Here is a 143,631-nt window from a genome sequence, read left to right as displayed (position 1 = left end):
AATTGAAGCTGTAATTTTTATTAAATTTCGAAAACCTAATGTAATTCTTAAGTATTTTATAAAAATAAAATCTAAAGGCTGGAGATGTGGCTCCAGACTCTATTTGCAGAATGAAAAAGCAGTCAATATACACATATATACATGTATGTGCTACTGTTAGATAGTAATTAGTAATGAGCGACAGTTTACCTAACAGGTGCGAGGGCCTAGGTTCAATCTCTCTTTATGGCTGAAAAATAAAATAGAACTCGTCAATCCTCGCATTCAATATACAGGGTGGGACGAGACTTAATGTATGTTAAGTGTAGGTCTGTGTGACTCCAAGTTTAGGAACATTATCTTTTGTTCAAATGATTTTCTGTATCAAAGCTGATTCTGGAATACCAAGGTGGAGAGTGGGAGCCCATCCAGTTCCCAGTCTGGCTTTTCTGGTCAAGGGCACCATGGGTCCCCAGGTGGCCCAATCTATGTACTTGTAAAATCCTCTTTTATTAGACCATGTGCTGAATTTGACTCAGATGATCTCTCCCTCCTTTTGGCACATTTGGACTCCCTTGGCCTTACTTGTTGCCCTCCTATCCCACTCCTCCTCTAAATTACCGGAAGCCATCAATTCCTCATCTGTGGCTGCAGCAGTGATCATGTTCCCAAGTTTCAGATCCGTGGGTGTCCTGGCCCTCTTAGATGTCGCACGGTATCTCACATCCAACCTGTTCAATATATATTTTTTTAAATTTTTAATGTTTATTTTTCAGTTTTCGGCGGACACAACGGCTTTGTTTGTATGTGGTGCTGAGGATCGAACCCGGGCCGCACGCATGCCAGGCGAGCACGCTACCGCTTGAGCCACATCCCCAGCAACCTGTTCAATATTGAACTCATTAATTTTTTCTCTACCCTTGTCCCTCTTCTCCATATTCATTCTCTGATCTCTATTATAAAACCACTTAGATAAAAAAAAATCTGGGAGTCCCCTCATCTCGCAGCTGGTACAATCTATGGTATCATCCCTTCACTCACTTGTACCTCTGACTGCTGCTAGGTTCCAGCCCCCTGTCTGAACACCTGGCTGTGTTCTTACAGTTTCTCTCTCTGAGCAGTCTCACTCCTCTTTTACACCATCCCTGAAAGAATTTCACTAAAATGTAAATCAGAGAGTGGTTTAATTACCTCAGCAGCCATCAGCACCACCAAGATAGAGACTGAAGGTTTCACCAGGGTCTCATGTGTTTGTAAGTTCCTCTGAATTGTTGAAAGCTTGCCCCCTTTGTGCTGAGAGTGGCATGGGTTACTTACCTAGTGGGTCATCTCAAATCCAACCTGGCCCCAGAGGCAGCAGTGAAAGAGATGAAGAGGAGAGAAAGAAGGAATTGTAGCAAAAAGTTCTGACCTGCATGTACTAGGCTTGTTCAGGGTCAGGGAAAAGAAACCTGTCTACTTTGACTCCCCCTTAATGAAAATGCCAGAATCTTTTATGACTGTTTTCCAGTCCTAGTAAAGGTGGTAAGAAATGACATTGAAAACCACAATCTGCAAGCATTTGTGGCAGAAGAAATGTCAAAGTTAAAACTCTTTGGAGTGGCATGTTTTGACTTTAAAATAGTGCTTTACCATTGTATGAATTGGATGGGAAACTCAATCCATAATTTCATCCATAGTTTCAGAGAAGTCAGTTGAAGAAAATAATGGAAAGACTGGCTGATGTTTAAGAAAATCATTATAACCATTACTAGTTTCAGTTGATAACAATTTATTTTGTATTTTTAAATAAAAAGACAAAAAAGTACAATGTAGTATCTATACTGTGTCAACTTTCGTATAATAAAGAAGGGGGAATGACAAAGTACACATTTATTCACTCATGTCTTCAAGAGAAATATTAGAAGAATATGCTTCAAACAAATGAGATTGGTGGATGGAAATGGATATGTGGATGTGAATGAAGTTATACTTCTTTTATACTTCTTTTAAGTAGACTTTTCTGTAATACACTGTCCTTTAGAAAATGCCCCAAAATAGAAATAAATAAAACCAATCAGGTTGTAGGGAGGAAATAATGTGGAATACAAATAATAACAAATACACCTTATTGTATTACAAATAAACAATATAACTATACTGAAGGACATAGAGAAGATCTTAAGTAATTCTGGAAAATAACATTTCAATTGTTTATTACACCCATACACAGTTCAAACTCTTATCTAACACCACCAGCTTGTGTGTACCTGGATATTCCAAACTGAGACTACATTACTATCTAACAGTAGCACATACATGCCACTGGCCCAGAGGCAGCAGTGAAAGAGGTTGACAACAGTATAGATACTACATTGTACTTTTTTGTCTTTTAACTCATTATTAAATAACTACATATATACACATGTATGTGCTACTGTTAGATAGTAATTAGTAAAGAGTAGTAAAATGTGAACCAATAACATACCAGGGCCATGAGGTTTCTTTGAAATTGACCTTAATGAACAATGAAGTAACTTGTAGAACAACAATAGGTATACTAACCCTGAGAATAAACAGGTGGAAACAAAGGGAGCTGATTAAAAAATAAGTCAAGAAAGATCAATGGGGCTAACTCCTGGCAGGTCCATCGAGGTCATTATAAAGTCAGGATTTATGGTCACAGGTTTCTCAATGTATTTTAGAATGAAAGTTTCTTTAGTATTGCAGGTGCACTAAGGTAAATTTGTCCAGTCACTGACCCAAATACCCACATTAACACAGGATTGACTTGTAGATGAATCCCACCCCCTCCAGTATATTGACCACCCTGACAATTCCAGAGAGGACCAACAGGGGTCAAAAACTCCCCCGCCAGATGTGATAAAGGAGATAAACATCTGACTGGCAAAGACTGAATCCAGTTCTTCTGGTAAATATCAATTTGGAAGCAGCATTGTTTCCTTGGTCATCCTTTGCTTGAAGAGGACCACACTCTTGAAGTTTTTCTTTGCTTGAGCCTTACTTTGCTTTCACTCCTAATAAAATTCTCTTGCATTTGTGTGTGTGTGTGTGTGTGTGTGTGTGTGTCTGACTGTAAAATTTCTTTAATCAGAACACAAGAACCGAGGTTTGAAGCTTCAGCTTCTCACTCTTCTATGGCAGTAGGACTGTACTAGCAACTCTGCCTATTTAATGAATCCTGACCCATTCCTGCCAGACTACCCTCATAGCATAACAATATCAAACTCTTCCTAAGACTTCTGAGACTGAAGGTGATGCTATTCTTTCCTTAGCAAGTTTAATAAACTAGCTTTACTAGACTTCTCTTGTGGTCTTGAGTATTAGTATGGGAGACTTAGACAGGGGTAAAATAGAAACCAGACTCTATTTGCAGGATGAAAATGCAGTCAACACAAACAAATTAATTTCAACCAAAGTTAAGGAAAAAAATTGTGACTTATAAATGGAGGATGTTCGTGTTAGTATGTGTCGTGAGAATGCTGTATTATTAACATAGACCAAACACATTTGTGTCTTTCCACAACATCAGAATTTATTGAATAGCAATACATTCACTGGTTATACCACTTTCATCAATGGCAGTTCACTGAATACTTGTAGGTAACCTGGTAATCATAACTGGGCAATCTCGATTTCTATTATCTGTAGAACTCAAGTCACGTGTCACACTTCACACAAATACATATGTATGTTTGTGTATGCATATGTTTTACAGAAAGGGTTAAGACATCCACAGGGGTTCAGAAGGCTGAACAGAGAGCAAAGGCAGAGAGCAGATATGAATAATACTGTAAGTAGTCAGATAAGAATACAAACCACCCAAAACTCTCATGGTGCAGAGTTATAAGATCAAGAATTTTTTCTAGGCCAAGTTCCCAATTGATGGCACAGTGTCAGCTTGGAGTGGGACTTGCCTCACCAGTAGGAAAAACTACACTCAGCTACAGCCCAAGGTCAGAGATATGGAGTTTCCTGAATAAGGCTATTTTCTTGGACAAGGCTCATGACAAATGATCAGGTAATGGATTCAGGCTGCTACTGTGTTCTCTCTCTCTCGGGTCTCCTCCTTTTATGGGTCTCAATTGAAGGGGTGGCTTCCTTTAGTGTTCAATAAACTTATGGGCCTGGTTCTTCTGATATGAGTTTGATATGCTTATGTATCCAGGTACATCTGATTAATTTCACAGATAGTCATTCTATTAGCACAATTAGTTTATCAGTTTATGCCTTATGGTTGTGCCAGGTGGTGTTTACCTGTACAAATAAGGTGTGCAGTCATTCCACTGAAGCAGTTTAACTCAAAATGGAGTGGCTTATGAGAAATTACAAAACAGAGTAATAACGGTTCAAGCATAGCCTGAAAACTGCTCAGTGCAGAATACAGCCTACTTTCCACAATGTTTCAAAATACAAATAAAGGAAGTAAAGTGGATGCAAGAAAGCATGGAGCAATATCTTCAAAAGATGGAGATATTTTAATGAGGATCTCATCACTCAAAGAGCCTTTCCTGAGGAAAGCCCACAGCTATAGAACTTTATTACATTCCCTTGGGGAAGAGGGTGCTATGGTGGGGACTCTACTAGAATTTGGGCCTTCCTGTCGGCTACTACAGAGTAAGGGGCCAGGCTGGCTCAATCGCTCAGGAAAGTATAATCATCAATTTGCCTTAGGGAGCCTCTCTCACCGTCATTCAAAATTACTCCACGCCCAACGTGGGGCTCGAACCCACGACCCTGAGATTAAGAGTCTCATGCTCTACCGACTGAGCTAGCCGGGCACAGTGTAGGCTTCGGTGTTGTGTTCCAGGAGACTGAGATCTACTGGCAGAGGCACACGTAGGTTTTGAGAAGAAACTGCGCAAGATTATGTAGAATCTACTGTACGCCAGATTTGATCCTGGGGAGTCTAAAGCCTACGGATTCCTCTAGAAAGGTTGCAGGACAGGATGTCTGAGAAGAGAAAGACGATCCCAGCAGCTCGGGAGGCTAAGGCAGGAGGGTCTCAAGTTCAAGGCCAGCCTCAGCAATTTAGTGAGAGTAAGCAACTTTGTGTCTCATAATTAAAAATAAAAAGGGATGGGGATGTGGCTCAGTGGTTAAGCGTCCCTGGGTTCAAACCTTGGTACAAACAAAAAATTTAAAACAAAAACAAAACAAACAAACAAAAAAACACAAGCAGGTGAGGAGTGAGACATGGATTTATGTTTGAAGCTGTGAGTTTAGGTTTGCTTTAGTCCAGTCTCATTGCCCATCTCCTTCATATACAAGGACCATTAAAGAAAGACATGTCGGTCTCTCCACATGACAGCTTTGTCTCTGGACAAGATATAGACCCCGCCGAAGTGGCAAAAGCCAGACTTAAAAGTTTGTTTCCGCCCGGTTTCGAACCGGGGACCTTTCGCGTGTGAGGCGAACGTGATAACCACTACACTACGGAAACTTCCTGTAGCCACCTTTGATTATCATATTCCTGAAGCTGTAGATCTGCGGGACTACAAGCCGCACGAACCTGGAACTCTATGGGAACAAGGGGCTTCTGCCCCTGTAGCAGCCGGCCAAGTTCTGTCCAGTTCCTGTACCCGAAGTCTCTGTCACAGCAGCTCCTGCAGTTCCTGGCATAGAATGTTTCACTACGAAGGTTTGTGGTTTCCGCGCGTTCACACAGATGTCCTCAGAGGCCCCGGCCCACCTCCTAAGGAACCACGGTGATCACCTGAAATTTTTCACAGAGTAAGTTTTACATACCCCACCCTGGTATCTCTGTGTCCAACACCTGCTGGGTATTCTGTACATGAATCATGGTCCAGTAGTTTCTTCCGCCATTTAAAAAATATTTAAATGAAGCATCAAATATTATTTCTATGGTACAAAGAATCTATTCGGCATAGATGTTCTGGGGACCAGGCATCACCTTTACCAATATACCCTGGACAAGATTTTTTCAAGTAAAACCAGTCCTATAAGTCCAAGTCTAGCCCTTGTTCTTAGATTGGGATTCCACGAATGAAAACCTCTAAGTAGTTCTGGTGCGGAGCAGGAGCGGTGCACAAGCGGTGCACCAACGGTGCACAGCTCAAAAAAGTATTTGTTGAATGAATCAATGACACTTGGAAAAATATCTTTAAGATAATAAATGAGTTTGATTCAAAGTTCAAAGGATACAGAACTACATGTACGGGAGAGTGTTTTTTTTTTTTTTTTTTTTTTTTTTTTACTGCTTTCATCCTTTCTGTGGAATACTACTTCTTCTAGAGAAACTCTACTAGTAGTATTCCATAGAAGAATGATAATAAAGGGCAGCGAACTCTTATATCGTTCTTATCATGTGCTAAGCAATGTTCTAATTTATACATGAGGTTTACTAATTCTCATAAAACTCGGAGGTAGGAACTATTGATTAAGCGCAGGAATATAAAGCTATTAATTTATTTTACATTCGCCCTCTACCTTTTTTTTTGTTTGTTTGTTTTTAACAGATGGTAGTATACTCTGCACTTTGTAACTTGGTTTTTGTAAATTTAATAATATATTCTGAAGAGGATTTTTTTTTTTTTCACGGCTAAAGAGCGTTCTACTGTACGGATGTGATGATTTGTCACTCTTCCTTAATAGGGAAGTTCACCCAAACATTGTGACTGTGACCGGTGGTCAGTTTTTAAAATGGGCGTGGAAATGCCAACATTAGTAAGGGAAAGGTGGTGTGTCTGGCTCCACTCCCACAGTCCTTCTTCAGGCTCCACCTCCCGATCCGAGTAGGAAGGACCCTCTAGAGTGTCAAACAACAAAGTCTTCTGCCTAGAAGGGCCGGAAGTACTTCGGGGCTTTCAACGGAGTCGGCCCCTCTCTTTCCGCCATCGGCTGTGGGAGTCCTTGCTGCAGTCGTCCTTGCTCGGTCGGTAGGATGGCGCCTGGCCTATGCGGTCATAGCACCGAGAGCAGACAGCTGCCAAACGCTCCCACTGTCCCCTGTATTTTCTCTCCAGTGGCGGGGGATGGAGGTGGGCAGTCCTTCGGTTCTGTCCGCGTTCCCCGCTTCCCTGCATCACAGAGACGAGGGCCTCCACCGTCCTAGCTTCCCGCCCTGTTCCCTAGTGTCTGCTAGAGCGTCTCCTTGCCGTTTCCTGTTGCCTTGGGGCCCCGGGTGGGGGAGGGGAAGGGGGCGTAGCACAATCAGGGAGGGAACTCGAGAGCTTGGGTTGTGCGCAGACGCCGGAAGTGTCAGTAGGGAGGCCGGAAGTGAGGGGGCGGGGCCAGGAAGTGAGGAGGGGCGGGGGTTTATGAGGAGGCCGGGGGAGCGTTGGGGCAGATTTGCACTCAGGGCCACCTGAGGGACTTGTCGGTGGTTCTTAGCTCTGTCCCCTTCACTCGTAGAGACACGGTTGTCGTCTAGGAGTAGGGAACTCTTTGGAGGGGTGGGTTGTAGGGAGGACATTTCTCTGGCAGCGCTTGAGGCAAGGTGTGAAGGGGCAGGACTGGGGGTGGGGCCGGGTCGCCAGGGCGTCTGAGAGGGAAGACCCCCCGCCCCCCCCCGACCCCCCCACCGCACATCTACACTGGCTGACTGGACACTAAGATGGCTGCCGTTGCCATGACACCCAACCCTGTGCAGACCCTTCAGGAGGAGGCGGTGTGCGCCATCTGCCTCGATTACTTCACGGACCCGGTGTCCATCGGCTGCGGGCACAACTTCTGCCGAGTGTGTGTAACCCAGTTGTGGGGTGGGGAGGATGAGGAGGACAGGGATGAGTTGGACCGGGAGGAGGAGGAGGAGGACGGAGAGGAGGAGGAAGTGGAGGCTGTGGGGGCCGGCGGCGGGTGGGACACCCCCATGCGGGAAGAAGATTATGAGGGCGAAATGGAGGAGGAGGTCGAGGAGGAAGAGGAGGGTGTGTTCTGGACCAGTGGCATGGGTGGGTCCAACTGGGACAACATGGACTACGTGTGGGAGGAGGAGGACGAGGAGGAAGACCTGCACTACTATCTGGGGGACATGGAGGACCTGAGGGGGGAGGACGAGGATGAGGAGGAGGAAGTGCTGGAGGAGGACGAGGAAGAGGAGCTAGACCCCGTCACCCCACTGCCCCCACCTCCAGCCCCTCGGAGGTGCTTCACCTGTCCCCAGTGCCGAAAGAGCTTTCCTCGGCGGAGCTTCCGCCCCAACCTGCAGCTGGCCAACATGGTTCAGGTGATTCGGCAGATGCACCCAACCCCTGGTCGAGGGAGCCGTGTGAATGAGCAGGGCATCTGTCCCAAACACCAAGAAGCTCTGAAGCTGTTCTGTGAGGTGGATGAAGAAGCTATCTGTGTGGTGTGCCGAGAATCCAGGAGCCACAAACAGCACAGTGTGGTGCCATTGGAGGAGGTGGTACAGGAATACAAGGTGAGACAAGTAAAAAGTGCAGATGGAGTTTAGTGGGGTTAGATAACTATTAAGGGGAACTGGGAAAAGGAAACATCTGTACTTCTCAGAGTACCTCATGTTCTGGCGAACTGATTTTCCTTCTCCAAGCATTGGCACCAGGGTGGGTTTGAATGAGAAGAATCCTGTACACAGACAAAGCAGATACTGGGAAGTAAATAGGGCAAAGTGAGTGATGTCAGATCAGTGGGCTTTGTCTTCTGGGAAGCAGGGCACTGCTTTTCACACCTCCATTGTTGCTAAGTGTAGGGGTGCAAGTGACAGGTCTCCAAGGCTGTACTAGCACCTCATTTTCTTTTGGGTGAATCTTAAGTCCGTTCTTGACTAAGTCCCTTGGGGTAGAAAGAAATGGGGATTTCAAAGAACAAGAAAGGACTTTGAATGAAACAGGAATATAGAAATGCTAGTATCATATCCAAATGTACTGCACTTGCCTCCTAATGGGTTCCATACCACCCTGTGGTATGGCTTGGTTCCCACCTCAAGGTCTTTGGTCTACTCTGTACAGGTCTGTTGTACTGACTGGAAAAGAGAGTGGCTTTTAAGACAGAAGACCTAGCTCTGCCTTACTATCAAATCTTGCTCAAGTATCTGAGTATCTTTGAACTTTAATTTCTCCAGAATTGATAGTTAATATTTACTGGGCACTTATTATGTAAATTGGGCACTTTTCATGGGTTATCATTTAAAATTTAAAACCATTCTATAAGTTGATATATTTTCCAGTTTCATTTTACAACATGGGGAACAGTCAGAAAGATGTAAATACTGTACCATGGGCCACGAAGCTTTACTAAATAGTGGACTTGGTTATGGCTGTCCCTCTTCCTGGAGTATACCTGTAACAGTGTCACCACCATTTGTATGTTTGTTTTTAGTTTGACTTTTCTGTCATGTGAAGTTTCTTCTTGTAGTCTGATTTTAGTTTGATTAAGGTCTTGCTCCCTACCTCCAATTTAACTTTTAGGTTAAAAAAAAGATTTTTCTGAGAGATAGCCAGTACAAATAACATTACTTTTTTCTTTTCTTTTTTTTTTTTTTGGCTCTGAGGTTGAACCAAGGGCTGCTTTACCATTTATCCCTAGCCCTTTTTATTTTTTGAAACAGGATTCTTGCTAACTTGCTTAGGACTCTAGCAAGTTGCTGAGACTGACTTCAAACTTATGATCCTCCTGTCTCAGCCTTCCAAGTTGTTGGATTATAGGCATGCAACATTATGCCAGGCCAAATAGCATTACTTTGTAATGGTCTGGGTGGATTTGAAGCAGTGAGATCAGAAGGAAGGCAGGGTAGCTTCTGTGTAGTCTGCACAGAAATTTTTTTGTTTGTTTTATGACTGTGTTTTACCCCTTCTCCTGATTTCTTCAGTAACTTTATTTAGGGGTTATTATCCTCACTTTTAGAGTAGTAACTCAGAGTGGTACAGATAAGATAAACCTGAAAAAAAAGACAACCTACATTGCCTCATGCTGCCATTAAAGGAGGACCTCATCTCCTTGCACACAATGATTGTCAAACCTGCCTGATTATTAGAGTTACTGGAGGAAGTTTTCAAAAGTACAGTGGGCAAGGCATGGTGGTCCATGATCATAATCCCAGGCACAAGGATTGCAGGGTGGAGGCTACTCTTAGTAATTTAGTGAGATCCTGTCTAAAAATTAAAAAAAATAAAAACTAAGTATGTAGCTTTGTGATAGAGGACAACTTGATTTAATTTCTAGTAATGCAATAATAATAATAATAATAATAATAATAAATAAATAAAGTAGCTTCTACCACTAGAGATTCTGAATCAGGTAGGGTACAGTGGTACACACTTGTAATCCCAGGAGACTGAGGCAGAAGGATTGCAAGTTTGAGGCCAACCTTAGCAACTTATTAAGGTCTTAAGCAACTTGGAACCCTGTCTTAGAATAAAAAATAAAAAGAGTTAGGGTTATAGCTCAGTGGTAAATCATCCCTGGGTTCAATCCGCAGTATCAAAAAACAAGACAGAGACTCTGAATTAATAAGGAGAATAGCTTTAGAAAGCTCAGCCTAGCAGGGAATTGCTGCCCCTTAAGCCCAGTCTTTTTTTTTTTTTTTTTTTTTTTTCATTTTTTGGTACTAGGGATTGAACTCATGGGCACTTAACCTCTGAGCCACATCCCCGGTCCTATTTTATATTTTATTTAGAGACATGATCTCACTGAGTTGCTTAGCGCCTCACCATTGCCGAGGCTGGCTTTGAACTTTTAATTTATTTTTTATTTTTTAGTTATCAGTGGACACAACATCTTTCTTTGTATGTGGTGCTGAGGATCGAACCCGGGCCGCATGCATGCAAGGCGAGCGCTACCACTTGAGCCACATCCCCAGCCCTGGCTTTGAACTTTGGATCCTCTTGTCTCAGCCTCCCATTCCACTGGGATTACCGGCGTGTATCAATTTATTTTTTATGTGGTGCTGAGGATCGAACACCAGTGCCTCACACATTCGAGGCAAGTGCTCTACCACTGAGCTATAGTCCCAGCCTAGCCCTTTTTATGTTTAACCTCAGCCTTTCAAGTAGCTGGGATTATAGTCATGTACCACCATACTCAGGCCTGTCCTTCTTTCCTAATTAGGTGAACTTATAATACAATGTGTGGTCACTTTGTTAATTTATATTAACCACATCTGTTGAATGTCTGCTACTGCCAAAAATTCTTTTACTAATCAGCAAATGTAGATACATGCTTTATTATGTAAATCTAATTCAAGTGATTCCTTTTCTGATTTAGAGACTTTTTTTTTATAGATGGGTAGTTTATTCTTATATGTACATGTGCATTAACTCTGCACACTGTTGTTTTGTAGAAATATTTATTGAATGGATAGTAGTAACAAATGATGCATAAGTAAAGCCCCTAAAAGCTGAAATGTCCTTGAAATTTTCTCTTAAATAGTACTCTATTTGGGTTTGTGCTTAAGAATTTTTTTTGTCAGTGATTTAGGAAAAATATTGAAAAATATTGGAGGGAGCAAGGCAAAAATAGAAGACGTTAAAAAAAAAAAAAGGAAGGAGTAAATAGGTTGGACTTACCCATTGTGGTATCTCTAACAGCCCTTTAAAGATAGACTCAGAGCCAGGCATAATGGTGCATATGAATTCCAAATTAATGGAGTAGAAATACTGATTGTACAGTGGAGAAATATAAAATAATATTAAGCTGGATGTGGTCATGTCTGTAATTTCAGCTACTGGGAGGCTGAGGCAGAAGGATCAAAAATTAGAGGCCAGCTTTGGTAATTTAAACACTGTCTCAAAATAGGAAAACGGTGGGGGACATAGCTCAGTATGTAGAATGTTCCTGGGTTTAATCCCCATTATGGATGTATATGTCGGTAGTGGTAATATCAAAATGCAAAATTTTGTGTGGCTTTTACTATTTTCATGTTATAGAACGACTGCCATTTTATTGTTACTGTAATTTTTTCTTCACTTGTGCAACAACTGCCTTTTGTAATCTGGGTCAATAACCCTTTTAGTGCAAGGGTCATTACTAGGATATTACTGGCAGCTGACAACTTAGATAGCAAATACTAGATAGCATTTGCAGGTCTTTGCCACATGCCAGATACTGTGCTAAGTATACTTGCCGCAGTCTGTCTGGGCACAAAATAACCGAGCCGCCACACAAGCCTTGTAGATTCCAACAGCAACTCTTTATTCCTGAACTCTCACGGCACTCTACATGCACGTTCTGGGAAAATACACTCCCTCCACCCGGCTCCAATTCTCTCAGAACTCAAGGAGCGGGCACCTGAGGCAGCAGGATATGCGCTAATCCCAGCAGGATCCACCCTAAACCTGGAGCCACCCTAATCCCAGCAGGATCACCTTTCAACCCAATGTCATGCGTCATTCCTACTTGGCTATGGCTCTCAGCATCACTATTCATGGGGTAGATTCTATCCCTGCTTTTAAGCTGAGGAAACTGGAATTGTGGCTTGCCTCAGATCACCCAAGTGCATTCAGGTCCTGGTTAGTGTCTAGGCTTAAGGTTTTCTATCCAGTATTTTCCCCTAAGGAAAAGGAGGGAGCAAGGCAGAAATAGAAGACATTAAAAAAAAATAAATAAATAAAGAGCTAATAGATTGGACTTACTCACCCATTCTGGTGTCTCTAACAGCCCTTTAAAGATAGACTCAGAGCCAGGCATGGTGGTGCACACCTGTAATCCCAGCTACTGAGGAGGCTGATGCAGGAAACCAGGTTGTGAGAACCTGTCTCAAGAAAAGAGGTGGGAGGGGACCTCTTTAGCTCAGTGATAGAGTACCCCTGGGTTCAATCCCCAATATGGAAGAGATGGGGGCAGGAGAAGGAAAATACTCACTTATAAACTGTTAGACCACAAAAGTTAATGTGCCTAATTGCTGTGAAAGTTAATAACTTTAGGGAAGAAGGGATTTTTGCTTTCCATTTAGCAAGTAATTGACTGTTAGAGAAAACATAAGCACAGAAATTAAGTGGGGAGGGGACCATGCAATATCTGGTGGAGAGGCACACTTGTGGGAAGTAATATAAAGGTTTTACTCCAGATTCTTTGGGATCACAGAGGAGGTTGGGGGCAGGAAGAATCAGGTTAGGGAGCTGGGTTTTAAAGTAAGAATGCCTTAGGCTAGGTGGGGAAGGATAATCCCAGGCAGGGGGATTATACTCAAGAAATTATACTCAGCCTGGGGTTGGAGAGCTGAAGGTGTGTTTATGTCCTTGAGTAGGCTGACTGGTTCTATGGTCAGGGCAAGGAAGATAAGGAGGCTTGTGAGTTCAAAGCCAGCCTCAGCAACTTATCAAGGTCCTAAGCAACTTAGGAGACCCTGTCTCAAAATAAAAAGGGCTGGGGATGTAGCTCAGTAGTTAAGTACTTCTGGGTCAATCCCTTGTACCAAAAAAAAAAAAAAAAAAAAAAAAAAAGAAAAAGAAAATAGGAAAAGACAAGTACTTTTATGTGACTAAATGAAAGACTATAGAAAGGATGAAGTGAGGATAGAAATGTAGGGTCAGATCACTGGAAATGGTGGGAGATCACCAAAAGATTCTTAACATGGGTATAAAATCATCAGAAAAGTATTCAAAGATGAAGAACATTTATAAGGTGGAAAGGACCAAAGGAATACTCATGTAAAGACTTCCATGTGGTAGAGGCTCAAGGCTTGTCCACCCCAACTATTGGTTTTGGACCTCTGTAATCATAGAACCTCATCTTTAGAAAATGTACATGAGTTCAGGGGAGGATTGGAGCCTTTATCATCATATGAGGGAAGACAGGAGGAAGGATTTACTTGACACCTGAGGTGGGGATATCAAGCTCTGAAGTACAACCCCCACCTTTAACCTTCTCTTTCCCATTCCCTCAGACCAAACTGCAGGGGCATGTGGAACCCCTTAGGAAGCACCTGGAGGCTGTGCAGAAGATGAAGGCCAAGGAGGAGAGGCGGGTGACAGAGCTGAAGGTGTGTTTAAGTCCTTGAGTAGGCTGACTGGTTCTATGGTCAGGGCAAGGAAGATAAGCCTGCTTATGCTCACAGGTGATAACGAGATCCCCTGAACATAGGACAGCCAAATATGGGAGAAGTGTAAATATTTTCCCAGGGATGTAAGGTGATTGGGGGTTGGGGGCATGAGGTGCTGTGAGGGGACACGTTCCTTTCTTGATTCTAAAATGGAATGAAAACTAATGCCTGGCTTGGTAAGGCTGGGCACCTGGCTCAAGGCTACAGAGCAAAGCTTTCTACCAAGAAACCTAACTCAGCACTGGATGGCATAGAGGGCAAAAGGGGAAAAAGCCCGCACAGCAGCTATGAGAGAAGTCTCAGTCCTAGCATAGTTGTAGATAGTAAACAGAGCATCCCTGATGGTGAGAGGGATGTGGTCCTGGGAGGCTTGTCTCGGAAGAAGGCCAAGGTATGTAAGGGAAGGGAGGAATTACTGAATGTTAGCATTGCAGAACTGATATATCTCCTTATCCAGTGTTTCTTGCCCTTTTTCATCATTGCTCACCCTTCCCCAAAGAGTCTTTTTTGATATTTTCCACTTACTTGCTACTTCCTGACCCTCTGCCTGTTTTTATGAGGGCAGCAAGTCCTGTTGGAATGGACTAGCACTGTGAGATTCAAAAACCAAGCTAGGACATCTTCTGTCCCTCTTCCCCTCCCTCCCAGTATGTAACTTCCCCAACCAGAGTGTGGGCCTTGTCACTTTCCAGAACCGTACTCATCGCTGCCTATACTATAGAGATTCTGCTGCTGGCAAATACAGAATCTGAGTCTGGGAGTTAAAGATCCACCTTGCCTCTGTCCATATTGATAACTTTGGGGATCTCTGGGATGGGGGGCCAGGACCTGAGTATCTTTGGAGCAGAAGGTAAAACTGATGGCTGCTTCCCTCACCCAGTGGCTTGCTGGTATCCCCTCCCTACTCTAGCCAGTTATTTTTACCCAGAGAATGTCTCCCACTGATAGTCATGGGTGAAAAGTATGCCTATCACCCAGGATGGTCCCAGTACAGGCAAATGGGTTAGGACTAAGCAGGGGGTTTTTTTTGTTGTTGTTGTAGGATATTAAGTACAGTTGGCCCTTTGTATCTGTGCATTCCATATCCAACGTTGAATTGAAAATATGTGGAAAAAGGAAAAAATATTTGGGAAAAAATTACATCTGTACTGAACATGCATGATATTTTTCCTTTGTCATTTTTCCCTAAACAATATAGTAGAACAATTATTTGCATAGCATTTATATTAGGTAATATAAATAATCTAGAGATGTTTAAAGGATATGAGAGTGTATGTGTAGGTTATATGCAAATATTATTTTATGTAAGGGCCCCTGAAACTTGAGGAATCCTAGAACCAATTCTACTTGAATACCTTGGGACAACTGTACCTTCTAATATCATTGATTTTGCTTCTTGGCCCATGAAGTGCAAAATACTAACCAATCTTTACTGAAGAAGCTTGCTGATTATTGATCTAGAGCACTTAGGTAACTTTTCTAAGGTCACTGAATAGCAACATAGTGAGGACCCTAAGTTGATGTCTTGATTCATAAATTATCTTACTTACTGATGTCAAAAAAATTCTTACCAGGTACCTACTCTTTAGTTCATACAGTCTGATAACACTATAGCAAACAGACAGGAATTGGGCATAATCCCTGCTGGTGGGAGCTTATGGTGCCTCTGGGGAAAATAATTTTAAAGGATACTTGACTTTATTTTAAACAGCATTTCCAATACTGTATATGCCATGGAAAGATAACAGTGATATTTATGGAGATGGTGCTGATTAGATTTGGAAGGGAGAAAAAGCTTCTCAGAATATGTAAGCTTAGACTGAAGGGCAAGTCAAGTTAGGTAGACAAGGTAGAGAGAAGCCTTCCAGGTAGTGCCATTGGGACCAGTTGCCAGGGAAGTATGTGTAGGAAGGAGAAGGAACTGTGATTCTTCTTGGATTTGAGGAATGTAGGGCTCCTTTGCCTCGGATTGAGAGACAGCAGTTGGAAAACAGAAGATTTACCTTCCTATGCATTCAGTGATATCACCCATCCCCTTTGCATCATTCCAGAGCCAAATGAAGGCAGAGCTGGCTGCTGTGGCTTCAGAGTTTGGGCGGCTCACACGGTTTCTGGCTGAAGAGCAGGCAGGGCTGGAGCGGCGCCTCCGAGAGATGCATGAAGCTCAGTTGGAACGTGCCGGAACAGTGGCCAGCCGCCTTGCGGAACAGGCTGCCCAGCTGAGCCGCCTGCTGGCTGAGGCCCAGGAGCGGAGTCAGCAGGGGGGCCTGCGACTACTACAGGTGAGCACTGTGCTCCTTTCTACCCTGCTTGTCACCTCCCCAGCTCCCTATTTGCCCTGTTAGGCTGTGTTCACCATTACCTCTGCCCAGAGCTACCTCTTCTCTCTGGAAGAACTCACAACAGTTTTTAACCTGAACACCAAAAATGGTTTTTGAGGCTGGAGACAATGTTGAATGTGGTGTGTGTAACAGTTCTACCCAATGAAAAGAAGGAAGAATTATATCTAGAAGGAGGATGAGTGAGAGTTGAGGAATTAATTTTTTAAAAAGGTGACCAAATCATATTATGAAATTCTGTTACTGGGCTTTCAGCTGGATGAGATGTTGGATATAGTCAGACATAGGGATGTATGATGACACATGCATGTTTATTAAGGGCCTTGAGGTCCTGCTTCTCCCTTCCTGTTCAAGTGCAGACCTTTCTCTGGCTGGAGATTGGGAGAAAGCAGTGGTCTCTGTGCAGCTGACATTCTCTTTGTCTCTTTCTCCCTCTCCCTCTTTTTGTTTCTGTTATTCCCAGGACATCAAGGAGACTTTCAATAGGTGTGTTCCCATTTTACCCTTTGTGACCCAGTGATATCTGGTTCCCCATCCCTGCCTCTCTTGGGTATCCCTCTCCTCTCCTTCCTTCCCCAGGACCTGAGTTTCTGCCTCCTGGACCCTCCTCTCCTTCCCCTCAGCTTCTACTCTTCCCTCCGGGAATATCATGGTCCCACCCCCTGCCCGGTCCCCTTCCTCCAGGTGTGAAGAGGTACAGCTGCAGCCCCCAGAGATCTGGTCCCCTGACCCGTGCCAACCCCATAGCCATGACTTCCTGACAGATGCCATCGTGAGGAAAATGAGCCGGATGTTCTGTCAGGCTGCGAGAGGTAGGGAGGTCACCTGTATGACCTTCCTTTGCCTTTCCCTTCAAAGACCTGAGATTGGGTTCTGAGGGAAGTTGGGCCATGGGGGTAGTGCAGGGGGCTAAGGTGGCTCAGGCTATAGGTAGACCACACTGAAAATTCAAGCCTAGTAAATAGCTTCTGTCATAGCTCAGGTAGGTTGTGGGGGTGGGGGTAGGGACAGGATGGATGAGGTGGCAAGAACAGTCAGGGGACTGGGGAATGGCTATCAGGTGTCCTGGGAACAAGATTGGAGAAAGGGGTGGAACTCATAGGAACCTGAGCCTGTCCTGTAAACTGGTATGGGGAGGAGCTGAGGAGAGCTAGATGGGATCAATGGGGGTTGGGGGACAAGGAAGGTACAGCAGGAAAGACTGAACCTTTGGAGTTGGCTTCTGATGGGGAATAGTGTTCCAGCCCTGGCGTATTTGTCCTCCCTCCCAAGTGGACCTGACGCTGGATCCTGACACGGCTCACCCAGCCCTGATGCTGTCCCCTGACCGCCGGGGGGTCCGCCTGGCAGAACGGCGGCAAGAGGTTGCTGACCATCCCAAGCGCTTCTCGGCTGACTGCTGCGTACTGGGGGCCCAGGGCTTCCGCTCTGGCCGGCACTACTGGGAGGTAGAGGTGGGCGGGCGGCGGGGCTGGGCGGTGGGCGCTGCCCGTGAATCAACCCATCATAAAGAAAAGGTGGGCTCCGGGGGGTCCTCTGTGGGCAGCGGGGATGCCAGCTCCTCACGCCATCACCATCGCCGCCGCCGGCTCCATCTGCCCCAGCAGCCCCTGCTTCAGCGGGAAGTGTGGTGTGTGGGTACCAATGGCAAACGGTACCAGGCACAGAGCTCAACAGAGCAGACACTGCTGAGTCCAAGTGAGAAACCACGGCGCTTTGGCGTATACCTGGACTATGAGGCTGGGCGCTTGGGCTTCTACAATGCGGAGACTCTAGCCCATGTGCATACATTCTCAGCTGCCTTCCTGGGCGAGCGTGTCTTCCCTTTCTTTCGGGTGCTATCCAAGGGTACCCGCATCAAGCTTTGCCCTTGATTAGCCTACCACCCGCAGGGGCCCCTCTGGTCCGCACTGGGGGGGCGGGTGGTGGTGGATGATGGCCCGTAAGTTTGGGGGCTGAAAGGCTCCTCCCACGTTTGTTACTGCGTTGCTTCCTGCTCCCCCTTGACCCCAGGCCCCTGCTTCTCCCTCTAGGAGCCTAAAGAACCTTCCTGGCCTCCAGCTCGGCCTACTCTCACCTACTGTCTGTCCAACAGGTCTGCATGGGTCCCTGATAATGAGAACAGCTGCCTGCCTGCCTGGTCTTCCCTTCCTGTCTGCCTAGCCCAGTTCAGCCCAGCCCTGGGGTCTAACTTTTGAGTAGGGGATGAGAAGAGATTGTAATTTCATCCCTTAACCTTTTTCCCCACCCCTACTCTTAAACCTTGTCAGTTCTGAGGCTGGAGGGTTTGGGCAAGACTCATAACATCCCCATTCCAATTCCATCTTATGGTGCAATTTTTAGCTAAGGATTTGGAAGTTGTTTTGGGAAGGCAGGCTGGGCAAAAGGGTAGAGCTGGGTAAAGAAATGTCTACTCTCCTGGGGAAATAGGAGGGATTCTGAAACTTTCCTTCCATCCCCAATTTCTACCTCCATAGACCGGCCAGAATTTAGCTTCAGTGAGAGATCTGGGATGGTCAACATGATTGAAACTACATACCATTACATCACCCAATAAATTATTTTCTCCCCTTTTTCCAACACTGAATCTAGGAGCAAAGCTCACCCCACCCTACCCCTGTGTCTTTTCATTGCCAGGCTTCTTTAACCCTTTGTTCAATGGAGTTGCTTTCCTCAGTTTCCAGCCTTTCCCCATGACTTTTTATTTCCTTCCACTTGGCAAAGTCTGATGGGGAGCCTGGGGACAGGGACAGGGGTTTGGATCCCTGGGAAGGAGAGCCTTGGGTATAATCTATTTTTCTAGTAACCCCTTGCCTTCTGTCACTTGTCAGCTTTTGTTCTCTGCTTTGATGGCTGAGGACAATTCATGTTCTTGGGGGGGAATGGGAAGGTGGATTGTGTTGCAGAAATAAAAATGTTTATTTGCTTCTTTTGTGGAGTCTATCTCTTGAGTAGATGAGAGTGCAAATCAGAAGTGATTTCTTAGTAAGTTGTAAAACTGGCTAAGTGCTTCTTTCCTGTTCCAGCAAAGACTGGGATAAAAATTTCCTATTCTAACGCCCCCATTTATTGGCACAGCATTCAAAATCTATATGTAAAGATCATTTGTTACCTTGTACTACCATACTGAGGGTCCATAAAAGAATAAAGCTTCCCCTGGGAATCTCCACAAAACTTAAGTGACTATTTTTGTGGAAACTAATTCAAAGTTCTATATGAGCATACCAAGTTAAGTTTGAGGTTAGAGGTACCCTAATCCAAGACTGGGGTTGTGGCTCAGTGGTAGAGCACTTGCCTAGCAGGCATGAGGCACGCGGTTTGATCCTCAGCACCATATAAATACACAGGTATTGTATCTACCTACAACTAAAAAATATTATATACATATATTACCCCACTACTTATTCAAGGCCAGTGTACACAATTTCAAGATCCTGTCTTAAAAAACTGGGGATGCAACCCAGTGGTATAATGTCTCTGGGTTTAAAGACTTTCTGATGCTGCCTAGTTTAAAAAAAAAAAAATTGTAGCATTGCCTATAATCCCAGTGGCTGGGGAGGCTGTAATAGCAGGATCATGGGTTCGGTTCAAAGCCAGCCTAAGCAACAGTGAGGTACTAAGAAAACGTGTATGTCTCTAAAATAAATACAAAAATAGAGTTGGGGAACGTGGCTCAGTGATTGAGTGCCTCCGAGTTCAATCCCCAGCACAACCCATTCCTCCAATTTAACCAAGGACCCAAATTAATAGAGATACGATTATCTGAGATTTCAAAGTTTCTTGAATATATCTTTGGAGGAAATGAGAAAACGTAAGGAAACTTGGTATTCCTAAATCAACTTCAACCGTTTTGAAGTAATCTGTTTCTTTCAACTCACAAAGTTTCTCTAGGCCTAAGGTAAGCCTTATTGGGGAATATTTGGGAAGTTACCCTATGTACTATCCCATGTTACATCTAATAACAACCCAATTCTAGAGGGAACTTAAAAACGGACATAGCTCTTTCCCATAGTTATGTTTACTTGGTTCAAAAGTTTCATGATTCTGCTTCCAGTTTTACATTACTATTAACTAAATCTATTTTAACCTGTAAGTAGCTTTTTCCACTTATTAGAGAAAAATACTTCCTAAAAGAACTGAAGTCAGTTGTAGAAAGCCAGTTTTTTTCTTTTTATTTGTGAAGCTCATAAAATTTCTAGCGAGTGCCAATGGTCACCTGCCATACTCGTACAAGGTTGTCTGTGTAGCCAGCAAACAGGGTCTATAAGGGGAAAAAACAGACAGGTCAAGGTCTAGCCACAAACTACAGTCCCAAAGATAGCCTTTCCTTTAAGAAAGGCTGTGGTGTGGTAGAGTGCTTGTCTAGCATGTGCAAGGCCCTGGGTTTGATCCTCAGTACCACATTAAAACCCTCTTTCAATTACCATAGGGCAGGTGCTGATAATCCATTAAGTACTCCTGGAGCAAAAAACAGCCAGGTGTATAATCCTAGTAACTGGGGAGGCTGAAGCAGGAGAAGCTGAACTTCAACTTCTGTCAGAAGCCTCTCTGGACAGAAGCTAATGTGCACCTTTTAAGTCCTGAGTAACGAGGCACTGAACTGGTAGTGCACCCACTGCAATGCAATTTGGACTTTACGTCCAAGGTACTGTTCCAGGAGTGACTGTCCCCAGATGGGGTTGGATCACACCCATCTGTTGCCCTTTTTTGGATAGAATGTTCCATGGAATAGTGCCCCCAGAAATAAAAACAGTCTCAGAATGTGCTCCCTCTTCGAAAGCCAGGACAGACCCACTTACCTGGCCATCAGCGGACCAGGCCAGAGAGGTGCACTGGGGTGGCTCTGCCTTGCTGCTGGTACTGATAACTTCTTGCTTCAGTTCATCTACAATGATCTTGCCCTCCAAGTCCTGGGGAACACGTCAAAACCAGAGTATAGAGAACACTTACACCACTGCATTTTTTTTTTTTTTAATCCATGAGATTTTGTTTTGCTAATACTATCTAGTGGGTAAATACAAGGGATAACATGATAAAATGCTCAGAACAGCCCTCCCCCAATATCTCGACTACAATAGCAATTATGCTGAAGTTGAGAAAGCTGGTACACATGGTCATCCCTTTTGGTAGGCAACAAATATCTTCCAGCTGTCAGAAAATTCTGATCTAAAATGGCACACAGTAAATCACAGCATTGCTGGGGAAGAAGCGAAGAGGTGGAGACAGTGCATCCAAGAACTCAGTATGTAATGTAGCCCATACTCACCCAGATCTTAATGCTGGGGCCTGTAGCAGCACAGAGCCAGTAACGGTTGGGACTGAAGCACAGGGCATTGATGATGTCCCCACCATCTAGTGTATAAAGGTGCTTGCCTTCGTTGAGATCCCACAGCATGGCTTGGCCATCCTGGGCAGACATGAAAGATGAGTTAGGGCAATGTGACCTCTTCCAGATGTCAGCCCCTTTCATCTCAAGATTTTGTCAGACTCATTTCCCCTAGGACCCTGACTTCCTGAAAGCTCAGATACCATTATTACTATTATTGTCACCAGGGACTTAACCCAGGAGTATGCTTAACCACTGAACCACATCCCCAGTCCTTTTGAGACAGGATCTCACTAAGTTGCTGAGGATGGCTTTGAAGTTGAGATCCTCCTGCCTCAGCCTCCTGAAGTGCTGGGATTACAAGGTGTGTGCCACTGTGCCTGGCAAAATTTCATTATTTCTTTCCTTTATTGAATGACACCTCACCAACTGTATCAAGAGCCTCTGACAACTTAATCCCATGTACTGCTTTGAGGAGACAAACAGTATATTTATGGAAAATATTGTCCTCAGGAACATATACTGAAAAACCTAGCTAATCTTTCAGCTGTCAATTTATGTCAAAGACAAAGTGTTCTTTCTGAAACACCTTTCCTCAACGAGTAGAAGATGCCTAGTCCCAAAATACCTTGCCTCCAGAAGCACAGAGGGATCCATCTGGAGAGACAGTCACAGTATTCAGATAGCCGGTGTGGCCAATGTGGTTCGTCTTCAGCTTGCAATTAGCCAAATTCCACACCTATAAAGACAAGGACTCATGGATGAACAAACTAGTTCAAGACTGGGCAGAGTAAGGAGACATTATTTAAAAGCGTTCCTTGGCATAACAGCCATTTATTATTCTACCAGTAATAAAAATGAAAATGCAAACCAACACAAACTTGTCTCAGTCACTTAACTCATTAAGTTCCAAATTTTCAATTCTGCAAATAATTCACAAAGTGACACAAGTGCATTAAAATAGTTTGGAAACCATAATCTGAGTTTATACATTACTTACGTATGAGTATTATTTATTAATAATCACTTTTTAAAAATATTTATTTATTTATTTTTAGTTTTCAGCGGACACAACATCTTTCTTTGTATGTGGTGCTGAGGATCGAACCCAGGCCGCACGCATGCCAGGCAAGCGCGCTACCGCTTGAGCCACATCCACAGCCCAATAATTATTTTTTAATGTGATGCTGAGGACCGAACGCAAGTGCCTCACACGTGCCAGGCAAGCACTCTACCACTGAGCCACACAACCCCATCTATGGGACAAAGTGAATTAAGATCAACTGAGACCAAAACAGGTGGCAAATGCTGTGAGATAATTAGCTACTTCAGATCGAATGTCAAAAATTAATGTTCTGTACTGAAAAAATATCAAGAAGAGCAAAAAGTCAACTGAGATAATCTATAAAAATGTTCAAAGTTAAAGCCTATGACTATGTGAGAGGCAAAGCATACATTTTGGCCTGTAAAGGTCCTGCACCCTGTTTGGAAGCTCACCTTGACCAGCTTATCCCAGCCACAGGAGACAATAATAGGGTTGCTGCTGTTGGGTGAGAAGCGGACACAAGACACCCACTCTGAGTGACTCTCATCCTACAGAGGAAAGAAATAAGAGGAAACAGTCCTGTCCCAAGAAATGCTATATACCACCCCTCATCAGTAGGATCAATGTTGGCAGCACTGCATTCACATCCCCAGAAACTGAACCTTTACAGACTCCAGACAGGAGTTAAAATCACCACAGAAAGAAAGGTTAAGAGTAAGGGTAGGAGTCTTGAACATGTGCTCTCTGATGTTGCCCTCACTTTACCTGGACAGTGTATTTGCAAACACCCAGAGTATTCCATAACTTTATGGTTTTGTCTCGGGATCCAGAGACAATCTGCCGGTTGTCAGAAGAAAAGGCCACACTCAGCACATCCTTAGTATGGCCTACAAATCGTCTCGTGGTGGTGCCCCTGGGAGGAAGAACTTGGTCACTCTCTAGACAGACTTTGCAAACTTTTTCCTTCCATAGCCAAATCTTTTTACTTGCCTTGTTCCTGACCCAGTGGTTATGTTATTCACATAACCTAGATGTGGCTTGGATTACAGCAAGTTCTTGGCTGCATATATGCTAGAGAATCCACTCAGAATTGCAGGACATGTCCTCATTTCCTTGTGGGGATTGGGTGACAATGTCATCTGTCATCACCAGGATCCTCCATTATACCTGTCAAGTGCCTAACCACCTTTCAAACATATTTAAATGGTTGCCAACTCTAAACTAATGTACCCAGCAAAACTTTTCAATTAGATCAGTCCTCAGCAACTTCAAGTAGCTAACTCAATTAAATCAAGGAAGGAGGCCAAACAACTGCAACTATCTTCTGTAGGTATTTTAGCCTCATCCTTCCCAGATGGACCAATTTCCCTTGGGAAACCATATTCTGATGGCATCTATTCATTTCTGCCCATATTTCCCCCAAGGCCCCAGAGCAGCTACTTGCGTTGTCAGATCCCAGAGGCGCAGGGTTCCATCCCAGGAGCCTGAGAGGGCAAACTGGCCATCTGAGGAGATCACCACATCACTAACAAAGTGGGAGTGACCCCGCAGAGCACGCTGTGGGATACCATAGTTGGTCTCATCTCTGGTCAGCTTCCACATAATGATGGTCTTATCTAAAAGGAGGTAAAACAGGAGAAGAAAAATCCATGAGGACCCTACTCAGCCCACTTGCTAATGTATAACAAGGCGTCTCAGGATTGTGGGTGGGTTAAAGAGAATAAAGTTGAGAACATTTATGTGGCCAGGGTAACTGTAGGCTATGAGAGCAGTTACTATCCTGGACTGAATGACCCACTATTGCAGATAGAGAGACAGGCAGTTTTAAAGCTAGATATGCCACAAGACCCTAACTCATGTGTCAGAGACTATGGATACTTTTTCCTCAGATTCATATAATAAAACATTTATTTTGCATCTTCTCTGAATGTGGAAAGACAGCAGCTTGGGTGTGGGATGAGTAACTGGGGACTTCCTGTGTTTACTTATGAGGGCTGACAGAAATGCAGAAATCAAAGCTGATAAATCTCTTCATATGCTACAGGACTGGATGCTTTTATGGAAATGCGGCTCATTCAACAAGTCTGAAAATTAATAAGTGTCAGACATGAACCTAGCCCTTGGGCGATTTTTCATTCTGTGGCAGCTAAGGTAAAGCCCAAGACCTTTCTAAGCTCTATAAGGTACAAGAGTGAGAGAGGGCCGAAAGTGCAGGCTGGGAGATGTGGGTCACAAGGCCCCTCTGGAGTCTACCCAATTCCCATTGAACCCACGGCCGGGCGGCAGCTCAGAAACAGCCTCTGTTTTTCAGCACATGGCATTCAGATGGCATGTTGGTGTCATCACCGCTCCGCCCAGCCAGGTGGTCCCTGGGAATATTTGACCACAACTGAGAAGTGGGCCAGGGATTTAAAAAGTCTTCAACCATTCCTGGCAATGACGGACTATGACTTGTGCTCATCTGTAAAATTGTCCCTCTCGGTTGAGGCCTAGGATCGGGTTTGTACACAACAACTTACAGTCGGTGACAGAGCTTGCTCGGCCTGCAAATTCGCGAGCCACCCGCCCAGCCCCACGACAAGCGCAACACCCCTACCCCCATCACCCAGTCTCGCCCAACACCTTAGCATGTACCTCGAGAGGCGGACAGTATCATGTCCGGGAACTGCGGAGTAGTAGCGATCTGGGTTACCCATCCGTTGTGGCCCTTGAGGGTACCACGAAGGGTCATCTGTTCAGTCATGGCAGCGGCGGGTGGAGATGTCGCCGCAGCGACGAGGATGGCACCAGATAGCTCAGAGAGACAAGCACCGCGGCCACCGCGCCGCAGCCCTACAAAGGAAAAGAGAGCGCTTTCCCCCGCCGGAACCGGAAATACCCGCCCGGTCCAGCAAAATGGCGGCCCCCATGGTTCAGTTCTACTCAAGATGGCGACGTCCAGTAGAAGGAAGAACGAGGTTCAATCAGGAGGTTCAATCACTCATCGTGTGTCTTCCGCCACGCAATAGCACTCTACCAATAGTTCTGAAACAGACAACATCATTATCTATTAAAAAAGCTTCTAAAACTATTATTAGAACGCTATATACAAGCAAAAAGGGGAAGTGTACGGCTATTCCCATAAGGCTATCCTAGCTACTTCTCAGCTCCTACGTGGCGTAGCTCGAGCTCCGCCCCTTCCGCTTGGTTCCGTTGAAGGCAAAGCTGAGGGAGTTTGAGTTTGCCATTGTAAACAGGGAGAGTGAAAAATACGGTAAACTTTTGTTTGTTTTAAACCCTGCTTAATAGATTTCCATGCGCGGGGGGAGTGGCGGCTCTTATCCCAAGAGCTTTATGCCCTGAGCTTTATGCTGAGGGTGTTAGCTGGGGCGTTCCACGTCTATTCTATGCAGGATTAAGGCTAGAGAGGATTACGGAGCAGAAAGCCCTGTTATGAACTAAAAATTGGCCTATGTGGTACTAGACCTTCACCGTGTTCCGGCCTAGGTCGGAATGTGGAGAGTTCTGGTAGACTCTAAAGGCCTGGAGAGCAAGTGGTGGGTTTAACTTCCCGACTAATCCGAAGCCCTTTGTGGGTCTGGCCACTCCACAGAAAAACCTGCGGGTTGGGAGTCCATCCCTGCTTGGAAGGGAAGCGGTGGAATACGTACCTGGCTGCCAGTTGGCCTTACACTCAAGCAAGCTTTCTTAAAAATGTAGTCTCCCACTGTCACGCATCTGTATCTTTAACAGACAGCTGCGCCCAATTTTTTTGTGGGGGGGACGAGGGCGGGGGCTCGCGGGGGAGTGTCCTGGGAATTGAACCCTGGGCACTTAACCTCTGAGCCACATCCCCAGCCCTTTTTTATTTTTTGAGATTGGGTCTTGTTCAGTTGCTTAGGGCCTCGCTTAGTTTCTGAGACTGGCTTTGAATTCGCAATCCTTCTGCCTCAGCATCCGGAGCAGGTGGGATTGCAGGAACACACCACAGTGCCTGGCTCCAAATATTTTTTTAAAGAGTGGCATATATCGTTAAGTTTGCAACCACTGATATCTATGTAAAATAAAGGGGTGGAATTTATACATAAGTATTTACTTTTCTCTTTGTAAGATGGAAAATTAACTTTGGTTTCTCATCTGTGAAATGAAATTGGAAATAATATTAGTACCTACATCCCCCAAAATGCCTGGCAGTGTTTCAGAATTTAGGGAGCACCTTTTGGGTACTGGGCTGTTTTAAGGCTTGTGGATACAGTTATGAACAAAAGTGGTGGGGTGGGGGGGGATGGGTTTTCTTTGCTTTTGCACAGTTTCCTGAGGAGGGAACAAGGGCAGGATTATAGGGGGAAGATTGGCATTTAAGACATGCAGATGTGAGACAGCCCTGTGTGTATAGGGGGGAATAATGTTCCAGTGCAAATATTCTGCACTGGTGTATCACAGGACTGAGCATGAGATGGAGGTAGGGGACACACTTAGAAAACACATACTGGAGTGCCTAGGGGCAGGAAAGCATAAGTTAGGCCAATGACCCTGGCAAAGCTTCAAGCCTGGCTGCCCAGGCTTGCAGAGTATGCCAGGATCCCTCCAGGAAGACTGCTTGTTCTCCTGGTTGGCTGCAAACTTTCCTGTTTTACTGTCAGTCTCTTTTGGGCTCTCCTATCGCGCAGTCCTGGCAGTTCTCCTGCACAGTTTTGATGACTGTGCTCTTTGGGCCCAAACTTGGACATCACCTGCCTCCTTGACATTCCCAAATAGCTGTCTTTTCACTTTTCCATACTTAATACTACCTCAACCCCTATGTTTTTTTCTCTGGTGGTTGTGGAAGGCTCCTGTCTCCATCCACCCCATAACCAGTTTGCTGCCCAGGACCCAGATCACACTAACACTTCCCTGACTCCCTGGGCAGTCAATCTAAAAAGAAAAGTCAAGGACCACACTCACAACCTGTGTAGACTGAGCTATTCCCAAGAGATTTCCTGTCTGCTTATGAGCAGCCCTCAAGAACTGTGTTCCTCCACCCCTTGAGCAGTTATATTATTCCAGTTTTTTTTTTTTTTTTAATTTGAGAACCCTCATTTTGTTGGGTAGGAGTTCAGGGATGCCAAAATGGCAGAGGCAGGGTATAAGAAATAGCCACTAGAGGACAAGACAGGGAAATGAGTCATCAAGTCCCTGTTTACCTACCATAAGTCCCATTACCTTGACAACTCCCACCACTGAGGACTCAAGGCCCATGATACATTCTGTCCAGGTTGGATATTCTAAAAGAGTCAGTGGAGGTAATACGGACAGTGTTCTAATTAAGTTTTTTTGAAGTAACCAATGGGGGAAAATTGAATACTATTCTAATCAGGTAGCATATGGTAACCAATGGGAACAAATGGGGTAAGGTTTTCAATCAGGTCATAAAGAAGAAAGTGCCCCAGAGCTCAGCATATAAAACACTAATTCCTAGACACAGGGGCCTTGAGCCTCTCTCTTACTCTGCCCTCTCAGTTGTAACTTGCAGAATGCTGTTTCCATGTTTACCTTCAATACATCTGCACTTTGCCTGTTACTTCTGTGTCTTGCTTAATTCTTTGTTGGGGCCAAGGACCTGGATAATACAAGTAATAGTTCTGCTTGCTTTTTCTTGAAATTTGGGGAGCCCCTTGGAATTGTTATTACTGAGGTACCACCCAGAGTCTGGGTTCAAAATGAACTTCTTTCTCCAAGTTCAACATGTAAGCTCAAGGACCTCAGGTCCCCTTTCTGGAGCTGGAAGTTCCCAAGGTGGCTGGCTTTCCTTTGGCTCACATCTGGCCCATGGAATCCTATCTATCTTGGCCTTGTCCTCCCAGGTCCCTCCAGGTCTGGATCTCTTTCCTCTCTGCTCATCTGAGACCTCAGATGCCTTCTGTTCTGGTACCCATCCTTTTGTAAGTCACATTTGTTGCTGCATCCCCTCCTGTGAGGCCAAGTGGGGAATGCAGGTTTTGTCCTGTAGCCCACCTGAATTGAGTTGGCAATGTTAGTTAGAGGGAGAAATGGAAAGATACGGACTTTCCAGACAATCTAAAGGATTCAGGCTTTCCTTTCAAAGTTTTCCTCCAGCTCCTTCACCTCCCTTTGAGGGAGGACAATTGTGAGCTGAGGGGTGAGTCTTCCTAACCCTGCACACCACTTCACTTGTAGCTTTGGGTGTTGGAGATAGGATAAGTAGAGCAGCTGCTAAGCTGCTACTTGCTCACCACCTAGCTCCCATCCTTTCATTTCCATTGGAGTTACCTAAAGACCAGGGTAGGTGGCTTTCCCATGTATTTTAAGATAATGACCAAAATCTTTACTGTCATACTGCAGAATCAGTATGACTGATTCTGGCAACTTGTACTGTTTTGTGGCCATGCTGGACCTGCCCTATTCCTCCATTTTATCAGTTCTCTCTCATACTTTTTATATACATTATTCTGGAAGGCCTACCATATCCCACCCTCCTCCTCTTAGTTAAGTCTAAGCTTTCTTGGAGTTTCAGTTCAGGTTGTCTCTTCTGGGAAACCCTCTGTGAACCTCAGGTCTAGATCAGGTTTCCTAGTTACATGCTTTTATAACTGTGATTATAGTGTCACTGGCCTCTGCTCTGCACAGTTGAGTTCCTCTGGGCTCTGAGTACAATGAGATCAGGACTGGTTTGTTTCTGCTCCTGTGTTGCATTTTCAGCACCCTATTTGGGGTTTGGGTTCTGGAAGATTTTAATCTTGATAGCCAGCCCTTACAAAGTAAAGGGCAAGTAGTTTAAGGCAGAGCATTCCAAGCAGAGGAATCACCAAGGGTTCAGATTTTTGACTTTGAGAGATTAGGTAGAGATCAGGAAGGCATTTGCTCCTAAGGACTTTGGATTTTGTCCTGAAACTTTGGGCAGTCTCTTTAGTGTTCTGGTCTTGTCCTTCCCTGGCCTAGACTTGATTTTACCATGTTGTTAAAGTGAAGGCTAGATTGGAAGAATAAGACTAGAAATAAACAGAGTTATGAAGCTACTGCAGGAGAGCTGGGCATGATGGTGCATGCCTATAATCCCAACAACTCAGGAGCTAAGGCAGATTGCCAGCCTCAACAAGCAAGACCCTGTCTCAAAATAAAAAATAGTGTTGGCATGTAGCTCAGTGTTAAAGAGCCCCAGGTTCATTCCCCAGTACTAAAACAACAACAACAAAAACAAAACCTGTAGTAATCAAGGCAAGAAGCAAGTCCAGCCAAGAGCTGAGGACAAGAGGATCTTTGGGAAGGCTGCAGGAGTCCTACTCACCTGCACTAAGGTAGAGACTGAGTACTTACTAAAAGCATTATAATTAAGGGGTTGAACATCTCTTTGAATCCATCTCTCTCATCCCTATTATACCAACTTTACTGCAGTATCTAGAATTGATCTCTTTCTATAAAAACTAATGTTTGAGTCCCAAAAAATTAAACACAGAAAGGCTGAAGACAAGGAAACATGGGAGTACAATTATATAGGTGCTATTCCATACCTCCTAATGAGAGGTGAGATGTGGCATCAGATCAGTTCCTAGAACAGATCTTTTGAAGAGATCAGATGCTATTGTCTGTCTCTTGGTAATATCTGTGATATTGTGAAATATGTATTGTGAAATGTGGTGTTGTCCATATTTCCTGACATAGAGGTCCTAAAACCCTTGGAATCTCCAGGGTGATGAGTGTCTTTTGTATGCTAGAGATGACTGATGACTGGGGTGCCCCCAGATAGCTTTAGGATGGTGACTAGTTGCCAGAGAAAACAACCTTGTGATTGGTTGGAATTTTCAGTTGTCTGGTGTTCCCCTCCCATCCCACAGGGAAGAGGGGCTGAAGGTTGAGTTGATAAACCTGTGGCCAATGATTTAATCTATCATATCTGTGTAATGAAACTTTCATTAAGACCAAAAGGACTGACTGAATTTTGGATATCCAAACACATAGAGATTCTAGAAGGTGGCCCTGATGAAGTTTGGATTCCATTTCTCTCAAATGAAGGAAAGGGACTGGGGTTGTGGCTTAGTGGCAGAGCGCTTGCCTCATACATGTGAGGCACTGGGTTTGATCCTCAGTACCACATAAAAATGAATAAACAAAATAAAAATATTTAAAAAAATAAAATGAAGAAAAGGGTAGAAAAGCCTAAATGAGGAGAGGACATGACAGGTCCTTACCCCTTCACACATACCTTACTCTATGCATCTCCTCTACTTGACTGTTCATTTACATCCTATGTAATATCCTTTATAATAAACCCATGAATATATTTCCTTGAGTTCTATGAGCAACTTTAGCATAAGGAAGGGCTTATGGGACCCTCATTTGTAGCCTGTCAGAAGTATAGGTGATGACTTACTTGGTACTTGGTGATTGGTGTCTGAAGTTGGAAAGGTCTTTTGGGACTCAGCTTCAACCTGTGGGATCTGGCATTATCTCCAGGTAGTTAGTATCAGAATTGAATTGGAGACACTAACTAGCTGGTGTCTACTGGAGAATCTGCTGCTGAATTAAGTGGTTGCTGGTGGGAGAAATCCCCAGTTTTGTGACCAGAGATCATAGATATATTCAGTGTTGGTTGTTGTAAGTACAGGAAAAACACAACTTTGGTTTTTCTCAGTATTACATATTTTAGAAATATGAGGTCTAACAGCCTCTGAGAAAGCAGATCCTAAGGCATTCTATTGGATCTTCCTTAGGAGATAAACTTTGGGATTAGCTGAGGTACCATAGCAGATGTATAATCTGAAGCTGGAAAAATGGGGCTAGTCCAGGCAGGTGGGTATAGTCTAAACGAGACTATGAGAAATGTGGGGAAAAGGCAAATTTGTGGGTTTTTTTTTGCAAAAGGATTTTAAAAAGCAGCATTAGGTGGTAGAGAAACAAAAGATGACCCAGGATTCTTTTCCTCAGCTTTCTTCCCCAGACTTAGAAATTCTTATTGAACCGAGGGTGCAGAGTGTATGCCAAAATGGAACCTTGAGGCTGTCTAGCCTACTATAAGAGTATAGGGCTGAAAAGTCCTTATACCCAGTCTTCTTTGCTCACACTTAGGTTAAACAGCCAGGATCTGCTGAGAAATGTATCCTTTGATGTAGGGGAAGGAGAGAGGAAGAAAATGGCAGAAAAAAATAGGGGCATGTGATCTCTAGGAATCTTTTTCTATGCTACTTGAATCCCCCATTTGGATCCCAGTCCTCTAAGATGAAGGAAAGGATGGGAAGGCCTAAGTATGAAACTCAGCAGGGGAGATAGCATTCTAGGGGTGAGCCTCCTTGTTTTTTAGGACTATTTCTAATTCAAATCCCTAAGACATCCATTTTTTTACCTTCTTTGGAATGGGAACACAGGTTTTAAGGCCCATTTTATTCCTTCTTTGCATATCCACCAATAACAAACCTTGTTACATCTCCTGCACTTCTCAATGTAGAGGTGAGCTAATTTCTCCATACCCAGGAGCTCAATTACTGAGGGTCCTAAGAAGAACCAGAGTCCAACCTATCTTGTTGGCATAGAATTGTACTATTTAGTATGATTTGATAGCTACTAGCATTGTGTGGCTACTCAAAATTAAATACAATTAAAAATCCAATTCCTAGCAGGACACCATGGTACATGCCTATAATCCCAGAGACTTGGGAGGTTTAGACAGGAGAATCCTGAGTTCAAAGCCAGCCTCAGCAGTGGTGAGACGCTAAGCAACATTGAGACCCTGTCCAAGTACCCTGAGTTCAATCCCCGTACAAAAAAAAAAAAAAGAAAAGAAAAAGTCAGTTCAATTCCTGATTTTCACTAGCTCAATAATCATATATAGCCAGTAGCTAGTGGTACCTGCTATACTGTACAGCATAGATATAGAACACTTCGATCACTGGAGAAAGTTTCTTTCTTTCTTTTTTTTTTTTTTTTTGGTACTGGAGATTGGACCCAGGTGCACTTTACCACTGAGCCACCCTGCTCTACCCTACCACTGTCTTTTTCTTAAATTTTATTTTTTGAGAGAGGTCTTGCTAAATTGCCCAGGCTAGCCTTGAATTTGTGATCCTCCTACTTCAGCCTCCCAGTTCACTGGGATTACCAGTGTGTATCACTAACCTGGTTTACTATTACAGAAAGTCCTATTAGATTTAATATAGAAGGCTAGTGTCCTTATTTCTCCTTCTTGTAACCTCATTTTACCAGCCAATAAATAATAATTTCACTGTTATGGGAAAAATTTTAAGGAAGGGATCAATGCTTGGGGGTGGGAAACAGCTTAGAGTCAATGCTTAAACCAGGCATAATTATGCATGCCTATAATCCCAGTTTCCCAGGAAGCTGAAGCAGGAGTGTCATTTAAGCCTAGGAGTTTAAGGCCAGTTTGGGCCAACTGAGATCTAGTCAAAAAAAGAAGTGGGGCAAGGCTGGGGATAGACCTCAAAGGCAAAGTGCTTGCCTATCATGAACAAGGTCCTAGGTTTGTTCCCCACCAGTGACAAAAACAAAACAAAAAAAAATAAACACACCCAAACTATAGGGATTTCAGGAGGTATAACAGAGGAGCCTTAGGTTTTTTGTTTTTTTTTTAACCATACGATTTATTTTTATATTTTTTTAGTCATACATGACAGCAGAATGTATTTTGACATATAATACATACATGGAATGTACATACATCAATCATATTGTCTATTCTATTCTGCTGCCCTTCCAGAGCCTTAGGTTTTAAGGAAGAGCTTTAGGACTGATGTATGTTTCAGTCCCACTATGACAAAAGCAGGGAGGCTATGGTCTTATTGGTTCTGATAATAATATTTAAACAACAAAAAAGAACTAAAGAATGCCCTATAGTCCTACTGAAATTGAGGAGTATCTGAAGCAATTACCTTTTATTACTCTTAGTTTCTAGATCTTAATTTTTGTATACTGCTTTATCTGTCCGTTTTCGTTTTCTCAAATGGAAGTGACATAAACAGCTCTAACATTTAAAAAAAGTTTGCTGACTTTGCCACATCCATTCCAAGAACTGGAAGAAGAGTGCATTATACTTATTAATCCACTGATGCTAAATCTACTGTTAATAAGGTATCAGCTAGGTCAGATTGTCATTCTACTGAACACATTTGAACACCTGGCCATGCACTGGGTATGATCACATTTTAAATCTAGATTAGAAGTTCTCCACTGGGGATAATTTTTCAGTGACCCCACAGGGGGACAGTTTGCAGTGTCTGGAGACTTTTATGGTTTTCACAGTGGTGGTAGGGTGCTTACTTGCATCTACTGGACAGAGTCCAGGGATACTGTTAAGTATTTTATACTCCCCTACCCCAGTAATGATGTTACTCAATACATCAATAATGCTGATATACAAAAATCCTCATAGCTGGGTGAGGTGTTGCCTGTAATCCAGCGGCTCAGGAAGCCAGGGCAGGAAGATTGCAAGTTCAAAGCCAGCCTCAGAAGTTTAGCATGGCTCTAAGCAACTTAGTGAAACCCTGTCTCAAAGAGTAAAAAGGGCCAGGGATATGGCTCAGTGGTTAAATACACCCGGGTTCAATCCCTGGTATAAAAAAAATAAAATAAAAATGCGGGGTTTTGGGGTTGGGATGTGGTTCACTGGTTAAGTGCCCCTGGGTTCAATCCCCAGTAACAAAAAAAAAGCAAAACATATGGAGTTCATGGAATAGTGGGCTCCATAAAGCTAGAGAGCAGGAGTAATTGATGATTAAGTGTACTTAAGAGCTAAGGTCACAGTGCAGTTGCAGTTGAAGATTTCAGATGTGCAGTAAATCTGTCTGAAGATGCGTTCTGGAATAGTCACAGGAGTAGAGAGGACCAAGTTGTCTGACTGAGTTTGGTGATGCATGCCTTAGAAGGCAGGAAGATCACAAGTTCAAGGCCAGCCTCAGCAACTTAGTGAGACCATTTCAAAATCAAAATAAAAAGGACTGAGGATGTAGCTCAGTGGTTAAGTGTCCCTGGGTCCAATCCTGGTATCAAAATAAATTTTTGAAAAGTCTGATTTGTAATACATCAGTTGACAGGGAAGACATTCATTAAACAGAAGTGCATATGGTTGGGCTGGGGATGTGGCTCAAGCAGTAGCGCGCTTACCTGGCATGCGTGCGGCCCGGGTTCGATCCTCAGCACCACATACAGACAAAGATGTTGTGTCTGCCGAATACTAAAAAATAAATATTAAAATTCTTTCTCTCTCTCTCTCTCCCTCTTTCTCACTCTTTCTTTAAAAAAAAAAAGTGCATATGGTTATGCTGGGTTTTTTTTAAAAGTGTTTTTGTACTATAACCCTAATTTTCATAAAAATTTTAAATTAAGCATGACTAAATCAATAAAGCAATGCCAATTTTAGAAGGAAAAAAAGTTTATTCAGGTGATATGATAACCATGTCACTGTTAATCCTAAACTTTTCTTTCCTGGGTCATATCGAAGATGCAACAAAATACAAGTTACTTTTAACATTATCTATATTAATAAAATAATAAAAAATCTTTTAAGATGTAATGACAAAGTGGAATAATGAATGGAATGGAATAAAGACATCTCATCTGTTTAGACCTTTTATACCAAGTTTCTCTAGAGTATTCATCTGGAAATTTCTAGTCAAAACTTCTTTGAATTCTACAAACGCTTAAAACTTTTCCAGTGAGAACTGAACACTGGAATGAAACACAATTCTCTTCCAAACTACCATAGGTAGGTTATAATTCAGGAACACATCACCCAGAGTAATTCTGAATATTTCACTTTTTTCCTTGAAATAATATTCATGAATTTGGTTCTCAAATTTGGTCCTTGGCCAAGAAAATTAGACACTTTTAGCATTTGCTCATATATACATGTATGTGCTATATTTTTGCTTGAAATATTTTATAATAAATAATGTTGGTGTTTGCCCATTGATATTTCAGGTTCAATGTATTTTACACTCCAGTTTGTTAGAACTGCTAAAAGTTTTAATGTTTAAAATCTTAAAAGTACACATTCTTTTTCACTATTATTTCATGTTGGGGCTCTTCTGTCCATAAGCTTGGATGCATATAGTTCTCTTTGATCAAGGAACTTCAGTATATAACAGAAAACTCTGAATTATATTCAGACCTTCTAAAGCAAACCGGGATGGAATGTACTATCCTCTGCAATGGTTCATGGTGATAGCAAAGTTGAAAGATTTCTAGTAGATAATTGATAGACGTGGTGATAACTGCTGAAGTACTTCTTGAACACCAGGTTTCTTCAGTTTTTGACAATATTCCATGTAGTAAGCCATTGTTGTAAATTGTGGCCGCCATTAGAAGATGGCGCCGGCTTCCACTGTGGCCTGTGATAAACAAATTCCTTTGTGGAGAGTTGGCACGCTATCTCTTGCCACCCTATAAGAAAGATCCACGCGGCGGCTTAAGATTGGTACGTGGGAGGCTTTATTAGGCTGTGCTTGGGCCCTCGGGAGGAAGAAGAAAGAAAGGGAGTCACTAAAAGATACTTAAATCAAGGCCTGAATAAACTGCTGAAAGAAGATTCCTGAGTTGCGTCTTCCTTGCGGGCAAGGGGTCGCGACAATTCCAGATCTAAAACATGGCCTTGCTGTAGACCATAAGCATAGACTCCTATAAAATTTTCCCCAAATCAGTTCATTTGATACAGCTTCAAAAATAATGTACTTTAGTGGTCAAGTATAAGGCTTGTGAAACTAGCACATCCATAGTTTTGAGAATATTATTATTTTTGATGTTGGGGATTGAACCCAGGGCCTTGTGCATGTGAGGCAAACACTCTGCCTGAGAATCTTATTTGTAATGTCAGCAAAGTAGGTTTTGTCATTAGTAGATAATTTCAACTAAAAGCAACAAAGGATGACCTGAAGTTTGATAAACTTAGTCATTAATTCAGAGCTAATACTGAAGTAGATGAAGACATTCTGGGATTCCTTAATTTCCTTTCAAAGTTGTGGTAGAACTTGGAATGTGAAGCATCATAAGTTTCTTCATTTTCTTCTTTGTAATTAAAAGAGCTATTTAATATTATGCTTTCATTCATGGGCTTTTCTTTTTTTTTTTTTTTTGGTACCAGAGATTGAACCTGGTGCTTAACCACTGAGCTACATCTCTCCCCTTCCCTCCCCTCCCCTCCCCTCCCCTCCCTTCCTAAATTGCCAAGACTTTGAACTTGCAATCCTCCTGCCTCAGACTCCAGAGCTGCTGGGATTATAGGTATACACCACTGCAACTAGCTACTTTCATGGTCTTTGAAGATTCCTGTTAATATTCCAGTACTATTCAGTCCTACAGTTGCTGAAAATTACACTTTGCAGAACACTCCCCTGTTTTAAGTGTCTGGCATGGTGTCAGATAAATCAAATTAAGAAGTTAACCCTGTCTTCTGCATTGTAATGTGAATATATGCTTGATTAAAAGCCTCAAAAAGATTTTAGGGAGGCTGCCCTTTTTAGCTACCTCAAAGGAGAAAACAGAAAACAAGGAGTATTGTGATGGAATCATCTGGTCCCTCTTGCAGAGTGAGGAATGATTTTATTGGCAGCGGCAGGGTGGCAGAGCAATAAAGGCATCCAGTTCCACCTCAGGAAATGAAAATCTTTGTTCATTGACCAGCTAATCATGCCCATGGTCAAATGTAAATGATCTTACTTTCTATTTATTTATTTTTGAGACAGGGTAGAACTAAGTTGGCCAGGTTGGCCTGGAACTTTTGATTCTCCTGCTTCAGCTTCCCCAATAGCTGGGATTACAGAAGTGTACACCACTCAATTTAAATGATTTTCCTTTCATACTCCTGATTCTAGCTTGCAGAGTCAAGATGAGCTCTACATTACAGGACAGTCTAAAGGAAGATGTAAATAAGTAAGCTTTTTACAGCTAAAAAGCCTCTTCTTATACAAAGTAAATTTTTAAAAGAACATGGACCTCAGCAGAGCGTGATGATGAATGCCTGTAATCCCAGTGGGTTAGGAGGCTGAGGCAGGAGGATTAAGAGTTCAAAGCCAGCCTCAGCAACTTAGTTAGACACTTAGCAACTCAGTGAGAACCTGTCTCTAAATAAAATACAAAAAAGGGCTGGGGATGTGGCTCAGTGGTTAAACGCCCCTGGGTTCAATCCCCAGTACTAAAAAAAAAAAAAAAAAAAAAAAGAACATGGACCTCAAAACAAAACATTTGTACTGCATATGCAAGAGAAATAGCTATATAAATGATACCATGCCCACAGTGAACATATATGGCTACCCGACCAATATTCCTTATTGATTACATGTAGGCCTTACTCAGTACTTTCTTACTCTGTCTCCTTTGTAGACTTAGCAGCCAAGGAATTCTTTCCAAACTTATTTCCTACATTATGGAAAATTAATCATTTTTTCTTTTAAACATTACAACAATAAATATTTTATAAACTTTTATTGTTTCCATACCCTGCAGTGCTAATATCAATTGTGTGGGAGAAGTGCCTTTTTCTCCTATTCCTGAAAATCACTTGACATTTTTAAGTCTATTAATAACAACTTCTCTCCACAATACTCCTAAAACTGAAAAGCTTGATTATTTCCAAAGTAGACAAAAAAATCTGTGCTGAATTAGTAACTAGCAAGAGAGAATTCTATGTAGCCACACCTGGCTGGTAGTTACAATGTATACACACTAAGTAGACCATCATGCAAAAATAGTTCTTTATAATGTTAACTATTATGAGTTAAGTCAAATTCTAAATCATGCTATTATAATTTGTGTGATCACCAATGAAAGGAAGTGACAAACTATGAACTGTTTAATGAAAGAGAACATGTCAATTACTATCAGTTTATATATATATATATAACTTACATACAGTAGAAATTTTTACCTGGTAAGTATGATTCCTGTATTTGGCACCACCATCATTTAAATTCTGGTATGTTTGAAATAAAAGTGTACTTTTACTGTACAGTTGTTTTTCTTTTTTTTTTTCTGGGTATGGAATTCAGAGTCTTGTGCATGCTGGGCAAGCACTCTACCACTGAGCTATACCTCTAGTATTTATTTTTCAATATCCTATTATTTAAGAAAGGGGTTATCTTAATTTGTTTCTTTTAGTTTTGATGTTTGTTTATATTTACTGATATGCTATATAAGGAACTTTTCTGGTTTGAAGAATCATTTGATCTCCCCAGTAAAGGAATAATTTATTTTTTCTTAAATAAATTAATTTTAATTTCAAAATCTTCTCCAGAAAATTCTAGAAGAAGAATGGAAGTTTTCCTTCTTAGCTTCAGTGTAGTAAATCCCAGAAGCACAGGACATAGTTTCTTCCATGAGCAAACTTAATTATTACCCTGAGAAAGTGATGGTGCTAGGATTTGATAAAGGTAGCAGTGAATTTTGTAGCTAAATTTGTAAAATAAGGATGATCATAATATTTAATATATGATGCTTATAGGGCAGTGTTCTGTGTTTGTTTTCAATGCAACCTAGAATAAGTCCATTTTTCTAAAATGAAGCATAAACACACACACACACACACACACACACACACACAAATACATATAAAAGTTCCATAAAGGAGTGCTTACCTTTACTATTCTACATGTGCTTCATTATTTTCTCTTATTTCATTTTAAAGTAATGCTGGGCATGACCCATTCATTATAAAACCCCCTAACTGGTCAAAAAAACCACTGTTTGAAAACCACTGTTGTAGGAAAACATAAGGAAATAAATACATTTTATAAACTGTAAAGCACTACTAAGCTGTAAGCAATTGCTACTAAATAGCTAGTTAAGACCTTTATTGGCCTACAGACTACCTCTTCTTCCTTGGATACTACCAGTAGGGGTCAAATTCACCAAGACTTGGTAAGGAAATAGTACTCCTGCTGACTATTAAGACAATTCTCTAATGCTTAGGGAGATCAGGACTAGCAGACAAGACATTAACCATATCAGCACCCAGGGAAAGGAAGGCAAATTAGAAGCTAAATAAAAAAGCAAATATCTGTTTAGTGATTTGATTTATAAAATACTTTCAGATACATGTTCTCTAATCTAGGGGGAAAGAGAAGCTCAAAGAGGTTGAGACCTGCCCAAGATTAGACAGTAAGTGGCAGAGATGTTATCTAAGCCTTCCTCCTTCCACTGTGATAAAATGCCAGGAAAGGAAAAGTGGTCAGAACATGAGATTCACTGTGATCTATCAAAGATGTTTATGTCTTCTGCCTTTCTCCAGAAGAAAAAGGACTATACAGAAGGTGGGGAAGCAACTCCAGATTTTGGGAGTGAGGCATGGCCAGTTGCTCCTATTAATTCAAGATTCCCACCTGGCATTTTTGTCTATCAATACTAAACATTTGTTTTGACATTGTTTGTGCTCTGAAGTTCCAAACATCTACTATGTACTGTGGTCTTTTATTCCTGTCTGTGAGGGTCTTTGAGACTTAGTCAAGTTATTTAAATTATACTTGTTCAAGACTTACATTACAGGGAAATCAAGCACTAAATATCTGTTACCCATACCCCTTACTCTTAGGTAAACTGAAAGTATCAACATTAGTGGTTTCTGATGACTGCCATATGTCTGCTCAGTTTCCTCTGAGGAAGCCAGCTCCAGCCTTCATGATTTTATCTCCTTTCGCCACCCAATGCCCATCTCTCTTCATTGTGCTCCCTTCCCCTCCAAATATAGAAAAGTTCAACTTTCAAGTACCTGGCAGTGTGGGGAAGGGATGCCACTATTAACAAGTTCCCTTCTTTCCTTGCCACCCCCCTCCCCCATTGTCTTCTTATTCTTACCTTTTACTCCTGAGCCACTCCATCCAGTGGCACCAGGCTGTGTTGTTTGTGGCTCCTTGATTCTCAGCACACCACATAAATCGATTCTTTGTCCAATTCATAGAAGAGTTTCAAGGCTTCTTGGTGTTCGGAGCCCATTCCCCCTACTTCGTCCATAAAGAGTGGGGCACATTTGGCAAATTATATGGACTATGTTGGCCAGCTGTAAGGTAGGAAGAAAGCTGCGACTGTAAAGCTCTTTTGGCATTGGGACAGGTTAACTGCGGTGGAGGGAGTGGGGAAATCGAGTGGGTGACAGGATACAGCTCTTCGTGGTCTTCATCATATTCTTCTAGTTACCTCTTCTGGATAGACATCAATTCTCAGGTCATGTCCCAATCCTAAGGTAATAGTTCCAAACTTCCTCTTCCTCCTGGTCTTACACATAGTCCTCATTGTCCCTATTCCTGGTACCATCGTCACCAACAATGAGTTCAATCATCCTCTCGGTTTTGGAACAAAAAGCATTCCCCTGATATAAGACCTCCCGAATGGAGTTGACCCATCAACCGAACACCCGCCACTGCCTCCTCCTCTTCTCGTCTTAATCTGCCTCATCTTTCAAGCCCCATGGCTGGGTCACACACGGTCGGCAGAAAGTTGTGCCCATAGCTGATGGACATAGGATTATTGAAGTGTTCTAGGCAGATGCCACATTCCGCTTTTTCCTTAAGTGTCTGCATAGTGTTGGGAGTATTGGCATAACCAGCCATTTTATAGAGCTGAGCCCTGCAACAACTGAAAGCTGAGGAGCGAGGACTTGCCTGTAAGCCTGCCTCTGATTTACTTTGTGACCTGACGCTGTGACTCAACCCTAGTTTTCCTCCTCAACCCTGATCTCCTTTCTCAGGTTCTGCGCAGTTCAGGTCCACAATCAGAACCACAGGTCCACGACCATGCTGAGATTAGCAGGGACGAAACAAGCCTGGAACCCGCAGCTCCATTCGAATCTCAGTGTAAAGTCTCAAATCCGGTCTCCTGGCTCTCGGGATTTGCACAACCGTAGCTCCTCACTCCGACCCAGGCAAACGGAAATGACATAAGCCAATCCCGCCTCACTTAAGAGAGGGTGGGGTAGATGGTCGGAGGACCGCAGCTCGGTGGCATTCCAGGAGACGACCTTGGCTGGAATTCCTGCAGTCCATCAAGCCACAACTGATTGGAAAGACTGGTTGGTGGGAACGGGCGGAGGCGCAGAATCCTCTTAAGTCACCGACCACGTAAAGTACATTGTAGCCTGCTAGACACCGAAAGCAAGAAAGCAAGAGGCCGCGCCAGAGGAGGTGTACGGAAACCGACCCCAAAGGGTGGCGTGCGCTGCGGTCAAGCTCTAGTGGGGGGCTTTTTACGTTACTTGACTCTTTTAGGAAGAAGGCCTGAGGACTTTGTGGGAGGACTTGGGTGAAAGGCGGCCAAGCTCGTGGGCGGGGTCTGCAGGAAACCAGCTGGGCCTGCAGAAATGAGGCTTTGGGGCTCGAAATGGGTAGAGCAGGCCGTGATGCTGAAGGATCTTGAGCCTCCAACTTTTCTCCGTCTCCTCTTTTCTTGCTACCATAGGAGCCTCGGTCTTCTAACATTGACCTTTCTTGCGACCTTGACATCTGTGTCCATTTCCACTGCCCATACACAGCTTGGAAACAGCAAATTCAGCATACCCTACACCGACTTCTGTAAACCTTTTCACCTCCTTGCATTCATAATTCTTCCATTCATTTTTCATCTATTTCTTCATTCAGAACCTATCTACCCAACCACCCATGGTTTTTTTTCTTCCAGTACTGGGGATTGAACCCAGAGCCTGGTGCATTCAGGAGACACACTCTTCCATTGAGCTACAGTCGCATCCCATTCATTTGTAATCTGTTCACACAATACACATTTGTACTTGAGGCTCAGATCCTGGGGAGTAGATTCAGGATCTGGGCAGGTGGAAGAAGATGCAAAATGCAGCTGGGATAGTAGACATGCTTTATTTAGAGAGGGCAGCAGCCTTTAAGCAGCCTCCAGTTCCAGATTTCACCCCCCACCCCCATTGAGTTCTATTTAGCCCTCATAGGCCTTTTTATATTGCAGAACAGAGAAATCACATTGCCAGCAGGTTATATCAGTGGGCGCATGCTCATAAACAAATGTTTATCCTTGAGTATGTATGCTGAATCAGAGTGTTTGTGAACTTGGCTGCACACTTAAAAACAGTCTGTGGGAAGGCTTTGGGAGGGAACCTAAATAGTCATCCAGGGCCTACTCATTGACATCGAGAAACTGATGTGACTCCATTTTTGAGAAACCAGCCTCTAACTCAGAGCAAAGCCTGTCCAAGGAAGAGGGGTGGCCCTTGTCCTTGGAAAAACCAACAGAGCACTCCTAGGCACATACCCACCCTGCTGAGTTGTTTGTCTGCAAATAATAGGAGAGATCTGTGGCGCCAGGTGTCCCTGACTCAGTCAGGCTAGGTGAGCACCCATAGTAGCACTCTAGCCTCCACCAATCAGCATGAGACAGGGAAAATACCTGGGATGCCAGATGACCCTCCCAGTAGTTTATGGTGGTTGATAACATGTTGGGAAACTACGTAGTTCAGCGCGTACACCCCCATGGGTTAAACCAATCAGTTCAAACGAATCTCCCTCTTGTACTAACCAATCACCCCTACCCAACTTGTTCCCGACAGTGAATGTGCTAATCATGTTTTAGAATTGTTTTATGATTTTCCTGTGGTGTGTGATGATTTGCTAAGAGATTCGGTGATGTATGTGAAGTCCCTGCCTTCCCCAAAGAGTGTATAAAACTGCTGCAAACCCTGGGCTCCGGGCCTCTCAGCGTCACCAGTTGGTGTGTGTACAGAGGACTGAGTTAGCTCACAATAAACGCCTCTTTGCTGCTTACACCGATCTTGGTCTCTGGTGGTCTTTTGGGGGTCTCGAACTCGAGCATATCAGCAGAACCTGTCCATCCACTTATTCATTCACTTCTATCTCTCCACAGAATAGAAACACAAAAATGAGTTGAAACATGGTTTGTCACTTTAAGGATCATTCTTCACCCAAAGTTTTACAAGATTTTTCCCTTTGTTTTTTCACTTCCCTTTACTTCTTATCTCAGTAAGAAATGTATTTTATATATTAATTCAGTAAACACACAAACAGAAATAAAATTCCCGAAAACTCCCCCCCCACCTTTTAGGCATCTAAGTCTTCTGAAATTTTCCATTTGATTTCAGTAAAATGCTATTTAGACCAGTTAGATTGATTGCTTCCCTCACTAATTGATCACTGTTTGGGTTAAGGATTGCTACCTGCCCAAATGAACTGTTCAACACACCCTGAAACCCTTCCTCTCTATCTCTGGGCCTGAGCCAAGCAGCTGGGTGTGGTGGTACCATTGTAATCCCAGTGGCTCTGGAGGCTGTGAGTTCAAAGCCAGCCTCAGCAAAAGCAAGGCGCTAAGCAACTCAGTGAGACCCCATCTCTAAATAAAATTGAGCTACAGTTTTCTTCTTGTCATTCTAGGTTTGACTTCATGAGTTTCAGACTGCACAAAAAATTTCCTAAAGTCACGTCTTCTCATGTAAGTCCATTCTGTAGGCAGCAGAACCATTCACCTTAAAGTCTGACTACTTCAGAGTCTTTAAAAAAATTCCTTCAGTGGCTCGCAATCATTTCCCCAGCTTTGCCTTGGAGTGCTGTGAACATAGGAAGTTGAATCCTGGGTCTTCCACTCTTACTTCAATCAGAACAGCTTTATCTGCATTATAAAATAGGCTCGGTCTGAGATTTTGTTGGAACAAAAGGACTCAAAGTATAAAAATCTTAGTCTTTGGCTGAGAGCTACGTGGGGAGAATATCGGCTCTACTCAAAATCCTGCAGTCCCTGAGCTGATCCCAAAGGCTCACCTCAGTCCCCTGAATGTGAATGGCAAATTTTTGAAGGAAGATCAGAGTAGCAAACCTCCATGTCTATCATCGACTACCAGGGAACTTGTCCTCTCCTTTATCACTGACAGTGCCCACTCTGGTGTCACTACTTTGTTGAAGCAGAACATCATGGCAGGGAGTAGTCAGTAAAGCAAAGCTGCTCATCTTATGGTGACTGGGAGGCAAAAAAGAAGCAGGAAAGGGGGGTCCCAATATCCCTTCATGGGCATGCTCCCAAGAGCCTAAATTCCTGTCACTAGGCCCCACCTCCTAAACGTTTTAGCACCTCCCTATGGTATCATGGGTTGGAGAATAAGCCTTCAATTCAGAGGACTTCAGTGGGGGGCATTTAAGATCCAAACTATAACATTCTCCCACCTAGAAGACTCTTGTCTCACTACTTCACCTAGATATTGCTAATTATTCTTCAGCTCTGTCCAGACATAGACTCCTAAAGGAGACTCTTCCTGAGGCTGGTACCAGGCTGTGTTCAGATCTTAACTCTATCACTTGCTCTATGCGTGACTTTGGCTTAATTTCTTAACATCTCTGTGCTGTAGTTTTCCTATGTGTCAAATAAAAGATGATTGTAGCACACACCTCATGGGTTGTTGTGCAGTAGGATTAATTGACATCTATAAAGTGGAACAGTGCCCTCTGGACTTATCTCTATATTCTCATGACCTAGCTGTCTTCTTTTTCTGTAACAAATTGGCTTCAGAGACTCCCACTTAGAATAGAGTGGAGTGATAAGGAAATTGTGGTAATATATAGCTCACCACATGTCATTTTAGTGGTTCTGAGGGCCTTATATCTGGAGAGAAAGGAATTAAAACTCAGGCTTGACCTGCCTAAAATGGGACACCTATTCATGTTGTTTTATTTTTAATTTCTATTATGTAATCTGGGAGCCTTCCTGGAGATCAGGATTGAGCCCAAGTAGCCATGAGGTGAAGTGGGGGGATACCTGAACAACAAGAATTGAAACTGAGCAAGGTGTGGTGGAGCATGCCTATAATCTCAGCAACTTGGGAGCCTGAGGTAGGAGGATTGCAAGTTTGAGGCCAGCCTCGGCAATTTAGCAATCCCTAAACAACTTAGCAAGACCCTGTTTCAAAATAAAAGATTTTGGGAATGTATCTCAGTGGTAAAGTAACCTGGGTTCAGTCGCCAGGATTAAAAAAAAAAAAAAAACTAGAATTCTACACCTATACCTTAATTCAACTTCTGCTTTTCACAAAAAGGGTGAGGTTAGTGAAGTGGGAGAAGGAGTTAGGGAGAAGAATGAGGGAAGAGACAGGTGCTGAGCTCAGGAAGGAAGAAGGATAACTGAAGGAAAGAGCAAGAAGGTGGACTTGAAGAAGATGGATAGAGAAAGCATAAGAATAGAAGATAGAGGGGCCTAAATGGAACTTAAACATTCATTCTCAAGAATACCTAGGCAAATGAGCATCTGTAAAGTTTAGTGCATACATTTTTCATCTTGCTTTCACTTGGAAATTACTACCTCCTATGGTTCAAATGTGTCCCCCCAAAAGTGCATTTATTGGAAACATGGTCCTCAATATAGCAATGTTGATTTGTGGGAAGATTTTGGGAGGTGATTGGGCTATGAGGGCTCTAGATGAACCCCATTCATTGATTAATGGTTAATGGGTTATCTTGGGAGCAGCAAAGCAAGTAGATCAGGGCAAGGGAAAAGGGGAGGGAAAGGAAAGTACTGGTGAAGGAGACTGAGCAAATTATATTATGTGTATATATGAATATGGCATAATGAATCCCACTATTTTCTATAATTATAATGCACCAATAGGAAAAAAGTGAGCTTTCTTTGGCTTTCTTGCTCCTTGTTTGTGTGATGGCTTCCACCATTTATGATACAGCAAGAAGGCCCTCTTCACCAGATGCTGAGCAGATGCTGGCATGTGCTTGTGAACTTTCCAGCCTCTAGAGCCATGAACCAATCAAAATCTTTTCTTTATAAATTACCTCATACCAACTATTTTGTTATAGAAAAAGAACTAAGACCCCCACCCGCTGCCCAGATCTGAGTGGCAGCTTAAGAGGGATTTCATTTAGATTCCCTCACAAATTTGGGAGATGATATTTTCCAGGGTCGAAGGGGGGCTTATTTTTCAATTCTCTCACAACCTTGCCATCTCTTCAACCAGGCAGCTGTCCTATTCACAGGAGGACTGTTAGCCTTCTCCTGAACCCAGCTGGGAGCTCTGCTGAGGGTGCTCTTGGAGCAGGCCCTTAAAGTACATCTGGCACACTTAGGGCCACATGTGCCCACTATCCAAGAGGCACTGGGAAAGAAACAGCAGTGAGATGCATTCAGGACTAAAGTTCAGTGCCCTCTGCAGATTCCCTGAATCCTACAGCCTTTTCCTGTTACCCTGTCCTATTAACTCCAGCTGTCTTGGTCAGCCTGAAATCTTAGCTACATCTCAACTCAGGGGCCTGCCTGATTCTGCCTGGGTTTCCCCTTCCTGCACTTATTTGAGGCACTAAGTTGAGGCAATTATAGGGCTTGCCTTGTTTCCTGTCTCAGATCAGTTTTCCTTGCTTGATGCCAAGTATCTTTAAAACCAAAAGTTTTTTGTTCTTTTCAAGTGGGAAGGTAAATCTTATCTGTTGGTTCATCTTGGCTGAAAGTGGTAGTTCACCCACCACATTTTTTTTCTTTTTTGGTTCTGGGGATTGAACCCAGAAGTGCTTAACCACTGAGCCACATCCCCAGACCTTTTTTTTTTTTTTTTTTACTTTTTAAAATTTTATTAGAGACAGAATCTTGCCGATTTGCTAAGGGGCTCACTAAGTTGTGGAGGCTGGCTTTGAACTCACGATCCTCCTACCTTAGCCTCCCAAGCCACTAGGATTACATGCATGTGCCACAGTGCCTAGGTCACCCACCACATTTTATTCCTAGTAGAAAAACCTCTCTATATAACTTTATTTCCAATGATAAAATGTATTTTTAAATTACATATTCATATAGCCCTTGCTATGTGTAAAAAACTTTTAGGCACTTTTCCATATGGGTATTAAGGCATATAATCCTCACATAACTTTATAATATTATTACTCCATCTTACAGATATAGAAACTGAGAAACAAAATGGTTAGTCACACGATCAGATAGGTGACAGAACTGGGATCTGAACCCTGAGAGGTTACATAGATGCTTTGGGACCTTTATGTATTTAAATTTGTAGACATCAACTCACCCATTTATTTCTGTTTCTTCCTCTCATCTATATTATTTATATATCTTGGCTATCATGTTTTGAGCACCTAATGTTTTCTACCAAGGTTCTGAGACACTGGGGAGCAACCTTAGCTGTCTGCCTTGATGCTCCCTAGCTGTGGGACTTTGGGCATGCGCTTATGTCTCTTTCTATATGTCTCTCTCTCCCTTCTCTCTCTCTCTCTCTCTCTCTCTCTCTCTCTCTCTCTCTCTCTCTCTCGGCAGTGCTGGGAATCAAATCCAGGGTTTTGTTTATGCTAGGACAGCACTCTACCATTGAGCTACACACCCAGCCCTATGGCAACTCTCTCTTGTAGTTGCCTCATCCTAAAATAGGAATAAGAATATATTTACCAAGTTGTTGTGAATGTGAGATGAGTTAATATGAAAAGAACTTTTTACAGTTTCACATGCTAGTACTATATAAGCATTAGCTTTTCTTGTCATGTTTGCTCAATGCAAGACAGCTCACAATGAGAAAGGCTAGGGGCTGGGATATAGCTCAGTGGTTAAGTGCTTGCCTAGAATGTATAAGGCCCTAGCTTCAATCCCCAGCATGGAGTTGGAGGCACTGAGAGGAAGGAGGGCTGGAAGAAAATAAAAATAGGAGGACTTTTATCCTAGTTGCTGGGATGAGGAGGAGGATATGAAGATGATGTTTAGTTTCTCTTCCAAAGAATGGTACTGGCTATCTGTTTTGTCTATATCTTTAGTTGTGTGTTTAGGGAACTGCCTAGAAGAAAGGTCCATTCCTCATCTTAGTTGTTTTTCTAACGTGCTTCCCTTTGGTAAGACCCTCAAAACTCCCTTAGGTGTTAGGTTTGAGGACTTCTTATTTGGCAGGCTATGGATAGAACAGCTAGAAAACAGAAGTTGACAAGATATGTGGGGATGGCACACTTCTCACATAAGTGTCACTCTGTGTGTGTGTGTGTGCGTCCGTCCTTCAAAGAGAAGACTTAAGATACTCTGGTAGTATGGTGGTTACCCCACTAGATCCTGGGACACCTGGAGTTGGAGGCATGGAGAGAAAGGAAGGCTGGAAAGTGTTTGTGCCTGATGCTCAGACTTGGTCAGTGGTTGGTTCGGTTTCAGAATCACCGTCTTGTGTGTGTGTGTGTGTGTGTGTGTGTGTGTGTGTGTGTGAGAGAGAGAGAGAGAGAGAGAGAGAGAGAAAGAGAGAGAGGGAGGGTGTAGATCAATCTCCAGTTGATAATTATGCACATTATTAGGGACAAACTGTGGGAAATGCACAGGCTGTAATATGTAGTTCCATTATTGTGGAGGAAGAGGGTCGAAAGAGACCTGGCTAGGGAGTTCAACCTTAAGTGTGGGCAGCTGGAAAGCTGACTTCCTTCTCCCCAGCTGTTTACCTTGAGGTGAGGCTCTGGAGCTCTGTTCTGGATCTTACTACAGTCATCCCTCTGTATCCATGGGGAATTGGTTCCAGGACCACTCACTTATACCAAAATTGTTAGATGCTCAAGTCCTCTATATGAAATGGCATAGCATTTGCATATAACTTAAGTATATACTTCCAGATAATTTAAATCAACTCTACATTGCTGTTAATACCTAATACATTATAAATGTTAGGCAAATAATTGTTGTACTATATTGTTTAGGGATTAAAGACCAGAAAAAATCTGTACATATTCAGCACTAATGCATTTCCCTCCTGAATATTAGATCTGTGGTGGGTTGAATCCATGGATGTGGAACTTGTGATTATTGAGGGCCAATTGTATTTGGTGTTGGGCTGGTACAGTGGCAAAGAGAATAAAAAGACACAGGTGAGACAGCCTGCATCCTCCGTTACTCTTCCATTTTCACCATGGTCTTGGAGCTTTTCTAAGAAGTTAAGAGGAGAAAAAAAAGACAAGCTTAGGAATTCTGCTGGCCTTTGTGCTTGTCTCTCTGCTTGGCCCAGGCCCTGCTTTCATTGTCTGACTTGGGTGATAGGTTCATGATGGCCCCATGGAAGACATGGTTGTGGACAATGGAGAATCTCACAGTAGGGATATCCAGAAAGACCACATGAGAATCTTGGAAGAGCAAGAAACTGACTTGGAGAATTCCAGAAGGCCACAGGGTGGACAGGTGTTTGTTCCAAGTCAGGGAACAGTAGGGATATAAGAAAGGCTTCCATTTGGTGTATATGGATTTTGATATTATCCATTGAATGTCTAGAATTCACTATTGTTCATGAATAAATTCATTAAGACAGTAATGAATAAAGTCACTGACAATAGAATAAGTCAGACATTTTCCTATGTTCATATATGAATACACAACCAGTGTAACTCCACATCATGTACAGCCATAGAAATGGGAAGTTATATAGTCTACTGTCATATATAACTAAAAAGAATAAAAAATTAAAAAAATAAATTCAATTATTCATTCACATAATCACAAAGCATCCAGCTACCAGAGCAGCCAGAAACTTCTCTGAATACTGATGGCCCAAATGGTTGCTGTTTTGAAACTAAACTCCCAAGTGGTTAGCAGGAGAGATTTGTACCAATAGGGGCTAGATCTCAGGGCTGTCCAAGAACTTGGCACTCCACTAGTTGGGGAGAACCCCCGTCTTCCTACAGTGAGATCCCAAGGCCAGTCCAGTCTGGGCACAGGGAGGGAAGCAGTGCCAGCAGTGGCCAGTGGTGGTACCCTCAGGACACTTAAATCAATGTGCCCTGCTGGGTGGGAAGGCTATTTTTCTTAGGGGCCTGTGATCTGGGGGAAGAAACTGCAAAGCTTTCATCATGACCTTGCCAGATTTGCAGGCCTTTTCTCTGCTTCCAAAGGTGCTCAGAGCCCTCCTCACTTGCCCTTCACCTCCCATTCCTAAAATTATATATATTTTGGGGGTCCTGCAGTGTCCTCTAGTTTTCTCCACTTTCTTTCCACACCCTGACCAAAAGTCACAGAGTACCTTGAACGTTCTGTGACCAGGTCAGCAGCAGGTATTCCCCCAGTAAGCTGATGTTCAAGCTAGGGTCTTAGAACATCCCTGCAGGGACATGTTTACATAATGTTATGGTTTTTGAGGCTGTCCCTCAAAAATCTACGTTTTGAAAGCATAGTAGCCAGTCTATGGTGTTGCTGGAAAGTGGTGGAACTTTAGGATGTGAGGCCTAGTGGAAAGAAGTTAGGTGACTGGGTGTGTGCACCTAGAGGGGGGGGCATTAGGACCCAGTCCTTTCCTCTTTTTTGCCTCCTGGCTGCCATGAGGTTTCCTCCACTGTGATATTCTGCTATGCCATAGGTCTCAAAACAATGGGGCCAAGTGACTATGGCTGAAACCTCTGGAACCACAAGCCCAAAACAAATCCTCCTTTTAAGTTGTCTTTCTCAAGTATTTTCCCAGTGAGGGAAAGCTGACTAAAACATAGAGAAAAGCTGCAAAATCTATGGGAGGGAGGCAGCATGATAATTGGGTAGAAGTTGTGGGGGATCGTGTGCAAAGTTATCAGAAGCTTATAGAGATGCTTTAGGATCCCTCAAATTCCAAAATGTATTTATAGGTCCATGGGTATAACACTGAACTAACCTCTAAGTAAAATACAATTTAAAAAAATAGTCAAAGTCATGTCCAGTTGCCAAGGGTCTCATAATCCAGTTAGGTAGTAGACACTGCCTGAAGCTCAGGACAGCAGTTCCCTTAGCGCAGGAATGGTGGATTCTATCTGGCAGATGTTGTCTGGGGTGCCTTGGGGGACTCTTGAGAACAAGAAGTTAGGATGAGGGATGCTCCAGAAGTGGGAGGATAAGACTGAAGATTAAGTGGAAGAAAGTCCTTTAGGCCAGGAGGCCACTACAGTAGCTATCTACTCTCCTTCTAGTCAGAGCTCTTCTGTCCACCATCCCCCTGCCCTTAAGGTCCTGTGGCTTCCATGCAGGTGTCATGCCTAGGTGAGAAGGCCATGTGAGCTGAGGGGCCTGCACTGACCATTAAGGTGGGGAAAGCCAGCATAAAAAGACAGTGAGGTACCAAAGCAAGGGTTGCTGATAGATATCCAGGATAGTTGTAGATGTGTTCAGGCAGTTTTTAAAATAAGTAGCCAATAAGGCCATTAGGAAGACTGAAGTGACCTTATCCAAGTGGTACACAGCCTGAGGTCTGCTGCTGTCCTCTGGAGGCTATCATGGGACTGTACAGCCCATGGCCTCTCTGCCCCTTTTCCTCATTGAAAGAGAAGGTCCTATAAGCCCTCAGCACTAGAGGCATTTAGGGTCCTGGACATGGAAAAGTACAATCTAGATAGGAACTTCCATGTCCTTATTCCCAGGGCTCTCACTTATGTAAACCAATCCTAGGGGGACAGGCCCACCTCAGTCTAAAAGCTCCCTGACCTTCTATAAACCCCCTGTACTGAAAGAAACCATGTAAGACGCCAGCCTAAGTCCTATCCTTATCCATAAAGGATCTAACTTTGAGGGGGTAGGGTTTTTGGGTAGATTAAATCAGCTGTAGATCTGGGGATCCAGAGGAGTCTGAAGTCTTGGGAGAGAGGCACAGAAAGGTGAAACAGCTGTATCAATGTGAAATAAGACTGGACAGCCAGCAGCTTCCTCCAACCTGCTTCCGCCACCCCTTCTACTTGGGGAAGAAGGGTTGGGTGTAACTAGGCACTCATGACCAGACTCGCCTTTCAGCTAGACTCCACTCCAACCATCCAGCCAGAGAACTCTGTTTTTATCAGTGAAAATAAAACATGTTTATTACTATAAAACTTTATTAATACAGGTCCATAATCCCTTACCTGAAACCTTTGGGTCAGATGTATTTACAATTCCTTGCATATTAGAAAGCATTCTATCTGGCAGATGTTGAATGTACTAGCATTTCTGTAGAGAATTGCAAAAAGGCACACTAGAAGAAATTAAGGGTATAAATGATCTCACTTCAGTTCGGGTCAGGTTTGATGCCCAAATTAGGAAAAAACCCTTGGCTTTTGGATGTTTTTGCATTTTAGAATTGCAGGTAAAGGATTGGAGATCTGTACTTAACTGCACATTTACAGAACAGCATAGTTGTTGTTGAGACTTGGTGCAGTGGTGAATCACACAGATGGCAGTCAGACTGCCTGGTCTCATTACAGCTCTGCCTATGGCTCACCCTCTCTGGACCTCAGGTTTTTCACCCACAGCACAGGATTATTCTTCCACATACGCATGTTAGGAGGATTAAACAGCTTAATGAAAGTAAAGTGCTTAGAACCTTGCTTGATAATACACATAGAAAACCTTGGTGTCACTGAGACAGACATTTAAGTGCCATCCTTCAATAAGATCTAAATTACTAGCTCACTGTTGAGGCCCTGCAGGCCACAGCACAGGCTGGAAAATTTTTTGTAGTATCAAAGTCTTTCACAGTCTTGGGCTTTGGTTTCCCAGAGAAGTAGAACACAGAAGTTTCAGAAGTTCCTGTAAAAAGGCTCTGTGGATCCGGTAGGCTCCTAGCTAGAGGACGAACATGATGAAGAGGCAGAGGAGGCTCCTCCATGAGTCCATTATCCACTGAAATCCAACAACCCCACAACAGTGGAACACTTACTTGCCCGGGTCCCTGGCTTCCTCTCCATTCCAACCCACCAGCCCCTTGCATATCACATAGCCTATGAGACGATAACTGTTTTTGTTTTCTTGGAACTTGAGATTGAACCCAGGGCCTTGTGTACACTAGGCAAGTGCTCTACCACTGAGCTATATCATCAGCTCTTCTTAAAAATTATTCTGAGACAGGATCTCACTAAGGTGTACAGTCTGACCTTGAAATTATGATCTTCCTATCTCAGCCTCCTGAGTAGTTGGCATTACCAGTAGCAGGAATGACAGGTGTGTGCTCTCACACCCAGCTATTGTTGCATAATCAAAGGAGACATGAGGGTTTTGCCCTATTGGTAGGTGAGGCTGAGAGCCTTTCCTGAGTTTCACACTTAAACATTTCCATATGACACAGCAAAAACAGATATTTCCCTTATTGTAGAAAGTAACTTGTGTTCACTGTCAAAACTCAAACCATTCAAAAGGACAGGAAATAAAATAGGACTGTGTGTTGTTTCCCATCCTCCAGCTGCCTGCAGATAAATAATAGGCTCCTGGGCATCTGTCCTTTTGAGTTTTCCACATAAACAAGACACTCTCACCTTGACCACTCTATTTTCTTTACAAAAGGGGGTCATGTATACATACAAGAACATATTTCTAAAAATAGGCACATATTCATAAATTTCTTCTCAGTGCTAACAGATGGATGCCAAGACATTGTCCCTATAATTTCTCCTGTTGTTCCAGTTTTCCCTTAAATGATTGGAGCCTCAGTTTCCAAGTCAGGGAAGTGGGGATAAGAATAATATAGCCAAATCCACAGGATGCCCATGAGGCTAAGTGTAATATATATATATAACATGAAATCATTCTGCAAATTGTCATGTGGGAAACAGATCTGAGGAACTGTTATTACTGCCCTTCTATCTGCCCCCAACAGGATATGTTTAGATTTTTTGTTTGCTATTATTTTTTTGCAGTGCTGAGGGATGGAGCCCATAGTCTTATATATGCTAGGCAAATGTTCTACAATTAAACTACATCTTGAGCCCTGAAATGATTAGATTTTTTTAGAAGGACTTCAGGAATGGAAAAACCATATCAGTTGCAGATATCATGTATAAGGAGGATGGTAGAAATAAGAAGATAGGATGGACTCTTTGTGGTCAGATCACAGCTATCAGCCAGTTAGTTTAGGGTTTCTCTAGGAGACCCAAAATGCCCCTACAAAATACTTCCTTGATTTTGTAATGGGGAATTTTAATCAGCAGAGAGTCTGAGCAGCTTCTGTCCTTCCTGGGCTTTGGGAGTTAAGATTATCTTCTCCACCTGCAGGGAGGAAGGAGGGAAATGACAGATTGTTTTCTCCCTACCAATGCTTGGAATTGCTGGCTCCTGCCAGGGATGGTCTAAGATAGTGGGAGGGATCAGGGGCTGAGGCCAGGGCTAGAGACAGGAAGTGCCTGTCCCAATGCCTCTACCATCTTTGGTTCTAAGGCATCTTAGCCATGTATTGGGGCTTCCTTTCCACATATAACCCACCCAGCCTACAAATAAACTAGAGCTTTCCTGTAAAACTTCTTTCTGGTGTGGTGAAAAAAGAACACAAAACAGATGAGGTGGGTGGTGGGCAGGGTGGGAGAAGGGAAGCAAAGTAGTCCTGAATTCCCACCTTTGCCCTCTGCCTCTCTTTCTGGGCCCTTTCCAAGATCAGACTAAATGGTCTCATTTTTCCTTATAGGGCTGCATCAGCCAGGAGGACTCTCACACCTTTGTTTCTTCCTCACTTACCTTGAAGACTCTTCTTTTTCAGTATCACAATTACAGCTACCAGCCCAACAAAGACCAGGACCATAATCCCACCAAGTAGTGTGCCATTGCCATTGCCATTGCCAATAGAGGATGAGTCTAAGGAAGGCAGAGAAAAGAGTCCAAGACCATGGGGTTGTCTATAGGTGTCCTGGCACCCCCCTCTTCCCCATCTTGACTCCTCCTCAAGGTTAGCTCCTCACCCCATGCCACAGTGAGTGTGTGCTTCAGGCCAGGGTGCTGCACGTGACAGGTATACCAGGCCTCCTTCCCAGCTGGCACCCGAACTGATGTCCATGTCTGATAAGTGCCATCCCCACTGGGGCGTGTCTCCACATGCTCAGTCTCCAGGACCAGCTCCTTCCTACCCAGCCACCAGCTCAGTGAGATGTCTGGTGGGTAGAAGCCCAAGGCCCAGCATCTCAGCATGGTCCCATCCTGGGTGGTGTGCTTTGTCACCTGCACCATGGGAGGCTCTGCAGGAAAAGGAGAGAACAATGCTGGTGAGCACCTACTCTGCTCATTCATTCCTCCGTGGAATGCTTTATCTCCATGGAGATCTTCCAAGTGTGGAGGACAGGAAGAAGGTAGGGACAGGATCTCTCTAGGGGAGGCACTCATGTTGGAACTTTGTAGGCATAGCTGACCCATTATTAATCATCCTAAAGGGGCAGTGCCCTGAAAATTTCCAAAGGGGATGTGATTTCCTATTCCCAACCTCTGAGTAGGGTCCTATGTGGCCATTTCCACCACTTTTCCACTCACAGATCCTAGGATTCTTTTTTCCCCAGAGACTTTATATACCTACTCTTTGACTTTCAGCACATAGTAGGTACCTAACAAGTGGTTGTTAAAGGAAGGCAAGGATGATAATACTTTCCTCACTTTAAAACTAGGATGGGGAGGAGTTTGAAGCCCCGCATGACTTCTTTCCAGCTTGGTGACCTGAGGGAGGCCCTTTAACTCTTCATTTTCTCAAAGCTTAATGGGGGATGAATCATTCTTTTTTTTTTCAGGGTTGTTCAAAATAAGATGATCTTGGTAAAGGATGTAGACCATGTCTTGTGCTAAGTGAGAATTTAACAATCATTGTGTAACATACCATAATATGGAGTTTTGGAAAGTAGGCATCATTATTACTATGCTATTCTGAAATATAGCATGTCCTGGCTCATAACTCCCTTCCCAAGACATCTCCACTGGGGCGTTTCTCCATGTGCTCAGCCTCCAGGGCCAGCTCTTCTAGCCACGATTGTAATGAGATGTCTCATGGGTAGAAGCCCAAGGTCCAATATCCTAGCACGATCCCATCCTGGATTGTGTGCTAGAATTTCTTTTCCCCATGGCTAGTTATAGAAGCTCTAATCTTTCTCCATCTGTATTGAAGCTGACCATAAAGAAATTCTCTGACCTATCTTTGTCCAATAGATAAGACCATCCTCATTCCAGAAGGGGCCTTCCCCATATCCTGGAGGGAAGAATGCTGTACAGAGAGGCCAGAAAAATGCTGCAGCAGGCAGGCCATAGGGGGTTTCCCCACCCAGTCTATTATCATTAGTGCCTATGTAATGGAGTCTCCATACAAACCTAAAGGACAGGGTTTGGAGGGATTCCACATTGCTGAACACATAGAGATTCCTGGAGAGTGGCAGGCCCAGAGACAGCATGGAAGCTCCACACTTCTTCTCTCTTTCCACATTCTAAACATATCTTTATCTGTACCCTTTGTAACATCCTTTATAATAAATCCATAAACATAAATGTTTCCCTGAGTTCTGTGAACCACCAAAGCAAATTAACGAAACCCAAGGAGTGGGTTGTGAGAAACTCAATTTATAGCTGGTTGGTCAGTCAGAAGCACAGTAAACAACATAGGATTTGTGACTGGCATCTAAAATAGGGGTGGGGAAAGTAGACCTGGGGACTGAGCCCTCAACCTGTGATCTGGCACTATTTCAAAGTAGACAGTATCAGAACTGAATTGGATTAGGGCATGCCTACAGACAGGGTGTTCATTGTCCAAGACAATGCTGTGGGTCAGCAGAGAGCCCAGAATTCCTTACCCTATCACACCTGGAGCAAGGGTTCAAGGTTCAGTTTTGTGTGAGGAAACTGTTGGCTAATTGGCCCTCCCTTTGGAGGGAGGGATAAGCTGTGTCCTCTTGGTGAGCTCTTCCAAGAGGACACAGCTTATCCCTTCTTCTCTTCCAGGCTTCTCTGTCAAATGGGACAGCTCTTGTGAATGGGAGTATATGGCTCACTCTTTGCATGGCTGCTGCTGACTGGGCCTTACCTATCCGCGTGAGGCTCTGGCTTCCCAGCTCCAGATACCTGTGCAGGGAGATGAGGCAGAGGCTTTCCAGGTAGGCCTTGTCATACTCTGCATAGCAGCGCTCCATCTCCCACCAGCGCTTGGTCCGCACAGCCACTGGCTCTGCTGACACCCAGCTCAGTGTCTCTAGGTCCAGAGACAGGTGGTCCTGTCCATCGAAGCCAAATTGCCAGAAGCTGCTGGACCTGCCATCTTCCCGGATCTCACAGCCAAACATGCGCTGAGCACTGTGTGTACCTGTATATGCAGGCCAAAAGGCCCTGGTTATTGAAGTCCACAAGGCCAGAGTAGAGAGCCAGGGAGAAGCCTGCCACCTGTGGGCCCTCCAAATGGTGGGGTGGGCATTGGCATTAAAAAAAAAAAAAAAAAAGCTACCCAGAGAATTCCCATGAGCAGCTAGGGTTATCCACATACCGCCACTCTGATTGTGGTAGCCCATCACTGTCCACATCTCCACCTGCTGCACCTTCTCCCAGGCCCTCTGTTTCTGGGTTTCTGTCTCCCAGTACTGGGGATCCACTAGTGCCATCCACGGGGCCTGAGGCTCAGCCTTCCCTCTGCGACTGTCATACCGGATGAAGGGCTGGTCGTCCACATAGCCCACTGCCAGAAACTTGGGGAGGCCTGGGCCTGGCTCTGACAGGGTTAGGTAGTGGTAGTGAAGTGAATGGGTCCCTGTAGAAACACAAAAATGGTCTCAAGTTCACACACACAGCTGGGACCTGTATGAGGTTTGTAACAGGATGGAGTGAAGGGTAGAAACCTACCCAAAAAATATTCTGTCAGCAAGATTAAAAACTGGGAATTTTAAGGGCAGCTTAGTAGTAGAGTGCTTGACTAGCCAGCATGAGGCCTGCAGTTAAATTCTCAGCAAAGCACATACATACATACTCACACCCCAAAAATGCAAAACTGGAAATTTCAGTTAAAAAAAGAAAGGATGGGGGAATGGAATGGGGAGTTATATTTAGTGGGTATAGAGTTTCAGATTAAAAAGATGAAAATATTCTAGAAATGGATGGTGACGATGGTTATCCAATAATGTGAATGTATTTAATGCCACGTTAACTATATACCTAAAATTTTTGTTATGTATTTTATCACAATAAAAGGCATCCAAATAGCTTAAACAGTCGATCAATTGAGCACTTAAACTAAAGTTCATGCATTAAAGCTCATGGACTTTACTCCTAGAAAGTTCTCAGCATCTCATTCATGGTCTAGTTATTCAGATCTTATAGTCATCTCTGTAAGTAATGATCATCTCACAATTTAAAAGAACATGGTTTTTAAAATCTTGGTTGCTTGGAAACTTAATTTATTTAGACATTCTCCAGAGAAATTTGATCAAGTCCATCCATCATTCTTTTCTTGAGCCATCTTGCCAAGTTGGTGGTTTATTATTTTTTAAAACAGTGCTGGGGATTAAACCCAGGACATCTCTCATACTAGGCAGGGGCTCCACCAGTGAGCTACATCCCCAGCTCAAGTTGGTGGCATCTTGATCTCCACTCCCTGCTTTCTTCTTCTCCCACAGCAGACATTGCTAGTCTATCTGTTCTGAAATTCAAATGCTACCTCAAGGTTACTCTGTAACATGTCTCCAGAAGCCTCAATTCAACCATTCAGTGTTTCTAGAGATGAAATCTATTTAGCAGCCAGTCTTGACTCCAGCTATTAAAATAATGCTGTATCTTTTTAAAAAGTCACTGCACTGGGCTGAACGTATAGCTCAAGGGTAGAGCATATGCTTAGCAGGCATGAGGGTTCACCCAAAAAAGTAAAAAAAGAAAATTCACATTTTTTCTCAGAAATGTCCATGGCTCATTCCCTTACCTAATTAAGCAGAATTTTTACTTGCATGTCACCTTCTCAGTGAGGGCTTTCTTGCCTACTCCATTGAATATTGAATACTTATCCTCCCATCTCTGCATTATTTTTTCTTCAGAGAACTACAATCCTATCTACAAAATGCACTTTGTTTATCTTGTTAATGGCCAGGTTCTCCCCAGCAATCTCAGCTACTCAAGGACATTATCATCTCTTACTTTTTGTCAAGAACAGCACTGGGCACACAGTCAGTACCCATGTTTAAACAGTCACATGTGGAAGAAGTCAGACACATCTCCACTGTAGAGGTAGGCTGTTTACTACCTCTTTGTGATGTTCTGGCCATACCAAACTCCATCCAAGCCCTTTGAACATACTATTCCTTCTATCTCAAGAACTTCCCTCCCTCTCTTGCCTAAGTCAATTTCTTTTCATCCTTCTCTTTACAGCTCAAGTGTCCTTTTCCTTCAGGAAGCCCTCCCTACTGATTCCAGTCTGACAACCTTCAGAGAGGCCTTAACAGTGTCCTGTGCTCTCTGCAAAGATTGTGGCCTCTAAGAGAGTGGGTGTTTGAGTAAATACTAGTCCTTACCTGAGAAGGCTCCTCCTCTGGGCAGTAAAATAAACATGAACGAATGTGATAATGAAGGAAATGAAACAGGGAGCTGCCTATTTCCCTGGTCTCCAATCTTTAGGTGAGGAACAAAGCAGAGTGACTTTGGTTGTAAAGTAAAACAGTGTACTCAGTGTACTCGTAAAACATCTGAAGAGCTTCAGCAATGAAGAGGTACTAAGCAACTCAGTGAGACCCTGTCTCTAAATAATACACAAAATAGAGCTGGGGATGTGACTCAGTGGTCAAGTGGCCCTGAGTTTATTCCCCATTATCCCCCTCTCAAAAAAAAAAAAAAAAAGAAAGAAAGAAAAAAGAAAAGAAAGAAAGAAAAGAAACATCTGAAGAAATCCATCTGTTCAGTAAGCATGCAATCTATCCCATATACTCTTGCTTGAGGTGTGGGGTGGCACCCCATGGAGGTGTGTAGACCCTCTAGCCTACAGCCACCAAGGAGACCTTGAATAATCTAATGCCCAAAACCTCTCTGTTGAATCCTCAAGTTCCTTCTTTGAGATTGATAATCAGTATGTTTGGGGCATTTGTACCCCTGGGGTAAACAGTGGGTAATACATCTACTGTTTCCCCTTAAGTCATGCTTGGCTCATAGTGAGCACTTATTTTCTGCATTTGTTGAAGTGGGGGGAAAAGAAGGCATAAATGGAAGTGACAAAAATCACAAGTGCTAATTTTTGAATGATAGCTCGAGCCCTTGATAGAATGATAGAACCCCCACTGCTCTGCTTTTTATTCACTATCACAATCTTCACAATGAATTTAAGAGGATGGTGTGATTGGCTTCATCTTACAGATGAGGTAACTGAAGCTGAGTTGTTATGATTCAGTTTCTCATGACTGCAGCCACTTTGATTCATAATCCATGATTGCTTTTCAGTAACTCTATTGGTTTTCCTGAAGGAAGATAGATAGATAGAACCATTAAGAGTCCTATGTAGGGGTTTACAACCAGACTCTGGCTCCAGTGTTAGGGGACAAACAGATAAGGATGGTGGGAAAGTGAGATTAAGATAATAATTCTATAAAATGGAACCACTGTGCTGACCTTCACATACTTTCTTCACCCCACATGCTTTCTTTGCCAAAAAAGCAATTTATCTGCTGCCCTGCCAGCCTACATGGACAGGGTATGTCACAAAACTTCCTGTTATCTACAAGAAAATGCAGGCAGGAAATAACATTGATAAGAGGAACTCAAAAAGGTACTTTGAAGGGAGAAAGATTTGTGACCCTTTTCACAGACCAGATTCTGGAAGATAAGGATAATTCCTCCTAATCACAAAACCTGTAAAAAATGATTAAGAAAAAATCTAATTAGAACTGCTCAGCATGGACCAAGAGAACCTAGCATTGTCATGGCAATAAGTACTTGAAAGTCTGTTGTCACCCTGCTCTCAGTCAAAAGTCAAGAGGCGGACTTGCGTAGGGCTCTGGAAACTTCCCTGGGACCCCCCAAATAAAATTGGAATGCAGGAGAGACAAGTTGTCTCTCTCCTCTCTGAGAGGACCCATTTTCTCCCTTGAGAGTGTCCTCTTTCCCTTTCCTATCCCTTCAATAAACTCATTCTTGTTACTTTGAACAACATGTCTGAAAACTTTTCTGACTTGATTGCAAGAATCTGGGTTTGGGAGGGGTGTCTTCACACTGCCTCAGTTTCCCAGAACGCCCCAGCTGTGTAAAACAGGCGTGCATATAACTCTTTGATATTATCTTAAGACAAATCAGGTATGTTCCAGCCAAGATGAAGTTACCTTTGTTTTAACCCTTCTTGTCTCTCTTTTCTAACCTAAATTGCTAGAATTCAAGTGGTCTTGCTGCCACTGCTTACAAAAAGACAGTACTAGTAAGAGGTGGGGTGGTGCCTGGATTCTCTCCCTAGATCTTGCTGCCTTTTTGTAAGCAGAGAAAAGAAGAACTACCTCCTCAGAGCTGGAGAAACTTCATGGGGGTCAGAGAGGGGTCATGGTGGAGGGGTAGTTGAATGAATGGTTGACATCAGCTTGGGTCAGCCTGAATGTGAAATTATAACAGAGCAGTTCATTTTTTTAACAGAATTATTTTCTCAAATTTCCTCAGGAATATGATTTAAAAGGCTATTTCTTCCTCCTTCCCTCCCAACCTCCCCCTTCCCCTGATCTCTTCCAGATCTTTTTTTTAAATATATTTTTAGTTGTTATAGACCTTTATTTTTTTCATATGTGGTGCTGAGAATCAAACCCAGTACCTCACACATGCCAAGTAAGTGCGCTACCGCTGAGCCACAGTCACAGCCCTCTTTTCTCAAATCTTTAATAACCTTTCTTTTTTACATATTATTCTAAATTCTATATAGAGCCCTTAGGCTGGGGATATAGCTCAGTTGGTGGAGTGCTTGCCTTTCATGCACAAGGCCCTGGGTTCAATCCCCAGCAACACACACACACACACACACACACACACACACACACAAATAGAGCCCTCTGTAATACCCTCTCCTCTTTGGAAAAGGAAATCCAGATGCTGGTTCCAGGTGGTTCCCTTTGGTGTGATGAAGAGGGAACAGAGGCTAAAAGACATGACACTCTTAGAAGTAGGCAACCTCTACCCAGCACAGGGATTTCTTGCCTTTTGTCCCATTGTATCTCCTTTTCTTCCCTCATAAATGCTGTTCCCAATTATTGATTCTTGATTTTATTTCTTACACTTTAGGAGTCTTGTTAAGGAAGTCAGGGCCTAATCTGACACAATGAAGATTTGGGCCTACTTTTTCTTCTATTAGGCATAGGGTTTCTAGTCTAATTCCTAGGTCCTTGATCCACTTTGAGTTGAGTTTTGTGCAAGGTGAGAGATGGGGTTTAATTTCATTTTGCTGCATATGGATTTCCATTTTTTCCCAGCAGCATTTGTTGAGGAGGTTATCTTTTCTCCAATGTATGTTTTTTGGCTCCTTTGTTTAATATGAGATAATTGTATTTATGTGGGTTTGTCTCTATGTCTTCTATTCTGTACCATTGGTCTACACGTCTATTTTGGTGCCAATACCATGTCATTTGTTACTATAGCTTTGTACTATAGTTTAAGTTCTGGTATTGTGATGCCTCCTGTTTCACTCTTCTTGCTAAGGATTGCTTTGGCTATTCTGGGTTTCTTTATTTTTCCAAATGAATTTCATGATTGTTTTATTTTTATTTCTATAAGAAATGACATTGGGGGGCTGGGATCACGGCTCAGTGGCAGAGCACTTGCCTCGCATGTGTGAGGCACTGGGTTTGATCCTCAGCACCACATATAAATAAATAATAAAAAAAGATATCAACAATTAAAAAATATTTTTTTAAAATAAATGACATTGGGATTTTAATTGGAATCTCATTGACTCTGTATAGTGCTTTGGGTAGTATGGCCATTTTGACAATATTAATTCTGACTATTCAAGAGCATGGAAAATCTTTCCATCTTCTAAGGTCTTCTTCAATTTCTTTCTTTAGTGTTCTGTAGTTTTCACCTCTTTTGTTAAATTGATTCCCAGTTATTATTATTTTTTTTGAGGCTATTGTGAATGGGGTAGTTTTCCTAATTTCTCTTTCAGAGGATTCATCACTGATGTATGGAAATGCATTTGATTTATGGGTATTGATTTTATAACCTGCTACTTTGCTGAATTCATTTATTAATTCTAGAAGTTATCTGGTGGAATTTTTTGGATCCTCTCAGTATAGAATCATGTTGTTGGCAAATAATGATTGTTTGAGTTCTTCTTTTCTTTTCTTTTTTTTTTTAAAGTTTTTTTTTTTTTGAGAGAGAGAGAGAGACAGAGAGAGAGAGAGAGAGAGAGAGAGAATTTTTTAATATTTATTTTTCAGTTATAGGCAGACACAACATCTTTGTATGTGGTGCTGAGGATCGAACCCGGGCTGCATGCATGCCAGGCGAGCACGCTACCACTTGAGCCACATGCCCAGCCCTTGAGTTCTTCTTTTCCTATTAGTATCCCTTTAGTTTCTTTTATCTTTCTAATTGCTCTGGCTACAGTTTCATGGACTATGCTGAATAGAAGTGGTGAAAGAGGGCAGCCCTGTCTTGTTCCAATTTTTATTCATTTAGAATGATGTTGGCCTGGGGTTTAGCATAGATAGCTTTTAAAATGTTGAGGTATGTTCCTACTATCCCTAGTTTTTTTAGTGTTTTGAACATGAAAGGATGCTGTATTTTGTCAAATGCTTTCTCTGCATCAATTATATCATGTGATTGTATATTTAAATCTACTGATGTGATGAATTACCTTTATTGATTTCCATATGTTGAACCAAACTTGCATCCCTGGAATGAACTCTAATTGATCACGGTGCACTATTTTTTAAAATATTTTTTTTTGTATGCGATTTGCCAAAATTTTATTGAGACTTTTTGCATCTATGTTCATCAGGGATAGTGGTCTGAAATTTTATTTCCTTCATGTGTCTCTGTCTAGTTTTGGTATCACAATGATACTAGCCTCATAGAATGAGTTTGGAAGGGTCCTCTCCTTTTCTATTTCATGGAATAATTTGAGGAGTATTGGTGTTAATTCTTATTTGTAGGTCTTATAGAACTTGGCTGAGAATCTATCTGGTCCCAGACTTTGCTTGATTGGTAGGCTTTTGGTGGCATCTTCTATTTCCTTGCTTGAAATTGATCTGTTTAAATTGTGTATGTCCTCCTGATTCAGTTTTAATAATGGGGTGGATTCAAACTAAAAAACTTCTTCTTAGCAAAAGAAACAATGAGGTGAAGAGAGAGCCTACATTTTGGGAGCAAATTTTTACCACACACATCAGTTAGGGCACTAATATCCAGGATATGTAAAGAACTCAAAAAAAATTAACAATAAAATAACAAAAATCTAATCAATAAATGGTCTAAGGATCTGAACAGACACTTCTCAGAGGAAGATATAGAATCGATCAACAAATATATGAAAAAATGTTCAATGTCTCTAGTAATTAGAGAAATGCAAATCAAAACTACTCAAAGATTTCATCTCACTATAGTCAGAATGGCAGTTATCAAGAATACAAGCAACAGTAAGTGTTTATGAGCATGTGGGGGAAAAGGCACACTCACACATTGCTTGTCAGACTGCACATTGGTGCAACCAATCGGGAAAGCAGAATGGAGATTCCTTAGAAAACTTGGAATGGAACCACCATTTGACCCAGCTATCCCATTCCTCATTCTATTCCCAAAGGACTTAAAATTAAATATACTATAGTGACGCAGTCACATCAACGATTATAGCAGCAGAATTTCCAATAACTAAACTGTGGAACCAACCTAGATGCCTTTTAATAGATGAATGGATAAAAAAAAAACTGTGGTATATGTACACAATGGCATAATACTCAGCATTAAAAGAGAATAAAATTATGGCATTTGCAGGTAAATGGATGGAGTTGGAGAATGTTACGCTAAGTGAAATATGCCAATCTCAAAAAACCAGGGGCCAAATGTTTTCTCTGATAAGTAGATGTTAATTCATAATGGGTGGGGGTGCATGGATGAGTGGAGGAAATTTGGATGAGGGAGGGGGGAGGAGGCATGGGGGTAGGAAAGATGATGGAATGAGATGAACATCATTACCCTAAGTACCATGATTGCACAAATGGTGTGACTCTCTTTCACATACAACCAGAGAAGTGAAAAATTCTACTCCACTGATCAGTTATACATGACAGCAGAAAGTTCTTCAATTCATTGTACACAAGTGGAGTAGAATTAATAAAATTAATCAAAAAATAAATAAATGCTGTTCCCTCACTGACCTCCCCACCTTTCCTTGGAGATTTGAGACAGAAAAGATCTCTATCTTCCTCAAGTCTGGCTTTGAATAAACATGTTTTCCTGTATCAACTTCTGCTTCTCTAACTTTCTTTGAGCAGCATGCAGCAAAACTTTTGATTCTAGTAACAAAATGACTGGGGTCTATCTCATGGTGCTGTTTTAATAAAAAATACAGAGTTAGATCAGTGTGTCAGCCGGGCATGGTGGTGCACACCTATAATCCCAGTGGCTCAGGAGGCTGAGGCAGGAGCATTTGGAGTTCAAAGCCAGCCTCAGCAACTGCAAGGCAATAAGCAACTCAGTGAGACCCTGTCTATAAATAAAATACAAAAAATTGGGCTGGGGATATGGCTCAGTGGTTGCGTGTCCCTGAGTTCAATCCTCTAGAACTGCCTCCCCCGCCCCCCCCCCCAAAAAAAAAAAAAACCCAACAAACTTAGTGTGTCATGCACCTGGTGAACAGGCATATAGGCCTTGGTAGGAACCAAGGCTGGGGCTTTTGGTCACCATAACCCATTTCTTCACTTTTTTTTTTTTCAGTGCTGGGGATTAAACCTAGGTTTCACACATGCTAGGCAAGTGCTCTATCACTGAGTTACTCACAGCCCCTGTTTTATTTTGTCTTCCTTGATGACCTAATCCTATGCACACATGTTAAATTGTTTTTATTTTTGCTTTGTCCACTGCCCCCCCAAGATTTATTGAAAAAAAAAACTGTATAAGTATTACAGTGTGATGTTTTGATATATATATATATGTGTGTGTGTGTGTGTTTGTGTGTATGTACACACACACATCATGGAACTGATTATCATAATCAAGCTAATTAACATACTCATATTTCTTATAGTTACCTTTAGTTTTTACTTTAAGATCTACTCTCTTAGCAAATTTCAAGTTTGCAATACAGTATTACTAACTGTAGTCATCATACTGTAAGTTTGATCTTCCATTCCTTGTTTCCTATCTACAGCAGCTCTGCCTCCCCTGGGTAGGCGGAAGAGCAAATGTCCTTGCTTTGCTGCTGGACCTCTCAAGCAGTGAGATGTCCATGCATCCTGTGTTTCCTGTTCTATAGTGTGGTAGGTTGAATAAAGACTCCCCTCCAAGTTATCCCTGGAGACTGTGATTATTACCTTATATGGTAACAGGGATTTTACAGGTGTGATTAATTTAAGGCTTTATGATAGGAGATTGCTGGCACTAAAGGAGAGGAATGCTGAGACTGAAACAGAGCAATTCCCTTTGTAAGATGTTTAACAATTGTTACCCCTCCCCCCCCCCAAAAAAAAAACCCTTTTCCCTAGATCTTTTAATAACCCATCTCTTTCACATGGTATTCTGAATTCTGAAGAGAGGCTTCTGGTAACGCCCTCTTCTCTCCTCAGTTCCTTAACTCAAGAATTGACTTAAAGGAAGAACTCTGTAAGAAAACAGAATGCAGAATGTGGCCCCAGGAGGTTGAATTTCCTTTTGATGTTCTGAGGAGGGAGAAAGTCAACAGAGCCACAGAGGTACAAAGGTACACTTTGAAGAGGAAGACTCCCACCTAGCATTGTGAATTTCCTGCCCACTGACTCAAAATACCCTCTTTTCTTCCACCTGGAGATGAAGATTTGAGATAAAAATGTCTCTATCTTCTTCAAAGTCGCCCTTGAATAAATCTATTCTCTTCCTGTAATTTCTGTCTCCCCAGTTTTCAGTGGAGCTGTAAGCAGCAAGGACCTTTAATTCCAATAACAGAACAAGGAATGAAACTTTAGAAGATGGAAGTCAAGGAACTGGATTCTCCCTTACAGCCTCCAGAGGGTGTGCAGCTCTGCTAACACCTTGATCTTGCCAGGGGGAAACCCATTTTGGACTTCTGAACCCCTGAACAATAAGAGAATAAATGTATGTTGTTCTAAGCCACCAAGTTGTGATCATTGGTTTGGCAGCAATAGGAAATGAATACACATAATATTATATTAAAGCAACAGTATCTAGTGGATTTCAGGGTCAGTTCAAACTCAAGAGCTTTGATGCTGCCCTGAAGTCAGGGAGAGAGGACACATGGTCTGGGAGAGTACCTGCTTTGGAAGCTGTGGTGAGTCCAGGATCTCCAAGCCAACATAGAGACAGAGCCTAAGAAATACAGAGTAGGGGAGCCAGCAACCATGATGCTCCCACCCCTGAAGCAAAGAGGAGATAAGGAAGCTAATGTGCTTCCCCCCAGGTGTGGGAAAGGCAGGAAAGAGCAAATAATTCCAAGGTCAGGCCTGGTGAAAAAGGAAATAAACATGGTAGTTCCATTGTAGCAGGTACACAAATCTAGTCAGTCCCCAACCTACTTAATGGCTTTAAAATGGTGTGAAAGGGATGGGATTTCAGTAGAAATCACATATGGAGTTTTGAAATTTGATATTTTCCTCGGCTAGCGATTTGTGTTCAGTCATGTGATCAGAAGGGGAAATCACTGACCCTACAATGCATTGAGTTGCCAAGCTATGATGTTCAGTAGTTTAAGGCATTAAATGCATTTTTGTCAATGTATTCTCAATTTACAATGGTTTTACTGGGATATAACCCTATTGTAATTCAGTGGCTGAGCACTTGCCTAACAAGTACAGGGCTCTGGGATCTCCACAAAAAATTTAAAAATAAGTAAATAAGGGAAGTCTTGCAATGTAATTTTAAAAAATTATTGATGCATAATAACTATGCATAATAGAGAATTCATTGTTATATATTCATATGTGCATATGATTGGTTCAATTTCAATTTCATTCCCTAGGACCTTCTCTTGTGTACTCCCCTCCTGTTGATCCTCTTCCTTTATCCTATTGAGCTCTCTTTTATTTTCATGAGACTTCTTTTTTCTCTCTAGCTTCCATTTATGAGAAAAAATAACACCTGACTTTCTGAGTCTGGCTTATTTCACTTAACATGGTGATGCTCTCTAGTTCCATCTATTTTCCTAAAAATGACACAATTTTGTTCTTTTTTATTGCTGAGTAGAACTCCATTGTGTATATTTACTTCATTTGTTGATGGACACCTAGGCTGGTTCCATAGTTTGGCTATTGTCAACTATGTTGCTATAAACATAGGCATGTATTTAGTGGTATATTATGCTGACTTTATGTCTTCAAAATACAGGGCGATGATATAGCAAGGTCATATAGTGGCTCCAAATTCTAGTCTTTTGAGGAAACTCCATACTTATTTCCATAATGGCTGTACTAATGTATAATCCCATCAATATCATGTAAGTGAAGCCAGATTTAAAATTAGGCAGTGTAGTTAGGTAAATCGGGTCTAATATGGAGGCCATGTTGAGAATAAATTTCCGGAAGAGTTGAGCAACTCTTAAAATGTTAATGAAGTCCCAAGAAAAGCCCTAGGCCCAAAGTCCATCCCAAAGAAATGTTAATAAACAGCCCAGGCAGATTTGAAGATAGCCCACCCCAAAGAAGTGTTAATGAAATCCTGCCTGCCCAGATTACTTCTTAGGCCCACCTGTATCCCACCCCTCGGGCCTTCCAACCTACATTCCATCACTGAAAGAACTATAAAAAGGGGAAACAAGAGGATTCCACCTCTTGGGTCCCCTTCTTCCTCCAGGAGGGGAGAAGTCTTTTCTGCTGTCCTTTAATAAACTTCTAATTTCTACTCTGACCTTGCCTCATCGTGCTTCTCTGGTGTTATTCTTCAACATTGGGGAAGCAAGGACCGGTCAAGAGCGGTAACATAAGAGTTCTTTTTCTCTCCACATCCTCTCCAGCATTTATTATTATTTTTATTCTTGATAAATTGCCATTTTGACCAAGGTGAGATAAAATCTCAGTGTAGTTTTGATTTGCATTTCTCTGATTGCTAGGGATGTTGACCTTGTTTTTATATGTATTTGTTAGCCATCTATAATTTTTCTTTTGAGAAATGTCTGTTTAGTTCATCTGCCCATTGATGCCTCAGTTTCTTCTGGGTCAACAGTTCTCCAGTGCCCATTCCTGGTCACTGGGCCTTGTGGCAAACTCTCTAACAAGTGGAAGCTCCATGCCCATTAAGCACAGTCTCCCTTTTCCCTCAATGTGTTGGGAATGGAGGTGTCCAACCCCTTCTCCACTGCTCTCTGGAGACTTTATATCTATCCCACTTCCCCATGATTCATTTGGCACTGCCACTCTCTAGCTGTGTGGCCTCAAGTATTTAAAGGTTTAGGCCTTGTTTTTTCATCCTTAAGTGGGAGGAATTAAACAATCTGCTCTACAGCTCTATAAACACTGAGGTAATGATTATAAGAAATGAATAAGGGTATGGAGGAGGGGCTCTGCAGACATCACTAATCCTAGTCTTCTTAGGGAGAGGCAGGTATGGGAAGTGGAGTGCTGGAGGGAGGAAAGCTGCTTGAGCAAGGAGCCAACACACTGGAGGCTAGGATCCAGTCCATGGTACCTTTCAGAAGCTCTAGTCTCTGTGTCCCCTATCTGATAGAACCTCCCTCACAAATGCAGCCTCCCCCACCAATGTACTTTCCTGCAATCTGGAGGATCCTGGCTTCTGCAATCCTACCCTTTCTTCAGTGGGCAGGCAGGGGGTGCTTACCTCCAGGCCATGTTTTTTCTTCAAACTTCAAGCTGGACAGTTCTGCCATCACCACCTTTGCTAAGGAAGCTGGGCCATCCGCTAAAACTGGCAGCCCCCATGGACTCTCTGCAAGGGGGGAGTAGGGGAAATGTCAATGCATAAATATCCTACATAAATATTCTTAATTTCTGGGAGAGATGGTATGAGATGATAGCAAGAGACATGTCCCAAGGAAGGCGGGAGATTGGGGCCTTGCCACAGGAAAGACTGGAAACTTCATCTTATGTAGTTGCAAAGCTAACAGGCCTGAGTTCTGGGCTTCTGTGCAAGACCTTGTTCTTGTGTTTTATAAGCACAGTAGTCCCCATCCCCTCCTTATCTTTGAGGGATACATTCCAAGGCCCCCAGTGGATGCATGAAACTGTAGATAGTACTGAACCCTATATATACTATATGTTTCCTCATATATATCTACCTATAAGCTTGAATTTATAAATTAGGCACAGTAAGAGACTAACAATAACTAAAAGTAAATAGGACAATTAAATATTATACTGATGCCATTGTAGCAGGAGTCTACTTCATACTTTGAACATAACCCTTGCTACTCTGCCACTGCCACTTATTTGAAAACTTTCTCTTCTCCCTCTCTCACTCCCTAGCCTTAGGGAAAACAAAATTACCCTTCTTCCCATCCTAGGCTAAGTTATCTGTCCTTGAGCAAACATATACCATAGGAATGAAATAATTAGATTTAAGCGATGGCATCAAGTGAATTACCACCCCTGATAAGGCACATCTGGAATGTAGCTTTTGAATTGCCTATTTAAAAGCCCTCTATTCCTCTCTTTGATGGTCAGATTAATAGCTTCTGGGACAGGAGTCCCTGTTTTTCTCCTTTGCTAGGAAAGAACTATAACTTCTTTTTCTTATTTTTTTCTTTTCAAAACCTTGTCTTCATGATTGGATTGACATTGAGAACAAGGACAGAGCTTTTGGTAACACCATGACAGTCAATCTGATAACTGTAGTGGGTGGGTGGCATATATATCATAGGTATATTGGACAAAGAGATGATTACTGTCCTGGGCAGAAAAAAACTAAGATTTCACTCTCACTCAGAACATTTAACAATTAAAAACTTATGGTGTACTTCTGTAATCTTCTATGTGATACTTTTGAACTATAGTTGACCATGGATAACTAAAGCCATGAAAAGCAAACCACAGATAAAGGGGAACTACCTTATTGATTCATGGCATTTGCAGTGCAATCCAATGAAGTAACTCTGATATTTCCTAATTAAAGAATGAAGCTAGGGACCCTGAGTCAGTCTGCTAGAGTCCATATCCTAATTAGTTATGTGATTGTTCAGCCTTCGGTAGCCAGTTAATCTCTGAGCCTTAGTGTCCCCATCTCACCATGGGAATAATAGCCAAATACTTGTCACAGAGTGAGGCTCAGAACTTCCCTGATGCTGTACTCATGATATCTGCTCCCTTAATGAGACTGTCCACTCTGCGGATCTCCCCCATGTCACTTCCTCACTCCCTACCTCCTGAAGAAAAAACCTGGTCTTTCTGATCTGGCATCTGAGTCCCTAATGGGAACCCTTCCCATCTCCCTTCCACATCTCCCTTCCACACTTCGACACAAGGCTGGTTCTAGATCTTTGCTCTTTTTCTCCTTCTTGATTTGGGAAAGCTTAGTCCTGACCAATCAAACTGGCATCACCTGAGTGTGCATCCCAGGTAGGGACCATAGAGAGAGGGATCCTGGATCTCTGGGGCTTTGTTAACTTGAAATCTTAAGTTCTAGAGCCTCAGCTTGGATGGGAAAAGATAACCTTTTGTTTTCACTAACCTCTAGTCAAAATTTAGTCTTTCCTCTCATGGTGAATGGAGACAAAGCACAGTAGGATGAGTAGAACCTGTGCACTGGTCTTGGGTAGAAACCAGAGTGCTTTTGAATCAATAACAGTTACTGTATACATCTAGAAATATGCTTCACCCTCTCACTGCTTCCAAATGGTGGAAATTGCTAATTTAATGCATTATTTAATGTGTTTACTTAGAGGAATATGCATTACTTATCACACTTTTACCTTTTTAATTAAAAATTATCTTATTAATTAAAATACTAAATAGCTTTATTGCAACGTAATTGGGTTCCTTCGAAATCCTGTGTATTTCACGTTACATATTGAACGCGAAAACGTTCCCTGAGAAAAGTTCCACCTTTCAGAAACGGGTAGAAACTCCGACTCCATATACTAGTGCTGCCACCTAGCGTCTGCATTGGGCCTCTCTTTCGTCATCTGCAAACTGAGACAAGTCGGCCCTCCTAATCCAAGGGTTCTGCTTCCTGGGATTTGACCAACGAACCACAGATGGAAACTATTTGGGAAAAAAAAAATCGCATCTATACTAAATATGTATATACATAAATTTTCAATTTCTAAACAATAAAGCATAACTATGTAACATGATATCATTATGTTAGGTGTTATTGGTAATCAGGAGATAATTTAAAGTATAAGTCAGGTTATACGCAAATACTATCTTATTTTATTTAAGGGACCTGAGCATCCATGGATTTTGGTATTGGGCGTCCTGACACGTTCTCCTCAAAATATCGAGGGATGACTGTATGTTCTAAGAGAGAAATGGCTTCCTGTAGGTAAAGTACTTAGGACAGATCCTGGCATAAAGGACACCAGCTAGGACTTCTCTTGGGCCTGTGGTACCTGTGCAGTTGAGGTGGGTATGCCTTGTGGTGCGGTAGGGAACTCAGGAAGTGGTCATGCCTGCGCGCTGGGTCGGCCAGCTCTGCGCACAAAACTGAAACTAGGAAAGAATGGAAATTCTAGACCAGGTCAGAAAAACCCCTGATGTTCTTTCTCATTCTCCAGCCCCGCCAGAGAAAACAAAGGAGGACTATTTCCGGACAGGGGCCCTGGAAGCCCCTCCACTCTGGACCGCGCCTTGCTTCAGGCGGGTGGCAGGGAAAGTGCGGGCTGCCCTCACATCCAAGCTCCCTACCTCCCAACAAAACTTCCCCAGGGTCTTCCAGGAGCACCCGGCCCCGTGGAAGCCCTTGCTGCGTTGTCTGGGAGGGGCCTACGGAAGTTATGCCCCGGGCTAGGTCACACTTCTGTGGGGTCACCGTCAGCACCTATTCTACGCTCCTCCTCGGCTCCCGCGGCCCCACCCGCAGGGCTGTTCTGGGCTAGCGCAGCCAGAGTGGGAGGCGTCAAACAGGAACCGGGTCCAGCCCAGGGCTGCTTGCCTCCTCTCGGATTGGGGATGGGTTCTCCAAGTCTTCATTACCCCAAACCCGGGTGGAAAACATGGGGTCGGCCCTGAGCCCCCCTCCTCTCCCTCAACTGTCTGGATCTTGATCTCTCACCTGCTGCGCGCTCTGGCACCAGCTCAGACAGCAGCAGCAGCAGCAGCAGCAGCAGCGACGGCGCCAGCCCGACTTGTGCGCTCCTGAGACTTCGCTGGCCTTTGGCCTCCAGCTTCGCGCACTCCGCTGGAAGGGGGGTCCTGGCAGAATGCATCCTAAGACCTTGGGGCACCAAGCCTGGAGGTGAAACACAGCTGACGTCCCAACGCGGAACCTGCCCCAGGCGAAATAAGCCGAAGCAAGGAAGCTCAGCACTTGGAGGGCGGAACCCTACAGTCTGGCATCTCAGGGCTTGAGTTTCAGCGCCGCAGCGCCCCCTTGCGTTTCAGCAGCCAATCCCACAGCTTGTTGACTGCCAGGAGCTGGCCAGCAATGGTCGAATAGCGGAGAATGCCCGCCGGGCTTGTCCCAGCGGACAGTCCCGAGGTTCTTCCATTCTGCGTTTCTCTCCGTTGGTCCTTGGAAGTAGAATCCCAAGTAAAACAAGAAACCAATAGTATTGACAATTGAGAAATAAAGGCTACATGCTTCACTACCTTTTGAAATGAGATCCAGCTAAGGTAGTGAGGCGTTTCTCTCCGTTGGTCTTTGGAAATAGAATCCCAAGTAAAACAAGAAACCAATAGTATTGATAATTGAGAAATAAAGGCTACATGCTTCACTACCTTTTGAAATGAGATCCAGCTAAAAGTAGTGAGGCGGCTGAGCGTGGTGGCTCACACCTGTAATCTCAGCCACTCAGGGAGGCCGAGACAGGAGGATTGGGAGTTCAGAGCCAGCCTCAGCAAAATCAAGGTGCTAAGCAAATCAGTGAGACCCTGTCTCTAAATAAGATACAAAATAGGGCTGGGGGTGTGGTTCAGTGGTTGAGTGCCCCTGAGTTCAATCCCTGGTTACCCCCGCCCTCCAAAAAATAGTGATTAGCGGATTAGTGTCTGTGCTTGTCATGTGACTCAAAAACATTTGTGGTTTCCTTTGGGGCCCAAGACACTGGTTCTGCTAATTCTGCTTAGCAGAAGGAAACACTTTCAGCTACAGGTTAGTGAAAATAAAGTTTATTTTCCTCATCCAGATTCACAGACCCTCCTGAATTTTGACCAGGGGCCCCCAAATTCAGGAAAGAGTTTTCAGCTGGGTGGATTTTTGAAAATTGTTGGGGACAACTTTAGTGGTCCGGATGGGGGGGGGCAGGTTCCTCACTTTGTGAGTGGGGCCCAGAAGACCAAAAGGCCAGGCTCTGCTCTTTATGGGAGGCCATCATGCACAAGGTGTTCTGTGAGCCTTCACCAGAAAGGAGACCCACTGTGATGATCAAGTCCAGAACACATTTAAGTCGTAGTAATGGTAGATTGGCTTTGTGAGAGAGGAAGAAAAAGATCTGTGAGGTCAGTCGCACCCAGCACTTCTTATAAAGGACTTTATGAGAGGTCTGGGCACCCACTCAGGCATCTTGCTTGTGCACTCTTGCATCTCCATGGATAGATGTTCCCTCTGAAGCTGCCACTAGGCCCTCTGTGTTTTGTGTGGTTTCACAGTCTTAGCTAAGAGACACTTCTCTAGGACTTCTGTTTCAGGGACTTGGTCAACTCTCCCTCATTCTGGCTGTACTTTCACCACTGTGCTTCTATCCAAATATCCAGGGTAGTTCTCCTTCAAGTGTTTTCCATGGGAAACTGAAGGCTGAATCCACCTGTAGGTGCCTCTAAGACTCTCAGATCCCAAGTTGTGGACATCTTACCTATCCCGGCTGAGGACCCTAGGAACTTGGGCAGAACCTTTAGTCTGCTGTTAGCAGGATGGGGAGGTTCCTCATCAAAACAGAATTAATTACCTCATAGCTAAAACAGTAAAAACAAGTCGGTTAATAAGACAGTCAACTGCTGGGCCAGGCGGCATATTCCTGTAATCCCAGTGATTTGGGATGCTGAGGTAGGAGGACTCTGTTTTTTTTTTTTTTAATATTTATTTTTTAGTTTTCGGCAGACACAATATCTTTGTTTGTATGTGGTGCTGAGGATCGAACCTGGGCCACACACATGCCAGGCGAGCATGGTACCGCTTGAGCCACATCCCCAGCCCAGGACTGTGTGTTTAAAGCCGGCCTCAGCAACTTAATGAGGCCTTAGCAAGACCCTTCTCAAAATAAAATATAAAAGCCTGGGGATGTGGCTCAGTTTTTGAGTACTCCTGGGTTCAATCCCCATTACCAAAAAAAAAAAAAAAAGTCAACAATTCTGAAATCAGTAATGTTAGTACCAGCAACATTAATTACTTCTACTTGAACACTGGGCAAAGCTTCCTGCTGGCCAGGACTTCCACAGACTTCTGTAGTATATGCGAGAGAACACAGGGGATCTCATTGTGTTTTGAAGACAGTCTCTTTGAGCAAAGCTGAAGCTGACTAATATAGGATTTGGGGAATCATATATATATACATATATATTTTTTTTGGTTCGTGTGTGTGTGGAGAGGGTTGAAACTGGGAATTGAACCCAGGACATTGAGCATCCTAGGCAAGTTCTGTACCACTGAGCCATGCCCCCAGACCTTTTTATTTTTAAATTTTGAGACAGAGTCTCACTAAAACAAAAGCTAACAAAAACATGGTCATGGCAACATCATGCTTGAGAAATATGTTTTATGGCACAAACCTGTCTCCTGTATAACAAAGGGAATAGCTGGGACCTAGCAACTCTGTGGGATAGATAGCCTTTCAGAGCTGGCAGGCCTTTCAGGAAGGGCCGGCTCCACACTAAAGGACAAGTCAGTACACCTGTGGGCCGAGAGGAGTCATCCACTGTCCCTGCCTCTGCCTATAGTGTGATCTCTAAACACCTGTGTCTGGAGCTGGGCATGTTTCTCCTACCCAACAGAGAGGATGGAGGAAATGGACAGGACAAGAGGACTCAGAACCTGTGAGCAGGCCGTCCCAAATGTCTCCAGTCCAGAAAAATCATCATTTGACTCTAAAGGGTGACTCTGCGTCTCAAGGAACCTCTATATGTGACAAAGCTTAACTGTCCTTATAAGCTACTCCTGTGGTGAAGCCCATGTCCGCTTTCCTTAATGCTAGGGAGAGGATTGGGGGGTAGAAGGTGAGATGAGGAAAAGAGAGAGAGGAGGAACTGTTTCCAGTTTCTCTTGGTAGAAAGCTCACTGGTCAGAAAGGTCCTGCTGACTGTTGTCACAGACCATCTTCTCTAGGAGGTGTCCCTGCAAACAGGACACTTCTAGAAGTGTCCCTGCAAACAGGACACTTCTTTTCCCTCTTGTGTGAATCCTGTCTTCTTATATATTTCAAAACTCCCCAGTCAACAAGAGGATGAGAAGGACATGGGCTCTAAAGCCAACCAGTAGTTGAACAATGTCATTCTGAGGTGGTTTCTTCCAGGTAGGAGGAACAAGCCAGTTTTCCCATCCCCAGGACCAACTCCTTAGCCTCAGAAGCCCTAGAGGTACCTACTGGGGTAGAATCAGGCACACAGCTGTGTACATGGCTAAGCTTGTGGAATAATAGGGGGGGCCCAATATTGTGGAGACTTTTCCAATTAGCCCAGGAAGGGGCTCCCCTAACCACACTCTGCATCTCAAGGAACCCCTATATGTGACAAAGCTTATCAGTCCTTATAAGCTTCTTGCCTGAGGCCATTGTGAAGGTCTCATTCAGTTTTGTTATTCTACTTGGCAGGTGTATCTCAGCTCCTCCAGGGACACCTCCAACATCCCATTTCTGCAAGGTGCTGTCTCCTACATGTTCACATCCTTCACCAAGGGCTCTTTATAGCAAAGCCAGATCACAGAGAAGTCCCTAGTAGAAATCCATAAGCCCAGAACTTCAGTGTGGTCTCCCTGTGGGTTGCTCACAGGTTGGTTTTACCCACATGGAGGAGAGTGCAGGGTGAGGGGTGCTGGATTTTCTTGAAGAGGGTCTTCTCCCACACTTTCTCTGCATTCATGGGGTACAAAAGTGGGTGGGCAAGACTTCTCACTCACCTCTTTTCTAGCCTTGGCTGGGCCTGTGATCCCCTTCCAGTATGAGAAGGCTCTTTCCCTGTCCCTGTGATCTTCCTGGTTTCTGGAGGCAAACTTTTAGCAGGGAATAATTACTTGCATACCTGGAGGTTTCTGCTATGAGGGCTGTGAATGCAGAGCACCTGAGCACTCGATCAGCATTCTCACCAGCCAGCTGGAGCCCCAACCTTCTCTGTGAGATGGGAGCACCCGAATTTTCTCTCAGGTTTTAGGTGGATGCTCCGAGGGCTGGATGAAGGTGTTTGGTTATTCACAAAGAACTATTCAGTTGCTGATAAAAACAATTCCTCTACACATCTGGTCTTTGAATTTCTAGAAATTTACTATTCACAGCTATAAATTATAACCTACCAGGACTTTGGTAAAGAAAACATTAAAAAAGGAAAGAAAGGAGGGATGATTAGCTAGTATGACACATATAATGTGAGAGTCTGGCATAATGCAGGGTACACAGCAGGTGCTCAATAAATGTTTGGAGCTGTTATTTAGAAATCTGAGGTCAACACTCAAGTTAAGGCTGCTGTCTGCCAACTGCTTCCAACATCATGAAGGGAGACGGAGGTTGAAAAGTACACCATATTTTTGCCGGTACAAAGAGAACAGCCAAGAAAGTGTTTATCTGGAAATATCCAGTCTGTAAGTGAGATGATGGAGATTCATTTGCATTTCCAGGGCATTTTCTGGTAGTGCTGCTCAACCTGCTCACCAATCCACCAAGTTCTGGTCATGAATAGCCTGTCCTGACCATATCCTCAATTTAGAAGACACAAACAAAAGACAGACTCCCATGGCCCTGGATTCTCTCACTCACACTCATGCACATATGCTCATATGAATATGCACATGTTTGCATGCACATATGCATAGACACACAGGAGGGCAGGAGATGCCCCTTGCCAATTCCCCTCCTTCCTTTTGCAGAGCACTCAAGAGAGCCCTGCTCCCTGTTACATGCATTGATCATAATAAAAAGAAAGTCATTTTACCTATGAACAGTTTTTCACACCTTACCAAATACTCATGACTTCATTCAGTTTCTGTACAAGTGTTAGAGGTTCATGCAGTTTATCAATATTTTCCAAGTGAAAGGATGGAGGTGCAGGTGGATGTTGCTGGATAGGGAAGCAAATCTCAAGTTACATGTGCTCTTGCTCACATCCCACCCTGCCCATCCTCCTCTGTTCCATAACCCCCCACAGTTCCTACTTAATTAGTATAGTCCCCTTATGTATTAATGGGTGCTTTCCTTCTGGGTTTTCTTTCTTTCTTTCTTCTTCTTCTTTTTTTCTATGTGTGTGCTGAAGATTGAACTCAGGTCCTCACACATGCTAGGGAAGTGCTCTACCCCTACCCCAACACCCCCATCCCTAAACTAATTTTCAATCCTTCTTGTAGGAAGGCAGCCTCTGTCCACAAGAAGTACCCAGGATGAGCAATGAGGCATCTTTTAGTCTGTCTCTAGAAGCCAGGATAAGGAGGTTCCTGATGTTTACTGAATGACATTTTAATATAGTAAGTTCATTTCAGGATGAGATGGCATAATTCAGTGACAGCTGTACAGGATGTTGGTTAACCACAGCCCCATCTCACTTTGATGGTTCCAAACCTATCTTGCTCCCTGGTGTAAACCTGGGCACAGCTGAGGGCTAGAGGGAAAGGGTACATGTCTGACTCATATTCTTGTTCCTATATTCTAGGAGTCTTTAGGAAGTAGATACACTTCTACTCTAGCCCCAACTTTCTTTACTTTTCAATGACCAAGTCCGCTTCTCTGTTCCCTTTGGCAATGAGGAAACCATGATGGGTGGCCATCCAGGTGTCAGCCTTGAAACCGTAAGTGATATAGTCCACCCCATCAAAGGCAAACTGAGAAACCTTCAGATGATACCATCAGCTTGTGCCACACATATGGCTATGAACTGTAGCATGTGCACCTTGGAAGCTCTTCAGCCTCATCAGGCATGCATGGTGTAGGAGGAAGAGTGGAGTTTGGGAGAGAGTACAGAGCCAGGGGGTCACACAGGCTGCCTTGAACAACTAGTGTTCTGATCAAACTCTGAGGACTTTTTTAGCAATTGTAATTTGTGCATTTCAGTGACATTTGATATAGTTAACTTTTTCTAGCTTGATTTTGGGAACTCTCCAAGTTTGTCTGATGATCTCCCTCTCTACACAGTGCTTTTATGTGAATTGCCCTCTTCAGGGCTGATCTGACCCCCTCCCATCTCAATGGCTCATCCCTCCCTAGGACACTAGCATTGGCTAGTCAAGCAGGAGATGCCTCACTCCCTGTCACCTCATGGGTACGGTGGGAGGCCCTGGAGCCTCTTCCATGGACACCATATGTCTCTTGTGTTGCTCCTCCTGCCTTTCATTGAATAGACCATCATGATATGCAGGTAATCTTGAACAAATATACAGCCTAGCACCATTTCTGCTTGCAGTGGGATATATCCTTCAATCTCAGCAAGAGCTCCACTTTCTGCCCCTCATGGAAAGATGGGGTGACCATATGTTTCTGGGTGCAAAAAGTAATGTACCTATGGATGCCAGGCTGACTACATGTGCAAGGATAACAGAGAGTGGAACCCTGTCAAGGACAGAGGCTTCCACTTCTAGGTCACTCATGACCTGATTTGTCCCAAGGTCTCAGGGCTTTGTATGATCCATACTGAAAAGATGTAGATACAGAGGTAGAGCGGTTAAGTACCTGCCATGTTCATCAAGCTGTTAAATCATAGAACTGGGTTAGAATCTGGTTCATGCAAATCTGAAGGAAAACCACAATGATCTTGCTACTATACTCCAATGCCACCATAGTTCAGAAGACCTAGAAGCTTATCCTTAGTCCACCTTTGAAAACCGTGACTTGAACAATCATCTCTAAAATAGGGATATCAAAACCCTTTGCTGTATAAGGTAGTGAAAAGTAAGTGGTCTTATGTCATGGGTGAAGGGCCTGGCTAGGGCAAGAAAGGGAGAGGGGAGGCTGGGGGCTGAAAGAGCAGGGTATGCAAAGGCTACACAAGGGGAGACAGCAGCAGAGCTGACTCCTGGGCAATCACACGAGACTCCATGTTCCTTAACATCTTGATGTATCTGAAATCAGATAAAAAGGAATGGAGAGGGCTGGAGATGTGTCTGTGCAGTAGAGTGATTACCCAATAAACCCTGGGATCTGTAGCACAACAAAAAGTAAATAAATAGGAAAAGAGGCTGTGTGTGTGTTTTTGTGTTTGTGTGTGTGTGTGTGTGTGTGTGTGTGTGTGAGTGTGTGCATATGCACATGTATTTTAACAGATAGGATTTGGGAAAGGGAAAGGCAGAGGACAAGAGGGCAGTGATATCTATAGACCTCAGGGAGTGGTGAAATACCCCGACATCCTTGGAAGCTACCCTAGATGAGTTACACCTAGAAGAAGAGGGGAAGGTTTAAGAGACCTCTGGGAATAGCATTATAGAGACAGCCATCATCACTGGGAAGAGTCTTTTTGACAGAAATGTTTTGGGGACCTAGAAACAGACATCCACAGGGTGGTGGGATTTTGAAAAGGGGAAACTAGCTGCTAAACAGAGGAACCCAGAGCCCAGGAAGGAGTGGGGCAGGTACTACTTTTCTTCACAAAAGACCATCCTTCCACTGAGTCTTCCTTCACCTTCTGGGATAGATCCTATCTGTACCAATAGCTCCATTATGCCACTAAGGGAATGACATAAATGAGGCAAAAACGGGAAAAGCAGCACCTCCATGCTTGAGTTGTAAGCTAGTTATGTCTATTCTCCTTTCTGGACTATAGGTATCATGGGGCAGTAGATGGGCCAAATGCATGTCATGAAAGTCTCTGTGGAAGGAATGTGGCAAATGCATAGGCAAATGATTTCTAAATGGTGAATTGTTTCATGCCTAGACATAGGTTAGATTCAATGTTGTCTAGTTCAAAAGTCATTCATTACTGATAGAGCAAACATCTTGGAAAGTAGAGTACAATAATAATTACAAGTGCAAGGATTCAAGAGGACAGTTGTAACTAGAAGAACTATTTTGCTACTTTCACACATTGTGCATAGGAAATCAATGAAGAAAGGGAGTGATAATGAGAATTCTTCCCAAAGAGCTGGGCGCACCCCATGTAGACCCAATTCTTCTTTTAGGTTTCACTGTGGTATTAATAGACATGATGCTGGATCACCATCCAGAACAGTAGTCTATCCTTAATCCTCACCCCTGTGCTGAAACCAGGCTTGGAGCCTATTCTACTGGGGAACAGAGGGAAGGGCATTTCTAATGTTAGTACTAGAGCAGGAGGCACACTGGCCTTCAGGAATTTTCTGCATTAGAAAACTGGCACAAACAGCAAACAGGACAGGAGGCAGCAATTACCTGACCAGGGCCAGACTCTTGAGTGGAAGGAGTGAAGATTCCTTCATTTACTTGGTGATGCTGTTGGCAAAGAACATTCTCTGGGACCAGGTGTGTAGAGGTAGGTGTATCATGTTCATTAAGTTCCAAACTCCAGAAAATGAAACAAACCAAGAATACAATGTGAAGGACTCTCCTGGATTGTGTAGGGTAACTGGATGCCCATAGTTGTAGAAGAAAGTAGAAGAAAATCTGGGTGGAAAATTGACTGTGTCCAAGTTCTAAACACGTATTCATATATATCTAGGGATGACACATATTCTTTTATGGAAAAAAGAAGAGAGTTGGAAAACTATTCAGGCTTGTCCCCTATGGAGTAAGAGTTCTATAAATTAAAAATGTGACTATCTCTTCAGATGGCACAATAGGAACATTCATAACATACCTGTTGTTCAACCCCGGTGCTGCAAATGCCCTGGTATGCTGTTTTCCAAACCCAAAGAAAGAACTTGGAGGACTCAGTGGACAGGTTTTGGGCATTTTATTACTTATTTACTCCTCCATGGTGGTGAGCCAGGATATGATGGAGGACTACCTCATGTCTACCAAGAGGGGGAATATATGGGAGAGGTTGCATGCAAAGTACACAGGTGGATTTCTCCAGATATTTTATAAATACATTCCTTTACAACTGAGGTCACTCTGCTTTGAGTCTCTCCTAAATATTGTAGATAAGGGAAGTGGCCAGTTCATGCTCTCCATTTCCCTCATCACCACTTTCTTTTAGAGACTTTATCTCACTACAAGCTTTCCTAGGCACTGATTAATGTTTAACCCAACACCTGTGAAGGTGGAAAGCTGGAGACTCTGAGGACAGTAGGGCAGTTGGAAACCACACAGCCCTCCAGAGGGTGGGCTCTAGGCAAGTATAAATGTAGGCCTCCCTGTGAACTACATGTCCTGGGGAGGGCTGTATCACTGACAGGGATTCCTGGAGACAGTGGGATGCAGGGTAGGGTAGATCTTAGCATGATAAAGCTATGTTTATCAGTACCTTATTGTAGAAGTAATATACCCAGTTGTTTCCCCAGCTAGGGAGAGTGCCTGAGGAAGTAAAATTTTCTGCCCAGCAACGCACTCTAGAACTGCTCATGTTGAGTGACTTTGGGCAGAGTGCTGTGGAGCTGGGAGGTGATGGTCATGGTCAGGGAATAATTGCTTATAGTTTTATTCTCTGAGTAGATGCCCTCCAGTATCCTACCTGCCCTGCAGTTTGTACTGCCCTACTGCTGCTCATTGTCTTGGTTATGGACCTTGCATTGGACATGAGATTTGGTGGAATGGTAGAGAACTTAAGAGCAAAGTGAAAGAGTGGAATAGGCCCCAGTGACATTAGCAATGGGATAGCTGCATTTGGCAAGTGAAATTTTTTCTTGTTTTGCAGTGTTGCCTAGAAAAGGCTGATTTATGTTTGAATACACATCCCTAAATGACAGGGAGAGAAAGCTTAGATATCTGCAGGACCAGAGAATGGTCTTCCATTTGCTTTGAAAGGCAGTATGGGCATGGATACTCCATGTGAATTTCCATTTCTTGATCTTCCTTCCTTATTGTGTGTACTCCATCACTGTTGCCAAGGGTAACTGATATCTCTTCCCCTATTTTAAGATGCCTGTTGTACATCAATCTGGATGGAGTGATGAGGAAGAGCTGTTTTCTGTGCTCTGGTTCTTTCTATATTGTAAAATTGCTCTTTTCCACTGAGTGTAGGCAGGAGGAAAACAGGACAGATTTGGGGTATCACTATTCCTAAGGCCTTATATCCACACAATGCACTGGCCATTAGTGAAGTACCTTATGTATTTTTTTTCTCCTAAAGTTACATCAAAACCCTTTGGAGCCTACATTGAACATTTTTTTCTTCCTGGAAAGAATACAAAGCTAGAGTGATAATTCAACAAATTAGTGTTTGAGATTGGTTCCAGGAACTAAGTAAAATATAAGGTTGGAAAAAAATAATCATAACACGTTTCCTTAAAAAATAATGTATGTGTTGTTTAGCTATTTTTTAAACTATCTGTCTTACTAGAAGGTAAAATCTCAGTATCTGAATAAAAACTTAGAATTAAAAATAATCCCCTGATGAGTATCAGTTTGAATATGAATGGTTAAACTTTTTTTCTTTTTTTGGTACCAGGGATTGAATTTAGGGCATTTAACCACAGAGCCACATCTCTAGCCCCTTTTTATATATATTTTTTTGAGACAGGGTCTTGCTAAGTTGGTGAGGCTGGCTTTGAACTTGTGAATGTCCTATTTCTCAGACTGTTGGTATTACAAGCATGTACCACTGCATCTGGCTGGATGAGTAAACTTTTTTTTTTAATATTTATTTTTTAGTAGTAATTGGTATACAATACCTTTAATTAATTAATTTACTTTTATGTGGTGCTGAGGATCAAACCCAGGGCCTCACCCATGCTAGGCGAGTGCTCTACCACTGAGTCACAACCCCAGCCCCTGAATGAGTAAACTTTTAAGGAAATTTTTTTTTTTTTTTTTTTGCAGTGAGATTACACTATACTTACTTCTATTGAGAAGATTGATACTCAAGAAAAACAGCAGATAGGAAGGTTTGAGAGAAGCCTTTGGGTGACTGTTACATGCAACTAAGTGGACTGTGGTTGGAATCATTCTATCTTTATATAGAGAATATGACTTTGCTCTAATTTGGAGTCTGGGAGATTTCAAATAGATACCTTGCTCTGAAATCCTTTCGACCACTCCTCAGGAAGTGTAGCCCTGTCTACAGGGATATTATGGCTCCCTTGAGAGTGTACAGCTCAGCGTCACCTGGGCCATTATGTTATTGTGCTCCTTAACCCTGGAGGCCACATATGTACCCATTTTATAGATGAGAGAACTTAGCATCCCTGAGGAAGCACAGACCACTCACAGTCATGGAGCAAATATATGGAGATGATGAAAATGAAAATCACATTGTCAGAATTTTAGCTGTCTGTGAGTGAATATTTCTTGAACTACCGTGTTTGAGGTGCCAAGTTAGTGAAGGGGAGAGAGTAGTTAAGAAAGCAAGATTTGAGTGAGTAAAGAAGCCTAGTGAGGAAGACAGATATTAACGAAGAATTGCAGATAAGTGGTGATAGAAAGAAATGGTCTAATGGTCTAAATGGTCTATAGAGGAAGCTATAGGAGCAATGACAAAGAGCCTCATAGTGGGCATTTGCTTCTTCTTTCAGGACTGGTGGTTGATGCCAAGGAAGGCTGCCCTGGTGATCAGTCCTCGGGCTCAGGCTTGAGAGATGGGGATAAAGAAGTGGAGGGGTTTGGGGAGAGTCTCTGGCACAAACAGTGTGTGCAGGACCCAAAGGGTGAACCAATGGACTTGGAGGGGGTGTCTCTTTTTAGAAATCTGCAAGTCATTGCAACTTTCCATCACAAGGCATACCCATGTAAATCAGTCACCTGAATCAGTGGTTAAAGGCACACACATAACTTCAAAGTACCAATCTGGAAAATTCACAGACTATACTTTTGCCCAGAACACTCATCTGTGTTACAATCAATGAAATTAAAGCTTTCTCTCAGGTCTACATATTCTTTTTCACTTCTGACTTGATGTCTTCCTCATTTCTAAGTTTTAAAGTCTTGTCAAATAGTATGATAAGGTCAGGAAGAAGAGAAAAGTACCATGAGATGGGCACATGATGAGGGACCATCAGGTGCCTCACTGTTCCCACTTTCCTTCAATAACCAGTGGTGTTAAACCTGCACGGAGCCCACCTCTTCTGTGAAAAGCTCTTCTTTTTGACACTGGGGATTGAACCCAGAGGTGCTTTACCAAAGAGCTACATTCCCAAGTCCTTTTTTGCTTTTTTGTTTGTTTGTTTGTTTTTGAGACAGGATCTCATTAAGTTGTTGTGGGTCTTGCCAATTGCTAGTGCTGACCTTGAAGGTGTAATCATTCTGTTTCAGACTCCCAAGTTCCTGAGATTATAGGCATGTATCACTATGCCTGGTGGAAATCTCTTCTTTTTTAAAGAAGAAATTTGGCATCTCTTGCCATGGTACCAAGGAAACAATTTTTCAAACAGAAGGTCTTTCTAAAGTCAAGTCTAATGGCAATGAGTCATCTAGTGATTGAACAAACTTTCTCGATGATAGATTTTTTTTTTTTTGGTTACGGCATGCCATTTATCATCTTGATTATTTTCCAAATAACTCAATTAGAATCTGATAGTCCCATTAATACAGAAATAAAAAGAATTAGAGAATTATTTTAGGTAACATCACTTAGCTAGTTAGCAGAGTTGAGATCCAAGTTCATTGTGTTTATATCTCAGAACTCATGCACTTGGTACTAAACATCATGTACAGGGTTTGCTAGATTATTGAGCCATGTACAGTGAGGACTCTGAATTGCTATGTTAGTTTTCTTATCAGTAACCGGCAGTCTTTAAACTATTGCCAAATATTTCAGGAAAATGAATGACCTGAAAGAGAAGCTAATCCATTCAGTCCCAATTGATTTGCGTACAGATTTTTCACTTTTTAAATTTGTTATTTTTAGGTATACATGACAGTAAACTTTTTCAATACACTTAAACATTTTTCCTGTAAAGACTCTCTCCTCAACACAGTGTTTGCTTTAAATTCTTGTCCTGACACATGCGCACCCTTGGCTGTGTTTTTCCAGTGATGCATCATTCAGCCCAAAGTAAGACCTGTAGAGAATTAAGGTCTCCTCCAGCTTCTCCATCATTATTACTGATGATTCCCACAAAAGGGGTGGTGGCTGATGCTCCAGTGTTTGAAGCTTCCAGTCACAAATTCTGTTTCAGGGACTCCCTTTTCAGGTCAATGGTGGCCTCAGTAACACTATGCAGGCATTTCAAGAAGTGAAATGGTCTATAAAAAAGGGAGGTCTCCAGCTTGGGGAAGTCATAGTCAGACACATGAATGCTGGAGATTAAGAAGACTCGAGCATCATTCACATTATCCTTTTGCAGCTGTATCAGTCGTCTCAGATCTCTTGTAGGAACTTGTTCTGATGGAAGGACATTGTATATGACCTTCTCATTGTATATGTCCCTGTGAATTTTTGTTCAAACAAAGTAGAAAATCTTCATTTTTGCAATGATTTTAGCCAGTTGTGCATCTTTTTCTCTAAAGTGCACAGTAGAGATGATAAGGAAAAAGTCATATTCAGCAAATGTAATTTTTTGGGCTACTTTTGTGCTTGGAAGTTAGTGTTCCAGTCCCAGCCAGGTCTCATATTATCATATTAGGAAACTCTGGGTGTTCATATGGAATTCTCCCATGGTTATATCCACTGTCTCAGTGGCAATTACATCTTCTTTTTCTTTTTCCACAACCCTCAGGGCATTGATAAAACTGGACTTCTCTGCCTCACTCTCTCCTGTCATTCAGTGGGGCATTCTGAATGTCTCTCAATGCATCACTGACTGCAGAAACTGTCCTGAATGTCCCCCTCCTCCAGATGCAATAGAATCAAAATGATGAGGGTACTGCTTTCTATCTTGGGTATTTTAAAAAACTTGTCCAAACTGTCAAATCAAAAGGCTTTGTATTAGTTAGGGGTTGTAGAGGAGGAAGACTGATTCAATAGCTGTGAGCAGTAGAGGGCACTAGAAGTCAGAAGAAGAAAGGACAAAAAGTTAGTACCCCAGGCTGGGATTTGAGGAGGTTAAGGTAAAACAGAACCTCAAACTCTGTCTCAGGTTATAGCCAGGCAGGTATCTCTTGCCTTTGTAGATGTGCGCATTGCCAGGACTTCTAGACTAGATATAAAATTCGCCTTGGCTCAGGCTCTTCTTTTATCTTTACCAACCTCTTCAAGACCAAATTTAATGCTCAATCACTCCACTTCAGTGATTGCCTCATGTGTAACCTCATTTAAATTGTCTTTCATAGATTCATTTTTACTAAAATAATGGTCATACACAGTAGCAAATTCAATGGTAGAGTTTATCAAATGAAAACAAAGATGCACTTCCCATAATAATCCTTTTCATCTGATGTGTGAGACCCTCAGGAAAATCCTTTCAAATACCCGATAACCTCAGACATATATGTGGCTAATCTCACTCTTCACCTGGGTCCTGTCCTTCCTAGTAGATATTGTATACACCTCAATCAAAGGGTAGTAATATAATGTGACTGCAAATTTGTGACCAAAACTATTTGTGTAGAAAGAATATGGATGCATATAATAGATATATCCAGCGAGTCTCCTCCCACTCTTGGAGCCCAGAACTGCAGGTGACACATGTCTGTTGGACCTACTAAATATCTTAAAGGACCTACTTATTCATGCCTAACTGGTGAGGGTTGAACCTGACACACCTTTATAATTATGGTTTCCCCTTTGGAGAACTAAAGAGCATCCAAAAGTGGAGATTTGCTGAGACTCCAGAACAGTCATAACAAACCCCCCCACCCCCATATGCTGGGTTCCCTCTTGATATCTTCCAATCCCAAGAATTAGAAGGCCACATACTCAAGGACAACACCTAGGCTTGCAAGAACATCTCATACTACTCTGCACATCACATTTAATATTGGCCCCTTCTCCTGCTCTAAGAAGGGCAGAGAGTGAGAGGTATAGCTGTAGAGGGAAGTCTTAAAGTATTTAAGAGCTAAGCAAAGTAATTTCTTCTGTAGATGAGTGAAAACACTATTAGCACCAGGTAGAGGAACTGCCAAGGATTATTTAGATTTACCTGAGCCTTTCCCTGCAATCTCTGTTGTACTTGAAATTTGATCCCCTACCCAAACTTCAAAAAGCAGAGTGGAGCCAGCTCATTTTCACTTTGGGCAAAAGGGAAGGGAGGCCTCATAGCCTTTCTCTGGGCAGCATGGCCTTAGCTGTGTGTGTTGTGCAGGTGAAACAGGCTTTCCAGACAATTGCAAGTGCAGTTGTCCTGAACTCAGGAGCCCCTGAATGCTTGAAATGTTGATCAACTGTTCAGGCTACCTGAAGCAACTATGAGAAGTATAACTACACACAGGAAAACAAGGACACTGATAACAGAGATAATAGAATACCATAGAAGGCTAAAAGCTAACTATTACTTCTGTACTACAGGGATGTGAGTCCCTCTCTGGATCTTGGAACTTGAGGAAGTGGATTAGGATTAAACAACTCCTTAGAGCATGAGATAGGTATGTCTGAAGGTCAATACAAACTCTGAAATTATTCAGAAAGGAAGCAGACATTCATTTTCTAATTGTAGGAGGAAAACAATGGCTCAGCAAATATCTTCTGATAGCCAGTTGGTCTAATAAACAAACCCCAGATTCTTTTTTTTTTTTTTTTTCAGTACTGGGGATGGAATCCAGTGGCACTTTATCACTGAGTTGCGTCCCCAGTCTTTTTATTTTAAAATTAGAAACAAGTTCTCACTGAATTGCTGAGGCTGCACTCAAATTTGCAATTCTCTTGTCTCAGAGTCCCGATTTACTGGGTTTACAAGCATGCACTGCCGTAGTCAGTCAATGAACCCCAGAGTCTTATAAAATAGAAATATATCCCTCCATGACATTTCTTTTTTGAAATTCTTTCTCAGCAGGGACAGGAGAGCATTGTCTTTTTCCCTTTCCCTCCTCCAATTGTTCCCCCTGTGAGAATGGTGGTGTGAGTGAGGGGAACTATCAAGGTTAGAAAATGATACACTCAGGTGAGACATCTGCTATCCTAATGGTACCTAGTATGGTAACTGTCTCTTATGTAGAGGGACCAGGTGGGGTTCACTCAGACATCTCAGTTGAGATCTTGGGGACAGAAACAATATAGATTTGTGGGATGCCTACTCCCTCCTTCCTTTGTGTCTGCAATTGTTGGGCAACCTAATCCTCTTTCTTTTCTCTTCATCTTACTCAGGAACACCCAGGTGAAGCATTCACTGTTGGCCTAAGGTAAAAGCATATCCCACTGAAAAGGGCTCTTGGCTGTGGTTTTCTGACCCCAGGAGGAATCAAGGGTGGAAAAGCCAGTTTCATAGTCTCTCATTGGCAGAAGAATTTCATAACTTGGTGTTAGCATTGTCATTCTCTGGCCAAAGGCCCAGAAAATGTCCTCTTCTTTGGGACCTTTCTCCTGACCACGAATGCCTTGGAAAGCTTTTCTTCTTGGAGGTCAGTAGGATCTCTGAAATTGCTCAAAGATGAAGCGACATTTTATGGCTATAGGAGGGAAGAAATGGCTGAGGAAATATACCATGTTCTGGTTTCACTAAGAAATCTGGTTGTTCTATAAAACCTGCCTTGTTATAAGGAGGATATGAGATGCATCCAGAAATTAAAGGACTACCTAGGACCATACAGCCAGTCATGACCACTGCAGAAACTTAGCCTTCTGCCTCCTCATGTATGCTGGTGAGTCAGTCAGCCCAGCACAGATCCAAGAACTGAGTATAGTGGTGAATCATGACATGGTATTGGTACTGAAAACTCAGTTATTTTCCCTAATGATCCAATAACAAGAACAAGGATTTGAGAAAAAAGAAAATAAAGTTTTATTGTTTTGTTAGCAAAGGAGAATATAGAGCAGATTTCTGTTTCAGAGGTTGTGATTCTAAGCACCAGGGAAATGGGCTTTTCAAAAGGAGATACAAAAACTACACTCCAGCTGTGCCCTCTCAGGGGTCATAATTCATTTGTAGTCTTGAGAGAAAGTAGAAATAGTCATTTCTTAGATCTGCAGGTGCCAGCAACAAAGTCTAGATCTCTTCATTCCTTTGGTCTGTGAGCTGATGGACAAATAATTTAGCCTAGGTGAGGAAGAAGGTTAATCTTGCTTCCCCAGTGATTAGGGAGGGGGAGAAGAGAAAGGAAATAAAACAAGCTGCAGCAGCAGATCAGCAAGTGTTACAGTCAAAGCATGAAGGGGACTCCTGTTAGTTAGTGTGATGGGGATGTCTTTTCTTTTCCCTCCCTCCCTCCCTCCATTGCTTCCTTCCTTCCTTTCTCTCTTTCTTTTCCCTCAGTACTGGGGATTGAATGCGGGAGTGCTTTACCACTGAGCTATATTCTAAGCCCTTTTAATTAATTAATTTTATTTTGAGATATGATCTCATTAGGTTGGCCTTGAACTTTCAATACTCCTGTCTTATCTGGAGAGGTTAGAATTATAGGTTGTGCCATTACTGTCCCTGGCTGAGATGGAAAATTTCTGAACCTGCAGCATAGTGTGGATCACAGATGTGGGAAAAACCACTAAAGTGCTGGAGGGAGTAATTGGCAGCCTGCCCCATACTAAGAACAGGGCTGGGGACTCCCAAGAGTGGCTAGCAGGATCCTAGACAGTGCAGCTCTGTCATGGAGGTCTTACCAGGCTGCAGTGTTGGAGAAGAGGGTGAAGAGATACATCCATGAGAAGGGTTCTTGCATCTGTGGGAATATTCTGTGTGAAGGCAGGTACTCTGCAGGAACACAGGGCAGCTCAGAGACTGGGGTGAGCCCTGTGATGGAACATGGAGACCAGGGACACTCAGAAGATAACAAGACCACCTGTGGTCCTCAGGCTATGCTCAGAATTTAATACTTTATCCAGCCACTCTGCCTTGCCCTGGTAATCAGAGCATTGTTTCAGCCTTGGGGTGAACTAGTGATATAGGTGAGCAACTAACTCACTTTCCCTCATGCCCAGGGATATCAGGCCTGCTTCTCCAAATGAGTACATCACCCAGGACAGTGGCAATTGATTCTGTGGAGACAAAAATGGTGAGCTCACAGATCCTGGTCTGTGAGCCTCTTTTGAACTCACAGGAATCTGAGATCAGAAGGAGATAGTAATTAGAGCCCAAATGTCCTGGAGGGAACTAGTGCATTGACCCAGGGTAGAGGACAGCACTGAGTGTGGGGCAAAGGAGCTGTGTCTTGTGTGGAGCTTCTGCATCTCAGCTCTGTTTGGTAGAGATGGGGAGTCCCAGAGCTGGGTAGAACCATTTGTGGTGATTGTTTGCAGCCATCTAAGGGGTCAGGCTTGAGTAGTTAAATGTATCACACAGGGCTGAGGGCATCATCTGTGGACACAGGCTCCTGGGAGTTTAAGCAACAAAGCAGTACCCATGGTGCCCTGACCTGTTGCTAAGCTGTCTTGTTCCTGGGGCAGCTTATTCCCAGAGCAATGACCATTTATACCTCTGCATCAGGCTCAGGTCAGTACTACAGTGCCACCCTTGCCCCTTCTAGAAAAAATGTAAAACTGGAGCCAGCAGGGACACTCTTAGAGAAGTGGAATCATTTCTAGGAGTGGAAACTCTCTTGGGGATGAGGCAGAACTGCAGGACTCAGACCTAGAAATAGTAGAGCAGATTGATGGAGCTGTGCCAAGGACCTGGGCTGAGAAGGAAATCCTGGAAGAGAGTATTGTCCTTTCCAGGTCATCTTCTCTCCTTTCCTCTTGACTTTTCCTGGGAGGACTCCATCACTCTGTCCTTTTGGAGCTCCTTGGCCTGAATTTCAGTTTTGGACAGTTCTAGAGAGAATTGTCTTTGCTTGAGGGCTGAGACCCTGTGGTTGAGGGGTAATATACCAGGAGCTTGACTAATAATCCTGCTCATGTCATGACATTAAAGGAGGACCCTTAACACCAGGGCAGGAGTTTTTGGGCCCTGGCTTATTCCACTCAGAGCTGTTCACAGCAGGATCCCTCTCTGACCTTCCTCAGCACCATACAGTACCCCAATAATTAGGGGTTCTAAACCCATTCACCCTAGTGTGAAGGAAATGTGCTTCTTTTTCACCTACACATTCCTGGCATTGTGGGTCTTCTGTAGGGGACCAAGCTTGGAGAAAAAGGGAAGGATATGCCATCCATGTTCTAAGCCAGAGTGTTGATTTTCTGCAGAAGTACAGTTTTCCAGGAACTGAAGGAGCCATAGGCAATTTGTGGGACAGCATGGAATTGTTGGAGTCTGTCAGTTCCCTGCTGGATCACTCAAGGAACAGGGACATCATTTGGGATTTCAGTGATAAGGTGTCTAATAAACCTCTTAGTCAGTTCCCCTCAACTACAATGTCTATCTGTGTTTTAGTCAGTTTTTTTTTTTAATGCTGTGACCAAAAGTTCTGACAAGAACAATTTTAGAGGAGGAAATGTTTATTTGGTGCTCATGGATTCAGAGGTGTCAGTTCATAGGTGGCCAACTCCAGTGCTCTGGGCCAGAGGTGAGGCAGAACATGATGGTGGAAAGCAGTTCAGGACATGATAATCAGAAAGCAAAGAGGGAGAGACTTAGCTCCCCTCACCATAGACAAATTATAAACCGAAAAGCATGCCCCCATTGACCCATCTCCAGCTACACCATGCTTGCCTGCAGTTACCACCCAGTTAATCCCCATTAGTGGGTTAGATTAAGTCTGTGGGCTTGTATCTGGGCACACTAGTTGGTGACTGGTGTCTGTGAGGTACTCCTCTCTAAGCCCTTTTGTGGGGTTTACTGCCATTGTTTATGTGCAAAATTCTCTGCTGGAAGCTTGAGGTCATCCTCAGGAATTGCCTTCTGTGGTTCCATGCATCTGAATGAGGATTGAGTAACTGGAAACTCTGGGAATCCCAGCTGTGGATCCTCCTAGAGGTGCTGGGGCACAGGAACTACCTCCCTGGTTGCTATGAATTTCTCACCAGCCAGTTCTTGTTCATCAGCCCAACTGTCCAAATCTGTATGTTTTGAGGGGTCTGTGCTGCATCTGCTGACTGCTTCTGCTGGGTATGGAGGCACAGGATGCAGGGTTCAGGGTTTTTACAACTGCTGTGGAAGGCTATGTGCCCATTCCCCTCCACAAATCTTTTTTTTTTTTTTCTTTTTAAGTGGCACAGAACTTGGTGGTTGTCTGCAAGTGTAGGACCTGTGCTTATGGCCTCCCTGTAGGTGGTTTGTGGGGCAGAAACCTCCACCCTGGCTGCTCTACTAGGGTACCATCCTTGTGACTGGGATAGAGCATTAGTTAGCCTGTCTACTCCTGAGCTCCTACTGTCTATGGTGATTGTGAATCTTGGGTACCCACTCCACCCTGCTGTGACTTCTACAGAGTAGCGCAATATAAGCACTTGGTGGCTATCTGAAACTGTGGGGCCTATGGGTGCAGGCTCTCTGTGGGTCATCTGTGGCACAGAAACTTCTGTTCTGGCTTGTGAAGCTCACTGTGAAGGAGGTGGTATTGTGGTGTGAACTGATAAATACAATCAATAAGAGTAAGTTATAGGTTACACATTAGTAAAAAAATATATATTATAGATATAACATTTTGAGATAAGACAATTATAAAGCAAGAACGGTCATAGACAGGCCTAAGACTCCATTTTGCTTCCTTCTATAAAAAAATGTTACAAGAGCTGTTTCTGAGAAACTGAAATGAAAGCTGTTTTCTTATAAAAAACTATCTTTCTGTGCTTTGTACCCCACAAATTGTACCCTACTCAAGATGCAATGGTGGTCATGGTGAGCTATACCCTGGGTGTGAATGCCCTTGTGGGTCTACATGACTTTAAAGTAGATTCTCGGGGCTGGGGCTGGGGCTCAAGCGGTAGCACGCTCGCCTGGCATGCGTGCGGCCTGGGTTCGATCCTCAGCACCACATACAAACAAAGATGTTGTATCCGCTGAAAACTAAAAAAATAAACATTAAAAAAATTCTCTCTCTCTTTAAAAAAAAAAAATAAAAAAATAAAGTAGATTCTCACCCCACCAACCCCCGCCCAAGTTCAGGATGTGACTGTCTAGCACCTGCTTGAACCCAGGACTCTGGTCAACTGAACTGCAAAGCTAATTGTATTTTAGCTTCTGTTTATCACTTGCTTGCTGACTGGAAAATTTCAGTCCTTCCTAGAGCATACAGATCCCACTTATCAATGTTTTAGTTTCTATGGTTGAATTATTTTTTTTTTGCTTATATTCTCTTTGGATGGACCAAGAAGCTGCTGTCCTCCCACAGAGCTTGAGTCTCTGTGGTGGGTGACAGTCCCTGGCCAGGTAAATAAAGCTCTCTTTTGATTTGAAATTCAGACCTAGAGTGCTTTCTGATGTGTCTCCCCATAACAGTAGGATGTCAATTGGCCAGTGGTTTGCCTGAACTCCTACAGAGGCTGGGTTGAGGCTAGCTCTCCCCAGGAGTGATTTGCTATTGGATCCACTCCACCCCAGTCCCCTTATGCAGTGAGGGGGAGGGGGTTTCAGTAATTTTTATCTAGCAGTGATCTCTCTACATATTCCTTCTAGACAGGTATCTGAGAACACTTGTTTCAGAGGTATTCCCTTTATTTTTTACAATCTGAAGGTGAGGGAGAAGTTGATTGACTTAATTTGCTCTAGGAAAACTGGGTAGAGCAAAAAAGATAAAACTATACAAAATGGCCGCCCTGCCTGTGCTATGCTTTTAGTCCACAGTTTGGGCTGAACCATGAATTCTCCTTGACTGTCTTTGCTGCTTCTATTCTGTATTAACTTGGTCTGCTTTTATTTATTTATTTTTCCAGCTGGTTTGGGGCTGTTTCACTCCCTCTTTCTTTGTTACCCCTCCGTCAGGGTTTGGGGATCAAGGGATTCTGACTTTATTTTCTGCTCCAAGAACTAAACTCCAAGTCCTTCCAAGTCTCAGTTGTCCAGTATTGAAATTCAGAGTATTTACTCTGTTACCTACCTCTCTGGTCAGCTGTTCTTTCACTGCTTCCTTTCTGCTGTGGAGGCATAGGGGGTTGCTGGCTAGATCCACTCGGCAAATCCCCTATTTTTCTTTAAATTTGTGCTTTATATTTATACCCAACAGTGTAATTCATTGTGATATGCTCATACATGCACGTGGCATAGTCTGGTTAATTCAATTCTGCTATTCCTCCCTTTTCCCATTTTCCCATTCCGTCTCCCTCCTCATTCCCCTTCTATTCTCCCTTCTATTTTCATGAGATTCCCTCTTCCCTACTTAAATTCTTTATATCTTTCTAGCTTCTACATATGAGAGAAAATATTTGACACTTGAATATCTGAATCTGACTTATTTCACTAGCATGATATTCTCCAGTTCCACCCATTGAACCACAAATGCCATAATTTAATTCTTCTTTATGTAAAACTCCACTGTGTATACATACCACATTTTCTTCATCCAATTGTCTATTGAGGGACAGTAAGGCTGGTTCCATTAATTGACTATTGTGAATTGCACTGCTATAAACACTGATGTTACTGTACTGTTATAGTATGCTGATTTTAGTTCTTTTGGATAAATACCAGTAAGTGGGAAAACTGGGTCGTATGGTAGTTACAATCCTAGTTTACTGAGGAATCTCCCATACTGCTTTCCAAAGTGGTTGTGGTAATTTGCTGTCCCACCAATAATGTATAAGTATACATCACCTCCCCAAAGTGAGAAAGTATTCCCCAAATAAAATGTTGTTTAATATTCCCAATGTATAATTGTACCCTTTACCCCACTTCCTGGCCAGAATTTATTGTTATTTTCATTTTTGATTCTTGAGTGAGATGAAATATCAGTGTAGTTTTGATTTGCATTTCCCAGATTGCTAAGGATGTTGAGCATGTCTTCTTTAAAGTAGCTCATACAAAGCCATTCTGTACAACATGGTTTAAAAAAGATGATAGTATATTACAACCCTTGACTAGTGAGCTTGTTTCCAGGATTGTTCTTCTTTAATAGGGATGCAGGATGCATGTCCAAAAACTGCCCTGACTGAAAAAACAAAAAACACTAAGCCAAACCAAAACAACAAACAAACAAAAAAGCAAAGTTTACCCTGATCTGTGCTGGACCCAATGAAAGAGGACCTTTGTGACCTTTACACAAATGAAAATGACCAATAGTTACCTTTAGGTGGAAACATGCATAGTAGAACTTAAAAATCTGATGCACTGTTACCATCACTCAGAAGTTAAGAGGCAGTTCTTGGGCAGAATTCTGTAGAAACCTCTCTTCCTTCCCAGATAAAACTGAGCTCACAAAGGAGGTATCCTCTTTCTGAGAGCGTCAACTCTTTTCCTTGAGGGTGCTTTCCTGCCTTTTTTTCCCTTTTCTTATAACTTTCATGAGTTTATTATATAATAAACTTTTATTTATAAATGACTTTTAAAAGTTATATAAAAAGTAAATGAACTATTTAATAAATTATTTACTCACTTTTAAAAAATAAATGACAGCGGAATGTATTACAATTCATAATACACATGTAAAGCACAGTTTTTCATATCTGTGGTTGTATATAAACTATGTTCACACCAATTAGTGTCTTCATACATGTACTTTGGATAATGATGTTCATCACATTCCACCATCATTGCTAAACCCCTTCCTTCCCCTCCCACCTCTCTGCCCTATCTAGAGTTTGTCTATTCCTCCCATTCTCCCCACTCACCTACTATGAGTCAGTCACCTTATCAGAGAAAACATTCAGCATTTGTTTTTTTGGAATTGGCTAACTTCACTTAGCATTATCTTCTCCAACTCCATCCATTTACCTTCAAATGCCATGATTTTATTCTCTTTTATTGCTGAATAATATTCCATTGTGTATATATGCCACATGTTTTTTTATCCATTCATCCACTGAAGGGCATCTAGGTTGGTTCCACAGTTTAGCTATTGTGAATTGTGCTGCTATAAACATTGATGTGGCTGTGTCCCTGTAGTATGCTATTTTTAAGTCCTTTGCTATAGACTGAGGAGAAGGATAGCTAGGCCTTAGGTAGAGGTCTAAAGCACATAAAGGAGTTTAAATAATAAAGTTTATTGGAGCTGGGGTTGTGGCTCAAGTGGTAAAGTGCTTGCTTAGCACCTGTGAGGCACTGGGTTCAATCCTCAGCACCACATAAAAATAAAATAAAGATATTGTATCTGCCTAAAACTAAAAAATGAATATTTAAACAAAATAAAAAAGTTTATTATTATAATAAACTTTCATGAATTTCATGTCTGTTTGTGATCCTCTCATTCAAGACATGAAAGCCAAGAACACAATACAATATACAATAAGATCTTCTCTCAGGTATTGAGGGTGTGGGGCAAACGGACAGTTAGTGTGGATAATGAATGATTGGGTCAGATTTGGAAGATGGGGGCTGCTTCAAAAGGAAAGAAAATAAACTGTTAATACCTCTAGAGAATTTCCCCCTCCTCCACCTATTGCCAAGTTACCTACCTCCAGAAAGGAGTTAATGAGTGCCCTGGTGACTCCCTACCTGCCTGTATCTCTGGGTGGCTTAGTCCCTGACCTTGGATAACTCCACCTTTTGGGTCACTAGGCCTGAGGGGAGGAGAGGGCATGAAAACAAAGGAAATCTAAAATGTATAAAAGAGGCAAGACTCCCCCTCCCACTTCCTTGGGCACCTACTTAGACCCCTTCTCTGTCTATCTCTCTGTTCTATTCTTTAAATAAAACTTTTTGCCTTGGGGTTTCTTGGGTGTTCAATCTTTAATACCAGGGGAATGGGACGGCCCTTATTCTCATAGGTGGTATCATCTCGATCTCATCTCCCTTATCATCTTGGTTCCTTTAGATTTATCTCCTTCTCTGGATAAAGGCAACTGTAGTTTCCCTCTCCTCAGGGGAGAGCCCCAAATGCCTGCTGCTTCACTAACTTTGCTCTCTGCATACTTGCTAGTTGAGGAGATAGTGAAACCTAAACTTTTCCTTTTCCTGAGGGCTCACTATCTCTGGCAGACACACATTTGTGCGTCTTTGTTTTCTGCCTATTTTTATGTATAGTTGTGTACACATGGATTGGATGTTGTGCTTACATGGAACCAAACTGGATAACCAAGCAATCATAAATTTTTTAAAAAAATTTATTTTTTAGCTTTAGGTGGACACAATATCTTTATTTTATTTTTATGTGGTGCTGAGGATCGAACTCAGTGCCTCATGCATGCCAGGTGATCATGCTACTACTTGAGCCATATCCCCATCACCAATCATAAATTTAAAGGGACATAAAACTAAAGGCCTTTTAGTTCATGTGACTTAAATCTTTGACAAGTAAGTTAATTTAAGTTTGTTGGTAAGATAACAGTAAAGATGTCTATAAAATTATTTATCTATATATTTTATTTTTAGGTGGTAGGTAAATAGGATTGTGTTTGTCTCTGTTAAGATGTTTAAAATTCAATGTCCATGGCTCATCAGGTTTTTTTTTTTGATAGAAAAAAATGTCTTAAAACATTAACTATGCTTGGGTAACCTAAAAACCATGATAAAGATAAAACATCTAAACAATTTATAAGCAAATTAAAAATACTACATTGATTGATAAATATGAAGTATACTTGGCTTTTCAAAAAGTCTATATGTTAATATATTCTGGTCTATTAAGTGTATTTTTAAAAGTTTTTGGTGTAACATAAGTGGACTTAAAGACAAGAGTCACATGATTTTCTCAATAGATGCAGAAAAAGCATTTGACAAAATATAGCATCCACTCATGCAAACACTAGAAAAACAAGAGATAGAAGGAACATGCCTCAACATTATAAAGGCTATATACTACAAACCCAAGGCCAAAATCATTCTAAATGGAGAAAAGCTGAATGCATTCCCTCTAAACACTGGAAAAAGATAGGGATGCCTATTTCGCCACTTCTATTTGACATAGTCCATGAAACTCTAGCCAAAGCAATTAGGTAAAAAAAAGAAATGAAAGGTATTGTAAGTAGAAGAAAACAGCTCACACTCTTTCTGTTGATAACATGAACCTATATTTAGAAGACTGAAAAAACTCCACCAGAAAACTTTTAGAACTTATAAATGAATTCAGCAAAGTACCAGGATACAAAATTAACACCTACAAATCAGTTGTGTTCTATACATCAAGGATGAATTAGCTGAAACAGAAATTAGAAAATTATCCCATTCATAATAGCGTCTAAAACAAACTTGGGAATCAATCTAACAAAAGAGGTGAAGGAACTCTATAATGAAAACTGCAGAACACTAAAGAAAGAAAGAAGACTTTAGAAGGTGGAAAGATCTCCCATGTTCTTGGATAGGCAGAATTAGTATTGTCAAAATGGCCATACTACCAAAAGCACTGTATAGATTCAATGCAATTCCTATTAAAATCCCAATGATGTTCTTCAAATAGAAAAAGCAGTCATGAAATCCATTTGGAAAAATAAGAGGTTCAGAATAGCAAAAGCAATCCTTAGCAAGAAGAGTGAAGCAGGAGGCATCACAATACCAGACCTTAAATTATATACACTGATCTATTATATCTATATATCTATGTATATCAGTATGGTAAATGGCACCAAAATAGGCATGTAGACCAATGGAATAGAATAGAAGACACAGAGACAAACCCACATAAATGCAGTCATCTCCCACTATATCTATGAGATGCCATAAAGTGCTATAAACATACATAGGATAAGCTAGCCTCTTGTTGAAGACACTATCTTGTTGGTGATGGGAAAACTGGGAATCCACATGCAGTAGAATGAAATTGAAACCCCAATCTCTTACCTTATACAAAATGCAACTCAAAGTGGATCAAGGACCTAGGCATTAGACCAGAAACCCTGCAACTACTAGAAGAAATTGTAGGCCTAAAACTCTAAAATGTCAGCTCAGGAACTGACTTACTTAACAAGACTCCTGAAGCACAAGAAGTAAAACCAAAAAAGAAAATCAATCAATGGGATGGTATCAAAATAAATAGCTTCTTTACAGCAAAGGAAACAATCAAGAGCATGAAGAGAGAACCTACAGAATGGGAGGAAATCTTTGCCACCTGTACTTCAGATAGGGTGTTAAGTTTCAAACAAACAAATAACCCAGTTGATAAATGGCAAAGGAATTAAATGGACACTTCTCAAAAGAAGATCTACGAACAGTCACCAAATACATGAAAAAATGTTCAACGTCTCTATCAATTAGAGAAATGCAAATTAAAACTACACTGAGATTTCATCTCACTTTAGCCAGAATGGGCAATTATTAAGAAAGAGAATAGTAACAATAAATTTTGGTGAGGATGGGGAAAAAGGAACACTCATACATTGGGACTGCAAATTGGTGCAACTACTCTAGAAAGCAGTATGTATATTTCTCAAAAAATTAGAAATGGAACCACAATTTGACCCAGTTATCCCACTATTTGATACATTCAAAGGATTTAAAATTAGCATACCACAGTGACATAGTCACAATATTTATATTTACATCAATATTTATAGAAGCTCAACTCATAACAGCTAAGCTATGGAGCCAACCTAGGTGCCCTTCAACAGATGAATGGATAAAGAGAGTGTGGGTATTTATACACAATGGAATATTACTCAGCCATAAAGAAGAATGACTTTATGGCATTTGCTGGTAAATGAATGGGTCTGAAGACTATCATGCTAAGTGAAATAAGCCAATCCCCCCAAACCAAAGGTCGAATGTTTTCTCTGATATGTGGAAGCTAACCTACAATAAGGTGGGGAGTGGGGTATAAGTTCAATGGATTAGACAAAGGAGAATGAACAGAAGGAAGGGGGACAGGGAAAGAAAAAACAGTGGAATGAATCTGACATAAATTTTCTGTGTATATGTACACCACAGTGAATCTCAACATTATGTACACGAACAATAAATTAATTTAAAAAAATAATAACTATGGGTAAATGGCAGAAAGGTTAATAGAAGGGAGCAGGGGAAGGGGAAAGGAAAAGGAAAGGAGAGGTACTATGATCTGAATTAGAATAAGATATAGTCCATGCTTGTATAATTATATCAAAGTGGATTCTACTAGTTATGTATAACTAAAAAGAAGCAATTAAAAATAAAAGATGGAGTCACTCATGTCAGCCCTATCCTCAACTAAATAAAGCCAGGAGGTTATAAAGGAAAGGATTCTTAGGCTTACATGCCTGATAATAACTATCACAAAAGACTCTGCCAAAATCAAAAGTTTGTACTGAGTCAATTTAGCCAGATCTAACAGATATGCTAACCTCTTGGATCTTGGTTAAAAAAAGTTGTTAGTATTTCTGGAAATAATTATTTGGAAAAAAAATCATACTCTGCTCTCATATATTACTGTGAAATTATGAACTTAACTCTTTGTTCACTGTTTCTCTCAATCAGTCCAGGCTGCCAGAATTCAATTGCCACTCTAAATCCATTCATTTTCAAACACTCCTGAGTTTTACCATCGATCTCTTAGCCCCGATGCTAACTTACCTTGATTGTTCATGTCCCTCTGACAGATAACAAGGATGGGAGACTCCTGTTCCAAGGCCTATGGTCCTCACCAGTAGGAAGCAGCTGAAGAAAGACCTCAATGGTGTCCACTTCTCTAAGATGCTTCAGGTTCTCTAGTTCTTTGTGGGAAGGGGAATGTTAGACAGCAGGCAGATATGAGTGGTGGAAACATGGAGTTTAAAGGATTAATTCTATAGACTGAGACTACATGCTTTCAGCACGTCTCTCTTTAAAGCAGTCCACACAAAGACATCCTGATCTAACTGTAGTTAAAAGGATAACAATATATTGTAACACTGACTAATAAATTTCTTATTTCCAGAGTTGTTCTTGCCTCTCAAGGTTAAAGGATTGTGTCCAAAAATGCCTCTACTGATAAAACAAAAACAGACAAAGAAACCCCCCAAACCACAAGTTACCCTGATCTAGGTTGGGCCTGGATGAAAGAGGGCCTTTGTGACCTTTATACAAATCAAAATGACCAAAAGTTGCCCTTAGATGGAAATATGTGCAGCAGAGACTTAAAAATCAGATACAATTTTACCCTTTATCAAATGTTAAGAGCTAGTGCTTGGATGAGACTCAGTAGAAATTCTCTAGGTGACCTAGCTGAATTTCTACCCTGCCCTGATCTTGTTCATCTTTGATGACTGGATGCCTATAACCCAGAAGTTCTTCTACAGGTGGTCTAGCTGAAACTGGTTGATCTAAAATGGCTGCCAGACAACCTCTAACTTCAGCATAACTCCATCTGCATGCTAAATACCACCCGTAGTGCCATGACCATTTACAATTGCCCTATATTATGATTTGGATAGGAGATGTCCTCAAAAGCTCATGTGTGAGACAAAGCAAGAAGATTTTGAAGAGAAATTATTGGATTATGAGAGCCTATCTCAATCATGATGGGATTAACTGAGTAGTAACTGTAGGCAGGTGCGGTGTGGCTCTAGGAGGCATGCCTTTGGGGTATATATTTCGTATCTGGTGACTGGTTCTCTCTCTGCTTCATGGTTATCATGTGGACTGCTTTCCTCCACCCCACTCTTCCACCATGATGTTCAGCCTTACCTGGAGCCCTGAAAGGAGCCTGCTGTCTATTAGACTGAGACCTCTGAAACTGTGAGTCCTCCAGTAACCTTTTCCTCCTCTAAAATTGTTCTTGTCAAGTCTTTTAGTCACAGCAACAAAAAAGCTGACTAAAACTCCAAGACAATGACTTGAGGGTACTATTAAAAGGAGCAAAATGGTGGTGCCCAAATTCCTGAAAAATCTCAGCACATACCCAGAAAAGATATAAATATTCTCCCTCTTATTAGTCTATTCTTTCCCCTCTTTTCTTTTACCCAATTTTACCCTACTGATGCCCAAGGGGCAGCAGGAAGTTGATTTACAAGTTTATCTCCCACTTTTCTAGTTCTTGGCCAAGAATAAAAATTTTTACTGCTCAACCAGTGCTCCATCTTATTATTGTCTCCACAATTCTGAGAAGAAGAAAAAAAAGATTCAGCCTTTGCAGACAAATCTGGTAATACCTTGTGGTCTTGCTGTCCTTTATCCTTGTAACTCTGTCTCTCGTGTCACCTCTGTGTCTCTATTTTTTCCAGGCTTATGCCTTTATTTTATTTCTTTATCTCCTGCCCTTCTGATGTTGCGAGCTCCCTCAAACCTTCCCTACCCTCTTCCCAGCCACCCTAGAAGGTGTCCTCTTTCCCATGGGAAAAGGAACCAGTAGGGGCTGTCTCCCCTCAAGGTGTCTCCAAATCCACTGTGGTGTTTTATCTCATTGTATTGATGGCTTTTTCTCATTTCCTATTTTCTCCAGTAGGTGAATTTTGCAAAACTTTTGATAGAGCAGTTGTCTGTAATATCATTATATTGATTCATTTACTCAAGAGACAAAATAAGGAAACCAGCAGAGAGTAAATGGAAACACAAGGAAAGGGAAAACAGACAAACATTTGGATTCACATGTCCCCAATCCCATGAAAATGTGGTATAGGGGATAACCAGGCTGCAGTGGGTGAGGACTGTCTCAGTAGGACAGTATTCCTGCCCTTAGAAGCCCCTGTCCTTGGGCACAGTGACTAAGCTTATCTGTCCCCTGTGTGGGCCAGGCTCTCTGTATCTAATAAAGAGGGTTCCACCAGTTTGCTAAAAACATAAAAAATAAAAAGAAATCATGGGCTAATGTTCTTCATAGCTGAAGATGAACAACAACTTTAGACAGTGATCTCATAGGTCAGGAATTCTGTCTTTATCATCCACACTGCCCTAGTGCATGATGGCAGGTTGCGTTTCATACTGGGCAAACAGTGAATATCTATTTCCACCATGAAATACAGTTGGCATATTAGCTATTTGCAAACTTACATTTTTGTCAGATGCAGATAGATTCTTCTAAAATTGACTTGTTTCTTTCTGCAATATATTTACTCTTAAATAAAATAATAGCAGAGCTTAAACACCTCTTTAACACTTTAATAGCAAACAGTAGGTGATCTCTTTCTTTTTTCACTCAATAGAAATCTTCAAGGCATGAGACTTTGTCCACTGAACCTCTGCAGAGATACACCACATGACTGAGAAGGTCCACTTGCTGAGTCTTGGGGCTTGTCTCTGTGACAAGCAGTATAAACTATCAATTTGCATTGCTTCTCATCCTTCCATTCACTCTCACTGCCTTGGGATTAAACCTTAAAAATAAAGCATTGTCGTGAATTCTTTTAACGATTTTGGGTCAGGGAACATGTCTAGGAACTTAGGTATGCACACACAGCATATACTTATATGCATACAAAGCAAAGTTTTCTAAAACTGTATTTATCATCAATATATTTGACATAATCTCTATTCCAGTCCATTTTCTTATTTAAAAGGTTAGTTTGAGCCACTCAGTTGCTTTTACATCCTCGAAACAGTCATGTTCAATTTATATAAATAATCAGTTACATACTGAATGTGTCAACAGGGTTGTATAGCTTTCATGCCACTCAGATTTCTGACCCCAACTGATTAGGAAAAGGCGCCTATTCCCATCTCCTAACATGGGTAAAAGAAGACACTTCTGGACCAAAAGCATAGTTCTAACTATTTAGGAGTGTGAATTCTAGTCACAATGCTATAACCTCTGTTGGGAAACGTATCAAAACCTGTGATCACCTCCTCATCAACAAACTTTGCAAGATCCAAGTTGGAATGCCTTCCTATCCTGGGCTTACTTTACATTGTTTACTTCTGCATCCAAGAGGTCAAAATTTTATATGAACCAAGGACTTTGCTTTTCTTCATTTCATAAAAAGAATTGTCAAAGGTCTGGGGATATAGCTCAGTTTGTAGAGTGTTTGCCTCGCACGCACAAGGCCCTGGGTTCAATCCCCAGCATCACCAAGAAAACAAACAAACAAAAAAAGAATTGTCAAATAATGCCTCTATTTTTCTTATAGTGTTCCTTTCTCCTTCTCTTCTAAGGGGTTCTAAACTAGAGCCAAAATGATGCAGAGCTCATTTAACATGTTTTACAAATCTGAGAGTGGTCACTTCTTGCTGCTTAGACTTTGTCAAAAAGATCCCACACAATCAGGAAAGAAGTGTAATCAGAAAGCTTCTTAACTTTTCTTTTCTTTCGGTATTGGGGATTGAACTCAAGGGCACTCAACCACTGAGCCACATCCCCAGTGCCTTTTTGTATTTTCTTTAGAGACAGAGTCTCACTGAGTTCCTTAGTCCCTCCAGGTTGCTGAAGCTAGCTTTGAACCCGTGAGCCTCTTGCCTCAGAGACCTGAGCCACTGGGATTATAGGCATGCACCACTGTCCTCAGCTAGCTTCTTAACACTTTTTTCCCTTCCTTTTAGCTGTTACCAAGTCAGGAATAGTGAACTAATCATGACTACTAAACACAATTTTCTTTCATCATTAAAAATCTTAATGACCTTATTTTTTTCTATTACAAAAACATTAAAAGAATTAGCAGTTTATTGAAATGATAGCCTCAATGTTCTACAAAGTAGGAGGAAATATAAAGCAATTAATTTAATTTTTTTATTTAACTTAAATAAAAAACAATTAATTTAATTTCCTTTTAATATGTCCTTCTAGGTCTCTATTCTCTATCCCTGATATTATCTTTAGCCTATCTCATAACTTTTACGATTACATTTGTGTAGTTCAACAATCTCATTTTAAAGCCTACACAGTGCTGTCTGGTTCATATCAACAAATATATCATCCAAGTTTTGGCTCTTTTTTTAACCATTCCAAATTCTAGTTCTGACCCAGACTGAAACACTCACACAGAGAAGGGAACTGTGTTCTGATATCTTGGGATTCCTTCACAGTTTTTGCTCTTTCTCCTAGAATTCTGCTTTTTTTTTCATTCAGAGAAGGGTTATTTCCTGATTATGATGTTGGAATTCTCTCAGCAAGTGGTATATTTCCAAATTCTAGCCCTTTGCTTGCTTTTCGGGGTTTCTGATAACAACACTCAAGATTCCTCACAATAACCAGTTCTCAAATACTGGTCATGCTCTCTCCTGCCAACTTCACTGGTTTAGTGGTACTTCCCTTAATACCAGTCCTTTTGGGGTAGAGTGTTCTGAAAATGAAAATATATAAATTCATACATAGACTATATGTACAATTGCATATTATTTATGATTTACTATGTTTATTATGTTTTACTTATTCTTATTATATGTGATTTAATCCCTTATATGCCAATATTCAAAATTAAGCGTTGGTTTCTTAGGATACTTCAAAGTTGACCAAAGTTTAACTATGGCCTTGCTGATGAAAACAGATTGGACATATTTCAATTTCCTGCAGTTCTTATACATGTAGATTCTCAAATTGTCCCATTTTAGTCTAGTGGTACCATCTCAAGTTGTTTTCTGAGTTGTTCGGTCATATCTGTAACATTTTTCAACAATTTCCTTATTTTCTAACCTTACAATGCAGATTTTATACTTATTGCATCAGTCTAAGAAGTTCAGTTTATTGCCCCAGAGTCATATATGCAGTGGTATTCTAAGATCACAGATTGGGTGGTGACAGGAGTGTTCATTGTTCCTGGATTAGTCATTGCTGTTAGGTTTTTTCACTATACACAGAAAGGTAAAATCTCATGTATTCATACTTCCTATTTTTACTTTAATTATTATTATTTTTTGTTTTATATTTAAATCTTTTTTTTTTTGGTACTGGTAATTAAACCCAGGGACACTTAATCACTGAGCCACATCCCCAGATCTTTTAATTTTTTTTCTTTAAAATTTTGAGACAGGGTCTTGCTAAGTTGCTTGGGGCCTCAGTAAGGTGCTGAGGTTGGTCTTGAACTTGTAATTCTCTTTTCTTAGCCTCTGGAGTCTGGGATTACAGATGTGCACCAGCATTTCAACTTACATTTGGATCTCTTGTCTGTTGTTCTGAATGTCTTGTTACTTAATGACATTAAACTAATTGCTTTTTTTGGCTTTATCCTAATGTGTATAATGCATTCACAGTAAAGCAATATCATTGTTATTATTATAAATATTGCTACTGATAAAAGTGTAAGTTTTATTTTATCATTGTCTCTGTTCTTGGAATATATTCTACTAGAAATTTACTTTCATATTAATATGTATATTTTTTGGTGCTGGGGATTGAACCCAGGCCCTTGTATGTGCAAGGGAAGCACTCTACCAACTGAGCTATATCCCCAGGCCTCATATGAAAATATTTTATAATCTTAAAATAACTTATATTTGGTTATGCCAACCACCTTAATTTGTTTCATATTATTTTCTATTTCATAAATATTGTTTTTAAAGGTTAATTATTCAGCTGTTTAGGTATATAAAACTTTAGCATGGTTCCAAGATATAGTAAGCTAGAGTGAAATGTAGCTTTTACTACTGTCCCTCTACTCAGTATGATCCTTTCCCTTAAAGGTTATTAAATTTGATTTCTGAGGATTTGTTATTCTTTAAGGTATGTTGAAGGCATATTCATGTTTTGAACTTTCTTGGATTGGCAGTGACATTCCATATACATATTTCTATATCTTGATTTTTGTACTTAACAGTCTGTCCTGAAGATGACATCTTAGCAATATAGAAGATATTCCTCACTCCCTGGTATGGTTGTCAAGGCTTCTATTTTATGGATGTACAATTCCCTACTAGAATATTTGAATAGTTTACGGTATTTCCTATTTCAAATAGTGCCATATTTAATAACTTCAAGCAAATACCCTTTTCTACTTTATCTAACTTTTATGACAGATTGTTCAAAGTAGGACCACTGAGTCAATGTGTAAATATATATGTTAAATATATATAAACATATGTAATATATGTGTAATTCCCCAGCCTAATTATAGACCATGTGATTTTTTGTATCTTTTTTTATTGATACCAGAAGAGTAAAACAAAATTAAATTTTCACTCAAAATTAAACTTTGTAAGTTTTCCAAATCTAATATGTGAGAAATTATATCTAGGTGTAGATTCTGTTTCTAATTTACATTTCTCTTATCAGATGAGAGATGGAACATCTTTTCATATGTTTAGGGAATTTAAAGAAAACATTTATTTTTTAGTTGTAGTTGGACATAATGTCTTTATTTTATTTATTTATTTTTATGTGTTGCTGAGGATCAAACCCAGGGCCTTGCCGTGCTAGGCAAGTGCTCTACTGCTGAGCCACAAACCCAGCCCTGTTTAAGGAATTTTGTATTTCTTTTTATTTCTACTTATTTTTTTTATTACTATCCTCTTTTGTCTTATTCCATTTCAACTTCAGGCACACAATGATCTTTGTTAACAACCAAGGAGTAGTTAGGCCTCCAGCATGCACACCCTTGGACCAAGTTCCTATCTTGTGCACTTACCCCTGTAATAAAGTACTTTAGATGAAAGTTTTGTATAGCTAATGTTTCTCAGTCATTCCCATTACACAATATCCAATTCACTCTTTTTTAAAAAAATATTTTTTTTAATTGTGGATGGACATAATGCCTTTATTTATTTATTTTTATGTGGTGCTGAGGATCGAACCTGGTGCCTCACATGTGCCAGGCAAGGGCTCTGACACTGAGCCACAACCCTAGCCCCCAACTTACTCTTTTTATGTATTCACCAAATAAAATGATAATCCTAAAAGAAACAAGAAAGATATGAGTCAACATTAATTGGCTTATAAATGATCAGAATGATACCTTTTTAGCAAAATATTGGGAACTCTAAAAAACATGCTATGTAAAAAATTTGTTCAAAAAATTTTTTGGAAGATATGCTATGTGTCCAGAAACTTCACTGTGCCCAATATCTTCAATGAGCCTTTCCTGGGTACAAATAACCAGCAAACAGAGATATTCTCTTTTCTTAGCATACAATTCCAGATTCCTGTACTTTATTTTGCCAAGAGGGATCATATCCAAGAATATTGCAGCCTGGCCATGATGCTTCACGAGATCCTTAAGCCATCTCTTCAGTCTGCAGTGCCATGAAAACACTGAGGTAAAGTCAGGGGCTCTCTGTTTCACTTACCCCATTTTTAAAGCTCTGCTCAGAGATCTCTGAGTCTGTGAAAAGAACTTCCCTTTTAAGGAGAACTTTAGCATCACTAACCACAGTGTCAAGGAAATAAGTTTGTAAATAGAAGACCTTTCTAAAGTAAAGACCAGTGGCAAGGAATCCTCCAGTGACTGAGCAAACTTTCTCAATATATGTCAGTACTTTTTCCCCTAAGGATTCATCCCTGCCAACTGAGAGCAAATGGGGAGATTTAATGTTTGCCTTGAGTTCCTGCATGGATACTTGGAAATCCTTAGCCATATTTTCCAGTGATGCATCATCCAGCCCAAAGTAAGATCTGTAGAGGGTTAAGGTCTCCCTTTAACTTCTCTAAATCATTATCATTGATTAATCCCATCATAGGAATGGTAGCTGATGCTCCAGCCTTTAGGACCTCCAGCCAGACCATCTGCTTCAGGGAATCTCTCTTCCGATCAATGGCAGCCTCAGTAACACTTGGCAGGCATTGCATGAAGATGTAGCGCTTGTGAGCGGGCAGCTCCTTCAGAAGAGTGGTCTCCAGGTTAGGGAAGTCATAGTCAGACACGTGAATGCCAGAGACTAAGAAGACTTGAGCACCATTTATATTGTTATCTTCCAGGTGTTTGAGACAGTTATTTCGAATCTTTTGCAGGAGCTTGTCCCTATTGAAGGATTTAGGTGTGCATATTTTCTGATTGTGTATATCACTATCAATTTTTGTTCAAATGAAGTAAAACTGCTTGTTCATTTTTGCAATGGCTTTGGCCAGGTGTGCATCATTTTCTTTGAAGTGTGTAGAAGAGATGATAATGAAAAAATCATACTCACCAAACATCATTTTCTTCAGGTATTTCGTGGTTGGAAGTTAGTGGTCCCAATCCCAGGAAGGTCCCATATTATCACGTTAGGAAGCTTTGGGTGTTGATATGGAATTCTCTCCATGGTTGTCTCCACCACCCCAGTGGCAGCTGCATCTTTTTCTTCATGCCCCACCCCCTGCAAGGCATTGATAAAAGTGGACTTCCCTGCTCCACTCTCCCCTGTCACTGCAATGTTCAGTGGGGCATTCTGGATGTTTTTCAATGCATCGTTAATTGCAGAAACAGTTTTCTGAATATTCCCTTCATCCAGGTGTGATTGAATTGAAGCAATGGTTTCTGGAGAGAGGATTTTGCTTTCCATTTTGAAAGTCTTAAAAAACTTGTCACAGCTGAAGGTAAAATCTTGAGCCTCTTTATTAGGGGTTGTGGAGGAGGATGCCTGACCCATGGCTGTGAGAAGTAGAGGGCACTAGTGGGAGGACAGAAGTGAGAAGTTCAAAGAGTTAGCACAGTAGGGAAGATTTTGATTTTGCTGTTAAGGTAGAACAGAACTTCAGCCCTAGTCCCACATTATGACTGGGGAAACGATCTCTTTCTATTCATGTATGTTGGCAGGATTTCTGGCCTACATGTTAAGTTTGCTCTTAGCAAGCCTCTTTCCTTATCTTGTCCTGCTCATTTTGATGAAGAGATTCTTCATTATTTTCAAGGTCTTATTTTTCTATAGAAACTTTCCTGCCAAGGCTATTCATTTTTAACGTTTTTTAGTTATTGATAGACCTTTATTTATTAATACGCAGTGCTGAGAATTGAACCCAGTGCCTCACACATGTCAGGCAAAAGTGTGCTAATGCTGAGCCATAGCCCAGCCCCAGGCTATTCTTTATTGATCTTCTTTTAGCTATTTTTTTAAATAAAAATAATATTTGCACATATGAGCAGTGAAACAAGGTAAAGATGAACCTACCAACCTGTGCTTCCCCCTATAGGGTGGCTGTAACTGACTTTAAGACTTATAATGTAAACCAATGGAACAGAATAAAGAGTCCATAAACATCTCTCTCTTTATTTATGTATATATGTATATATTTATGTATATATATACACACACACACACACACACACACACACACATCTCAATAACAGTTTAGAGTGTTCATATATATCAATCGATATTTTACAAAGGAATAAAGGCAACTCAATGGAACACAGATAATATTTTTAACAAAACAGTTGGAAAAAGTAGACAAGCAGGACAGTGAATTTAGACACAGAATTTATGCCCTCCACAAAAATTTACTCAAAATATAGCATGCAAAACCATAAAAACCTTGAAAGATGGCATAGGAGAAAACCTAGATCACCTTGGTATGGCAATGACTTTCTAGAATCAACACAACAAAAGAATCCATATTAGAAATAATTGATAATCTGGGCTTCATTAAAGTTATAACTTCTCTATGAAAGGTGATATTAGGAGAATGAAATTTTCTCCCCACACTGGGAGAAAAGTACTTACAAAAAACACAGCTGGTAGAGGACTATTTTCTAAACTACATGAAGAACCCTTAAAATTAACAATAAGAAAACAGATAACACCATTAAACAATGAGTCAAAGACCTTAACAAAAACCTCATCAAAGAAAGTCTATGGATAACAAAAAAATCAAATAAAAAATAGGCTCCTCATCATACATTATCAGAGAAAAACAAATTAAAACATCAATTTTGTACCACTACATACTAGAATGACCAAATCTGAAACACTGACACTATTAAATGATGGCAAAAGTGTGGACCATCAAGAACTCTCCTTTACTACAGGTAGGAATGCAAAATGTACATCTGTTTTGGAAGACGGCTTGGTATACTCAACATACATGTTCCTTGATACTTACCCAAAGGAACTGAAAATATTTGTTCAAACAAAAACCTGTACATGGGTGTTTCTAGAAGCTTTATTCATGACTGTCAAAACTTGGAAACAATCAGGATGAGTTTCAGTAGGTGAGTGGATTAATAAACTATGGAATATTTTAAAAAATGGAATACTATTCAGTACTAAAAAGAAATGAGCTATTAAGCAATTAAAAGATGTTGAGAAGCTTAAATCTTAAATGTGTAATACTAAGCAAAAGAAGACACTCTAAAAAAGTCTACATATTGTATGATTTCAATCTATAGATGAAAGGTCAAATTTGGAAAAAGTCAAAAGAGCAGTGGTTGCCAGGAGCTTCAGTGGGTATGAAAAGGCACAAAGGATTTTTAGGGCACTAAAAATATTTGGAATGATACTATAAAAGTAAATACATGCCATTATACATCTGTCCAAATCTTTGGCATGTAGAACAGTAGGAACCAAGAGCAACCTTAGTTGTATTGTGGTTTGGATCTGAATGTCCCCTAAAGGTATTTTGTTGATGGTTTTGTCCTCAAGTCAGCAAAGTTCAGAGGTGGAGCTTTTGAGAGGTGATGGAATGATGAGGGCTATGACCTCATCATGGATTAGTTCATTTATGGATTTATAGCTAATGTGCTATTGGATGATGGTAGAAAATTTAAGAGGTGGGCCTAACTGGAAAAAGTAGGTCATTGGGAGACATGAACTTGAGGGGTGTATTTTGTACCTGGCCCCTTCCTCTCTCTCTTTCTGTTTCCTGGAAGCCATTAAGTGAGCAGTTTTGCTCTTCCAAGTCTCCCCTTCCATAACATTATTCCTCCCCAGAGGTCCAGAAATTACAGATCTAAATTTCCATGAGATGAAACCTCTGAAACCATGAGCCAAAATATTTTTTGTATTTTAAGTTGATTTTCTCAGATATTTTACCAGAGTAATAGAAAGTTGACTAACACAGGGTGATTATAATGTGTCAATGAACAAATGTGTCAGTTGTAACAAACATATCAACTTGGTGTGAGTGTGAGTAGGGGGGGTTTATAATGGGGTATGCTATGCATATGAAGGATCAGTGAGTATTTGGGAACTGTTTGTATCTTAATTTTTCTGTAAACTAAAACTTGTCTAAAAAGGAAGTTAAAAATTAAGAAGAAAATATGCAAACATGCTAGACTATACGCTTATGATTTTCTAAGACTCTACCCCCTCACCTACCTCTAGCTGTTGTGTAAACAGGCCCATGATGAGGGAGAAAGATCAGATACCTGGGGACTGACTAGTGTAGAAAGTGTCATCAGTAGAAGAGATGGTGGGATCAAAGACTATAGGAGGGGCTGAAGTGGGTCTTGTACAAAGTCAGCCATGCCATGGAAGTGCCTCTGTCACCCTTCCTAATATCAATGGAATTAACCTGGTTCTGGAGTCCTAGATATTTTTGATTAAAGAACATGTATACCTTGAGACAAGGCACCAGAGGAAATCACACATCCAGAGCTTAATATGATGAATAATGTGCAAGACCAATATATTGAATTCAATAGAGAGAAAGGGCAGAATTTTTAGACTACAAACCAAGGTACCTCAACTCAGGGTGGTGTTAGAGTCTGTAAACAAGTCAGGATGGTGCCTGGCATTTTGCCAGAGAAATGTTAGAGTCTGTAAACAAGTCTGGATGGCGCCTGGCAAAATGCCAGAGGGAGTGGTTTGTGAAGTAACGCCAGTGAGCCATTAAGTGTGGAGATTCCTTATTGGCTAACTGATGTATCTAGTTTATGTTAATTAGATAAGCTGTGTGGAATGCATAAATACCCTTCCTGTCCTACAATAAATGGCTCCCACTCCTGCTGTATCAATCTACACAAGTTGTTCGTCACCCCCCCGGTTATTTTGCTGCAGGCGGACTGCGGCAGGGTGGGATGTCTGAGAGGAAGGCAGGTCAAATAGATGCCATCTGGTTGCAAGTGAGGGTTTAGGCACATCCTTTAGGAGCTCACTGGAAGTCATTTAATACAGTCCAGGAGGACAGAAAATGGCAAGAATAATCCTGGAAGAAACTTTTCTGAGCAGATATACAAGATCTGGGTTGGTGTATATATAATCAGAGATGGCAAGCATTCTGCATGGAAGAATGGAGATGTCTGACTTGTCATTGGGTGGGTGGAAAGGTATCAGCCACTCATGGGCATGGTGTTAGTACTTTGACTGCTTGGCATAATTTTTTTTTCACATACATGAGAGGGTAAATCTTGAGGATCTAGTAGTGTACAAGGGCCAACCCATTGCTGTGTAGAAAGCAGCCCATCCTGCACCCCCCTCTGGAATATATAAGGTCTGGCAAAATACAGAATGAGTAAAGTGAGTTTTGAAGTGGAAAACACAGCCAGAGACTTGAAAAGGATCCAACAGAGTGAAACACGAGTCTCAACAGATATTGATTTAGACTAGTGCATTTATAGAGGATGCCAGAGCAAATAATACAGGATGTCATACATATTCATAGAGATAGGTCCTGAGTAATTGAGCAGATAAAGAGACTGGGATCCCAGTGACAGAGGCTGAAGGGTATGCAGATGTAGACATCAAACTTCTGTGTCCTGAGAAACTTTCAACACACAAAAGCCATGTCTTCTTGTTTGTTTTCTGCTGCAGTAGTTGGGTGGTAGTAGCTGGGGCAGAGCACTATATAGAATTGCTATGACCTTGTCTTCCAGCTATTCAGAGTGTGTTTACTGATTGTGAGCAGGGGAGAAATAAGAGGGAATATGGAAATATACATTAAATAAACCTAACATGTGCATCTGTACATACATTCCTCACTTCATTCTAACAGCCCTATAAGGACATTATAATAATTTTCATCTTCAAGTGTTGGAAAAAAGAAACAGAGGTTGAGAGACCAGTAGAGTCCTGCCTGCCATTAGCAAAGCTCAGAACTGGGATTCAAATCCTCCTTCCAAGTGCAGAGCTCTTGCATAGAGGCAAAGATCAAGACCACAATTTGGTAAGGAGAGGTACAGTCAGGGATGAAATGAAGACCTAAGAGCTTCTGTGTTTCTATGTTTACATGATATGCCTATTCTTCAGAGTGAGAAGTATTTGGATATTAGATGAAGAATGTCAGATTTCAGATGTTCTCAGTGAAAATCAATATCTATTGGCACCCTGACTATACATGGTCCTTCTACAGTGCAGAGGAATGAAGCTTGCCTGTGACTGGCCTCTGAAAATGTCTCACATATTTAAATTCTCTGAATGGCTTATAACTGTTCATCAACCATCCTGCCTTTTAGCCTTTAAGTCCATGGCACTCATATCGAGCAACAAGGAGGTCCCACTCTCAGAAACACAGATTTACAATTCTATTTTTAAGCTGTATTAATTCCAAAATATTTTCTACTCACCAGTTTCTTGGAGAAAAGGTGTCACAGTTGAGCTCCTTGTGCTCTACCGAAAGATCAGAAAAAGCTAGGTTTGAAGAAGGGCGTTCCTGCAGCCCAACCCAGAAAATAACTTCTGTGTAGACCTGTTATCCCCTGGCAGTCCTGGTCCTGTGTGCTTCTGTGGCTACCACAGATAAAAATGGGCTGGACTTAACCCTGGACTGCGTGGAAGGAGCTGTGAGGCTTAAATTATCTTTGGGGTTTGTCCTGCCCTCCCAGGAATCGGGCCAATAGCACAGAAGGAAGAAGTCCACAATGGGAGAGCAGAATTTCCAGGAACAGAAGAGTGAAACCAAATTTCTGCAATCTTCTTTTCCCAGCAGTAGACCCTTTGCCGGGCATTGAAAGTGAAAGATGGGTGGCCAGGGATTTTGCATGCTTTTGGAATGATAGCTGAGGGAAAGGCACAGGATAACCCAGGCACTGGGTCTTCACAGTGACTGAGGAGGGATCACTCCAACCAACCCCTGGCTTCAGAGATCATCCAAATCTGGACTTATAAAACATAATCCAGAGTCCTGGGCAAGTGTTACTTATGTCCTGGCCTATGAACTCCACAACCAGCCTCTATGTAGTAAATAATAGTCTGCTCTATGTCCTTGGTCCCTAGTGCAGAGTTTTAAAATCCCTAGGAATTTTCAGTGACCAGAGGATCTTTGTTAATTTATTGTGGGTTCCTTGGGATTCTACATAGAAAGAAAAAACTAACCAAGGAGCTCAGGTTCAATAATTCACTAGAATAACTCAGAAATCAGAAAAGTGTTATACTTACAGTTCCAGTTATATTATAAAGGGCACACATAGGGCAAAGTGTGGAAGGAAGCACAGAGCTTCCATCCTTTCCCCAGGGAATCAGAGCACAGCACCTTGTGAACACAGTGCCTGGAAAGCTCCAGAGGTTGCATTGGTTGATTGATTAAATCATTGACAATTTGATTGATCACAATCACAAAGCTGATTCCTTTACCTCCCTGGCGATTGTCACTCCCTAAATATAACCCTCTAATGATTTGGTTGATTTTTCTAGTGACCAGTCTTCATCTTGAAACATGTAGGGACATACAAAAAAGTTTTATATTGTTTGAATACAGACTATGATAATTTAAGTGATATGTGCATATTTCAAACTTTAAAATAGAAATTAGAGCCAGCGGTGGTAGCACACACCTGTAAACCCAGTGGCTTGAGATGTCGAGTCAGGAGGATTGCAAGTTCAAAGGCAGCCTCAGCAAAAGCAAGATGCTAAGCAACTCAGTGAGATTCTGTTTAATAAAATACAAAATAGGGCTAGGGATGTGGCTCAGAGTTCAATCCCTGTACTCCTCGCAACAAAGGAAAAAAAAAAAAAGTCCAAGTTAGGTTTGTTAAAGAGGCAGGTCCCCAGGTGGATTGGTGCTTCGTGGGGCACCGCACAGCGGCCTCCAGGGGCCCTTGGCGTGTGGCAGGCGCCCTTCACAGCTGCCTCTCCGGACTTCAGCTGTCGCTGGCCCGAGGGGAGGAGAGGCGGGGACTATGGTGGCCTTGGGTTTCTAAGGCCGGTGAAAAGCCCGGTCTGGTGTTAGAAGATAGCTCAAGGGCTGCTACTCCAGCGCCGAGACCATGGCCGGGCACTTGCGCTGGAGGCTGCCGAACTTGTGGCTCTACCAGCACTACGCCTGGAGGCCCAAGGTCTGCCACCGCCGTCTGGGGCCCCAGTGTAAGCGCCCGCATCTCGGTTGGCTGTGCGACTACAGCTGCGGTATGGATTGCCTGTGCGAACCCCCTGCTAGTAAAACCATCATTTCATTGCAGCCTTGAAAACATGAATTTCCGTTTTGCTTTCAACTTCCATCTGAATCTTTGGTAACCTCATTTACTGGGAAAAAGGGAAGCATTCAGTACTGTGTGAAGGCAGTTTTGGAATGACCCAAGATTCCAGATCAGGTGTAAAAGGAGAACTCAAGGTTGTTAGTCATGTGGACGTCAATGCACCAGCATTATTGACTCCTGCGTTGAGAAAATGGTTGGCTGTTGGGTTTTGTTTTTTTTTTTTTTTTTTTTTTTTTCACTTTCCGTTCAGTCTTGCTGATGCTGAAATTGAAAACAAGGGATACTGTAATGGAGAAGCTATTCCAATCTATGAAGAAATAGAGAATTGTTCTTCTCCTCTGATTGCCAAAGCACCTGTTTTTCCAAACCCAAATGTATTTGGCTAGTAGGAAAACAAAGACTATCTGTCACATGATTGCCAGTGCATGAGGAAACCACATAGCATCTGGGAGTACTGACACTTTGGATGAGAAAATTCTCAAAATCCCACCTGTTACTCCATCCATCCTGGATTTCTGCATTATCCTTAGCTGTATACATTCACATTCCTGGTGCTAAAAAATTGATGCTCGAGCATCAATCAGTTATTGGCACATTCCCTATAATGGTTTTGGCAGTAGAAGCTGGTTGACACTGATCCTACCAGAACAGCCTGCAGCACCACCAAATTATGTAAATGTGGTATAAAAGGAAGTATTCTTTAGATAGGTTCCTCCTTACCCTCCAGCCACCTGACTGTGAGGGAGGAGCATGCTATCCTATGTTTGCCTGCATATGAGAATTCTAGCTTCAGTTACTTTATTCAAAGGTTGGTCCATGGCCTCCTGATGTAGAAGACACTGAGCCTGTTTCCTTCATTCTCTATACTTCAGAAATCACTGTGTTCATCATCAAATTAGAATATTGCTTCTTTCCCCTGCCTTAATGAGGGTGAGGAAAAGAAGACTAACTTAAGACATAAGAATATGAGAATATTCCAGTGGGGCAATAGGATGATTGTGCGAGTTTATATGATGGTCATATGTCTCCTTTGAAAAATGGGGTGAAGGGCTGGGGATGTGGCTCAAGTGGTAGCGCACTCGTCTGGCATGCGTGCGGCCCGGGTTCAATTCTCAGCACCACGTACAAACAAAGATGTTGTGTCCGCTGATAACTAAAAAATAAATATTAAAAAATTCTCTCTCTCTCTCTCTCTCTCTCTCTCTCCTCTCTCACTCTCTCTAAGAAAAATGGGGTGAAGATGAAAAAGTTGGAGAATATAATGGAAGTCCTGGTGATGGCAGAGTAAGTGAAGGAGTACTTGTGCTGACCTGAGAAGAGGGAGTCTGGAATTGGTGGGAACTCTGTGTGAGCATGCCTTTAAGAAGGCTTGTCTATGTAGAATGGAAGAAAGGTGTCCTGAACTTAAGGCAACCATGGATTCACTGGGAAGAGTTTCGGAGAGCCAAGCAGCATAGAAGTGTATGTGTGAATGGGAAAATGACCTACTCTAAATACAAAGTGAGGCCCTCAGGTTTTAGCGTCTTCCTGATTTCTTTCCATATTTCTCACTGATGTGAGCTGCTTCCCTCTGCCACACTCTCCCACCATGATGTTCAGCCTTACCTTGATCCCTGAGGAATGGAGCTGGCCTTCTATGGACTAAGACCTCTGATACCATGAACCCCTCAAATAAACCTTTCATCCTTTACAATTGTACTGGTGGGGTCCTTTAGTCACAGCAGCAAAAAGCTGACTAAAACAGTTATTATTCATAAATGATTTTTATTCCTTGTCATTTTGATTTATTTCTGGTTTTTAATTTGAATTAGTTTCTCCTTTGATTGACTATTATTCCAGTGTAGTTCCTTCCTTGGCTGATTTTCAATTTTATTTTTCATTTCTTCTTCATGAAAAAAATTGAGTGTTTTGTAGCTTAGGTTTTCTACTTGTGAATTCTTTTAACTTTTGTTTATCATGGAAGGTTTTAATTTCATCATTAACTCTGAAGCTTAATTTTGCTGGGTATAGAAATCTTGGTTGGCATCTATTTTCTTTCAGAGCCTGTTATATATTATTCCAGGACCTCTTAGCTTTGAGGCTCTGAATTGAGAAATCAGCTTAGATCTGGATTGGCTTCCCTCTAAAGGTGACCTTTTATTTTTCTCTGGATCCCTTTAATATTCTATCCTTATACTATATGTTAGGTATTTTCATACAAATGTGTCTTGGCATGAGTTTATTGTAATTTTGGATATTTGGGATTTTGTAAGCCTCATCTACTTGATTTTCCATTTCATTCTTTAGGTTTGGAAATTTTTTGATATCATTATTTTATAGAATACCAATAATTGAATATTAAATACCAAGTCTTTTCATTTTATCCCATATTTTTTGAAATTTCTGTTCATGGTCTTATAACATCTTTTCTCCATGGCCAAATTTATTTTCAAGATTACATATTTTGTCTTCATTGTCTCAAGCTCTGTCTTCCAAGTGGTCTAGTCTGCTGGTGATGCTTTCCATTGAGTTTTCAATTTGATTTATTTATTCATTCATTTTGAGGATTTCTGCTTGAATTTTTTTTTCAGAATCTCTTTTTATTGAAGTGATTTTTCACTTCATATATTTTTCTCTGATGTCATTATTTATATCATTCTTTACCTCACAGGTAAGTTTAACTATGAACATTCTAAATTCCTTCTCTGACATTGCTTCCACTGTGATGTTGATGGATTCTGTTATTGAAGTATTTTGGTTTGTTTGGGGCAAATTGTTTTCTTGCTTTTTCATGTTGTTTCTATGTCTATCCATCTAACATTATGAATTTGAGGCAGTAGTTTCTACCCTGAGGACTTAAAGTAGCCCTGAAAATTTCCAGGACCTCACAGTTTAAGGAGAGACAAATAATAACAACAACCAGTGCAAATAATCTACAGAATTAAACCAAATGGTTTTGCTATGGCAACTACAATATTAACAGTATTAACTGTCACTATAGACAGAAATGGTGTAATCAATTATTGCTCATAGTAAAAACAGTAAGTTTACAAAAGGGTTTACAGTTTCAAATGGTATACAGGAAGAGAACAGACGTGATGTAGGATGTGAGATTATGAAGGAGGAGGAGAGAAAATAAAAGAAAAAAATTAAGGAGTGAAAGAGAACAATAAACACTAGCTTTTAAGAGAAGAAAAGAGAAAGAGAATCAAGGGAAACAGAAAAGTGAGAAAAAATATATAAAATAAAATTTTTCAAAAAGTAAAAATAAAAGAATATAAAAAAATCAAAATATACTAATCAAACATCCTCAAAATACTGATCTATGAAAAATAACCACCTTCAAGATTACTTGAAATTATAAAAAAAATATGAATGTGTATTAAGTGTCCATGAACCATTAAGTTCACAATTAAATAGAAAAAAGAAAAAAAATTAAAAGACATATTGATTAAAAATAAAAATTTCCCCATTTGTGTTCAAAATATTCTAAGCTTTCCTTCTCAGCAGTTTTAGGTGGAGTGGGCTAAAGTGTGATGCCTGTTCCCCACTCTGGGTAGGATTGCTGGCATGTGAGAGAAAATCCTGTAGGCAGATTTCCTAAGGTGGTGTTTAGGTTTAGCTAGGCTCCAGGTTCTTCATTGAATGGTGATTAGTCTGAAGATTTTAAATCAGTGCACCTCCAGGGCCCAGCAGTTGCCAGTCTGCACTGTCTGTCCCCCAGGGATCACATTTGGGTTCCACTCATGTGGTAGAGGAGCCAATTCTTAATCCCCTTCATCACTTGTTGACAAGGTGTTTCCTCTCAGGTTCAGTTTCCAAACTCAATCACTTCCTCTCATGTCTTTTGAATTCCTGACCAGGTACCTCTCTCCCAGCTGGTCCTCAATGGATGGATTGGAGGGAAAGAGGAGGAGCCAGGTGGGTTTCCATAATCTGTATTCCCTCGTGTAAACCCCTTTCCATGTTTGATTTTCTTTTGGTCACTTAGGCACACTGTATGTTGTGCAAGTGCATTTGTCAGGCCTATAATTTAGGCCAAACTCGGGTTTGCCAGGAGTTGGCTCCCCCAGCCTTCTTGCCTCCTTGATACAGGTGCAAAAATTGTTCCTTCCTTTGTCTTCCACAAGCAGCTGGGAGAGATGAAGCTTTTTTTTTTCCCATACAAGGATATCCTGCCACATGAATTTCAGGGTGAGTTGGGCAGTGTCTTTAGTCTCTGATCTCTCTATACCCAGTCATGCTTCAGGTATCTTAAAAATCTGGGTTCCTTTAATTCCCTTATGCCTCCACTTTGCTCAGGGATAAACCACTCCAGTAGATGCCACCGTTGGTGGCAGACGTCGCGGTGGCACTGGGGATCTTTTTTATTTTATTGTATCTGAAATTCTGAATCCCTGGTTTGCTTTGAATGTCCAGTATTATTTTCCAGTCAAGTCCCTTTTGTTTTTACCCACCTTATTGAGCCACTGCCTATCTACTTTCTTGACTTCACACCATGGAGCAGTCAGGAAAGCAACCTTCTCTATACTGTTATCTTGAAAAAAACAGTTGTATTCTTGATTGTTGCCTTTATGACTAGAGTGGGATGAAATCTCAATATACTTTTAATTTGCATTTCTCTAATTACTAGAGATGTTAAACATTTTTTTTCATATATTTGTTGACCATTTGTATTTCTTATTTTGAGAGGTGACTATTTAGTTTATTTGCCCAGTTATTGATGGGTTTTTTGAGTTCTTTGTATATCCTTGATATTAATGAATAAAAGAAACCCTTGCTCTTTTACAAGACCCATATATATTTTTTCCCATCCTTTGACCTTCGGTCTGTGAATGTCTTTGTCTATGAGGTCAGTCTCTTGCAAAAAGCATATTGTTGGGTCTTGTTTTTTAATCCAATCTGCCAACCTATGCCTTTGATTGAAGAGTTTAGACCATTTACATTTAATATTATCATTGAGAGGTGATTTTTATTTCCTGTCATTTTGAGTCTAGTGTTCAAATTGGGTTTGATTTTTCCTTGATTAACTATTATTCTAGTCTAGTTCTTCCATCTTCTGTTTTGTTTTTTTCCTTTTTTCTTTTTGGTATTGGGGATTGAACTCAGGGGTACTCAACCATTTAGTCACAGCCCCAGTCCTATTTTGTATTTTATTAAGAGACAGGGTCTCACTGAGTTGCTTAGTGCCTTGCTTTTGCTGAGGCTGGCTTTGAAATCGAGATCCTCCTGCCTCAGCCTCCTGAGCCACTGGGATTACAAGCATTCCCCATTGTGTCTGGTTTTTATTTTTTTATTTCTTCTTCATGAAATATTTTACTAAGTATGTTTTGTGTAGTATGGCTTTCTACTTATGATTTATTTTAGTTTTTGTTTTTCATAGAAGGCTTTTTTTTCATCTTCAATTCTGAAGCTTAATATTGCTGAGTATCCTTGCTTTGAGGGGCTGACTTGAGAAATCAGCTGAGATCTGGATTAGTTTCCCTCTAACTGTGGCCATTCTTCTCTAGCATCTTTTCAAATTCTATACTTATTCTATGTTAGGCATTTTCATAATAGTATCTTGGAGTAGATCTTCTGTGATTTTTGAATATTTGGAGTACCCCTATGTCTCTTATATTTGAATTTCCATTTCATTCTTAAGGTGTGGAAAATTTCCCGATATTATTTCATTGAAAAGATTGTGTATACCAGCATCAAGCTGTTTCATAGTGGGGTAGATAGGGGGAGCATGGGAGGAATAGATGAACTCTAGATAGGGCAAAGGGGTGGGAGGGGAGGGGAGGGGAGGGAGCATGGGGTTAGAAATGATGGTGGAATGTGATGAACATCTTTATCCAAAGTACATGTATGAAGACATGAATGGTGTGAATATACTTTGTATACAACCAGAGATATGAAAATCGTGTTCCATATATGTAATATAAATTGCAATACATTCTGTTGTCATATATAACAAATCAGAATATAAAGTAAATAAAAAATAAAATAAAGATTGTGTTTCCCTTTTGTTTCTATTTCAGAGCCTTCATCTATTCCAATGAATCTTTAATTTGGCCTTTTAATGTTATCCCAGATTTCTTAAATATTTTGTTTGTGGTCTTTTAATATCTTTTCTCTATTTTCAAGATTGTACACTTTGTCTTCAAGGCCTAAACATCTGTACTCAAAATGGGCTGATCCATTGGTGATGCCTCACAGTCCCCCTAGTCTGAAATGGAAGGAAAGGCAGGAAGCACACCCAACTCCACAGGCTGCAGGCTCCTGCAGGCTGACATCTTAAAGCTAAAAGAGGAATTTCAGGCCTGAGCAAGGCAGTGATTTGACCAAGCTCCCTGGGTATTCCATTATCACTGAAAGTGCGTTTAGGCCTTTGCCCGTGGATCTCAGTAGTGTGGCATCACCACTGCTGCAGCCCATCCAGCCTGGGAATCAGCCTTTCCCTTGGTGAGGCTGTCCTAAGGCAAGGTGAGGTGAAATTGGAGTGGGAAAAACCCTCACCAATCAGAAGAGTTGCAAAGAGCTTTGGCTTTTCAACAGATGTAGTCTGAGATTGAGCAGGAGGCAAGCCCACGTTTATATCTGTCACATCCAGGTGGGGAAACAAAGCCAAGTCCCTCTGGACTTCTTTTCATGCTTGCCTATCACGTTTCCTTTTCTCTATGAAAGATTTGTGCGAGGACTCCCCTGAGGCTGCTGTCCCATAGAGCCGACAGTAAATGTGGGTAGACAAAACCCCGCGATCAGAAGGAAAGTAGCAGAGGACAGGAGCAGTGTCTGGAGAGGTTGCGTCACGCGGTCCGCGGGCTCCACAGTTCTTAAACAGCGCTCAGCGACCTCTGGCGCGCACTTCCTGGCTGCAGCCCCCACTACCAGGGCTGGCGGTCTTCTTGGAGACCGAGATCGCGCATGCGTTCTCAGCCCGCCCGGCTACAGAGAGGCATTAACTAAAATAAATTGGTTTCTAAATTTTGACTCCTCATTCTGCCCACCCCCGCGCTTTTTTTTTTTTTTTTTTTTTTTTAAATCCCGTGTGTGGTGGTGGGGAGTTAGCCCCTCTGCTGAGCGGTGTCCCTGTGTCTTGGGGGAGGGATGGGGTCCTTCCTGCGGGGCAGCTTTTTGGTGAGGAGAACACAGGGCTCGGTGAGGGCGAAGGTCACAATGGGCAGCAGCGGTTTAGAGTGGCCCCGGAGCAGGCGAGGGAGAGGTGGAAACTCTGGAGGAAGACGAACAGGTGGGTACGTTCTGATTCCGGACCGCCTGGCGGATCTAGAGGCGAAGGCGGGGTTGGGAGTGCAGCTCTGAGCCCTGGGGGCTTGCTCGCCATCTTGATCCCTACCCTGACCCCGAAGCTGAGCGAAGTCACCTAAGGGTCCTCAGCCAGTCCTCAGCCTCCCCTGGGCTTCGGGCAACTCTGGGAAAAGGAGGTCGTGGGGGACCGCGCTCCCTCACCTGCTCGCGAGTTCTAGGGAAGCCAGTTTAGAAAGAATGTGTGAGCAAAAATAACCAACAGAGTTTAGGCACCATGATGAAAATACAAACAACCGGGACAAGAGCAGCCCTCAGACGGATCAGCAAGCTTTCTTTTATTTTGCAGTGAAGTCAATGAATCGGGCACGGGAGGGCTCATTTTCTGGGTATGGAAATGGCCCTGGATTTTTTTTTTTTTTTATACTTTACAATGAAGGTGAATTAATCATCGGAGGCTTTGGACATACCGTTGGGACAGTCAGGGAACGAGTTGTGCAGGTTGAAATTTTAACTCAGGAAGGCAGTTGTAAAAAGTTTGAAACTCTGGTTGTTACGGGAGAGATAGGAGCTCAGATCCCGTTCATTGCCTTTCTTCTCTGGGATTCATCGTTTCCCAAAGCTTTACTACCTGCTTTTCTCCTTCCAGGCCTGATCAGCAATGGGAAAGGGTAAAAGTCCAGGGTCCAGCATTTCAGTATTTGCCTCCTTCCTTCAGGGCCCATTGTTTTTGGGAAAGGATTTATTGGGAGAGGTTTAATGTTTGGCTAATTTCCCCTCCTTTCTCCTGAGCCACACTGTCTTTTTGTCCCCTTTCCCTATTTTTTCTCAGTGCAGTGAACACTCAAGTGAAAGAAGAAAACTGCAGTAGACCTGGTTTAGGTAGAGTGGGAAAAGGGAAGTCTGGGTTCTGTGAGATCTAGTCAGGGGCCAACAGGGCTGTCCCATAAAGATTATGCTCTTGATCCATACACAAGAACAGCTGGTTGAGGGATGGACATAAGAGTCTTCAATGTGGGCTGCATTTCATTTACCAAGCTGTATCATTGTCCTGCTGCTGGTCCATCTCTGCCTTTCTCATTCTTACAAGGGGCAGTGTCTGCTAGTAATCTGTGGGTCACAGTGGTCATATCTACCCAGAGGACTCCTGTCCCTAAATCACATCATGACAAAATGTCTTAAGTTATGTATGCCAGACACTGTGCTATGTGATTGCTAGAGTGACAGTTGCTAAGAAAATGTAGGCAGGAATATACTGTGCTTCCCTTCTCTTTCTTAACTTAACCTTATAGTTCATACCCCAAAAGCAGACACGCCTGGGATGTTTATTACTTCCCTGGGGAAACCACAGCAATAAGTGCCAGGGGAGAGTTGACTACATTCAAGTGTGCACAGATGTTTGAAAGAAATTTTATTTAGGTGAATGAGCCTATTCTTCTTCATTCCTTTCATTTTTCCCTCAGTTCTTCCCTTCTCTCCTCCCTTTCATTCCATTTCATCCACAAAGATTGAGCACCTACTTACTACATGCTGAGTGTGCATAGATATCTGTAGTGAAATCTCAGTCAGGAAGTAGATATGGGTTTTTTATCTGTATGGTTCTTATGGTTTATATACTGTTTTATCAGATTGTCACTTTTGCCTTATTTGCTTTAGATTTAAACTCTTTTAAAAAAGGACAAATAAACGTAGATTCAGTAGATTGTCCCTGAGCACCCTCCCCTGATTGTCTTCCGTCTCCTTCCTGCAGTTACCACTGAATTTGGGGATTATCATTCCCATGCACATTTTCTATTACATTTATCCATAAACATTTTATAACTTTTGGAGGCACATTGCAGTCTTGTTTTGCTTGTGTGGCTTTTTGACATGACATTATACTACTATGTGTGTACTTTACAGTTTTCATTTTCTCAATGTGTTATAAAAAGATTTGTCTCTATTGGTCTGTGTGCCTCTAGATATCTGATTTATTTATATGGTGTTCTGGGTCCAAGGCTCATTACTGTGTATTTCCTGAGAACCTGACAGCAGACCTGTTATGAGTTAAATTATGACATCACTGTTCTACTGAGGAGCAAACAATCTCAGAGAATGAAGTGACTTTCAGACCACGAAATGACCAAGGCCCAGGCTTTCTTTGCATTTAAGGAATTTCTACTCTCCACTGCTTTCTGGATGGTGGTGTAGGTCATTGCTCATTGTACATAGGGTGAACTCTGACACTGAGTGTGAGCAACCGGGGGCTTTCAGGTAGGAGAGATTAGGGAAGAGGGCAGAAACAGAAGGGTAAACAAGGAAGAATCATCCAGGAACTTTGCATGTCACCAACTCTCAATCTTGGCTGCTCCTTAGAATTATCTGGAAATTTAGAAAACAGTAATTCCCAGGATGCTCTGGAATTCTGTTGTTGTGGGGGTTTTCTGGACAACAGGGTGTTTCAAAGCTCTCCGGGTTATTTTAATGTTCAGCCAGGATTGAGAACACTGATCATACAGACTTATGCTCACATTGCACAGATTATTCTTTCTGAACCATTTTGACCTCAAGGTACAAATGGCCAATACTATGCTCTTTTACTCCTAAATTTTTTATTTTCTAAGAGCATGAATGGTAGTTTAGATAACCATAGCACCCTTATGAATTTTAGGAAATTTAGCATTGTGCCAATGTTATCAATGTTCAACGTATACTGCGTGTTAAATTTTCATCATTTGTCCCAATGATGTTCTTTAATGTTTTTTTTTTTTTTTTGGTTCTGGGTCTCGAACTCAGGGCCTTGTGCTTGCAAGGCAAGCACTCTACCAACTGAGCTATATCCCCAGCCCCCAATGATGTTCTTAATAGCAACTTTTTTTCTCCCTTCAGGGTTATGTCTTAAATTTAATCTTTATGTCTCTTTAATCCTTTAGTCTGGAATGCTCCCATCTCATTCATTATGTTTTATGATGCTGGTATTTTTGAAGAGGAAAAGCTTGTTGTTTTTTAGAAAGTCCATTTTGTGGAATTAGTATAGTTTGTTTAGCTCAGCCCCTATTACTAAGTACCCAGATACTTAGGTTGTATCCAGTCTCTTGCTGCTCAAAAATTGTGAGGAACAATTTCATATATGCATCATTTCTGTTTGGGTGCGATATACATATGTATGGTGCATTCTCTGATGGGATTGCTGACCAAAAGGTGTTAATTTAGATAATTTCTTATTTCTGAACTGCTTAGAGGCACTTTTGGGCAAGAAATAAATGGTCACAAGTAAGCTGTGGAAATGAAATGTGGCTTCTCTGAGGGGTTCATCTTAGTCTGTTTTGTGTATCAGGTATTTTTGTTATAAAAAATACCTGATACTGGGTAACATGAAAAAAAAAAGATTTATTTGGCTGAGGATTCTTGTGGCTATGTCACTTCCTGGGGGATGGTATCACATTGTAGGAGACTGTGAGAGGTAGTTTACATGGCAAAAGGGAAAGGAAGAAAGTAGGAAGGGGCCAGGTTTATGCCTTTATAACAAACTGCTCTAGTCCTCTCCTATGAGCCTCAATTCACTCCAGGAAACTGCATTATTTTTTTCCAAGGGCAGTCGTGAATCAGGCCCTACATCTTAAAGTTTTCATGCCTTTTAGTACTGTCACATTGGGGACCAAGCTTCCAGTTGGTAGGGAATGAAAACCATATCCAAACCACATAGCAGGCTAGATTAGAGAAAAGATGGCAGTCAGAGCTTTTGCCATGGTTCAAGTCTTGTAGAAACTAAGAAGCTTGAGTTTTTTTCTAGACACTAGGCATCATGCCAGTTACTTTATTTAGGACAAGAGGATTGGAATACAGATATTAGATAATGAAAGAGAATACTGCTTCCCTCTTTTTTCCAACAACAGATCAGCAAATGAGATCCATGTGTACAATAGTGTGCAAATGATGCATTGTGGGCATTTCATCCACCAGCCCCAGCCTTATAATATCTGATGTCCTGTTGCTGCCGTGATAAGTGTCAAGCTGTTCAGTGTGTACTCCAGACATAGCCCTGCCTTTTAAGAAGAGACCACAGTTACAAAAACCTTGGAGAAGATTAGATCAGTTCAGCCTTAGTCCGTTCCTTTAAGAAATATATAGGAGGATATTTCATTAGTGTTGAAAAAAAATGCACTATAGCATAGGACCTAAGAGGAGAGGGGCTTCCACCGAAGATTATGTGTTCCCCCTGCAGATATGGATTAAAATAAGGAGAAAGGAGGTCCACACAGTAGTTCAACAAGGCTTTGTAGAGAAAGTGGACGTTGGTTAGATAAGGGGTAAGTGAGAAGAACAGATAAAGAGGCTGGGGACATAGTAAGTGGGCTTTAAATGACAGGGAAAGTAAGAAGTTAGTATGTTCACTGTTGGTGTTAGGAACCATTAAAAGTATTAAACTGAAGCATGAATTCAGTAACAAACTGAATTAAGGCTGCACCTGTTGGTGATGAGGACATGGAAATGAGAGCCACCTGGAGTTGATAATACCATTAACAAATGAAGTGAACTGTGGTTGGTTCAAGAGCCCTACTACTTGTTTCTTCCCATTCATCCTCGTCTTCCATTCCATGTTCTATGTAGGTTGCTTCTTTTGAAATAGTTAATGTTGTCCATTTAGAGCCATAAGATAAAATAATTTCACCTGAAGCTTTCCACTGACTATTAGTTTCACCTATAATTATGTCCTTCTCCCTTTAGATACAAAAGACCTGTTTGTCCACTGTGGAGACCTCGTATACCTCCTAAGACCACCAGTGGAGGCTTATAGTGTACCTAGACAACTCAATTGGGGATGTAATGGTGAGGACCAGAAGCTTCTGTAGAAACTGTGGAAAATGTGACCAGCATGCTCAAGAGAGCAGCAAAAGACTGGTCCTCTCAGGGCTCAGACCAAATGAACCACCATGTGGAGGCTTTGCCATACTGAAGAGGAGGTTCAGAGAGTTTAAGGAAATGGTGGTTCAGAGGACATGAGTAACTTCCACGTTGGAGAGCCCTGGAATTTCAGCTCTTCTGATTTCATACCCAATGTTGTAATGCCTTCTACAGCACCCTATCTGTACTGGAACTCCATCAACTGGGCAGTCTGATCTTTTATGAGGCATTTTTTTTTTAAATATTTTTTAGTTGCAGTTGGACACAATACCTTTATTTTATTTATTTATTTTTATGTGGTGCTGAGGATCACATAAAAGGGCCTCACATGTGCTAGGCGAGTGCTTTACTGCTAAGCCACAACCCCAGCCCCTTGTGAGGCATTTTTAACTATGAGAAAGTCTTTCCTTTATTTGAGCCATGCACTAATTTCTGTGTACATTAGTGGCTGTGCACCATGCTTCTATGCATGTGCTTAATTTGTTAATATGTAAAATGGCATCACTCTTGACCAGAAGTCGCATGCAATCTGTTCTGCAGAAAGACTAAACATAAGCTTAGTAAAGTGCTGACAGTCCACTGGCATAGGAATTATCCAAGGAAAACCGTATAATCCATTATAATGGTGCTGTAGAGGAGTTTCCTGCAATAGAAATTGAACTTTATGACCTAAACTGATCTTCCAGTTATTGCATGATTCAGTGGCAGGAAGAGTGGCGACAGATCTTTCTAGTCCCACTGATTTTCTTCCTTAATTCTCTTGTTTCTTCTCCCCTTGGACTCAACCACGATGCTTCATAGAGAAGGGGACCCAAGTCAAATTGGCATTAGCAGCCTTCCCATGGTTCTTGAGGTATACTGTGCTGTTTCTTATGGTATGCCTGGTGGGGGTTGGAATCCAGCATGCCTCCCACACATTTTGTGTGTATGAGGAAGCAACTCTTTCTTTAATTATGTCACTTTTAGGGCTGACCAAGGGAGAGCAGCAGTAGCAACATCAGGTTTCATAGTGGGTAGGTATGGAAGCAGCTGAGTCTGAAGACCATCAGCCTATCATAGGCAGATCTTCATATGGTGCTTCCAGCAAGTCCTTGAATTCAACTGCCATTCTCAGAGGACAGCATGATGCAGTAGGAGAGACAACTGTCAATTTCATCATGAAGTTCAGGAGTAGACCTTTCATGTCATCTTTGTAGAATGAAGACAACTCTAAACTCAGCCTCACTTCAGTTTCTAGGTGGGTAACCAGATTTTCCTTTTTTTCTTCCTATTACTTCAGTTAATCATTTCTGTAAAATGTACTCAGGTCTGTGTGGCATATCAGAAAAGTGAAACACTAACCCTTATATTTAATGAGTTTGTAGTCTGGCAGAGGGGATTACATTCTTTCTCCTTTTTTCATTTTTTGCCTGCTCTTGAGAATCACCCATGCTAAATCATGGCTAATTCATGACCAGGTGATAAGTTTTGTAATAAAGGAATATAATGAACTTAATATAGTCTGGATGTAAACCTTTCTGGATTTAAGTGTGCACAATGGCTACTATGGAAGAAGAGTGTTGTTACCTATTCTGTGCAAGAGAGAGGCCTGGTCATCTTAGTTCTAAAGTTTAAGGAAATGGGGGTTCAGAGGACACGAGTAACTTCCGCAAGCCCACACATGCTAAGAAGTGGTAGAGACAAGTTTTAAACCTAAGTCTTTGTGAGGGCTATCCTGTGCTTTTTGCCCCAAATTTGCAATTCTTTTAAATGCTATTTTACTTTGCAAAAAGGGGTATTTTAAAAAAAACTAATTGAAGACTTTACAAAGTTTCCCTTTACTCATAACCCAACATTGTCTCATATTAGCATCTCATATAACCATAGAACAGTGGTGAGAACTAGAAAATTAATATTAGCTAAACTGGGTGTTTGAATCTTTTTAGCTTTTGTCATTTGAAGTTCCTTCTGGTTGTCTTTTGGGTCCCTTCAACAAGCAATTATCTGCCTTTCAGCACCTCTGCATTAGGAGATATTTCAAAATCATCTTGTGCTTTCCCTGTCCCTGTCCTAGAGTCATCCACTTCTCTGGTGGTGTTTAGAAATCAGGATGTGGGTGCTACGTGGTAATTGTTTTGATTAGTCTTAATTTGTTCTGTTTCGCTTTTCATGTCACGTGGGGAGGAGCTGATCTACAACTAGTTTAAGTAGGGCAACATAATCAAGTTGGTCTCCTTGTCTGTCTCTTCTGCAGTTCTTTTGACTCTGGGAAGATGTCTACTTTGTCCCCAACTGGGTGGGTTCTTATGCTACCAGAAGAATCAGATAAAAGTACAACTGGGACAGGAATGAAACTATTCTTATGCTCAGGCATAAAGAAGGCAGCACATGGAGGACAGAAATTGCAGGATGACTAAAAGGACAAAGGTGTACAGCTTTTATGGCATTGACAAGGTAGGTAGGGGCTCTGTATCTTGATATTATCATGTGTAGAGGTGGTTTTAGTTGTCCCTGTGTTCTTTTATTTCCCTTTTCATGCAATATGTGTCTCATTGCCATCTTAATTTTCACCTTGGAGTGTGATTTTTTTTTACAATACTAATAAAGTAAAGGTAATTATTGTTTACTTTAGTGATTTTTCTGTATATACATTTGCCTCTTATCACCTGGAATTTTCTACTTATCATCTGGGAGAGTCCCTAATATTATTTCAGAACAGGGCAGGCAATTGTCTTCCTCATGGATTTGATTTCAATGACCTTGTTTTACTAAGAAAAAAGACTTCTTGGTTTCTGTGCTGACCACATAGTCTTTGAAGGCTGAGCTGAACCTTTCAATCACCTATCTTCAGGTGTCCTATCTTAATTTTATAGCCTTGAAGATGGTCTGCTTTTAACTCCTTATTTTCTGGAATGTCTATTAACCCTGTAAGACTTGAGAGCTAGCTTCCCTGAGAGATTTACTCCCTTAATCTTTATATTTAGGGGTCCCATTTTTCATGGGGTTCCCTGTCTCATATCACTGTATCTATTCATGGAACTTGAGGATATGTGAAGAGCAGACCTTGGCTACCATCACAGTCCACTCATCTCTTTCATAGATGACAAGACATGCATTCCTGAAATGGGTCAGATCATTTATTTTTTTGAAGCAATAAATGCATATTACAAACTGCCATGTGCTAGCAACTGGCATGTATAAATACGAGATGAATAAAGTGAAGTATGTATTCTGAGATGTGGAATAAAAACATAAGCAGAAGCTGGAAAGCATGAAGTAGCTTGGCATGTATAGGAAACTGTAAGCTCAATATAGTTGGGGCAATATTAGAAACAGCAGGAAAGATCTGCTCTAGCCAGTCATGGAGTGGAGACTTTGGAGGTATGGAAATTACATGCTCACACTTGTGCTTAGAATGATCATCTGGCACTAGTGAGATGTGGGAACACTGGAAACAGACCTGTTGGGGTGATATATCCATGTGCACAAGAGATGATAAAATTCCTACCTGAATGATATGACATATAATGTTCATAGGATATGGTGAATGATTAGACATAGGGAATAGGAGGGGAGAATAGTATGAATGAAGCCTGGGTTTTCTGCTCAAGGGTATGGAGAGTGGTTTTATTATTTGAAGAGGTGGATAGGTACAGGAATATCATTAATTACTCAATTTGGACAAATCTGACTTGATCCTTGGTGTTTCAGCATATTCAAACTTCATAGGAGAAGACCTGCTGATTCAGAATTTTTTAAGTAGAAGACATTGATTATGCCTACTATGTGTCTTTCTTCTATGGGATTGTCAGGGTGCCATGTGGCGAATAAGAAGGGTCCCTGCCCTCAGGAAGCTCATGGTCTCCTGAGGGAGAAAGAAAGTATTAAGGATATATAACAACAACGTAAGCAGAAAGTAGCGGTCCCATTTTTATATTTAGGGGTCTCATTTTTCATGGGGTTCCCTGTCTCATATCACTGTATCTATTCATGGAACTCAAGGATATGTGAAGAGCAGATCGAAGTGCTAGAGGGCCAGCTTTAGACTTAATGTCCCTGTCTTTATCAGTGGGTTACAGTAAATTTTCAAGTTCATAAAGAAAGAACCAATTTTAAGTTAATATTACATGTTACAATACGAAGTGCTAGAGGGTCAGAGGGAACAATGTGTTTAAGAAACAGTAACTAGTCAATTATGACTGAAAAACAGGTATCAGTGGGGTTGGAGGTAAGCTGGTAAGTGTCAGTGGGATCCAAATTGTCACAGGTCTTAAATGCTCTGCTTTGAAGTTTTACGCTCAAATCATCAGACAATGAGAAACAGTTGTGTTTTTTAAGTAGGTCAATGATATCAAGAGTAGGCTTTTGAATTAGAACCAAGAGTAACTTAGATTAGATTCTAAATAAGAAGCACTTCTTTCTCTTATTGTCCCTGCTGTTTCTGTCTCTGGCTTTTAAAATTTTGGACCATCTTTAGAACAATGAAACAGAAATCCAAATCCTAGAAGCCTACAGGAGGCCAAATGTGCAAAATCATAAGAAATCCACACCGAGACACATTGTAAGATTCTCTCCTTATTATGTATGTTGGGCATCAACTCTACAGGGAGATAGAGGTTATAAAAAAAACAGAAATCCTGGAAATGAAGGAAACAATAAACCAAATTAAAATGAGAGTATTACCAGCAGAGTAGAACACTGAGAAGATAGAACATCAGACAACGAAGACAAAGTATTTCAACTTGAAAAGAACATAGACAGCTCAGTGAGAATGTTAAGAAACCATGAGCAGAACATCCAAGAATTATGGGATAACATAAAGAGACCAAATGTAAGAGTTGACTAGTGACAGACCACCCAAAATGTTTTTGTATACTTATTTTTTTTGCTTTATACATTTTATATTCATTATAAGGCCTTGTACACAAAATGTCAGCAAGACATCACAAATGAGTTAACATCTCAAAATCAAACAACCTATAGATTTCAAACAAGACACTCAGGGTAATAGGAATGAGTTTATTGAAGGGATAAAAAAAAAAAAAAGAAAAAAAAAGAAACAGGGACAGTCTCAAGGGATAGAGTAGATCCTGTCAGAGAGGAGAGGGACCTTGTGCATCTCCTTCATTCCAGTTTTATTGGAGGTCCCAGAGAACCTTCCAGAGAGTCCTGCCTAGGTCCAACTTTGACTTTTGACTGACAGCAGGATGATATCAGACTTTAAACTGCCATGGCAACTCTAGGTCACCTTGGATTACATTAACAGTTTCTAATTGGATTCTTAATCATACATTGTTACAGATTTTATTGTGAGGAGGAATTATTGTTTTGCTTAGAAAAGTAGAAACAGGGGATTCCTGTTCCAAATGCTGCAATTCTAACTATTAAGGGGAATAGCTATTTAAAAGGTAATTCAAAGACTAAACTCCAGTTGGGCCTTGTCAGGAGTCCTAATTTATTTGTAGCTGGGAAAGATAGCCCTTTTTTTAGATCTGCAGATGCCAACTATGCAGTCTAATTTTCTTCATTCCTGTGGTCTGTGAGTTGAGGGGCAGATAACTTGACCTAGGATGAGAGGAAAATTAATCTTGCTTCCCTATGATTAGGGAAGGGGAGAAGGAGAAGAAGGCAAAAATCATGTCAGTTTTAAGGTAAACTACAGTGACAGAACAGCAAGGGTTATGTTCAAAGCACCAATATTAGGTCTTTTCTCCTGTGGACTGGGTATAGTCTTTCTATCTTGTCTTGTGTTTAAAAAGTGATTCATTAACTTCAGACTCTTAGTAATACCAGTCTCCCATTCAGATACTTAGTAATGCCTATGCAAAAACAGTGATGGACACTGAGATTTCCTGGCTTAAATGCTTACATTTCAAATTTTGATTGTGTGTGGAGTAATGGGAGTAAATTGAAAGAACAATCAATAAAACTAATTTTATACCAAATAGCCAGCCCTATTGTTATTTTCTAAATCTCAACCCCATTCCATTCCTACAGCCAGTGGTCAATACAGGAAAAAAATGACTGGAGAGGATGAGGAGACCAAAGGGTCAGGGAATTAAAACATTCAGTGAACTCACCAGCCAGATAAACAAATTGCTTGTATTTATGTTGCTTTTAATGGAACTAGGGAGATGAAACCCATCTCTTTAAAAAATGTAGGCTATTGTTATCCTTTAAATTGTTTTGACAAAATGATCAGCTGTAATTCTGTGAAATAAATATCTTTTTAAAGTTAAAATTTAAAATAAACTCTGTACAGGCAATATTGTAAGGTCCTTGCTTAGCATCTGGTGAATAAAAAAAAAGATTTTCACCAGCATAATGGTGAATCTGAAGGACAGTCTCCTGCATGTACAACTTTTACTACAAATAGTATTTATTTTTACCTGTGATGGGAGAAAAAAGAAAAGAAGGTTATATGTACAGTTGCTGCAACAGTAGGAATGATTCTCCAAGAATTGAGGCAGGTGTTGTTGACTTTTGCTGGTTTACTTCAGAGGTTTGACTTAAAGAATATAATCAGAAAGAAAACACACACAATTGTCTTTCTTATGCCAGTTCAATTCATCTTTGCTTTCCAGACTCCCTCTCTAATTCATCTTCACTTTCTCATACTGTCATGGGAGAAGAGATGTCTCCAAAAAGGGACTAAAGTATTCCCTGAAAGAAGGGGGAACTTGACTCAGAGCCAGAGGAATTCTTGACAGAATGTGACAGAGATGAATTTCAACATGCACCAGTCAGAAACAGAGATAGATGTTTATTAACACATTCAAGGGGAAAATAGGGAGAAGGGTGATCTCAAGAGAGAGAGGCCTTTTGCAGTGAAGTAAGGAGTACACATCCAAGGGAGTACACATTCAACAGCAATTCTTGGGGACTCATTTCTACTGTTTCAGAAACTGTACAATAGCTTCCCTTTCTTTTTCTCCCATGCAGGGTATCTCTAGAGGGAGAGACAGCAATCTGTTGGTGTGGTGTGGTTGCTGGGTGTTGGAATAGAGGTGAAACTAGATCAGAGCTGAAGCCAGAATTAAAGACAAGCAGTCAGTGTAGATAGGCAATCTGGGGTCAGATAGAGAAAAGGAGAAAATGGTTTGGGTTTGGGAAGTTGGAAACCACCACCCCTGGGAGATGGAAATGTTAATATCCCGAGAGCCTGGCCTACACTACCCCTCCCAATGGGTTGTTAATGAAGCCATTCCTAAGCTGACAGGTGCTGTTTATGTACCCTGGGCCTCCTTCCTCCTTGGATCACTCCACCTTGGCCCCTCCAATCCACCTATTTCCCACCTTTTGGCTACCCCACTGGCATCTCCCAGTCACAAATTCAGGATGGGGGGAAATGAACGAGAAAAGAGAGAATGCAAACGAACAAAGAAAACTTTAAATTTATAAAAGGGATGGGACTTCCTCATCCCACGGATTCTGCCTTAGGGTCCCCATCTTCCTCCCAGGGGGAAATCTATTTTACTCTCCTTTAAATAAAGCTTCTTACTTTCTATCCAATACTTGCCTCTGCGTGCTTCTCTGGTATTATACTTCAACATTCAGTCAATCAGAACTCGTCAAGGTAACCAGCAATATCAGAGCTACACAATTTCATGACAGTTTCCCCTGCACTTGCTTATTGCCCTCAGGTACCTTTTTCAGACAAGGGCATGGGTCAAAGGTGTTGGCCAAGGACATGGGCTGCTTCATTCAGAAGTTGCAATTGTCCTGGGTGCTTTCTGCATTTCAGTGGTTCATGAGGGTTTCCGTGGAGACTCAATATCTCTCCCTTTATTCCCAAGTTCCTATTTGATACAACCTGCCCTTCACTGTGTCCTGTTCACCAGAATCTTAATAAATCCTTTGCTGGAAAGTCCCCAGATATAAAAACCATGACCTACATATGTGATATACAGACCATTTCTATAATTCTTTCTCAAGTTCCTCCTTGTCTTGCTACATTTTCCCACCACAAACTTTTTACTATTTCTTTAATCAAATTCCCATATTTATATATCTTCCCTTATTTTAATGAGAAGGTTATTGAGAAGATGTATAATTATTGATTGTTACAAACCCTTTTGTCTGAGCCAAAAATACAAATGTGAACTACTTTATAATATGGTGAGATTAAGAGAAGGCAAATAGAATCTGTTAGTTGTGGAGCAGGCTGAACAAATGTTAGCTGCAGGATGGGCTGAACACTCGGCCCTCACCCTCACCCATCTGGTTTCTTATCATTTGTTTGCCTCAAGTCTGAACACTCAACCCCACTCAAGGCTGAACACTGGACCCCCACCTTTCTGGTGCAAGGGAAACCCACATCTAGCCCCTTCCCAGTCTTCCTGAGGGCAGAAGATGACACCCTTAGCAACTACTGTATGATTCAATCACTGTATGCCAACAAGGCAGCTTGCAGACCCAAAGACCCCATTAGATTTTGGCTATAAAAATTCTTTCTTGCTGGGCCTCCCTCTCTTACTCTCTCTTTCTTCTCTCTCTCACACTTTCTCACCCCTCTCCCCTCTTTCTTCTCTCTCCCACCCTTCCTCTCACTTTTCTCTCTCTCTTTCTTCTCTCTTTCCCTTCTCTCTCTCTCTCTCTCTCTCTCTCTCTCTCTCTCTCTCTCTCTCTCTTTTTCTCTTCCTTCCCTGTTAATCATAAATAATTGCAATAAAGATCTCTTGGTCACTCCAAGTGTCATGGTCACTTTCTTTTAATAATTTTACTGTCATAATTTAAAAAAATAAATGAAAGTAGAAAACAGGCTATGGCCAAAACATCTGTGTGAGGTCATGAGCAAGGGCCTTTTTTCACTGAACAGATGTTACTTCAACATTTGGGAATAGCTGGCCTATAGGATGTTAGGAGAAATACAACTTCCATCCTTGCTCTTAGAAGGCAAGACTTGTGGTTTATTCAGTATTTAGTAAGTTGTGCTGTTACAGGAGAAGATGTGTCTCTAGAGAAGGGTCTAAGGAGTTTCCAGAGAGAAGGGGAAACTTGACTCAGGACCAGAGGGGTTCTTAGATTATGTATTGATGGAAAAGAATTTTAGTATGTGCCAGTCAGAGGTTTATTTAGGAAAGTAGATATACAAGGTATCTCAAAATGAGAATGTAGGGTATCTAGAGAGATAGAGAGAGAGAGAGAGAGAGAGAGAGAGAGATGGTACATTCAAGAAACAGTATGTGTTTCTTGACATGAACAAGAAATATACATTTAAAAGAGAATGAAGGCCATCTTGAGAACGAGAGACACATTTTTAGGGTTCCTGACTCTTCTTTTAAAGGAAACTTGGTGAGAGGTGGGTATAAAAAGGTTTGTAGAAATGATATCAATCTGGTGATCTCAAGATGTTTTATGGTAGTCTGGTCAATCTCAGGATCCTTGGGCTGATGTAGTCATTATTATCTTGTCAACAGAGGTGGAAAGTCCCTCTAAATTACAGGTCTCTCAAAATATCATATTTCTCTTTATTTAATCTATTTGTTGGGGTGGGTAATTAACAGTGAAAAAGGTAGATTTACATGTTTCCCAGGATTTTTGGAGTAGCAGACCTGGCTGTTTGAAAGATACTGGCTTGGGTAGTGATAGGCCCGGAAATGTATGTGGAACTTCTGAATTAAAATTTATTTTTCTTTCTTTATGTCTCCTTTGTGCCTATTTAATTATTTTTAGAAATTTCTCCTACCTCAGTGCTACTTCTATCTCATCCTCTCAGACTTGAATTTTTAAAGTCTTTTTTTAAAAATTTATCTTATAGTTATCGGCAGACACAACATCTTTGTATGTGGTGCTGAGGATCGAACCCAGGCCACACGCATGCCAGGTGAACGCTACCGCTGAGCCACATCCCCAGCCCTTTTTAAAGTCTTATGCAAGAGAATTTTAGCATCATTAGCCACAGTATCAAGGAATTTCAAACGTAAAAAGTAGATTTTTAGAAGTTGGAAGACAGCAGATATGGCACCTCCATTCACTGAACAGCAGCACTCAGCACAGCTCCTCGCCTTTGCTGCTATACTGTCATCCTTCACAAGTTGCCAGAAATCCAAGGACTTGATGTATGTCTTGATGCCCTGTATAGAAGTGCCCAACTTTTCAGCAATTTCTTCAATTGACATATCATCAAGACCAAAATGTTTTCGGTAAACCTTCAAGCACTTCTCTTGTTCAGGCAAATCAAAGCCATAGATAATGGGCATGAAGGGGACAAAGGCCAAAGATGCTGACTTCACAGCATCCAACCAGATCTTCCCCTTGAGAAAATCTCTCTTTATTTCAATAGAAGCATCAGAAAAAGTGGGCAACAGAAGTGCAAAGATATGACGCTTGTGAGCAGGGAGATCCTTCAGCAGAGTCTCCTGTAGTCTTGGGAAATCAAAATTATCCAAGTTAAAATTAGAGACTAGGAAGATGCACGGTTCAGGTACTCCAATGTAACTGAGATTAGCCAGACAGTTGTCTCGAATCTGCTGAAGGACTCTCTCCCTTTTGAAGGACTTCTGTTTGGTTACCACTTCATTATATAAATCACTGTCCACTTTGGTTCTAACAAAGTAAAACTTCTTCCCCTCCTCTTTGATTTTCTGAGCCAGGAGAGCATCACTGAAGCTGAACCGGGAGGAGGAAATGATGATAAAGAAGTCATAGCTAGTAAATCCCACAGTTTCTAGATAAGTGTCTGGAAGGAAATTGGGAGTCCCTGTTCCAGGCAGGTCCCAGAAGGTCACCTTGGGATATTTTGGATGTTGATAGGGGGTCTTCTCCATGGTGGTCTCTACAACTCCAATGTTAGCTGCTCCCTCCTCTTCAGAACTAACCCCTCGCAGGGCATTGATGAAACTGGACTTGCCAGTCCCAGACTCCCCTATTACAGCCACCTCCAGAATACAATTTTCTGCTGCAGCAAGTGATTCTTGAATTAAGAGATTTAGCTTCATTTAGCTTCCCTTCCTGAAGCTCTTTTTGAATATTACTGAGGGTTTCTGGAGAGAGAATGCCTCCTACCTTACTAATTAATGTGGAGTAGTGAGGCATAAAGTCGTTAGCCAAATGCTGAAAATTCTTTATCGATGAATTCTTCAGGAAGGCTAAGATGAACTGATCCATGATAGTTAACTGTGGAAGGTCTGGGGGAAAGGATACAGAAGGAAGAAATAATAAGAATGGAGTACCCAAACAGAAACACAGGATTAGCTAAGAAACACAATAATCTCTTTGGGCCACTTTCATTGCTTCACACTGATTAATTTTATTATAACTAATTTAATTTGCCTGATGAACTTAATTTTCACCATATAGGAGAGTACCTATTCTCTATGCAATTGATTTCTATGTCCAAGGAGTCAGGACAGTGTGGTAGACTGAATAAGAGTACATAAAGATGTCTACCTCCTAAATTCCAGAACCTATGAGCATAATATGTTACAGAATAAAAGGAGCTTTTCTGATGTAATTAAATTAAGGATCTTCAGTGGGGACAAATATTCTGTATTATCCAGGTGAACTCAATATCACAAAAATCCTTCGATTAGTAAGGCAAGAAGAACAAAGAAGAAATAAATGAGATGATGGAAGCAGAGGTTGAAGTAAAATTCCATAAAGATGAAGGAAGAGTGGATTCAAGGAATGCAGTTGACCCATAGATGCTTGAGAAGACAAGGAAATGGACTGTTTGCTAGAATCATTTTTTTTAATGGGTGAATTATTATTTTTTTAATATTTTTTAGTTGGAGTTGGACAAAACACTTTTATTTATTTATTTATCTCTGCGTGGTGCTGAGGATCGAACTTGCGGCCTCGCAGTGCTAGGCAAGCGCTCACTGTGGAGCCACCACACACCCTGCACTGACCTTTTATATTTACTTTGTCTTCAGTGCTGTGACTGAACCCAGGGCCTCACACAACACCTCTGATACAACCTGCAGGTTCACAGTGACTTAAATTTCTTTCAGATTTTTTTTTTTCAGTTGTAGATGGATACAATATCTTTATTTATTTTTATGTGGTGATGAGGATCAAACCCAGTGCCTTACATGTGTTAGGCAAGTGCTCTACTGAGCTAGACTCTAGCCTATTTTTTTGTACTGGGATTGAACCTGAGGCACTCTACCACTAAGGTGCACCCCCAGCCCTTTTTGAGACAGGATCTGCTACATTGCCCAGGCTGGCCTGGAACTTGCCATTCTCCTGCTTCAGCCTCCCAAGGAGCGGGGATGACAGGTGTGGCCACCATGCCCGCCCTGAGTTTTTTATAGACTGAAGTTTGAGGGAGCACCTGCCCTGGTAAAGACACCACCAGGCCCAGAGTGCAGAAGGATCTGGAGAACACCACATCAAGGTCAGGGCTTGTGGGGGCAGTGCACAGAGGGTGGGTCCACAAGCTTGGCCTCTGTTTGGGAAAGTGGCTATGTGATACATGGACTTGAATGAAACTGCTAAGAAATAGTAGGCACAGCACTGGCCAGTGCCCAGGCCAGGAAACTATGAGAACCTGTTGCCATGTAGGACCAGGGTCCTGCCTAAACCACTGGCTTTTACTGTGGGAGGGTGTGTACATATTCCAGAGGAATGCAGAGGTGTGCGCCCACAGAGGTACCAGACCTGGAGCTGGGGGTGCAGAGAGGAGTGGGTAGGGCTGTGGGAGCACTGGTAAGTCGCCCACTAGCCCTGGCCCCCAGGGTGCAGCCCAGGGCTCCTGCTCCTAGCATGGCACACCCCTGACCTGGTCAGTGAGGTGCTGGGCTCACCTCACCTGTGCACAAATACCAGAGGCCCTCCCACAGTCCCAAGACCTTTTCTAGACCATTCTAGGGGCAATGAGGAGGGGTGCCCCAGCATCATCTGCCTCCAGGAACCCCCCAGCCCTCCCGATCATAAGTAATCTGGGACCTGTTGGCTGGGGCTTCCTAATTCCCAGAGGCCTAGGTTAACTGCAAAAACTAAACTTCCAGAAGCCAGCTGCTTGTTCCCCTCCAGGAAGGCCAGACAGCTCTGACGTCCCTCCTGGGGGGATGTCTGAGGTCACTAGGAGGGATGTGCCTGGCCCTACCCCTACATGGCAACCCCTCAAGGCCCTAGCTATATTCTCCCTTACACCAACACAGGAACTCAAATGGCCAACCCAGGAGAACAAAGGAGATATGTGCGAGCCTCTGTCACTCCCAGGATATGGGGAAGCACAAGCCCACCATGCACCTACCAAGCTCAAGTCACCCAGAGAGCCCTCCTGGTAGGGCAGGGTCATGTGTGCAAACTGCCCTTGCCCAGGTATTCCACAGACCAATATGGCCACCACGGACCTAGGAACAGTCTCTTATGCACACCACTTCCCTCTCACCTGGGAACTGGGGGGATCACACAAAAAAGGCAGAGGTCACTATGAGTCACACAAACATCCTGAAGCCACCTCAGAAATAAGGTCCCCGAGGAAGGCGAGCCTCCTTCTACACGGCCTGCAGACTATGTCTTCATCTGGTTTCAAAGACAGAGGGGTTCTTCCTATGGATCTAAACTGGGCCATGGCATGTCTGAGTTCTGGGGAGCAGAGACTTCCAGCTAACTAGAGGTTTCGTTGAAACCCATTAGTTTTAAGCTGAATGGTATCAAGGTAAAATTATGAGGTTCAATAAATCATCTACAGTATCAACTTCTGCTTTTCAGAGAATTGGACAGCCCTGAGGCCTTCCCCAAGCCCACCCTTGGACCCCACAGTAGCCCAGGGCAATGCAAGGTAGCCTCAGGTGGTGCCCACACTGCCCTGAGCCCTGAGGTCCACACACAAACCTCCAGCACAGGGGCTGGGAAGCAGAGGCCCAGCCAGAGACAGGGAGACCCAAGATCCCCCCTCTGCTCTGCAG

At 41.9% G+C, this 143,631-nt stretch overlaps 5 protein-coding genes, 5 non-coding genes and 2 pseudogenes across 12 annotated transcripts; 3 read left to right on the top strand and 9 right to left on the bottom strand.

Moving 5' to 3' along the window:
- Positions 1–4,687: 4,687 nt before the first annotated feature.
- On the bottom strand, positions 4,688–4,760 carry Trnak-cuu (transfer RNA lysine (anticodon CUU)). Its single transcript has one exon. It is a non-coding gene; the product is annotated as a tRNA-Lys (tRNA).
- A 589-nt stretch (positions 4,761–5,349) lies between these two features.
- Positions 5,350–5,422, bottom strand: Trnav-cac (transfer RNA valine (anticodon CAC)). Its single transcript has one exon. It is a non-coding gene; the product is annotated as a tRNA-Val (tRNA).
- A 1,844-nt stretch (positions 5,423–7,266) lies between these two features.
- On the top strand, positions 7,267–19,204 carry LOC143399665 (E3 ubiquitin-protein ligase TRIM41-like). Its single transcript, XM_076856516.2, is given in 9 exon segments — positions 7,267–8,362; positions 13,784–13,879; positions 15,991–16,221; positions 16,742–16,764; positions 16,963–17,090; positions 17,551–17,726; positions 18,312–18,358; positions 18,360–18,373; positions 18,756–19,204. Coding segments are annotated over 9 exon segments (1,602 nt in total). The 5' UTR covers positions 7,267–7,555; the 3' UTR covers positions 18,836–19,204.
- Positions 19,205–20,420: 1,216 nt separating this feature from the next.
- Rack1 (receptor for activated C kinase 1) lies at positions 20,421–25,487 on the bottom strand. The gene is made up of 8 exons (XM_076856514.2): positions 25,284–25,487; positions 24,094–24,265; positions 23,415–23,562; positions 23,102–23,197; positions 22,233–22,343; positions 21,545–21,685; positions 21,078–21,188; positions 20,421–20,539 (listed from the first exon to the last, which is right to left on the bottom strand). The coding sequence occupies exons 1-8, from the start codon at positions 25,390–25,392 to the stop codon at positions 20,474–20,476; spliced, it is 954 nt and encodes a 317-aa protein (XP_076712629.1). The 5' UTR covers positions 25,393–25,487; the 3' UTR covers positions 20,421–20,473.
- Positions 23,727–23,805, bottom strand: LOC143400557 (small nucleolar RNA SNORD96 family). Its single transcript, XR_013091473.1, has one exon. It is a non-coding gene; the product is annotated as a small nucleolar RNA SNORD96 family (small nucleolar RNA).
- Positions 24,933–25,001, bottom strand: LOC143400573 (small nucleolar RNA SNORD95). Its single transcript, XR_013091485.1, has one exon. It is a non-coding gene; the product is annotated as a small nucleolar RNA SNORD95 (small nucleolar RNA).
- Positions 25,488–40,415: 14,928 nt separating the features above from the next.
- On the bottom strand, positions 40,416–41,273 carry Trim52 (tripartite motif containing 52). Its single transcript, XM_076856515.2, is given in 6 exon segments — positions 40,416–40,554; positions 40,556–40,642; positions 40,644–40,748; positions 40,750–40,794; positions 40,796–41,049; positions 41,051–41,273. Coding segments are annotated over 6 exon segments (744 nt in total). The 5' UTR covers positions 41,165–41,273.
- Positions 41,274–42,422: 1,149 nt separating this feature from the next.
- On the bottom strand, positions 42,423–73,770 carry LOC143399661 (H-2 class I histocompatibility antigen, Q10 alpha chain-like). 3 transcript variants are annotated; one of them, XM_076856511.2, is made up of 7 exons: positions 73,545–73,770; positions 70,155–70,262; positions 57,724–57,984; positions 57,271–57,546; positions 55,181–55,453; positions 54,960–55,076; positions 42,425–44,195 (listed from the first exon to the last, which is right to left on the bottom strand). In XM_076856511.2, exons 1-7 carry the CDS (start codon positions 73,696–73,698, stop codon positions 44,107–44,109), a joined length of 1,278 nt encoding a protein of 425 aa, XP_076712626.2. In that variant the 5' UTR covers positions 73,699–73,770; the 3' UTR covers positions 42,425–44,106. The 3 variants fall into 3 exon arrangements, with proteins under 3 accessions (XP_076712628.2, XP_076712626.2, XP_076712627.2); XM_076856512.2 differs by lacking the exon at positions 42,425–44,195 and adding an exon at positions 52,291–54,497; XM_076856513.2 differs by lacking the exon at positions 57,724–57,984 and having other exon boundaries at positions 42,423–44,195.
- A 73-nt stretch (positions 73,771–73,843) lies between these two features.
- Positions 73,844–110,984, bottom strand: LOC143400350 (interferon-gamma-inducible GTPase 10-like). Its single transcript, XM_077109529.1, is given in 6 exon segments — positions 73,844–74,002; positions 75,376–75,382; positions 79,324–79,451; positions 109,707–110,051; positions 110,053–110,570; positions 110,573–110,984. Coding segments are annotated over 6 exon segments (1,569 nt in total).
- Positions 105,494–105,566, top strand: Trnaa-cgc (transfer RNA alanine (anticodon CGC)). The gene has a single exon. It is a non-coding gene; the product is annotated as a tRNA-Ala (tRNA).
- A 1,300-nt stretch (positions 110,985–112,284) lies between the features above and the next one.
- Positions 112,285–118,607, top strand: LOC143400349 (arrestin domain-containing protein 4 pseudogene; annotated as a pseudogene).
- A 20,998-nt stretch (positions 118,608–139,605) lies between these two features.
- On the bottom strand, positions 139,606–140,881 carry LOC143400348 (interferon-gamma-inducible GTPase 10-like; annotated as a pseudogene).
- Positions 140,882–143,631: the final 2,750 nt, after the last annotated feature.

This window comes from Callospermophilus lateralis, chromosome 5 (assembly GCF_048772815.1).
Source record: "Callospermophilus lateralis isolate mCalLat2 chromosome 5, mCalLat2.hap1, whole genome shotgun sequence".
In the NCBI taxonomy this organism is placed as follows: Eukaryota; Metazoa; Chordata; class Mammalia; order Rodentia; family Sciuridae; genus Callospermophilus; species Callospermophilus lateralis.
This window is presented reverse-complemented; position numbering and strand designations above follow the sequence as displayed.

Excerpts from the sequence above, each read along its gene's own strand:
- LOC143399661 (XM_076856511.2), bottom strand. The coding sequence starts at position 73,698 with ATGCATTCTGCCAGGACCCCCCTTCCAGCGGAGTGCGCGAAGCTGGAG. Across the intron at positions 57,547-57,723 it reads CTACCACAATCAGAGTGGCG|GTACACACAGTGCTCAGCGC; the intron begins GTATGTGGATAA and ends CTGCATATACAG. Across the intron at positions 44,196-54,959 it reads GAAAAAGAAGAGTCTTCAAG|ATAAAGCTGTTCTGATTGAA; the intron begins GTAAGTGAGGAA and ends TTTATAATGCAG.
- Rack1 (XM_076856514.2), bottom strand. The coding sequence starts at position 25,392 with ATGACTGAACAGATGACCCTTCGTGGTACCCTCAAGGGCCACAACGGA. Across the intron at positions 24,266-25,283 it reads GATACTGTCCGCCTCTCGAG|ATAAGACCATCATTATGTGG; the intron begins GTACATGCTAAG and ends ACCTCCTTTTAG. Across the intron at positions 20,540-21,077 it reads CCTGGTCCGCTGATGGCCAG|ACCCTGTTTGCTGGCTACAC; the intron begins GTAAGTGGGTCT and ends TTCCCCTTATAG.